General features: G+C 38.6%; 8 protein-coding genes across 8 annotated transcripts; 1 reads left to right on the plus strand and 7 right to left on the minus strand.

Moving 5' to 3' along the window:
- Positions 1 to 2,064: 2,064 nt before the first annotated feature.
- LOC105386537 (cilia- and flagella-associated protein 61) lies at positions 2,065 to 29,835 on the minus strand. The gene is made up of 28 exons (XM_048627337.1): positions 29,661 to 29,835; positions 29,218 to 29,352; positions 28,761 to 28,918; positions 28,345 to 28,501; positions 28,005 to 28,140; positions 27,216 to 27,376; positions 26,992 to 27,061; positions 26,662 to 26,805; positions 26,332 to 26,483; positions 25,958 to 26,055; positions 25,191 to 25,302; positions 24,863 to 24,974; positions 24,631 to 24,701; positions 24,336 to 24,512; positions 23,815 to 24,040; positions 23,553 to 23,671; positions 23,348 to 23,476; positions 22,184 to 22,378; positions 21,756 to 21,884; positions 21,119 to 21,285; positions 20,809 to 20,963; positions 9,787 to 9,988; positions 9,195 to 9,364; positions 8,834 to 9,025; positions 8,276 to 8,446; positions 8,003 to 8,113; positions 2,508 to 2,573; positions 2,065 to 2,417 (listed from the first exon to the last, which is right to left on the minus strand). The coding sequence occupies exons 1-28, from the start codon at positions 29,804 to 29,806 to the stop codon at positions 2,214 to 2,216; spliced, it is 4,065 nt and encodes a 1,354-aa protein (XP_048483294.1). The 5' UTR covers positions 29,807 to 29,835; the 3' UTR covers positions 2,065 to 2,213.
- Positions 29,836 to 30,016: 181 nt separating this feature from the next.
- LOC105386510 (protein regulator of cytokinesis 1) lies at positions 30,017 to 44,874 on the minus strand. The gene is made up of 14 exons (XM_048627301.1): positions 44,650 to 44,874; positions 44,151 to 44,350; positions 43,701 to 43,821; positions 43,189 to 43,418; positions 42,690 to 42,838; positions 41,872 to 42,039; positions 39,958 to 40,130; positions 35,595 to 35,742; positions 35,091 to 35,219; positions 34,333 to 34,472; positions 33,784 to 33,891; positions 32,579 to 32,720; positions 31,971 to 32,105; positions 30,017 to 31,389 (listed from the first exon to the last, which is right to left on the minus strand). The coding sequence occupies exons 1-14, from the start codon at positions 44,682 to 44,684 to the stop codon at positions 30,967 to 30,969; spliced, it is 2,301 nt and encodes a 766-aa protein (XP_048483258.1). The 5' UTR covers positions 44,685 to 44,874; the 3' UTR covers positions 30,017 to 30,966.
- A 10,391-nt stretch (positions 44,875 to 55,265) lies between these two features.
- LOC105386511 lies at positions 55,266 to 56,934 on the plus strand. The gene is made up of 2 exons (XM_011557097.3): positions 55,266 to 55,405; positions 56,017 to 56,934. Exons 1-2 carry the CDS (start codon positions 55,394 to 55,396, stop codon positions 56,530 to 56,532), a joined length of 528 nt encoding a protein of 175 aa, XP_011555399.2. The 5' UTR covers positions 55,266 to 55,393; the 3' UTR covers positions 56,533 to 56,934.
- A 3,782-nt stretch (positions 56,935 to 60,716) lies between these two features.
- LOC105386513 (trichohyalin) lies at positions 60,717 to 63,645 on the minus strand. The gene is made up of 2 exons (XM_011557098.3): positions 63,591 to 63,645; positions 60,717 to 63,343 (listed from the first exon to the last, which is right to left on the minus strand). Exons 1-2 carry the CDS (start codon positions 63,600 to 63,602, stop codon positions 60,863 to 60,865), a joined length of 2,493 nt encoding a protein of 830 aa, XP_011555400.3. The 5' UTR covers positions 63,603 to 63,645; the 3' UTR covers positions 60,717 to 60,862.
- A 4,349-nt stretch (positions 63,646 to 67,994) lies between these two features.
- Positions 67,995 to 69,319, minus strand: LOC105386514 (PE-PGRS family protein PE_PGRS30). The gene is made up of 2 exons (XM_048627508.1): positions 69,308 to 69,319; positions 67,995 to 69,259 (listed from the first exon to the last, which is right to left on the minus strand). The coding sequence occupies exons 1-2, from the start codon at positions 69,317 to 69,319 to the stop codon at positions 68,084 to 68,086; spliced, it is 1,188 nt and encodes a 395-aa protein (XP_048483465.1). The 3' UTR covers positions 67,995 to 68,083.
- A 4,742-nt stretch (positions 69,320 to 74,061) lies between these two features.
- On the minus strand, positions 74,062 to 75,431 carry LOC105386515 (tetra-peptide repeat homeobox protein 1). The gene is made up of 2 exons (XM_011557100.3): positions 75,318 to 75,431; positions 74,062 to 75,223 (listed from the first exon to the last, which is right to left on the minus strand). Exons 1-2 carry the CDS (start codon positions 75,327 to 75,329, stop codon positions 74,234 to 74,236), a joined length of 1,002 nt encoding a protein of 333 aa, XP_011555402.3. The 5' UTR covers positions 75,330 to 75,431; the 3' UTR covers positions 74,062 to 74,233.
- A 2,974-nt stretch (positions 75,432 to 78,405) lies between these two features.
- Positions 78,406 to 103,606, minus strand: LOC105386516 (ras guanine nucleotide exchange factor P). The gene is made up of 2 exons (XM_011557102.3): positions 103,487 to 103,606; positions 78,406 to 82,333 (listed from the first exon to the last, which is right to left on the minus strand). Exons 1-2 carry the CDS (start codon positions 103,505 to 103,507, stop codon positions 78,866 to 78,868), a joined length of 3,489 nt encoding a protein of 1,162 aa, XP_011555404.3. The 5' UTR covers positions 103,508 to 103,606; the 3' UTR covers positions 78,406 to 78,865.
- A 4,169-nt stretch (positions 103,607 to 107,775) lies between these two features.
- Positions 107,776 to 120,972, minus strand: LOC105386517. Its single transcript, XM_011557103.3, has 3 exons — positions 120,941 to 120,972; positions 120,725 to 120,768; positions 107,776 to 110,593 (listed from the first exon to the last, which is right to left on the minus strand). Exons 2-3 carry the CDS (start codon positions 120,740 to 120,742, stop codon positions 108,260 to 108,262), a joined length of 2,352 nt encoding a protein of 783 aa, XP_011555405.3. The 5' UTR covers positions 120,743 to 120,768; positions 120,941 to 120,972; the 3' UTR covers positions 107,776 to 108,259.
- Positions 120,973 to 121,247: the final 275 nt, after the last annotated feature.

The raw sequence follows: 121,247 nt of genomic DNA on the forward strand, positions 1-121,247 counted from the left end.
CTTGGGCTCTAAACCTAGGTTTATCGATAAATGAAGCGTTGGTACTAATAAAAAATGAGTTATTACAATTTGTACAATGCTACATACCCGTCATAGACGCTGTACGAGCGTAAACATCCTCCAAATTCGACAAAATGTATCCAGCTTGATGTTCCGCTAAACATTGTATTAAAACTCGATAAATAACTTCACTAGCTTGACTACGAATATTTTTCTTCATCTTCCTAATTGCAACCAAGCGTAAATTGTTGCTTTTATCTAGATTATCCTTATAATTAATAATAAAATTCAAAAAAACAGCCAACCACCTATTGACATAAACAATTGTTATGACTTTTCTAATGGTGCCAGGCTCCTGAAAATTTTAGTTCCTCAAACATTAATTTCAGGACTTTATAGTTTCACTGTATGTTTCGTTTAAAACTCTTCTGGCACAAACTTGAAACACCTAAGTCTCGTTTGGTCGTATTGATATAATCTCATTGACATATATATTACTAGCGTAAGGACAGGGCCTCCCACTCAAAAAAATGGCACCCGCGCGTTGGCCCTAAAATCGTAATTTTAGGGCCAACGCTCCTCAGTCGACAGTTGTCTGTGGCCGAGAGATGGTCTAGTGAATCTTGTGATAAATATGTAGTTGTGTTGTGAAAGGCTGCAAAAACCATTATACGAAGGTCAAAAAGAAACATCGAATATCGTATCATCGGTAATTACCATTAAATTAAGTAATAAACACATTATAAAGTGATAATTATTTTACTACCAAAGTCTACAATGGCCGCGCGCTGTAACCTTCTGCAGACGTCATATTTTGTTGACTATCCTCCGACACGGCCGAATGGCGTAGTGGTTAGTGACCTCAACGGGTTAGATTCCCGGCTGGGGCAGATATTTGTTTAAACACAGATATTTGTTCTCGGGTCTTGGATGTGCCCGTTAAATGGCAATAGGCCCGCCTATTACATTGGGACTAACATAACACTCTGGCGAAAAGTGGGTGCAGCAATGCACCTCTGCCTACCCCGCAAGGGAGTACATTAGTACAAGGCGTGAGTGCGTGTTTTTTTTTTTATCCTCCGAGAACATTTTCTTGTTGTACACACTTACGTTTTGGAGCGTGATTTTTAGTCAATTTGTACGGGACGCTCTACAGGTCTACAGCCCAAAACAGTTTTAATTTTAGTAGTTGGATTTGTCTTAAATTATTGATATGGCGCCCGCAAATAATAAAACAATGTCCGGGATGGTAAATTATTAACGCACGTACAAGGTTACGTCGTCAAGATAGTTGCTAGGCACTGACATAGTTCAAACAAATTATGACAGATGACAGTTATTTTGCTTGTATGAAGAAGGTTTGAGTAAAATGTTCTGAAGGGCCTATCCTTCCTTTTGAAATCATTGTATAATCTTGTTTATCCTAGTATTATCTTAATAAATGTAAATGTAAATGTACAAATTGTGGTATTTTTCTCCTACATCCCGAAAATCACGAAATGGAATGATCAAAATATCGAAAGTGAATGACCATTATAATGATTACAAACGCCATTAAACCCCATGGGATCGAAACCAAAAGATAGGTGCGACGACGAGCAAAGCGAGGAGGAGCGTGTTAGGTGCACATTATCGTCAAAAGCAAAGCGGAGCGCAGCGAAGCGGAGCGGAGCGTTTCCCACATAGCGGCCACAATACAAGGCACCAGTTTGCGCTATGTAGGGAGACGGTCCATCAAAGTTAAAGCCAAACGAATATTATTACTTTGTATAACCTATGCCATAGCATTATTAGGCTTTTCAAGATTTGGCCATACCATTATTAGGCTAAACAATATTATGCGAAATAACTTTTTACTAAAAGAGATTTATGCCATACGATTTTCGGCGAAACGAGACTTTGACCAAACGTTACTATGCAATATGAGATTAGGCAAATAAATCTTAGGCCAAAAAAGGTAGAACCATAGGTAATCAAAATCAACAAAACCTAGGTACTTCGTCGGTCTAAAAAGTCGGTCCTCCACTCCGACGCCCGCTACACGCTACATTTACCCCGTTGACATATTTATAGGTGCTTTGGTAGATATAAGCGATTAGCTGCCTCTCTAGTTTACTTGTTGATGACTTGTTATAACGAAAACAACACTTTCTATGTGACTTATATTTTATTTCGTAGCCATAAATATAGGAACATTAGACATAAGTGCAGTTTCAGTAAAGGTAGTTTAACACCCTAACAAGCTCGTACTTTCGCTTTTTGAAACATGGATTATTCCCAATATCATATTCGAAGTAGGTTCTATGCGATGGCTGCAGGTACATAGGCATTAATAGTTCGTTATCTGATATCCATTCAAATACTGCCTTTGTTACATTGTTAAAATAGGGAGTGTAATAGTCAAAGGACTGTAATTCCTGAAAACAATTTAACGGAAATTACAGAAGTCTGATTGATAGTTACAGTCATAATGTTTGCTCTTATTTCGGAGACTACCTAGATCTTACCGGATATCGGCTGCATTGGCTGTCCAATTGTAGGGAAGTATTCTGTCTCAAACCACTAGTCAAGGTCTGAAAAATATACTTATACATTACTAACAGTCGTCGAAATACCTATAATATGCCCGTTTGGACAGCTACACAAATTTGCTATTTACTCTTGATTTACTTGATGAAATACATAAAAAGATACGTAATCTGGCTTATTATTTAACGGTCGAAAGGAAAAAGAACTTTTGATGCACTAAAAGCTACTTATTGTTTAGATTTTTAATTATTTTCATTTGACACAAGCTGTCATCCCATACATTTTGTAGCTGTCCAAACGGGCCTATTATATTTTGACGACTGTAATATTTCATCATCATCATCATCAGCCAATAATCATCCACTGCTGGACATAGGCCTCTCCCAAGGAGCGCCACAACACTCGGTCCTCGGCCTTCCTCATCCAACCACTACCCGCCACTCGCCTAAGGTCGTCAGTCCAGCGGGCAGGAGGGCGTCCCACGCTGCGTTTGCCTGTTCGTGGTCTCCACTCGAGAACTCGTCTACCCCAACGGTTATCGGTTCTTCGGCAGATATGACCAGCCCACTGCCACTTCCGCTTGCATATTTTGACAGCTATGTCGGTAACCTTAGTCCTCTGACGGATAACCTCATTTCTGATACGATCCATCAGAGAAACCCCAAGCATAGCTCTCTCCATATATATATGTCGCAGCCGGATCGTATAATCCGCCGTATTACATTACGGCTGGCCGCATTACAACACAGGGCCGCTTTGTAATGCGCCGGATCAACGTTTAGCCGCATTGTCATTTCAATACGTTCTTCAATACGGCGGCCCACGTTTAGGCGCATCGTACTACTACTGAATTGTAGGGTAACCATGTCGATACTAAGCATGACATTACAGGTGAAGGATTTTTGTAATCATAATAGAGTAAATCTATCATATGGACTTCCATTAAAGTATCAAAATACTGTTAATGGGCACTACTCGGATTGTAGGATCTCCGGAATTATTATTCTTCATCATCAACATCTGGACGTAGGCCTCTCCCAAAGCACACCACTGGATGCGATCTACAGCATTCCACATCCAATCATAACCAGCCACCTTTCGCAAGTCGTCACCCCATCTAGCCTGAGGGCGTCCCACACTACGTTTGCCTCGTCGCAGTCTCTTCAAGATCAAAATAACCTTTGCCGGCCACATTTATATTTTTTGACCCAGTAGTATTATCTGGAAATCCGCTGACCAGCAGAATCCATGGTCACTTTCGCTGATTGATGTGCGTTATATCTTTTGTATGTTTTTCACTGTACCGCATTGATCGGAATGGAAATTATTTAATTTCACGTGAAAATTGTTCTTGAAGTACTGTTTACTAGCATATTTAACACGATTTCTTCGTTGTAATGATCATCAAATATCTGTATCCAACGCCATTATTGTTGTTATGTCAAGCAGCGCCACGAGTGTTAAAAATCAAAACTAAAATCTTTCAAAGCGGCGGCTAATCTCTCGCCGTATTACATAACGGCCAGCCGTATTGAATGACGTATGATGTCGAATACAATCCGGCGCATTTTCATTCAGCCGTATTCAATACGGCTAAACGTTGATCCGCCGCATTACAAAGCGGCCCTGTCTTGTAATGCGGCTAGCCGTCATGTAATACGGCGGGTTATACGATCCGGCTGCGACATCTATATGGTATTATTAATATATATGTATTATTAATATTTATTGTATTATTAAATGACTATACAATAATGCAATTAATAAAACTTAGAAAGAAAGAAAGAAAGAAAAGAAAGAAAATTAATTTATTTGCCAAAAAAAAAACATGCAATAAAATTTAAAAAATGTACTTATTGAATGAAAAAATGGCAAAATGGAACAATCTCAGCATCTGCTGTAAGTTGTGGCCAACGTTACAGCGCTGGTTTTCAGATTGTCCCATCTCACATCAGATAACTAAACATACGTTACATGCGGGTAGTGGACACAATAGAAAAATAAAAAATACATTGGAAAATTATTATGAACATTAACATAATTACAATTTAGATTGACATTGGTACAACAATAATTAAAGTATATGTGTATGACATTATTTACTGACATCTTCATTAATAATAACAGGTATTATAATAAATAATAAAATATTGCATTCGATAATAATTAGGTACTTGATTTGATTAATATTGTGATTTGAAAGGCAATTTAAATATTTTTTATTTGCAAGGCAAAAAGATGAGATCGCAAGTGTTTCTTAAACGTATGGATCGACATACACTTATGCAGAGGAGGGGGCAGATCGTTCCATATTTTGGTTGCTGCATATTTGAAACAGCCTTTAAAACCCATAGTTTTATGCCGTGGAACCATCATCATGTCCGCAACTACACTTCGCAAGTTGTGGCGGTGATAGTCTTTAGCCCATGTAAACTTATTAAAAAGGTATTCAGGCTTATGGTGGTGTACTATTTTATGGACTAAACTTGCAAGATGTAGCTGCCTACGTGCTTTCATTTTCAAAATACCTTTTTCGTTTAGGTACGGCGTAATATGGGCTCGCTTCGGTACAGGAAAGCAAAAACGGGCGCAAGCATTCTGAACTCTCTGTATAGCGCGTTCTGTTTTGACGAAGAGCCTGGGTCCGTACACCACATCACAGAAGTTAAAAAGGGAGAGCACTAGACTCTCGGTCAGCAGTATACGGACTTTTTCTGTGAGGTGGTTACGGATGCCATAAAGGACTTTTAATCTATAGAAGGCATTTCTTATCTTTGCGCCCACATGGGCTTCAAATCTAAGTTCGCTGTCCATTGTCAATCCCAAGTTACGTGCAATTTTTTCACATTCTATATTAGTATTATTTATTTGAACGCATGGATTTAAATTAGATATAGATTCACATTGATGCTTTGAACCCAGAATTAAAAATTTGGATTTTTGCGGATTTAAAACTAAAGAGTTCTTCAGGGACCATTTTTGTATCGATCCAAGATCGGTGTTAATTTTTCGAACAGCTTCATTAGTGTCTTCGGGTTTGAAAGAGCAGTATAACTGCGTGTCATCAGCATACAGGTGGACTTTGACTTATTTTTTACTAAGTCAGCTGTAAACATAATAAACAGTAAAGGACTGAGGATAGAACCCTGTGGACATCCATGCTTTAGCGTCCTAACTTCAGATTCTGACAGATTTCCCTTATCGTCTTCCACCACTACGTACTGTCTCCTGTCTGTTAGATAGGAGCGAAACCATGAACATGAAGCTTTTGATAGTCCATAATAAGCCATTTTCGCTAGTAAAAGTTCATGGTTCAGGCAGTCGAAAGCGCGTGAAAAATCTAGGAGCACAAGGATACTTCCCTCGCCTACATCCGAAGCAGATAGAATATCGTCAGTTACTTTAGCAAGGGCAGTCTCCGTTCCGTGTCCACTGCGGAATCCTGACTGTAAAACAGGAATTATATTTTCTGACTCTAAGTGTTTTGTAAGCTGCGTACAGACTACCCTTTCTATAATCTTTGAGAGAGCCGGTAAAACACTGATTGGTCGCAGGTCTTTATATTTATCAACTGCAGTACTCTTGGGTAGTGGTTTTACTCTGGCTAATTTCCACGCTTCCGGAAAAACTTGTTGGTTAATTGACTTATTTACAATAGTAGTAATTATAAAAAGTGTTACAGAGAGCGTCATGCGTATCATATCCATGGTAATACAGTCATGGCCTGAAGCATTTGTATCCACCTTATTTATTATTTTAAGCACTTGTTCTTCGGTACAGTTCTCGATATTGAACTCTTGTGCAGTGTATTTGTTAGCTCTGTAGGTTTCTAGTAGGCTGTCATCTAAGTTTGTGCTGATTGGAATGTCCAAAAAGAAATCATTAATTTCATTTGGAATTCTGAGATGATCTGGTATTGGTGTAAGGGTTGTATTGTTGGCAATTGACATTTTTTTTTAGATGGTTCCACATTTGCTTGGGGTTACGCTGGTTATTCGTGACATAATGGGTAAAATATGCTTCCTTTTCTTTTTTTATTGAAATGTTAACCAAATTACGAAGGTTTTTATAATATCTTAAATGTGGCTCTTGCTTTGTGGAGATTGCTCTGGCTAGGGCCTCATCTCTAAGCGACATCATACACCTAACAGTGTCCGTCAACCAAGGTCTAGGGTTTTGATTCACCCGTATTTTTTTTAAGGGAGCATGCTTTTCAAATAACATTATGATTAGTTCATTTAAACGAGTTACCATTTCATTGATGTCGTCTGTTTCTAGCACACTATACCATGGCAGATTGACAAGATCTGAATGAAATTCGTCCTCATCAATTTTTTTTAAAGACCGTGTCCATAAAAATTGGTCATTTGATTTTGGCTTTTTTATAGAAAGTTCGACCAGTACCATGGCATGGTCACTAAGTAGAGGATTGTGATGAACAGTAACATTTTTAAATAATTGAGGTGAGTCTGTAATTATAATATCTAATAATGTAATAATAATAATAATAATAATATGTGGGGACATCTCACACACGGCCATCCGACCCCAAGCTAGGCAGATCCTGTGTTATGGGTGTCGGACAGCTGATATATCTACACAAATACATAGATAGATAGATACTAAATATAAATATCAACACCCAAGACCTGAGTACAAATATCTGTCTTTAAACAAATATCTGCCCCAGCCGGGAATCGAACCCGGGACCTTCGGCATAGCAGTCAGGGCCACTAACCACTACGCCATTCGACCGCCATGTTGCCGAGGAGTTTTGAATTCGTGTAGGCTCATGTACTAATTGAGTTAGATTTTGGTTTATAAGAAAAGACATAACCTGTGGGGCAGGAGACAGATTAGGTTTCAGCAGATCTATATTGAAATCGGTCAACACACATATATGATTGCAATACCCAAATGAGCTGATTGATTCACTCAGGGCATCCAATGCGTCTCCCGCGCAGACGCGGGTACCGTTAGATGAGTCAGGCCTGTAGGCGGTGCCGACGGCCATAGTCCCGGCGCGGGGCAGGCGCACCTCCACCACCACCTCCAGCCACAGCTGCTCCAGCGCGGAGGCCGGGTGCGCCGCCACGCGAGCGCGCAGTCCGCGCCGGATATAGAAGCCTACGCCCCCGCCCCGCTGGTCATTTGGCCTCGGGGACAGTTTCAGAATATAACCTGGTATCTTTGGCGCACAGACAATATCTTGACCTTCTTTCATCCATGTCTCGTTTAAGGCTAGAATATCTGGTTTAAACTTCTCAACGGATACTAAAAGTTCGTCTTGTCCTGTATTCATTGATCTTATGTTTAACAAACCTAATTTGAACTGTCTATTTTTACGCATATGTTTCTCTTTTAAAGAATAAAAGTAACGACTCGCATAATATGTTCTCACACTTTTTGAGACAATTTATCGGAATGCAACACTTTATAATGCAAAACAATGATTCATGAAAATAATACTTACGTCTGTAGTTAGCTCTCTGACAGTATCAAATAATTCATCCCGCTGCTCGTGGTAAAGGAACATCGCCCACGGGGAACTGAAGAATTCGTAAAAGTTTATGACACTTTTGGCCTGAAATAAGAATTTAGCTTGAGTCATATAGGTATAGACAAACGAAAATCTCAGCAAAAAAAATGATTTATAAATGGATATAATTTTTGTACTTAAACCCATTGACTTGAATTTTTTTAAACACATTGACTTAAATATAAACCATAATGGGAATCAACTTACCTTATATCTAATGTAGACATTATTCAATACCACCGAAGACAACCCAAATAAACTTTTGAAGTTTTCTAAATTATACTTTTCGCTTGTCAAGCAAGTTATACCGTCAACTTGGAGACTACCCGATAGGTGCAGCTTGAAATAACCGGTCTTAAAAGTTTCAAGAACTACCCCCTGAAAACAATAACGCTTACAAAAGTGGAAGAGACAGCAACGCTATATTGGTGTTGTGAGAGCGTTGCGTTAGCTCTATATCGGCGGGCTCAGTTGAAGTGACGGACGGCAACGCAACACATCATGTGGCATACCGTTCACATTTATTTATCAAGAACGATAGGGAGCGTCATCACTTTGTCGACGCAGTGCTAACGCAACGCACTCGCAACGCTCGTGTGGCATAGATCATAGAAGGGGTAACAACGGGAGATGCTATAGGCGTTGCCTTCAGAGAAAATCTGTCTGTCTAATAGCTTATTTTTGTTGGCGACTCTAAAATAATATTATCATTTACAGTGTATGTATAGTCATGATCACCATGGAAAATTGAAAGTAAAATTTCACCTTATACTCCAAAGATTGGATATAATAATGCGGAACTTTCTTCGCAGGTGGTCGAACATCCAAATACTGCAAGTTTCCAGGCAAAGTGCATACTACGACTTTCGGCTTCACAAAACAAATTATACCATTGTCTGTCCCATGGTCTTTCTCCATGAAAAGTGGATCCAAAAGGTTTCTTACTTGGACACCCAACTATAATTTTAAAGTAAATTTGCATGATGTGGCAATGAGGCATTTAAAGCTAATCCATAGTACCCAATAAATTCGACTCAAAAACATATAGCTACCTAAGTAGTATAATTTGATTTTCTAGTATTACAATGTAATGTACCTACTAATCTATGTTATTGAATACACCAACCGTTTTACCAATCTCGTAAGAATTATAATATTTCTGTCTCTTATCATCGGCATCGTATCGTCTGTTATATCTAGTTGCGTTGCCAGCTGAGTAGATAGACGGATCACTGGTCTTGAAGTTGTGGTCTATTAGAATACCGCCATCGTATGCTATGCCAGCTTTGTTTATTGCTGGAATAAATACCTATACGGAATATGGGAATATAGGTAGGTAACAGTAACGAAGGGTCTTTGATGGGAAGCTAAAGGAAAAAAAATATACTGAAATAACGTAGGACGTGACTTTATTATGTAATTAAATATCAAATCAGTCAATCCAAAAGGGGAGCCGATTGGAATACTCTTGTATGGACCCTTCGCTTCTGACAGTTACTTTATCATAAATTGTTGTTGTTACAGTCCTCTGGCACCCCAGAGGTGAAGAGGGTCTCCACTAACGTCCGCCTCTTCCAACTATATCCGGCTTATCCAAAGTTAGATGCACTTTTAAATTAGTTATTTGATAAGTACAGTGCAGGCATTACACGTCATCTCCAGGAAAAAAATCTACGCACTACAGTCAGCTTGAAAATAATAATTCTTATAAATCTTACCTACAAGAGCATGCGGATCAATCCCCCGTTTCCCATAGTAGAAGAAGGCCGTACATGGCAAACGGACTAGTCGGAAAGTAGACAAGAAGTCCACGTGAGTGACTAAGTGACTACTCTCATCCAAGGTCCAGGATTCGAAGTAGTGTGCGCTGTATACTGTGATCTGAAGGTTGGCTAGGACCTCGCGTACTGTTTGGTCTACCTGTTGATTGACAAAAGATATTTTTTAATCACCGGGTAGGTAAAGTACAGTAAAGAACAGTAAAAATGCTTTCTCAATCTCATCATCTCTCAATATACAGGTGGCCCTGTCAGTCATGGTCCAAACGAAATTAGTCCAGTCAATAAATGACTCAAAATGAGGTATAGAGTGCGTGAGCAGGTAACTAAACGATTCCTTCAGAAACTTGTTCAGGGGGCTTAGGTTGTTAACATACCAAAAGTCAGGGGGGGTTAAAGGTATGAATTTTTGGTTTTTCGCTTATATCTCGAAAACGGTGCATCGGAGAGAAATATTTTAAACTAATGAAATGGAGCTCTTAAAATTATCTAAAACTTTTGTATCATAAGTTTTTTTCTAATTCCTAACCGTTTTCGATCTATTGCCCTCGGAAAAAGTTGAAATTTACAAGAAAAATGTATTGAAGTCAAAACATTCATAAACATTGCATCATATTGTCTAAACCGACTCATAAACGAAAAAAATTTTTAATACTATTAATTTTTTTCGTTTATGAGTCGGTTTAGACAATATGATGCAATGTTTATGAATGTTTTGACTTGAATACATTTTTCTTGTAAATTTCAACTTTTTCCGAGGGTAATAGATCGAAAACGGTTTGGAATTAGAAAAAAACATATGATACAAAAGTTTTAGATAATTTTAAGAGCTTCATTTTATTAGTTCAAAATATTTCTCTCCGATGCACCGTTTTTGAGATATAAGCAAAAAACCAAAAATTCGTACCTTTGCCCCCCCTTCCTCCCCCCCGCTCATGACCTAGGAGTCAGGACTTTTGATATGTTAACAACCTAAGCCCCCTGAACAAGTTTCTGAAGGAATCTCTTAGTTACCTGCTCACGCACTCTACACCTCATTCCTTGACTGGACTAAATAGACATTATTATCATAAATTATTTCTTTCACATCAGACCCTTGTATCGACACCAAAATAGAAGCAAAAAAGTTATGGTACTTTTCATGGGTTTGAAAAATATCGTTCATGCTTTTATAATGAGTGACCCCGAAAATGATCTAACATGTAAGTATCTACATAGTAAAATAATTTATTTTTCAAATAAGTTATATGTCAAACAATAAAGTACTTTATTTTTATTTTATTTTATTTATTGGATAAACGACAGTAATAGACACCATGAAACTTAACAGCTAAACATAATCTTATAACTAGTCTATTACCTTATATGTTTACCACTAAGAACATAATATTTTTGTAAATAGACTAACGATACTCGATCAAAGATAAGGATTTACACACTCAACATAAATCAAATGGAATAAAGATTTTTGTATACAGTAAAAAGTTTGCAGTCTTAAGTAGGTACATAACAATATATAATACTTATTTATAAAAAGAATTAAGTTTCAAAATGAGAATTTAAAGATATTTTTTTTTTTCAAAATAACGAGTTACCCGCATAATTGTTCGTTTAATATATTTTTTAAACGATTTTTTGATACGCTAAACAAGTCTACTGACAGAAAGTTGTCATTGTGAGATTGGCATATCCGGTTAATAGGAGCTCGATGTCCAGCATTGGTACGAGAGACTTCTGTATGTATACAACAGTTTGTTGGGACGGCGGGTCGTTGCTGAGCGAGGTAATAAATGCTATTGGTAAGGTCCGGGCAGTCATAAATATTATTAACTATATTATAAAGTATTGCTTCATCATTAATAAGACGTCTTGATTTTAAAGTTAGTATTTTATAGTGTTTTAGTAGGTTTTCATAACTCATTTTAGTTTTTGTAAGTTTGTAGTGAATAGATTTTAGTGATTTTTTCTGAATTTTTTCTAGCATATCAGAATAAATATTATAGAATGGATTCCAGATTATTGATGCATATTCTAGTTGGGAACAAACTAAGGTTTTATATAGAGTCATTAAAGTGCCTGGGTTTTTAAAGTTTTTACTTACACGTAACACAAAGCCCAACATCTGGTAAGCTTTGGTGCACACATTATTGATGTGATCGCTCAATACGAGCTTTTCGTCCAGATTTACTCCTAAGTCGCGTATTGAGGATACTTTTTGGAGCAGGTGACCACCGATGTTATAAGATTGTGTTATTACCTTTTTGTTGCGAGTAAAGGATATTTGTTGACATTTGTGGTGTGCTAATGAGCCGTTTTCCTTGACAGCTGTCAGTTGAGCTTTTGGGTAAGCCGATAGATGGCGTGAAAACGCAGTGTACCAACTGTCAAAAATTACATAGAGAGCAAAGAGTACTAAACTCAGAATAAGAACTCACTAGTTGTGATTAAATGTCGGGTGGTAGCGCGAGCCATCCTTCCGAGGCTCAGACTGCATGCTGTACTCACAATCGCACTGAACGCTGAAGCAACAGTGACATCGACATCATAGAGAAAATAATACTACAATTCTACCTACATACGTCACTTTCACATTTCGTTAGCCTCACAGAATAACATATTGTGATCTGAGTGTGTTCTGAGGGTTTGAAAGTTGGTACAACCCCAGACAATGCCATCTATTTCTCCAAAAAGGAACTTTTTTTTTTTTTAACAAACGCCTCATTGAAGTTTATTGGCTGAACAAAATTCATCAAATCTATCTAGATCTTCTTGAATTTCCAAACAGTCATCCTCAGATTCAATAATTTTAAAAATTTTGAGGTCGTCAGCAAATAATAGAATTTGACAGTTTTGGAAGCAGTGATCTATTTCATTAATAAACAATGCATACTGAAGGGGACCTAATATCGATCCTTGAACTACTCCTGACGACACCAGTTTTTTGTCAGATTGATACCCATTTATTGTGACAGTTTGATATCGGTTGTGCAAGTATGATTTAAACCATTCCAACAGGTTTCCTCTTATACCATTCCGAGCTAGTTTCTGTAGTAATAGAAAGTGATCTACTTTGTCAAACGCTTTTTGGAAATCGGTATAAATTGCGTCGACTTGGACACCTCTATCAAGAGCTTTAAATAAAAAAATACTGTAGGTATAGAGTAAGATTAGTAATAACAGATTTATTTTTCATAAAACCATGTTGAAATTTACATATGTTGTTTCTTACTTGGGCATAGACACTTTCGTGAACTAATGACTCTAGAATTTTTGGTATTGTGGATAGCTTGGATATGGGTCTATAATGTGGTATGTTGGCTCTTGAACCTGATTTGTGGAGTGGGGTAACAAATGCTAGCTTCCAACAGTCTGGAAAGTGTCCCTCCTGTAGGCTTTTATTAAATAAAATATGGAGAGGCGTTGTCATGTTTACTGCCGTATTTTTTAAGAACATTGCACCAATTTTATCTGGCCCAGGGCCCTTTGAAATATCTAATGTTTTTAATGATTTTAGAATTTGATTTTTATTAATAAATACGTTGGTGATATTAACTGCTTGGGGGCTAGGCATAAGTTGTGATAGATTGATGTCATAGAGGTTAGTGTCGGACTTTTCAAAGACTGAGCTAAAGAAATCATTGAACATGTTGGCTATTTCTAGAGGATCTTCGGATATGGAATTACCTAATGTCATTTTGGAAGGATACCCTGATTCGTTTTTTTTGAGCGAGGAGACGTATTTCCAAAAGTTTTTCGTATTTTATTTATTTATTTATTTATTTATTTATTTATTTAACACACACACTTAATACTATTATGACAGTTATTCACCAATGCAATAGTTTAGTGTCACAAAATTATAACATTCTTACTTATTATATGAACTACTTATATAATAGGTAGTTAAATACATAACAACATAAAAACAACATTTCAAACATGCTTATAACAAATAATATAAAGAGCCGCCTTGGTAAATTCACTCAGGGAGCAGTAAAATATGTCGATATTTGAATCTATGGCATTGAGCAACCGTATGGCCCGGGTCAGGGGAGCCTGCCGGAGGAGGTTCGTCCTGCCATTCGGAACGTCAAAAGTTCGGTTCAGACGTCGCCTCAAATAATCTCTCGGAACCGTTAGGTTCAGTTGCTGCAAAATGACCGAGTTAGACTCCTTACCTCGCAGCAACTTGAAAAGGTATGAGACTATTGTCAAATCTCGCCTAACCTCCAACCTATTATAATCCACCATGCCCAGGACAAACAGCGTTGGGTACAGCGCTGGATACCCGGGATAAACACCATATAGTTTCATATAATAGAATCTTAGAAACTTATTCTGGATCTTCTCAAGCATCAGTGTATACTTCGCTTCGTAGGGTGACCAGACTACAGCATTGAACTCCAATTTACTGCGCACCAGCGAGTTGAAAATGGTTTTTATTGCCGCAAAACTCTTGAACCCACTAGCCGTTCGTAGTGCAAATCCTAATATTTTGTACGCCTTTTTACATATCGCGGAAGGAAAGATCAGACGTCATTTTCACCCCGAGGTCACGCACCGATTTTACTCGCGACAGAGGACTGCCTCCCAGAGTATACCGATGGTGAGCTGGGTTGGTACTGCGACTAAAGCTAATAATATTACATTTTGCAACATTGAAATCGAGCTTATTCACTTTACTCCATTCCAGAACTCCATCAATATCCATCTGAAAACGTTTTCGGTCCTCATCGCAAGTAACCGGCGCAAACAGTTTCAGGTCATCAGCAAAAAGTAAACAACCAGACGACTTCACCACCTTCGGCAGATCGTTGATTGTTATAATGAACTGTAATGGCCCCAAATTACTGCCCTGACTTACCCCAGAATATGTGCAATAGGGTTCCGAGACGTTTCTTCCACATTGAACATATTGTTTTCGGTCTCCTAAGTAGCTGGCGAAGAATTCAAGGGTTTTGGGCGTACACCCTATATTCGCCAATTTACGCAGCAAAACGTCGTTATCCACTAAGTCAAATGCCTTACGAAAGTCGAAGTAGGCTGCATCTACTTGTATACTTTGATCAACCCACGGCGTTATAGTAGTTATAAAGTTCAACAGATTGGATGCAGTGCTACGACCCGAACGGAATCCGTGCTGTTCATCAGATACATGACATTGAATTTCGCAGTATATGGATTTGAACAACACCGACTCAAAAACCTTCGCAAAGGTAGACAGCACCGCAACCGGGCGGTAGTAGCTAACATCCGTGCCACCACCTCCCTTTGGTACCGGTGTAACACGAGTGATCTTCCACCTAACAGGAAATGTAGATTTTTCTAGGCAAAGGTTGTATATGTGACAGAGAGGGGCTGCCAAGGCACTGCGACAATCTCGCGCTAGGAATGGCGGGATGCCGTCCGGACCCACCGAGGTCTTGGGTGGCAGTGCGCGCAGCGCCGCCTCCACGCTCGCCTCGCGCAGATTGGCCTCGAGGTGCACTCGCGCCGCACTCTCCATGCCCCCCGCGCCCCCCGCGCCGCCGTCCGCACCCGACAAGCACTCCTGCACACTGAGCTTCGGGGGACTGACACTGTAAACAGAGTGGAAATACTTTGCGAACTCGCTTACGCACTCTTTGTCACTCAGAACCACCCCGTCCTTTTCAATCTTTAATTTATTTGAGGATTTACGTTTAGCCTTCACGAATTTCCAGAATGATTTGGGATCTGTAGTTATATTATTTTGTGCTTTTTCTAGAAAATGTTCATAGTCCTTATGTATCGTTTGCTTTACTAACAATCTAACATTAGAAAAACGCACATAATCATCCCGCAACTTACTCCTTTTATACTGCTTATGAAGGTTTGCTTTTAATTTAATATTACTTATTAGTAGACTCGAATACCATTCCGGATAACTAAACCTATTCTTTGAATCAACATTTCGTTTCTTCGGAACGCAATCATCCATAACATAATTTAACTTAGAATAAAAAATATTTAATGCTCTATCTGGATCTTGTTCGTTGTGAAGGTCAGTCCAATCAATTTCAATTAGAGAAGAATACAATTTGGGGAAATTAGCCTTATAAAAATTCCAAGCAGTACAAAAAGGAGTATCGGTGGAGTTAAAGTCGGAAGTGGGGGGCGGCGCAGGCGCGGGCGCGGCGGCGCGGGCCGAGTGCAGCCGCACGGACACGGCGAGCGGCGGGTGGTGGCCGTCCACGGGCACCAGCGGCGCGTCCGACAGACTCACCTCCACCGAACCGACGCCCTGTGTACACAGTACCAGATCCAAACATCGACCATTCATATTAGCGATTGTATTGTGCTGAGTGAATCCACAAAACGACTTAAAATATTCAAAATAATTTATGACTTCCTGCGGACTAGAATGTAAATTAAAATCACCAATTACTAACAGTGAATCGTACTTAGCCGACAATAGTTCTATACAATTAAATAACTTTAAATAATGATTTTCTAATGAATTAGGTGGTATATAGCAAACACATAAAACAAAAATTTGTCTTCCATTCTTAAGAATTACACTACAAACTAACTCAAATGGTTCATTATCGATAGTAATGTTTTTAAGTTCAAGTTTTCTAAGCTCATAGGTGGGTTTAGCTACTAGCAACACGCCGCCCTGTTTACGCCCGTCATTCCGGTCGCATCTCACTATGTCGTGGGCGGGCGGCACGATCTCGGCATCAAAGATAGAATCATTGCAGCCGCTCTCTGTGATCGCATACAGCTCCGACGTGGCAATGGAGAGGTTGTTCCGAAAATTATCCAGCTTAGTCCTCAGCCCACGGACATTCTGATAAAAAATCTTGATTATCTTGCAACTATTAATATGCACTTTCTTAAGTGGGGGTCGTTTCCTTGCTTCTGTTTCTGGGAAACCAAATCCATTCGCTAAATTCTGCATGTATTGGCCAGATATTTGGATCACAGAAAAGATCATATTTACTTTCCGGTATTGATATAATAAAAGAACCATAGTCTTTTTCAACTTTCATCTTTATTTTCTCCACTTTAATTTCCTCGGTGCATATTTTTAAGCTGTTTATATGGTTTAATAAATCAGTTTCCGTAGTACTCTTTCGCAGTCTCCATACATGAAGATGTTTTTTCCTTTCCAAGCCTTTTAGTTGAGAAATATTTATGTTTCCACCTTTTTTAATTTCTGTAAAAGTCTTCTTTTTCTTGTTAATAACTGTTTTCCATTCATTTTCTTGGACAATCGGTTGTTTTCCATTGGGCTCGCTCTTCCTTGCTACTATTGTGGACAAATTATCTGCCTTTTGTCCGCTATGTTTTTGCGACAACAAAGTCAAACCAGTGTGTGACTCATCGCATACCGTCACCGATGACGATGATGTTGCGATATGTGGATGTGTGTGTGGTACACTTAAGTTCGGTTTCTGTAAACTGTTACTCAGTTTGGCTGCATATGATTTGTTCGTTACAGGCGAAATATCAGAGCGAGAGTTCCCTTCCTTGTGATCTACCTTGTTCATGTCCCTAGAAAACAATTCCTGTCTTAGTGATGATATTTCCTTGGACATATTGCCTATTATTTCCGTTAGATGTTTAACCTCCTGTTTTAATGGAAGTATTTCCGCATTTTGAACCTTTAATATAGATAATTCACTACGAATTCCTTCCAAGATCCCAGTTATACTATTATCTATAAGCAGTTGGGAATCCTTATCCCCGCCTCTTGGTGCCATATTTATATTTACGGTGGAGTCTTCTAAGGTGGAATCGTGATCTGTCACAAATGTGGAGTTCCAGCCTACTAAAGACTTTCTAACGGGCGTATGTATGTTCCCAGTCTTGGGTCTTGCACTGAGGCATTCCGGACATGTCCAATTATCTTTAAATTCCCTGGTGGAATTTTCAAATATCTTCTGCGTAATATTTATACAATTCAGATCGTATAGATTTTTACAAATCATACATTCCAAAAAATCCAACGAAACAATCCTCTTTTTGCAGCCGTTACATGTAGTTGCTGCTGTAGCCATTACGATATTAGTTTAAATAGCTAGCTAAAACTCACGCGCAGCATACTGGTTCGATATCAGTGCCACCGGTCGTTGATTCCACAAGGCCCCGATAAGGTAGCCCGGTGAGTCAGACGGCTAGACGAAGAGCGGAAGACGCGCCGGCGCCGCACGCAAGACAGGGACAGACGATGCACAGGTGACACCGGGGCAATGACCGACCGTGGACTTGACACAGTTTTCGATTCACAGCGGCTAGCACTTTTGAGTTAAATAAGGATTACTCCGTCCACGATTCAAAGTTAAATACACTTTTTCCACACTTTTCAAGCACTTTGCGAGAGCTTCATAGTGATATAACTTTAAACCAACTTGTTGTAAGATTTACTAAGTTTCCGATTTATTTAGCACGGAGCGTACTAAAATAACAGTTAACGCACGCGCAGCGTACACTAAGTTGCGTTTACTCTTGCCACAATGTTGTGCTCGGTTGTTGAAATATATTGTCGGAAGTCATTTTTTAATAATAATTTGGCTCTCTCTCGTAGAAGAGAGAATTCTCTATAATCCCTAAGGTTTTGATAAGTTTTCCATTTACTAAAAACTTTTTTCTTCCGAATCAATGTACTTGAAAGAGCTCTGGAAAACCAAACAGGAAAAGTACGAGATTTGTTTTTACACAGTGGGACATTTTTGTCTATAATATCATACATTATTTTGTAAAATACCTCGGTGCCTTCTGATGTATTTTTGTCCTTTAGCATGGTTTCCCAGTTGATAGAGGACAGTTGCGTATTGATAATACTGTAGTCACATATTTTAAAATTGAATTTTGGAATTGCTTTTGTTTGGATGCATTTTATAGGTTTAATTTTACTAAAGGTGAACATAAGTGGAGGATGGTGCCTGTAGTCTGGACGCGATAGTTCTATATATGGTTTTGAACATTGGCAATTATTGCAGTTTGATAGCATAAGGTCCAGTAATCTATTGTTTTCGTTATATATGTTATTGTATTGTTTAAGATCCATGAGATAAGTAGTGCATTCTAGAGATTTGTGTAAATCAGTTTTAATTGTTGGTATTAGATGGTTTCCATTGGGAACAGACGACCATTGTATATCTGGAATATTATAATCACCAACGGCACTAAACATATATGTTGGAAAGATTGTAAATAACGATTGTAATTTTGAAAAGTGTAAATCATAAATACTTTTATGTGTTTTAGGGGATATGTAACATACACATAACATTAATTTGCTAGATTTTGAAATAGGAATACTGATAAATAATTCTTCCAATATGTTATCTTCTAGTTCAAAGTGCCTTGAGGCACAGATTTTTTTGCTAACAGCAACGATAATTCCTCCACCGTCCTTTTTAGTTGTGTTGTCTAAATTACGATCGCGGCGAAATATTGAGTATCTATCGTCAGCAATTTCAGCGTCGTATATGCTACTCACAAGCCAAGTCTCCGTCAGTACTATTTTTATTTTTTATTTATTAATTTAAGGACCACATAAAAGATAGTTACATTAACACATTTGATAACATTTGAGTGAAATACAGGACATATGCACTTCTAAATAAAAATGTAGCCACAGCATGTGTAACATTAAAGAGCGTTACCTAACTAAAAATAATAACTTAAATATAAAATAGGTATACAGATCACAAAATATTTTGAATATATTAAAAGTAATGTGTGTGAGCAATTGTCACATGGGCACATACTATCACATCGAAGTTAGAACACAGAATGTTATTTCTTAGTTCCGTAAGCTTAGAACGCAACCCACCACAGTTTTGATAATATATAGTGATATTTGAGTCAACCATTGATATTGATAACATAAATTAGTGATATGTATTTAAAGAAGTATTGCTTATATTTATGTTGGAGATAGTATGTAGTGTAATCTATCAGGTGTAAAATTTACGAATGTAACATTGTGAAAAATTTGTGTATGGGTTGCACTATTAACAATGAATAAAGTACAATATAGTGGTTGCGATTCATTCCGTGATTTACAGAGTTGAAAATAATATGAGTATACTCGTATAACAGGATAATACAATGACGTGCTTTTGAACCTAAAATTTTCATGAATTGCGATGACATTAATTGTGAAAAGGCATATTGTAACAACATACAGAAAATTTATATATAAATAAAATAGTCATACTAATTTATGTAAATCCTCATCCCTGCGAATAGTTATGACCCGGCTATTGTCCTCTTTGCGTACTAGAATTGTTGCGTTCTTAATCCAGATGAATTTATATTTTTTATCGTTAGCAACCGCGCGCGCATTGGAGTATAATATTTTATTCTTGAGTGTAAGGTGTTCGTTGATGTAGACCCGGGACGATGGTGGCGGCGGCGCAGCGCCCGCCACGATGGAGTAGGCGGTGGCGCCGCCCGCGGCCGCATCCAGCACTTGCGATGCAGTGAGTCCTCGGCGGGTCCGGCCGGCCGCGATCACGTCGTCACGGAGTCGTCTAGTTGACAGGTGCACGATTATGTTCTTAGCCTTCTGTGTTTGTTGGTTATGAGCCACCCTATGGACGTCGGTGATGCAGGATGCAGGAATAGGGACGCCAATTGCCTTGCCAATAGTTTCAACCACATGGATCAAGTTCTCGCCCTTCTTTTCCGGGATATTTTGAATCTCTATATTACAGATTCTCGATCTTTGATCCATGTCATCATAATTATCTCTCAGGTTGCAATTCTCAAGTTGAAGCTCATCATTTTTTAGTTGGAGGGCGCTTATAGTTTGCTTCTGATCAGCGAGGTTACTCTCCAGAGTTGTTAGTCTACTGGTTAAACACTCAATTTTGTTTGTTACTTAAAACATTACAAATCGATCCGCCTCTGAGGGGTATTTTGTTACAGACATACACACGTCAAACGTTGAAAACCCTATTTTGCGGTAAGAGGTTAAAAACTTACATAGACATTACAGAAGGCTGAGACTCGGGCACGGTGGGGGTTTTCTGGTGGAAATGGCTCCACAAATATGATATTACTTGGCGGTATGTTTATATGTAGTAATGCCGTAATGCAACAGTAGGCTTCGATTACAGCACCGTACACGATGATTTGGGCTGAAAATAATATTTTCTAAGTGGAATTCTCTCTCTTACATTGCTCGTGAGTATAATAGCCAGATTTTACTGTTGTGTCTACTAACTGTTATGATAATGCTTCAATGATAGAAACGCTTGGTATATATGTAGTTACATAGGTACATGATACTTACAACTTGGGCCCCCACCACACGACCTAACATACTGTAATGCAGCGTTAGCCGTGTGAACTTCATTGACTATAAACACGTTTCCTGGACATTGCAATTTCAGTAGATCCTGCTCTACTGAATGTTTGGTTACGTCCATTCTTCCAGGGTATTCTGGAAGGTTGCCCAGCCTGGAAATTCAGCAATACTTTTTTGAATTGAACATTTGAACAACCAAAACTGTATGACAGTGTATGAGATTGCTGTCTACTACATAATATTTCATCAGTTATTTTAAATTAAAGGTATTTTATATGAAGATAGCATGTATAATGTTTACCACATTGTTTCGCTATTTAGTACAATGATCGTGCTCGTGAGAAATAGTGTAGGTACCTAACTAATATTAAAAATGCGAAAGTAACTGTGTCTGTCTGTCTGTCTGTATGTCTGTCTTTCTGTTACTCTTTCACGCCAAAACTACTGAACGGATTTGAATGAAATTTCGTATACAGATGGCCTAGAACCTGGGAAAGAACATAGGCTACTTTTTATCACGGAATTCCCACGGGAAAACTTTTTAAGGCGAAGCGAAGCTCGCGGGAACAGCTAGTTAGATAATAAAGTTACATAATAATGAATCAAAACATTAAAAACTCACCTTATATCTCTTTCTCTTTCAAAAATAGATTCCAAGTAGTCTGGATGCTGAATCTGCTTCCCAATAAATAAGAATAACATATCGTAGTCACACTGGCTTCCGTTTGTAAGTTTTATACACTTGTTTTTCCTGGATCAAAAGACGTTATTACAAAAAATATTTCCTTATTTAGGATACGTCTTATACGCTAAATGTAACATAAGAAAGAAAGCCAAGAAAAATTAGGCGGATTGTCCGGATAAAAAAGGGTGTAGGTAAGTATCTGAAATTTGTTTGTTGTTGACCAACATAATTATTAACATTGTATGCCACTTTTAAGTCCTCCTTCTTTCGTTTTCTAATAGAGAATTGCTGTGCTCTCCGAGGGAAACAACAACCATCAGATTTAAGAAAAAAACTTAGAACAGATATATATTAAATAGACTCACCTATCAATGCCGCTCATTTTCCCTTTTACCACGTTAACGTAATAAGTATAAGGTACACTTTTCATCACCCCATCACTGTTGTGTCTGTAGTGTGGGACCATTAGTTCAGCAGCTTTAACACTCTGTCGCAGATACGGTAGGCCGTGAGGTGATACTATAGTTACACTCGTGAATGTTAGATAGGATGATGCATCGCTGTAAAATTGAGATGTAGAGGTAAATAAAAAGCTTATACTCTGTCCATCTTAGTATTGGTTTTTTGACATTCTAAGGGCGGATTCGACAAACGTCGAGTAACTTTTTACTCACGAGTAAAGTACCAGTTACTCGCGAGTAAGCAGATTTTGCATTCTACCAAACCTGAAACCAAGATAACTAGCTTATCCCAAGAATAAAATGTTATACCGCCAAAATTGACCGTGTAACGAGCTTATCCGAGAGTAATTTTGTAATGGCGGCAGCACATCAGCTGATTAGAAAACCGTCATAATGACATATAAACACATCTGTCAAAACATAAACAAAAGTACGTTAAAAGGCAAAGTCTCAGAATAACAACAGCGAATAAAATATTAAAACATAAACAATTTCATACTTTTATAATCCATTCAAACTAAGTTGGCATGTCATTTCTATTGCATGCTTTGAAACGCAGCTATTTTTATTTTAGTTGCATTACAGTTTCGTGCCTCGTTCATTCAATTTAATCATGGTATAACTTGGTAGAATGCAAATGTACTTATCCTAGATATTTACTCGCGTATAATTTTAATTCCGGTATAGTTATTCTCGTGTAACGTGATGTTTGGACGAATTCACCCTAAATCCCATACATATTTTTGATGACTGCAAAGGAAACCCAACTTTACTTAACAGACATAAGGGAACGTCAAAAATGCAATAATATTTAGTTAGTAAACACTGATAGTGGCAAAGTTTTACGCTGTTGATGTTCTGCGATTATTAACCTCGCCATATCATTTCATCATCAGCCAATAATCATCCACTGCTGGACATACTGCCTCTCCCAAGGAGCGCCACAACACTCGGCCCTCGGCCTTCCTTATCCAACCACTACCCGCCACCCGCCTAAGGTCGTCAGTCCAGCCATATCATTTAGGTACTTATATTTGAGTTATTTACAAAGTAGAATTTTTGACAGACCTGAATAAAAGAGCATTTATAAATCCCAGCGCTGCCGTGGAGGCGCCCACTATCACGATCCTAGTGTCCACATTCATCTTCGTTATAGATGTTAACTTTTTATTAAACATCCAACAGCTAAAGGCAAGACTGAAAGAAAATAATGGCCGGTATAATACGTGGTATATTGAACAATTCTACATGTATCTTATTCCTGAATACTAACCTATTTTTATCCATCTTAGAAAAACGTCGTAGCGCAGGCAGTTGCACATGATCAAAATTAGACTTGAGAGGCATTATAGGGACCATCGAAGACACTAGACAATTTGCTTTGTGGGCTACCTGCAAAATACAATTTGTATGGTATGTTTGTATCAATACATTTTTAAAGGTGATTGAACCTAAACATCATAGATTTTTCAGTTACCAACACATCACCATTATCAGAACAGAATTATTGTAATAGACACGCTTAACAAACTCACCCATTTATTCCTATACGCAGTAAGCCAAAGCAGTGTGCTACATCCAGAGTACCTCAGCAATTCCCTTGCAAAGAACCTGAAGTGTGGCTCAAAGCAAGGGTAGATCAGCGCAGACTTCAACGCAGCGAATCCTGCGGTCTGGTCTCTACCACGGTAGTGGTACTTGTGGTTGTGAAACGATCCCAAGTTGAACTTGTATAGGAGGAAATCTATCTGCTCGGCCGGTCTAGAGAGATGTTAAAGGTTTGAGTGGATTAATGCGTGGATGGAATGTGTTTAAAAGAAGGCTCATAATGTGGACAGTAAAATAAAATAATACCTACTTAAAAAATATTTTTAAAAAACTTCCTTAGAGTATACAGGTGGTTGCAAAAATGCTAGGTATATGCTGAGACTCAAGAATTCATTAATCGCGTAAGTAGCAACTTTTAGTCTCTACTTGATAAGTATATAATCTCCGAAGGGACACGTTTCCCCGTTAATTTTATTATATTTTCAGCAACTTGACAAAAAAGTCTTACTCCAAAATCCCAACTCCAACAATAAACAATCCTGACTGCATCACGTACGCCTGATGCCTCCGATTGCCCATTATGCTGTGTTCTATCGTATAAATAGTCTCTTTGCCGTCTACATGGCTGAGTAAATGTGCTATTTGAGGTATGTCTGCGAATTCTGCGGGTCGCACTCGGAGTTTCCTGGAATTATGTATATTAGTAATAGACGCTGGATTAGGAAGCCAATGAACAGATTTTTGTAGTGTTTGGTATGGGCTTGTGGATGATTACATGGTGATGATGATGAATCATCACTTACCCCAGGACTGACCCTCTGTGTGCGATATAAAGCGCGTATTCAGAAACAATGTCGTTTTTAGCCGGAACGAACTGTAAACCCAATCAATATAAATATCAAAGGAGAACAAAATGGCAGTCATATAGTTAAAAAAATATTATTTATTTTTTATTTTTGAATCGCCATGCTAAGTAGTACTTACTCAAAAATATGATAAGTCATAAACAATACCATATCTAATCTAAGTACTTACACAAAAATGCTGCAGTAATGGAAAGTTCATCTCAGTGCAGGGAGTGCGTATCACACAGTAGTCTCTATCTTTCATTATTTCAAATGCCGCCTCCAACAAATCTAATGCCGATCTGTGTAAATAAAATTAACTAGATGTTAAAAACTATTATACTTATTTTTTTATTTTATTTTTTAATTTAAACTTAACTAGGTTTTTTTCAAGTATTTAGGTGCAGACTGTACCTAGATGCTAATGGATAGCATTTTTTATGGCTGCGTTAAAATCACTGAAATGTTATAAATGCTATGTGATAAAGTAACTAGTGGTATCTAGTAGAGTATCGTACCTTTGATCAATGTCATCCCTTAGATCAAACAGCTCAATACAAAATGAATTGTTTTTACCACTGTATTCACTCTGCAGGAGGTTTTGCATGCTTGGGGATTCTATATTTTTTTCTGGAGACAACCAAGTAGTATTTTATAGCAGAAATCGAGGGTTCAATGTTAAATAAATAATTTCTCAATCAAGCAATATATTAATCTATTTTTTTTATTCAATTATTAATCAATTATAATTTTATTTTTATAATTAGTGTATAAGTAGTTAAATTTATTTTAAGTAGCCACTAAATTGTCGTTTTTTTTTTAATTTTGTGCATGCAGTGATGTCGATTCTGAAGGCAGAAATTCTAATTTTAACGCTGTGAAACAAAAAAAATTGCTAGCATAAAATGACATTTACGGAAATAATCATAGAGTCGAATTTTAAATAAAGAAATTAAGGTTTTGACAGCTCTAAATTAAGAATTTCTGCCTTCAGAATCGATATCAGTGTTTACCTATAATTGTTTGTGCATCTAGTTTGTATTTAATTATAGAATTGTAAAAGATTTGATGTAACAAATGTTGGTGAACCATAATAAATAAATAAATAATTTTCTTCAAACTTTATTCTGTATTATTAGGTAACTTAAATATATGTATACCACAATCGGATCAGACCTATGGTGCCACCACATGTACTGTTTTTTCAAATTATGACACCCTACCGGTCTTCTGGTGAAACCTACTAGAGGTAACTAATGGCACATGAAATTTAAATAAAACTTACTGTCTTTACTGCGTTTTTTGAAACGTAAATTCCGAGCTACCTCTTCGGGAAGCTTACTTTCTGAGGAAGACCCTCGTCTGGACGCATTTGTTGTTGCCCTATAAGTGTATCAGAACTCAAAACACGAAGCTAAACCACAAGAGATAAATGTAGGTATAGCGATTTTAGATAATTGAGATCTTTGTTAGGAAATAGAAAACAGCATCGGTTAGGTCAATCACTGATATAATCCCATAGAATAAATGAACGTTATCTACCTGTACTTTATTAGTATTAAATGACTTTGGTACCACTGTTCCTATTTAGCATCCACACCATACACCGTAAGAGTAATGATATATGCGCATTTCAAAAATATATGTTTAACTACTTACTCATTGTAAATACTGCAGGATTTTGGTACAGATAGTAGAGTTTCTTCAATATTCAGAATTTCATACTCAAAAGGCTCTTCCTCCAAGAATAAGCTACCCAAATCCATACTTACAGTTTGTTGATCTATAGAAACTCTATGTTGAAACAGAACCTGAAACAAACTTTATTCTTGGAGCGGAGGCTCATTCCTGTAGTGGATTATACGGGAATTTATAGTTTTATAGAACCCTATGGATTTGGATTGCGTCCGTTGCGTACGATGCCGGTAGGTGCATGGACGCTTACCTTAAGTCTTAAAAACTTTATATTTAAATACAGCCTATCATAACCTTATCTTCACTGTTGTTGTCGTCCATAGAAGAGTCTCGTCGGATACACAGACCGTCTAGATCCGGCGTCGCATCACCGTCGTCAAAGTTCACCGTAGTTATGCTGTCGACTCGAATAACTTTCTCATTGCTCTTAGAATCAGCCTGAAATTTTGGCTTACGATAAGGTTGTGATATAAAAAAATGCTCGTAGCATCGAATCCATTCACAGTAATTATGAATAGTAATACTTATAGGTTTCTGTTTAGTTTGATTTCTAGGGATTCAATGTTAATAAAAACCGTAGTAATGAAAGGAATTTAAAGGTTTTAAAATTTATTTAGATCTAACCTTTGAACGATTAACTTTTATTTTATGCATCGTTTGGAAGGGACTCCAACAGCCATTCAATATTGGTTCACTAAAATTTAACAAAAGAAAGTTTAAAAACATGTGCGTCATACAAGTCAGGTTACTTATTGCAAAAATACACTTTTTGAAATAACATGATACTTATTATAAATCAATAGGTATAATTTATTACTGAAAATATTGTCCATAAAATACATAGTTACCCAAAAGTCTCCATCAAGCTGTTATGTTGACGAAGGTTTTCCTTCTCTTTAGCCGTGGCTGTCACGAGACCGAAATACGGTCGCAGCTCGTACATGTCTTGTAGCAGCTCATAGTTCACTGTGCTGTTTAAACACATCACCCCGACTGCTTGCTCATCACTCTGGCGATTTATTAAAATGACATACTTAAATAAAAGTAGGTATTTCAGCGAGGATAAATCAACCGACAGTTCAGTATTTAAATTGTCTTTACCCACCATAGCTGTGGTAATAAGTGCAAAGGTGGGTATAACGAAATACTATTGGTTGTTTGATAACTTTGAAAAACATTCCGCTTGTCTTGTCACAGCACTTATTTTGTGAAGAGGATAAAGTGCAGCGTTGTGATTAGTGGAATCAAATTTTAGTGTAGCAACACTGTAGGTAGTCGTAAAATAATTGTAGTGGGTAAAGTCCAAAGTCTTATTAAAAAAACAAATTAATTATTGTAGTACAAAAGACATCAACGCGCGCACAAAAAAAAAGTTCTCCACCACATACTTTTTCTGTCAATCAAATCAAGTGGCATATCGTAAATTATTGAAATTAACCAAAACCTATGAAAACCTAAAAACCTTCATAGACATGAAGGTTTTTAGGCTCACTCAACAACCTAAAACAAATCAACCTATATTGGATCACCTACTGGAAAACTGTGGCCCAGTTTCTCAGTTGAGTAGTCCTACTAAACAACAATTGAGCCAATCACAGCGCTGAATTCCAGTCTCAAGTTCAGGGTAGCATATTTACCTCAGCAACAATAATGTGTCTGCCACTATCCTTATGGCGCCCAATGATTTCGCTAATATAATATAACCCGTATATCTCAATCAACTTCGGTGATTTGTTAGCAAGTAGTTTTAGGATGTCATCGTTGTCTTCTTCACTAAAGGAGAACATAGAAATCAGGAAGAAGGAAGGTTACCAACATTAAAACTGTATCGAAATTCATTACGATTATACATATAAGTACTTGAAGTAGTAGTTGGCTACTTCTCTCCCCACATGAAAATCCTAAGAATATTTCTGAATTTATATAATTTTTATTATAGAGTCAACTGTATAAATGAATAAATAGAACTTAACTTACACACATCTTCGTACTTTTAGTTTAGGGCAGAAATCTGTTCTAAAGGCCACATACAGGTACAGTCCTCTGTCCGGTATGTGACCGTACTTGTGTTGGTCAACCGAATGAAACTTGCGAAGAAAACCGCTTTTGATTTTTTTGTACCTATTTACCGTATCTGAAAACATATTAGGTGTAAGTTCATTATGTAGACGTTAACGCGAGTTTATCTCTTTCTTATAAGTAGTTCCTATATACACTCAGCCATAACCATAACTCGAAATTAATTTAGAGGCTCTTTCCACGGTTACTATGGAAACCTGGACAATGGTTCAACCTTATGAAGGGAGTTTAGACCTTAAAATGATAAACATAAAAGTACAATTTCAGTCAGAACCTACGGACTAACATTACCTCAGATAGAATAGAATATTTACCTGATGGACAGTGTGGCGGCACCACAAGAACGACTTGTCTCAAATAGCCATCGTTCATGAAGACAGTCGACAAAGCCTCTTCCAGAAAGAAGTCCGCTACCGCCTCCGTGCTACATACGAAGTGGATGAAGAGAGTGTTGCGAGCTAGGAAGAAGCGCCTGGAAAATTTAAGTTTATTTCTATGACTTGTGTTTGCATAGTAGTAAATTTTTCAGGAACGCTATGATAACGGTATGCGGTACCTATTGCCTTTATTCTTGTCAACTCAGCTACATTGTAGCTAGATACCTTCAAATTTTAGGCTTGAGTGTCAATGCCTTTAGGTACTGGTTGTACGAACAGGGCAGGTAAATTGTGGAGATAAAGCTGTATTTTCCATTTCCAATAAACGTAAGGTCTCTTACCTACTCCTAAAAGTAAATAAACTAAATTAATGGATCTGCTAATAGGTACTTACCGAAACATATTCCGAACCCAGGTCTCCCAATCTGACGGCTCTACACTAGGCACGTTAGGATGGTCGCAGAGAGCTAGGAACCCCGTCACGGTTAACGCATTGTCTACTAGCACTATGGCTAGGACTGACAGTTCACTGGGGAAAGGTAAAGCATTATGTAATGCACTTGTGAAACATAAGCTACCCTGACATTGTTATCTACAAAATAAATTAGTTAAGTTTTCCTAATATAGTAAAATAAAATAAAATAAAATAAATAATAATGTAGTATACATTCAGTCTATTGTCTAACTACAAAATTGTGTTACTTCAGAATAAACTTACAATATAATCAAAATTACAGAGACTTGAAAACTTGAATTAAAAAGGGCTACATAAGACTAGCCAGTGATTTGATTGACGAAAATTAGGCGCACTCAACAAATAAGTAAGTATGTACTTACATAAGGCTCCCGATGTCCACATCTCCAAACAGTGCCGCGGTGTGCACCTTATTCCAAATCTTCTCAATATCTGCCTTGTCAGCATCCACAGCGCGCCTGAATCGTCTACCATTGGCGCCTACCTCAAAGTCGAAAAATATCGACATTTTGTTGAATCACACCAAAAAAATATAGTGTTTACAGGAAAATCTAGTGTGCCACGAATTTATTTTTCAAACAGTAAGTATAGAACCTAGACTAAATTGTTGTACCTAGTTAGTTGGTTGTACAAAAAACATTGAAAATACTATACTGTACTTGTACTTGTTTGATTTTCATAACATGAGAATTATAGGATAGACAATAAAATACGGAAATTTAAAGTATTGAAATATATTACAACCATAATTTACAGAATATTCAAAATCGAGCAATTATATTAAATGAAGTATCAAGTAGCATTTATAAATTCTATAACATCTGCATTAATTATTATAAAATTAGAAAACATTAGTAAGTATTCTCTTTCATTAAAATACTGATACAATATTAAGTACTAAATGCAATTTGAAAAACCATTGAAATAAAGCTGCCATTGTAAACTGCAAAATTACTCATAAAATGAATAATATCAATAGCATGTGCAAAATATATAAACAAATCAAAACCAGTTCCACTGGAGTAACTTGCATCTAATATTTCAAACCTCAGCCCCCTTATAAACTTGGGCTCTATCATAGATCAATATTAAAAATAAAACTACCGTCAAAAACTTAAACACGACATAATAACTAATGATAAACCAAACGCAAGACTATACACAAAAAATACTTTTCATTGTTCAAATACCTTATACAATAAATCTTATCACGAGAAACTATAAAGCTCAATCAAAGCGTATCACTTTATATTTGAGAATAACAGTTCAAAATTATTTTAAAGTAAATTATAAAAATTGCAAATTCGATAATATGTCATATTTTTATGTTGTACCTAATTCGTATGCAATATTTGAAATTATGAGATTCTATTTAAAAATGAAATATTTATACAACCACAAAATGAACATATTTATATCACGGAGTAATTAGTATTTGATGTTTCATTGTTATTGCCTAACAGACAATGAGCCAAAACCTGGCTAAGAATTAAACTGATTCTAATTCAATTAACATTATTGTCACAACATAACATTACAATATATTAAAATACCCACATAACCCATACATTTCATCAATTTGCTACCTCGAAGCTCTTAAAAAGCCAAAAGATTATACAAAGCAAAACGATAAAATCTATAGATTAGCTCAGTCTTAATTATCACTTTTTATATAAGAGGCGGAAGGTTCTTTACCCGTACTAAATGCGTGTGTGTTTTCGACCTACTCAGGTTGTTCGGTGTGTTGGTTTTGACTTGTATATTGGACATAGTATTTTGCCTTTGCATGTTGACTTTGGTCGCGCTGAGCGGCGCGCGGGGGGTAGCAAACCCATCATTATTCAGCTTTAGGGCTGATCTGGTGAGCCTTGTCGGTGTGTACATAAGGTTGTTTTTCGGTGTCATGGGTAGGTGGTTGTGTTGGATGTTTTCCTTGCCGATCTTAGGCGTGAGTGGGACTGGCGTTTTTGGCGTTTTTTTTAACGGCGTGTTCCGCTCGTCGATGGTCTGGCACACGTTGATGGTGGGGATCTCGAAGGGCTTGGCGGTCGCCATGGAGCTGCGGCTGATCTGCTTCTCGTTTATACCGTCCTGTGGAGGAAAATTTGGATATTTCAAGTTTTAGTTCAATTGCAACTTCCGAGAAGAGTGAGTATTGATTAACCCCCAATAAAAAAGAGGGGGGAATATGTTTTTATACTGCACTTTTTATGCCCCTGATAAGATACAGATGAAGAACCATTAGACTCCAAAATCAGTTTTGTTCAATGTCAGAAATACAACTACAGAACTTCAGTTAGGGTTTATGTAACTGTATGAATAGAAAGTTTTCGATTGAAAATCACCAGAAAAACATCTCGAGAGACGCCGCTTACTTCGCTGGGATGATGGCCTATATCATATTGCCAGTAGTTATTGTGAAGGATGGACACTTCTTAGGGCAGGCATATTTCCGGCAGGACCATTAGGTACAGGCTGATGATGATGATGTAAAATACACATTCACTATTTTTTCTATGATTAGTTATATACAAAGAAAGCTGGCTAAAGCTGGTTATCTGCGTCGATCTGCTAGTTTCATAATATACCCAAACCAGCGCTGATAAGCCTTCTGTATAGGGTTGTACATACAGTGTAGTACATAAGAATATTTCTTTTTTTTCGGTGATTACCTTAAAGTCAGTGTAAGTGGTGAGCATGGTGGTCTCCATGAGGGGGTCCTTGCGGCGCGTGTCGTCCTGCGAGCCGGAGTTGTTGGACCGCGCCGACAGCGACTTGCGCCCGCCGCTTCGCCGCTTGCCGTGAGACTGTGGGGGGAGGGAATGGTTAACTTAAGTTATTCATATTTTACTACATAAATATAACAGCTATTGCTTTCATAATAGTGACAAACCCTAGTATAGCTTTTGTCACAGATATTAAAAGTAAAATTAACTGGCCATTAATGGAACCTTGTGCATATCCCCAAGGTCTAAGCTGCTTTTCTAAGCTTGGACCATTTCCCACCACGCTGGTCCACTGCTGGTTGGTGGGTTCACATATCTAGATGTGCCAAATGTAGATGCACGTTTCCTCAAGATGTTTTTCTTCAACGTAAGAGCGATGGTATACATTGATTGAACTTAAATTCAAAGAACTCATAGGTATATTTCGGCGCCAGGATTCAAACCCGCATCTTTGCCTTGAGAAGCGGGCGCTTATTTGACTGAGCTACCACCGCTCTGAGAGTTCATAACATCAAATATTATATCATGTACTTTACACTTAAGACACCACTTACCGTGCGCTTATGCTTGAGGATGCTGCCATTGACGGTGGCTTTAGGTGTCCTCTTGTTGTTGTTGTCTCCGCCGTAGTCCAGCTTCCGCTTCACGACCGCACTGTTCTCCATAGCACGAGCCGCCAGACGCCCGGACACACGCCTGTGGGAAAATGAATTTTAAGTTATAACATATACGTTACATTTTACAAAATATTAGCTGTGTAGCTAATATTTTGGCCAGCTTCGCTTCGACATAAAAAGGGAATTCATTCCCTGTGGGAAATCCGGGATAAAAAGTTAATTGTTAATCCAAAATCGCTTCTCCATATCTACGAAATTTCATTTAAAATTCGTTCATGTCCTTTTACGTGAAAGAGTAACAAAACAAACATACTTACTTTCACGTTAAGGATCTCATTGAATTCTACTTATAAGCTCTATAAGGAAATCAGTTGAGATACATTACCAAATACTATTACAACGGAAAATTATGAAATACAGTAGCAATAAAATGATAAACTCATAGATTATTCGCCAATTAGTTTAGTTCACAGTAACGTTTCGCATATTACTTCGGAATGCAACCTAGTCGCATTTCAGACCCAGTTCTAGGCAACCTACTTTTTAAACACTGGATTAAGGAACTATCCAATCGTGGACACAACACATTATCACGTCTAGATCTGGTTAAGACACAGTAGGCTGGCCACCGACACACTAAATTGACGTTTAAATGATGATGAGCACTAATAACGAGTTACATAAAATAACTAATGAACGTGAAAGAATAAAGTAGGTAATTTATCAATATTTTTCATTCCCTCTAATTAAACAATCAATACAAGTTTTACTATCTAAAACGTGACGTAACGCTTACTAGCCCGCCTTTCTCCGCGACTTCGTAAGTTCAGAAACGCGCACTGAAAATTAGAGAAGGAATGAAAAATTGTGGTTGTTAGTTACTTATAGTAGTACTAAATGTAGGGAATAAGTCGATGGCATTGAGAGGCTGCGTTAAGGTAGGCAAACGTCACATATAATTATGAACTATAAATGATTCATTATTGCTAATAAGATACTTACAGGGTGTGACAAAAGTGGTATAGCGGGTTACTCTAGGGACAATTCTAAACCACTTTCGTTCTACCACTTTTGTAAATCCGTACAAACCTTTTACGCAACACCCTGTATAATTGTATATGTAACAAAAACATAATATTTACCTCTTGACGGTGGAAATGGCGGATCTCTTCAGCGCAGACAGGTTGTTGGTGAAGGTGGTGACCGCCTTGGTGGCGCTGCCCGTTATGAGCTGTCTCTTCGACGGAGGTCTGGAAACAACAATACCCACGTTTCTAACTTGAAAAATATATACCTAAACTAGACTACTGACGTAAGCTTCTGCTGGAGCATCAGTTTTGAACATTGTTTCGTGAACGTATTTAGCCATGGTTTGGTGATAAAAGCAACATAGAAGCTACTTCTAACTATTCAGAGCAAGTCCCGATTAGAGTCACAGTCAGCGGCTGACTTGGTGGTCTACAATACCGAATTAATAAGTGTGATAATAATGCATAAACTATGAGCGCTGCTAGAACACCGCGTGTAAAAATAATGATAGGTATCTATTATGAAAGAAAGCGACGAGCTGCAAACAAAACCGCTGACTGACCCTACACCTTATTTCATGCAAAGAAAGCCTATTGACTACTAAGCATATGACTCGAAGCATGTTTTTGTCGCATCTATCTAATCGGGACATGCCATCTCACCTGTTCTTCTCCTGTGTGGCGGCCAGGCCGGCGGCGGTGCGGTTCCGCTTACCTAGCGGCGACGTGGCGAGGCTGCGGAATAGCGCCGCGTCCTTGGGAGTGAGCGCTTGCTTGCGCGCGGAGAGCTTGTTCGCGCGCTCCTGGTTAGTAGAAATGGCGGTGTTTACATTATACGGGTATGGGGAAGGTACTAGGGTATAGTGTGTGTTCTAGAAAAAGGGTTGAGGGCTAGGTACACGGTACAGCCTCAACGGTCCTGTCATGTATGTCGATATATAAAGCAGGATTGAAATAACGTCGCAAGTTTTAAACTTTAGGTAACATATTGTTTCTTATCTAAAAGAGCAATAAGTAACTAATGGGGTGCACAAAAGGAGCCTCATCGAGTGTCGTATCATATGTCCCTTACATAAATAAGTCTGGCGCACCCTGGGTAGTCAATGACACGCCCAGCCTCGCTATTAAGTGTCCCACTATCGTGTGTATTGTGTTATCACACAGTAACAATAGCGACTATTTTCAATTCACTACCACTCGACTCAAAAGGCGAGTGGTTGAGATTCGTTCACCTAGGCTGGTTCTGGTGATATAGTTTGTCCATTACCACTATGCACTCCCTGAGGCATACGGGGCGACGTGCGACGATCGTGACAGAGCGCAGTAGCCAATTTCTCCCCCCCCATCTCGCCACGCGCATACCTCAGTCTCACACTATAGTGACTGACATGACAACAAAACGCAGTAAACTCGGTACTCACGGTCTTCCTGGTGTCCCACTCCTCTTGTATGAGCTGCAGCAGCGGGCGGCCCTCCACCGTGAACGTGTGTCCGGTGCGCGCCTCGAAGTGGCTCACTAGCTCGCGGAGTTGCGCCTCGATTTTGGGGAGCTGGGGATAAATTGCAATAAATAAATAAATGTTTATTAGATAACCAACAAAGACACATTAATTTGTTAAAACCTTGGTCCTCAAACTAGGATTCCCTGTTTACATTACGCCAAATACATAAGATGGTAGATAGATATCACAAACACCAAATACATCAACAACGACTATCGGAAAAAAAGCCCCAAGGTATGCTGGGAAATGTCTCTTCTACCCACGATGTCTATGATTATCGGAAAAACGGACCCCAAGATGCAGTGGCTTTAGATCTTTTCCGTGGTCTCCTGAACTCAGCTGACGCCCTAAATCTTCCATTATACAATGACTATGTATTACACCGACGATGCATAATATCAACTACCAAGTATGTATACTCACATTGCTAGCAATAGCCTTCCTCTCCTTCTCCTCCTTGAGCAGTTGCCCGCCGCGGTTGTGGTAGCGCCCCGGCTCCGTGGCTCGCCCTTCTAGCTCACACATCTTGGACCAGAGGTTCTTGCGCATGGCTACCAGCTCGAAGATTTCTCTGTGGAGAAATAAGGAGTGAAGGATTGTGTGTTGGAGATGGTTTTGCCATGGTTGTATAAAACGTCTATGTTAAGAACAGTGTATATAGCCATCTACACCGCTGTACAGCGGTGTAGCGTCGCAATGTGACAAGCGTAGGGCGCATGTCTGGATCTTTTTAAAGACTTGTGGCCTGTCACTGCATCCTGTCATCCTTTCCAGCCGTATCGGTTTACCGCTCCGTTGGGACAAGGGAGGGCCGGACGAGAGAGGGGATATGCAACTGCGCAACTGTTTATCCACTAAAAATTTTCACGCGCTGATGACACCAAGCTAGAACCTGGACTATGAGCACAAGCCCTACGGCGATGGATTTGTTGGCGGGAGGAACGTGAATAGGTGATTTCAGTTTCTAGTCGGCAATCTGCACGTAGGCGGTCAGATGAGAGTGGTCGCTCCTTGAATCGACAGAGGCAGGATTAGAGGTTCGGCAGCACATCTGACGACAAAGCAGGCCTATTTAGGATCACTCTGCTTTCCCCAATCCGGGGAGGGGCCTAGAAAAGGTGGCCTAAAAATTGTCTGTCTCACCGTAACCCAGTTGGCAGGCCGTGGTCTTCTGGGCACCAACCAAATATCGCGGTCGAAAAACACATAAAAACACGATTTACATTGCTACCTGGAATGTCAGGACTTTACTGGATAATCCGAACAACCTTTGTCCTGAAAGAAAAACGGCTTGGATAGCCCGTGAACTATTTCGCTATAATGTTGATATTGCGGCAATAAGCGAGACGCACCTTGCAGATAGCGGAAAGTTGTGTGAGGAGCTTGGTGGCTATACCTACTACTGGAGCGGAAAGCCTGCTAGTGAGCGCTCAGCTAGTGGCGTTGGGTTTGCCATAAAGAACTCGATTGCAAGATCCTTGATGGAGCCACCTAAAAGTATCAATGACCGGCTTATGACACTTCGTCTCCATACGGCCAAAGATAAATTCCTCCACCTGATCAGTGTTTATGCGCCTACTCTTCCCTCATCAGAGGACGTCAAACAAAAATTCTACGACGAGCTTAGAAACGTACTGGCAAAGATTCCAACCACCGATAAAATCATCCTGCTTGGCGACTTCAATGCGAGAGTTGGCACTGAACATGAAGCATGGACAGATGTTCTTGGTCGGCATGGAGTGGGCAACTGCAATACAAATGGCTTTGCACTACTTCAAGTCTGTGCTGAATTTAATCTTAGTATCACGAACACTTTCTTCCGCTTGCCAAATAAGTTAAAAACGTCATGGATGCACCCCCGCTCTAAACATTGGCACCTTCTAGATTACGTGATCGTTCGAAGAAGTGATATTAAAGATGTCCTCATAACAAGAGCTATGCGAGGTGCTGAGGGATGGACTGACCACAGACTTATTCGCTCACAAATGAGATTGCACTACAAACCTCCACGCAGAGCACAACATAAAATCTCACCAAAGTTGGCATTCGCTACATTAAGTCAGGACCATGAGTTGCGGCATAAACTGGATACTCATTTTGGCACTGCGTTTCCATCAGTTGACAGGAGCGTGTCAGCGGGCGAAAGTTGGCGTACGTACGCGGATTTTTTACGAGAAGTCTCCCAACGAGTAGTTGGCAAACCACAAAAGAGAAACCAAGATTGGTTCGACGAATGTGATGCGGAACTTCAGAAACTCGTTGAGGACTCCAGACGCGCACTAAAAACCACCACAAATGCCTTACAACGCCGAAATATACAGCAAGAGCTAAAAGCTAAAGTGCGTGAACAAAAAAACCGCTGGTGGCGCTCCAAGTCCGAGGAACTACAGAATTTCGCCGACTCTAACCAAACGGCAAAGTTTTTCGAAGGTTTGAAAGCTATCTTTGGACCAAAACAACATCTGACGGCCCCGATCTACTCACGCGACAAGTCAAAGCGCCTAACAGATCCTGATGAGGTCCTCGCACGATGGGCGGAGCATTTTTGTGAAGTTCTGAATCCCAGCAGTCAGGGAGCTGACCTTTCATACATCAACCAACTTGAGAATCTGCCTATAGCTCCGGATCTGGATAATCCGCCCTCGTTCCAAGAATTTCATCAGGCAATAAAGCGACTTAAAAATGGAAAAGCGTCTGGTTCGGATAATTTACCGGCTGAAGTATTTAAGTATGGCGGCCCAAATATAAAGAACAGACTGTTCGAGCTAGTGCTGCAAATATGGGAGACTGAAAATATACCACAGGAGTGGAAGGATGCAAACCTGTGCAAGTTGTACAAAGGCAAAGGCAGAATGTCAGATTGCGGATCGTACAGAGGCATAGCTCTTCTTTCTGCTGCTGGAAAAGTCCTGTCGCACATCATCAACGGGCGACTAAACCAGCTCGCAGAGAATTACCTTCCAGAAAGCCAGTGTGGATTTCGTCCCTTTAGAGGCACAGTCGACGCTATATTTGTCGTCAAGCAGCTACAGGAGAAACATCTGGAACAATACCGTGACCTCTACCTGTGCTTTGTGGACCTAGAAAAGGCCTTTGATAGAGTACCGAGAACTGCACTCTGGGCTGTTCTTGAGAAGATTGGTTGCCCTGTGAAATTTACCAACTTAATACGCCAATTCCACGATGGCATGTTGGCCAGAGTCCAGCATGAGAACAATTTCACAGACCAATTTCCTGTTACCAGTGGTGTCAAGCAAGGCTGCGTAATGGCCCCAACGCTCTTTGCCATTTACTTCGCTGCAACGATGAACGATGCGCTAGCAAAATGCAACAACCCAATAACGCTTAACGTCCGATCAGACAAAAGCGTATTTAATATTTCACGCTTTAAAGCAAGAAGCAAAGTCCAGAAACTCCCTGTACTCGAGATATTATATGCTGATGACGTCTGTTTGGTAGCAGATAGCGCAGAAAACTTGCAGCTGTACTTAGACAACTTAGACGAATCGTGTCGCAAATTCGGACTGGTAATAAGCGTGTCGAAAACACAGATCCTGAAACAACCTGCAAGGGGAACATCTGCAAATGAGACCGCAATTTATCTGGACAGAAAACAATTAGAGGAGGTCCAATGCTTTCGTTACCTTGGAAACCTAATTCGCAGTGACAATCGCCTCGAGTCTGAGCTCTCTGCTCGTATTGCCAGTGCTGCTGCTGCCTTCGGAAGGCTCAATCGAAGAGTATGGGACTCACATGACCTACAGCTCCAAACAAAACTAAGCGTCTACAAAGCAATAATATTACCACTGCTTCTCTATTCCTCGGAGACCTGGTGCCTTTATAGAGGTGATATTAGACGACTGGATGTGTTCCACATGAGGTGCCTACGATCAGTTCTGCGAGTCACCTGGGAGGATCGTGTGCCTAACTCGGAGATTCTTCGTCGCGCCAACATGACCGGCATGGAGTGCCTACTTATGAAAGGACAGCTAAGATGGTGTGGCCACCTGGTGCGGATGGACGACTCCAGATTGCCAAAGTCTGTCTTTTACTCTGAGCTGTCGAATGGGAAACGGAGAGTCGGAGGCCAGCACTTACGGTACAAGGACGTACTGAAGCGTCACCTGGTATCGTGCGACATATCTTGTGAGACGTGGGAGGAACTGGCCCAGAACAGACGCGAATGGCGAAATGCAGTCATGAAAGGCACGGCCAATTTTGAACACGCCCGGCTCCAAGACCTTGATACCAAACGCCAGCATCGGAAAGCTCGCCCAAAGCCCACCTACGACTACACATACAACTCAAGTGGCCAGCTCTTCTGCTACACCTGCCGAAGAGTATTCAAGACAAAGTTCGGGTTCGCCAGCCACTGCCGAGCACACGCCCGGAACTAGCTCGGTGTCGCCGTCGACGGATACGTCGTGGAGGACATCATATAGCCATCTAGGTATAAATGAGGGATGAACTAGGTTTTGTCACCATAGCGGGACAATGATAAGTCACTAACGGCCTCGGCAACGTATTAAAGTTCAGTTGATTTTATGTACATCACTCAGGGAAGCTCCATGTGCCCTACTATTATGCTCGTAATCGAAGGAGCGGTGGTAGTTCAGTCGGGTAAGCACCCGCATATCTAGCTTTAGCACATCTAGATATTTTGTGAACCAACCCGCATTGAACCAACGTGGTGGGAAATGGTGCAAGCTTTAGAAGGCAGTTTGGATCTTGGAGATATTCACGAAGGTGCACAGACAATAGAATAGAATAGAATGCTTATACTCACTTGTGGTCCTCATAAAACTTGGTGATCTTGTCCAAGTACAGCTCGTGCAGTGTCAGCGTGTCCTCCGAGAACACGTCCTGGTAGTAGTGCACGAACTGCTCCCGCTCGGCCGCGCCGTACATGCAGCTGTCCCACATCAGCTTGATCTTCGTGCGGACGTTCGCTATGAACACCTGGAGGGGAAAGGAGGGGGTTTTTAAGATGCACTTTACGTAGGTTAAAAATGGCAAATTTATATGCAGTGATGCTATGGAAAGAAAGTACAGTTTCATGCGCAGTTAACGGCAGATACATGGCTGAAGATGCTGCCGTATGCATCAAAGTACTTGAAATCCAAATCCGTAGATACTATACCAATCTTGGGGATTTAAAAAATCATTTGATAGTGTCGGATGGACTTACGCCTTTTCTCTACAGGAACCTTCAACGACAGCAAACAAACCTGTATCTTTATCCGGACGGCTTAAGGTTTAAGGAACCTAACGCTTGTTACATTACATGGCTTGTAGAAAGCGAGAGCGCAATACTATTAAAACATCCGACGGGTCGCTGTCTTCTCGACGTCATGACGTCCCGTCTACTATTTAGCGGAACCGTAATAGGTACTATAGCAAAATGCATCATACCTGTATCTTCTGCCTCTTGATCTGGTCGCACCTCTTGAACTCGTCCCGGATGGCGGCCTCGGCGGCGGCGTGGCAGCCCGGGTGCGACTGCAGGAAGCTCTCCCGGTAGATCTGGTCTTCTTCAATGCAGTCCCACAGCTTGGTACTTACATGGTCCTTGGTAGCTGGACTTGTGACGCTACTTGGCAGATGGATTATGGCGGCTGAGTGTGTCGCTACTTGGCAGATGGATTATGGCGATGGCGGCTGATGATATATTACTGCTATCGTTAATCTGTGTATAGACCTAACTATTTATTAGCCGCATATATTCTTTATCAAAATGGCTAAAATTATTAGAAACCTAAAGCCTGTTGCATAATAAACTAGAGAGGGAAAACAACGCTATAAGAACGCCAACACCGCTTTCGCTACATTCTTACAGTTCTCATTGCAAAAACTTAATACTATAGCAACAACACACCTGTATCTTCTGCCGCTTGATCTGGTCGCACCTCTTGAGCTCGTCCCGGATGGCGGCCTCGGCGGCGGCGTGGCAGCCCGGGTGCGACTGCAGGAAGCTCTCCCAGTAGATCTGGTCTTCCTCAAGACAGTCCCACAGCTTCGTACTTACATGGTCCTTGGTAGCTGAACTTGTGTCTCTACTTGGCAGATGGATTTTGGCGGCAAGGGTGTGGTATCTTACGCTATCATAACTCTGTGTGTAAACCTACCTATGGCTGCAATTTTCATTTATTTATCCGGATGGCTAAAGCTATTAGAAACCTAAAGCTTGTTACATTTATGAGCTAGCGGGAACAAAACCCCTATAAGAACGCCATCACGCCGCTTTTGCTACGTTCTTATAGTTCTCATTGCGAAACAGTACCTAATACTATACCAAAAGAAATCATACCTGTATCTTCTGCCGCTTGATCTGGTCACATCTCTTGAGCTCGTCCCGGATGGCGGCCTCGGCGGCGGCGTGGCAGCCCGGGTGAGACTGCAGGAAGCTCTCCCGGTAGATCTAGTCTTCTTCCAGACAGTCCCAGAGTTTGGTACTTACATGGTTCTTGGTAGCTGAACTTATGCTACTTGGCAGATGGCTTATGGCGACAAGAGTATGGTATTTTAATGCTATCGTAACTCTGTGTATAGACCTACCTGTATTTCTTTATTGGGATTCCTAAAGCTATTAGAAAACTAAAACCTGTTACATTATAAGCAAGCGGGAACGCAGCCCTATAAGAACACCATCACGTCACTTTCACTATTTAGCGGAACTGTAACACAGCAAAAGCCATCATACCTGTATCTTCTGCCGCTTGATCTGGTCGCACCTCTTGAGCTCGTCCCGGATGGCGGCCTCGGCGGCGGCGTGGCAGCCCGGGTGCGACTGCAGGAAGCTCTCCCGGTAGATCTGGTCTTCTTCAAGGCAGTCCCACAGCTTGGTCAGACGCTCACGAAGCTCTAGCACCTGGGATTAAAACGGAGTTTAAAGGTAGGGTTTTTGTTGGGGTTAATGGAAAAGCATGGTGATTTGCTGATGTAATATGAGAGAAATTAATGTCTAGTTGGAAATTCCTCTGTAAATATAGACATAAAAAATATATATAATAATTAGAAAGAAAGATTTACCGATAATATTTAATTGTGTTTTCTATGGCTTCAGTAAATAAAGTAGTTGTAATAATTGAGTCATAATTGTATGTTGTTAGATTAATTTGCTACAGTGAGTGCTTCCAATAATTTTGTAGATTATCCAGTCATAATAGAACACACAAAGCTGTTTAATATTCATAAAAACAGCTAATGGTGTTCTGCATGAATGATTTTAAGAGCTATAATAGCTATATTACTAAGGATAGTAAAAAGAAATAAGAAAGAAAGCGATAGTTTCGAAAATTTTATTTACTATAGCAAACTGCTTCCTGGAGCAAACACGTCTATCAACTCACCATTGGAGTCCACGAAAGGAGGCATCCTCAAGTTATTAACCGTACCTAAAATAATTACCTACGTCCACTGCAACCCAGTGCAGCCAGTGACCGTCTCTGATCGGACTGTCTTTCACCACTGTGACATACCTTTTTCTACAGTACCTACAGACACTCTGCAACAACTCACCCTGTTATTGGTCTGCTCGTACTTCTCCTGCAGGTCCTGTCGCAGTTTGCCGAGCCGGTCCATGTTGAGGTCGGTGACCTTGAAGTCCACCGACAGCGATGACAGCACCACCTGCTCGAACTTGTTGGAAGGCTTCATTTGTAGTTTGTCTGGGGAGTGGGGATTAAATAAACATTTGCAACTTGAAGTGGCAGTAGGCAGGCCATGTGTGCTGAAGAACCAACGACTGGTGGAGTAAACCATTTCGAATAGAGACCACAAATAGGAAAGTGTTGCTTAGAATACCCGATACCCTCAGCCAGGTGGACCGATGAGGAAGGTCAAGGACACAGTTTTGTGATACATCTACCACCTGTTCATGTGATGCATATTATTTGATTCAGCGGGCTTTAATAATTATAAACTTTAACTATTTCTGATAGGCATTGTGTCCAGTGGACACTGTCCACTATGGGTTACTAAATGACTTGTAAATAAATTACAAAAGTGTAAAACTGACCCATAATTTCCTTAATCTCCATCTGGGTGTTGAGGAAGATCTCTGCTCGCTTGTCCCTCTCGGCCTGGAGGATCACGAGGTGTTCCTTCAGCCGGTCCAGCTCCTCCTCCGAGGGCAGAGGCACCTCCTTCAGCTCCTGGATGGTGACCCCGAGCTTCTCTGTCAGGTCACGCTGCCACTCAAACAGACGGTCCATCTTCATCTTGCGTTGCTCCACTTGTTCTCGGTACCTGTGTGTGTATAATTTAGAGATGATATTATCATGGAAATAGTCTGTAGCTGGTGATATTGTTGTGCTTGTGGAAGACCCTGGATGTAATTTGATGCTCTTTAAATCACCATGCAAAAAAATACATAACTATTACTCCTTCTAGTAAGATCTAAGTATACTATAGTCAAACATAAACAGACTGACGCACACCTATAAAATAATCATCATAGTCTTATAACAGTTAAATTTTACAGGAAAGGGAAAATATAACATAATGTTTGTTTGAAATTTGGTGAATTACCCAGCAATTTGCTCCTCAATTCCCCTCTTATACTCAATCAGCATCATGTCTTCCTTGAAGTCGAGGATGGTGATGTCCACCGAGAGGCATTTGCTTAACTCTTCTGTTTCTTCCTTCAGTTCTGGTTGAACAAACATTGGTGTGTTACATACAACTTTAATTCGATAGGGATTCATAAAACAAAACTAATAAGCAGATTAGTTAGGTTTCTGTAAACAGGTTGTGTTTATTTTTGGGATGCCAACCTTACACAACCCCGTTGGCCACTGCTACTGTGTTGCCTACTGTTTAGTGAACTAAGGGTATTGACAAACTGGCTGTTCAAGTTGAACACTTTATGAATGCCCCTACCTAACATTTCTGGTTCAATTAAATAGCAAGAAACAATATCAATTGTACACTCTGTGCTTTTTCAACACTGGGAGTTTACAAAATCTCAGTCAAACTTACTATCAACTTGAGCTTGCATAATCTTGACTTTCTGCCGGGTCTCAAAGATGACGTCTCGGTGAAGCTCCTTCTCGATCTGCACGAGCTTGGTGATGTTCACGACCTTGGTGCTGTCGTCCACGCCAAGGTGGGACCAGTTCAGCCATAGCTCCTCCATCATGTTCCGGATATTCTGGGATATCTCTTGGAGGACTTCATTGCTGGGAAAGGTTATGGTGTTGTTTAGTGACTAGCAATTGTGGGTTTTTCTGGGTGTGCTGGGTAATTGTTCGTTTATTAGTGTAGGAATTGTGTGGATTCCTTGTTGCAAAGCATGTAGATCTGTGTGGTATTTTATTGAGAAGTCAAGAGTGGACTGGTAGCAAAGTTATAGGAAGTGGAGAAAGGTTAAAACGATGCATATCTTCACAATAAACATGATGTATCATACAGTTCTGATTATCGCATTAGATACTGTGTTTTCTAGCAAAATAAACGGTGAAAGCAGTGAAATACTTACAACAATTTATTGACATCCTGAGTCGTCGTTATCATTTTAAATATCTATTGCTGCTCCACCAACACAATTATAACAATATCATAAGTACGCCACCACACTAAACAATATTAAATTAAATAAAACTTAGATTCAAATAAACAGGAACACAAAAACGACACAAGTTGAACGTTTGATTTGAAACAGTTTTCAAAATTCGGGACGTTACAAACAAGTTTTGACAAACGACGCCGTGATTGGTGGAGACGCCTTCTTGTCTAGTCTATGAACATTAACGATGCGTTCACATTTTATATTTTATAACGATTACTTATAATATATCGTTACTGTTCCATTATTTGCTATTTCAGAGTGATTTTATTTGCGTATAAATACTGCCCCCGTATTTTGTAACTCCGAGTGGGGTTGGTTGGTATAAAATGGCTGACAACGTAGAACATTATTAATTAATAACTTTTTACTGACTTATCTGATTTCACAAACGTTTATGTTGAATGTAAGGATATATTGGTAGGCTTCTTGCATATTTCTTTCACTAAGATTTTTGGTGTTTCTCTTTCTTCTTTCTCTCAAAAAGTTACAAAATACGGGGGCAGAACTCATGTGAATAAATCACCCAGATGCTATAATATACGCGGCGATGCATTGGCCCGGTAGGGTAACAATAACCCTCATATTCATAGACCGTATTATAAACTTACAATAAGGTTAAATTTACTTTGAAACACACGAGTTTCGACTCTTTACCTTAGTGAAAATGTTGAAATATTCAAAAAGAGCTTTGTTCTGAGCTTCAAATTTTATTTTATTTACAGTGAAACTATTTTTTCGAACGCACAGGTAGAGAAAAGAGTTCCACATAAGATATCGTAATCATTATTCTGAGTTACTCCATTATTAGTCTATGGCATGTCTATGGTCATAGTGAATTTTATTATTTTATAACTTAGCGACATGTTTGGTCCGGTTTTGTTTTATTTATTTATTTAATATTTAATGTGTATGCTTGTATGGTATGTTAGTCATGAATGGTAGTCAAAATTGCGTATCAGGAATTTTTGCACTCTCATAACTATTACTTAAGTAGGTACTTATTCCCTTGGCCTACTCAAACCGCAAAGTTATCCACTACGTCCACTTCCGCCGCCATTTACCTATAATATTCGATTCAGCGTTCCCAGAATGTTACAAAAGTAACATTTTACGTTACTTTTGACCCTCTTATGTTACCTCCATGTTACACGACTCAATATGTTATATTTGTGTTACTTTTTAGATTTTCCAGGAAATATATATATTTTTTAATGAAACGCCTCCAAGAATGATACATTTTTTTGTTTGTTACGTTTTCTTGTATACTTGACTAACGGTGTGAAAATCTTTCAACTTCGTCGTGCCGCATATTCACTCACTCGCGTGAGTCGAGTGTATTTCGCAATCTTCCATCCCGGTTTCTTGGCGTGCGAACAAGTGAGTCGAGTGAGGTTCACTCTAAGTTCTGTCTGACTGACTAGCAGCGAATCGATAAGTCGGTACTTTTTTCAAAGTACCTACAATGTTGTATGTGTCGTTGTTTTTTTTTTGTAATTTGCGTTGTGATTTGTTAAGTAAATGTTGCATTCATTATTTTAATCGAATAAATGAGTACGTTTTTATGGAATCAGTAATTTAATAACAAGACGTGTTTGCAAGTGTTTTTTTCTTCAGTGTTTGCAACTGAAATAAATTTTGAATGACATTGACAGTATGTTTTTTGCTTTTTTAAATTTTACCGAATAGGACAGGAAAATTATTTTACTTTTTGTATAATAAACTGCCATAATAAGTATTTTGTTGGTTTCCATATTTAAAAAGGTCATGTTACTTTTCTCGGGAAAATGTTACTTTTTGATCTGATTCGTGTTATATTTGACTATCTGCCACTGGCAACACTGATTCGATTCTAGTCTATGCCGCGAACGCCGTGGGTACAGTGCCACAAACTTATCTGTTCCGGTGAGAGTTCATATAAATGTCTTATATTTCTTAATTCTATAAGATTTTATGTTTGCTCATATTGTTAATTCGCTCTTGCAGTGTCAATAAACCCATCTAATCTTTAACAATATACTTACAATTCATTAGTAAGTCATGAGATATGGATCAATTTAGTTCGCTCTCACCGGAACAGATAAGTTTGTCGCACTATAGTGGTTTGAAAATAGTGGAACCGAAGTAGATACCACCATTGAGTATGATACCACTACTCACACGGAGCGGCGGCGGCGCGGAGTTTGCGTAACTAGGATCATTTTTTTTTATTAAGTACCTAACTATTTTAAAATTAAAAGTTGAGTTCACCTACCTAAACTCTGAGTAATCGATACTATTAGGTACAATTTATGTACCACTCTTACGTATCTACCTACTACTTAGCATTTGTTCTTGAAAGCAAAATTTTGAAACCTACGTCACGCACATAACACAGGGTACATCCCATCCCATTCCAAAGGTCTCGAGCTCAAGACGATTTCGAAACTTAGGAAAGACATTCCATCACTCCATCCTGCAGCATTTCGTGATCACACTCACACGTTGGATGTTGCTCAACACTCATTTCCTTCCAAGATGATAGATCGTATCTTCAATAGCAATCTTCCTTTCCGAAGAAACTATGTTCTTGTTATTCTATGGAACAGGCAAATAGATCACAGTATAACCGCTAGATGGCGCTAAAACGTAAATTAATTTTTAAAAGCTTCAAAATAACCGTTTGGTTTTGAAACACAACAAACAAGGTTGCAGTCATGGATGTAATAAGTGTTTGGTCGCAACACATTTTTGAAATAAGCATGTAATAAGGTAGGATGTGTATGTGCATTTTGAAATGTTAAGAGTCAATTTCATTTCCCCCTTTTCTACTGGTATGCCTACTTTGTTGAGTATTACTTTATTTAAATTTTGTTATTTATTTTTCCATATTATGTCCTACTTTACTTGGCACATTGTAACATAGGTAGGTATACCTGGCTACCGATCTAGTTAATTTTATGAACTGTAGGTACCTACCTACAATATCGCATCGAGATTCTAATTAACTTTAATAGTACCTAGGTATACAAGGCCCAACTAAGTAATCAGATGAAAGTTAGGATTGCGTAAAAAGTCTTACGGACTGCATCTAGATACCAGACCATTGTACGCTTAATTGAATCAGCATTTTATCACCATATCACATGTAATCAATAATTATGTAACTTTTACTCAATAACAATAGGTAGTAAAACTTATCGCAGGTATCTACTAAATGACAAAAACTCGATCATCTTTATGATTAATCGATAAAACTCACAATCAAATACTTACCTAACATTGGTTCGTAGAGCAAAAGTTGTCTAGACATTCTAGATTCATTGGTACTCAACCTTTTTTATATAAGGGCCACAAACATGTTCAAGTCATGCTGTCGCGGGCCGCAAGCAATTTTTTTTAACTATTATAAAGCGATGTATACTAATATAAAAAAACCGGCCAAGTGCGAGTCGGGCTCGCGCACAAAGGGTTCCGTAGCAGCAAAATTACAGTTAAATCAACCTATCTCAAAAACTATAAGAGATACTTTGATCAAACCAAAAATCGTTGAAAGAGTTAATTAGCATGCATCACCTCTATTTTTTTTAGAATTTTATACCCCGTAGTTATAAAAATAGAGGGGGGGGGACATACTTTTTACGACTTTGAGAGCTGATATCTCAAAAACCGTTCACTTTAAGAAAAATGTTTTTTAGAAAACTTTATATCATTTTAAAAGACCTTTCCATTGATACCCCACACGGGTATGCACATCGAAAAAAAAAATTTCATCCCTCAGTTACATGTATGAGGGGCCCCACCCCCAATTCTTTTTTTTACTATTTAGTGTCATATTTTTGTAGCGGTTCATACAACACATATTCCCATCAAATTTCATCACTGTAGTACTTATAGTTTCCGAGTAAATCGGCTGTGACAGACGGACAGACGGACAGACGGACAGACGGACATGACGAAACTATAAGGGTTCCGTTTTTGCCATTTTGGCTACGGAACCCTAAAAACACATGCATATACTATTAGACCAATAAAACAAAAAAATATTGTTATTCATCCAAATTTATATATCTATCACCTTCAATGTATGCTCCTTCAGGAACGATACACATACGCCAATGAATTATCCAATCATCCCAACATTTTTAAACGCTTTTTGCAGAGTTGCGTTTAGTACTCGCGGCGAATTTTCCTTTTTGTTTTCTATCGATTGTTATTTAAAGTCATGTTGACTGTTTTCTTGACTATTGTGGTGTTGTGCACTCGGAATTCTTGCCAGAAAGTCAAACGGTAGGAAAATAGTACTATTTGCGGGTTATGTAAAATTTGATACAGCAAATTCGACGAAGAAGGCCAGATTTGTGGAAAAAAACCAAGAAAGATTTTGCACCATGATATCGCACCTTTCGCACAATTGTGAATGAATTTTTCAACAAATACCATCGAGCATCCACCATATTAACCAGATATGGCTGCAGCTCACGGATATAGCTTCTTTTTTTCCTAAACACAAAATACCACTTCGAGGCACTGTTTTCAATCGATAGAAGACAATAAGGAAAAATCGCCGCGAGTACTAAACACAACTCTAAAAACAGCGTTTAAAAAAATGTTGTGATGATTGGATAATTCGTTGGCGTATGGGTATCGTTTCTTAAGGAGCAAACATTGAAGGTGATTAAATAAATTTGGATGAATAACAATTTTTTTGTTTTTTATTATATGGATATAATCCCGATACTTTTTACATAGAATGTTATTATCTATTATCTCTCATGGCACGCGGGCCACTGATAAAGGCCCGGCGGGCCACATGCGGCCCGCGGGCCGCAGTTTGAGTATAGCTGTATCTAGAATGACTTTTTGGAACAATCGGTATATTTAAAAACATAAGTAACACAGGGTGGATTCGGTGGATACTTGGCTCTTTTGCTAATCATACCAAAGGGAACATAGACCAGCGAAGACTGGTCCACGAGTACACGAGTACCCATTTTTACTCAATACAATTTATGAGAATAAAATAAAACCTCAGGTAGTTAGCTACATACTTAATGGGATTGGATTATTAAGTATTGATTTTTGTAAGTATTGAATTTAAAATAAACAGGATACATTATAGGTACCTATTTCACAATTTTAATAAGAAAACACACACCGCTATATAATATAATTATGACTGACCCCGCAAGGACCCACAGCGTGGTGGGAAATGGTCCAAGCTTAGGGCTTTGAAGAGTGTCATGCCATGTGTTTTCATATACATATTTTATCTTGATTGGACTTGTAAATAATTAAAATACCTATTCTTAACAAAATGTGGTGATTTTCAAAGACAAGAAATTATAAACTCATAATTTTTTAAAGTAATTATGATGATATCGATACAGAAGAGTTCAACGCGCGCACACAAAAAGAAGTGTTCTCCATCACGCAACAAATGGGACGAATAATTTGTTTGAATATGCAACTCAAATTATAATTATACCATAATATTCACAAAAGTCAATTGTTAGAACTCTCTCTCTCTCAGCCTTCTGTAGTCCACTGTTGGACATAGGCCTCTCCTAACGATCGCCACCCCAAACGGTCACCCGCCATCTGCATCCAGCGGCTTCCCGCTACCTTCCGCAGATCATCAGACCAACGGGTTGGGGGGCGACCGACACGCCGTTTGCCGACACGGGGTCTCCACTCCAGAACCTTTCTACTCCAGCGGTCGTCGGCTCTGCGGGCTACGTGGCCAGCCCATTGCCACTTCAGCGTGCTAATCCTTTTGGCTATGTCGGTAACTTTAGTTCTCCTGCGGATTTCTTCATTACGAATCCTATCTCGCAGGGACACGCCTAACATAGCCCTTTCCATAGCACGTTGAGCAACTCTGAGCTTGTGGATAAGCCCTTTGGTGAAGCACCACGTCTCGGCTCCGTAAGTCATCACTGGCAACACGCACTGATTGAAAACGTTTGTTTTCAGACACTGAGGTATGTTTTCAGTGAAGATGTGTCGTAATTTCCCGAACGCTGCCCATCCGAGTTGGATTCTACGAGCTACCTCTTTATCGAAGTTGGATTTACCTAATCGGATCACTTGTCCTAGGTAGGGATACTGATCGACAACTTCGATGGTGACACCTCCTACAGTTACGGGCGATGATGAAACATGTTCGTTCGACATGACCTTTGTCTTGTCCATGTTCATTTTCAGCCCAACTTGTTTAGAGGCATCATTGAGGTCTGTGAGCATTTCGCCTAACTCCTCCAGCGTTTCCGCCATAATAACTATGTCATCAGCAAATCGTAGATGAGAGATATATTCGCCATTGACGTTAATGCCCAGTCTTTTCCACTCTACAAGCTTAAAAACATCTTCCAGTGCACAGGTGAACAGTTTCGGAGAAATAACATCTCCCTGTCTCACGCCCCTTTGCAACTGGATCGGTTTTGTGCTATGTTCGTGTAATCGAACTGACATTGTGGCAGCATTGTACATACATCTCAACACCTCGATATAGCGATAGTCTATATGGCACCGCTGAAGGGATTGAAGCATCGCCCAGAGCTCAATAGAATCAAAGGCTTTCTCATAGTCCACAAACGCTAGACATAAAGGTAGATTATACTCCTCGGTCTTCTGTATAACCTGCCGAAGCGTGTGTATATGATCTATGGTACTATAGCCTTTTCGGAACCCGGCTTGTTCGGGTGGCTGGAAGTCGTCGAGTCTTTGCTCGAGACGATTCGTAATAACTCTCGAAAACAGCTTGTACACATGGCTCAGAAGTGCAATGGGTCTATAATTCTTCAATAGGGCTTTGTTGCCTTTCTTGAAGAACAAAGTCACTACACTTCTGCTCCATGCCTCCGGGCTTGTGCCTTCGAGTATGACGGAATTAAACAGCCTCCGAAGTGCTATTAAAATCGGTCTACCGCCGGCTTTCAGAAGTTCTGTCGTTATTCCATCATCTCCCGGAGCTTTGTTGTTTTTTAGCTGTTTGAGAGCTATACTAATCTCGTCTAGACTGACGTCCGGAATATCTTCGGTATAGTGTCGGGTGAGTGGCGCTCGGCTGTCGTGAGCACCGCTGGTAATAGGGTTTTGTGTTGTGGTGTATAACTGTCCGTAGAATCTCTCAATTTCTCCCAGAATTTCGGGCACTGATGAAACGGTGTTGCCAGTGTCGGTCTTCAGTTGGGTCAACAGAGTCTGCCGAACAGGTCGATCTCTAGCAAAGACTTTGGAGCCCTTGTTTTGCTCTATTGCGTCTTGAATGCGCTTGCAATTGTAGCGTCTCATATCGCAACGTCTTGCTTTGGCGATCTGTCTGTTTAGACGTCTGTATTCGACCATATCAACTGAAGACTGCAACCTCATTTCTCTCCGTTCTCTTATGAGACTCAGAGTCCCATCTGAGAGTTTTTGAGGTCCTCGGTTAGTTCGGGACGAAAAATATTTCGATCCTACCTCTCGGACAGTTTCCACAAACCTATTATTTAAATCGTCAACTGTAACGCAATTCTCTAAACATATCAGGCGGTCGCAAAGCTCAGACTGAAAGCTTTCGGGATCCTGGATTTGAGCAGGAGTAGGGCGGAGCGTGGACTTCATTAGACGGGAGCGTTCTATTTTGCAGTTTATATTCAAAGTGCCTCTTACGAGTCGGTGATCGCTGCCGGTCTTAACCCTACTGATCACTGAGACATCATTGAATATGTGCTTCTTATCCGTCAATATGAAGTCGATCTCGTTTTTAGTCTTCCCATCGGGGCTAATCCACGTCCACTTCCTTTGTGGCTTCTTCTTGTAGAAGGAGTTCATCATATAGAGGCCCTCCTTCTCCAAGAAGTCAGCCAGCATTTGCCCACGATGGTTCCGGACTCCAAATCCATGTGACCCCACTTTCGTCTCGCCGCCTTCTTGTTTTCCGAGTTTCGCGTTAAAGTCTCCCATCACCACCGTGAAATGAGTAGTGAGCTTACGCAGGGCAGACGATACGTCTTCATACGCAAGTTCGACCTCATCATCGGTGTGCTTAGATGTGGGTGCGTAAACCTGTATGACCTTCATTGAGTATCGTTTAGATATTCTCAGGATGAGGTACGCAACCCGTGCCGACACACTTCCGATTTCAACGATGTTGTTGACGAGGGACTTGTTGACGATGAACCCGACACCCCCTTGGGACAGTTGGTCGCCCTCCCGGTGGTACAGCAAGTTTCCGGACTGGAGAATTTCCGTATCCTCTCCCTCTCGTCGGACTTCGGATAACCCTATAATGTCCCATTTTAGCTTGCTGATTTCCTCTTCCAGCTCCTCTATCTTCACGTCTTCCCTCAGTGTCCGTGCGTTATATGTTGCCAGGTGCAAGGGTCGGTTGGGCTGGTAGCCGACTCTCTGCCGGAGATTCTTCGCACCCCCTGCCCCGCCGTTACCGTGACCGCTACCGGAGTCCGGGATAGCGGGGCTGCCGGGGACTGGGGGCCGGGGCTTTGTTTTTTCCATCAGGAGGTTTATTTGCCATAATCACCGCGCTTGGCAGGCGTGTTGGTGATTCTCCTTTTTTACGGCGGGAGATCGCCGCCTCTGCTAGGAGAGGAGGTCGGGTCGATTTACCGCCGCCATTGTTAGAACAGTGAGATGTATTTCAAGGTTAGCGGCTTATATTATATATTATTTTTCAATGTACAAGTACATATTAGTAAATTTTGTACGATAAATACCAAAGTTAAAAATAGTTTTTAACATAATATATACAAATGTGTATATATATTTTTTTGCCCTAAGAGCAATACACCATGAGAACCGCAAAGGGCCATCTTTGTAGATAACTTGACCTATGAGCCCTATAGCTATGGCAAGAGACCGCAATACTATCACCTATCTTCTATATATAATTATGAGAGTCGTGTCAGTACAACCGTTTATAATACCCAGTCATTATTATTAGGGTTATTGCATGAAATGTTGATGTCTTGTTTTCTTTATTTAAAAGATAGGTAAGTACTTACAAGTTTTTATCAGGTATTTCTATCTAACATTTCGTCAAATATTTGCCGGATTGGGAGGTAGCCGCATTGGATCGGGAGAAGTGGAAAATTAAAGGGGAGGTCTTTGCCCAGCAGTGGGAAAACACATAGACTAATTAAAAAAAAAATCTATCTGAACTTTCCTTTCATAATTAATTCTGATATAAAATTTATCTCATCTTGTACAATAGCTCGACCTATAGCCTAAGCTCGATAGATACATATCAAACGAATAGGTATTAGAACGGTCCCCGATTCAATCTATTCTAATACAGTCTTTTGAAATCGAGCGCTTTTATTTTTGTTTCGTTATCGTTGTCGATACGTACGGATAATGTATCATACTTACCAAATCGAAGTAATTAATCCCTTTTGTTCAAATCTTTCATAACAGTAGCGAAGGTCAAGATTATCATATAAAGAATTTGAAAGTGAGAAAATTATGTTTTGATTGACGTTTTGTTAAGTATTCCGAAATATACGCCTACCTAGTACTCAGATACAAATTAGTACCTACCTATAGCTTTTACTGATATTGAGTTGTGTGTGTTTGTGTACTAAACACCAGAAATTGTAATATAATCTGCAAGCATCTTTGTAACAAAGAAACATTAAACAACTAACGAGACTGAAAATATCTGCGATTACTATCTATCACGGTAGAATGAAGAATATTTCAGGCATTCAGAGGTTTTTAAGCAATATAATTTACACTTATGTACTAATAGACATACTTACATATAATATATGTAGTACAGACATACGTATAATATATGTATATACTTACTATAATCTACATAGAGTAACTATTATAGTAATTATACCCTCTGGATGTTGGATATTTTGTATGTACTAAAAGTCAAATTCGAAGTTTTGTTTCTTTTGCATATAGCTTATAAAACAGCAATACTTTTTTTCTACAAAAGTACTGTTTGTTGCTGCTGCAACTGACATAATAATATGTAGTTCTCTTAGAAGAAGCTATCTGGACAATAAAGATGGTAGGTAGTTTATTACCTTCAGCGATTTAGCTCGTGGGAGAGGTGACAGGTTACTTGGATGTATGGTGTAGGAATGTGTGAAAGAGGCTAGATTTATTATGGTTGTGTAGGCTCAAATTAAGGCCTACTTACCTGCTAGCAGCATTTCTTAATCCAGATGTACCTACAGCTGGCACTTTCATCAGTATCTCGCTACCGATGCCCTCAATCATCGCATGAGCTTAATATATAATTCGAACTCTGCTCTACAACAGTATCTTAGACCACAAGTTTCACAAGTATCTGCATATTCATCGCTCAAACAAACTTATTACGTCTGGCGTGGGTCATGCAATTGATTTCCAAACGGCATGTCAAACAGCTGAGAGCGTCTACGCGTCTACAAACAGAAAACAAAACACAACACGTGTAAAAAGATTTATAACGTCGATATGTGAGCACTTTTTCCGCGAGTTTTATCCGATCGAAATTTCTATCTATTGTTGTTGCTATTAAGACGTTAGATGACTGACAATGCAAGTCTCGACACACGTAATAGCGGCAAACACTCACGCCGCTGAGTGAAACCGCCTATAAAAGCGATGCAAATTACAAGTGCCAGCATTACCAACTACCCTCTCGACTCGCAAGGTGTCCAAGTGAACTGCTACCATGAAATACCACGTGCGTAATTTATTTTACTCGTGTATCTTGTGCTTGAGTGTGTGTCGTAGTTCAACAAGAGATGTGTCTTAATATGTTGCGGCTAGATCGTGTGATCCAATTGAGTTTTTTTTTTGTTTTGTGATTTGGACTTTTAGTTTTTTCCTTTTAGTCTAAATCAATTATTTATACTGTAAATTGTTTATTCACATTATATTGCACCCGGAAAAAACAGTAAAAGAAATATACATATGTATATTAACTTAGGCACATGTGTATGCGTCGACCCACTGACTCGTCACAGGGAAGGCTTCCCTCACTCCGCCGACACACTTTTGTGTTAGTTACCCAATTCAGCGAAGTTAACAATATAGGAAGCTAATAAAGTTACGTAACGGTCCGCCGATCGCCCCCCGCGGCTGATTATTGGCCTCCGGTCAAACGGGTTGTGAGATAATGCCGCCTCGTAACCGTCTGTAATCCCTGCACTAATTGGCAGCCGTGTCCCTTACACACATCCTAGTCTATTCTATTCTGAGATAGCGCGGAGTTCCTATACATAGCTCACCCAAATGGAACCTTTGTATATTATATTATGGTTAAGCAGATTTAAACTTCACTTTTTCTAACAGATTCTAATGGGCTTCCTGTCGGTGGTAGCAGCGTACCCCGGCATCATCCACGACGAAGGACCACAGGTCGAGGAGAAGTTCGACCACGCAGACATCATCGGGGAGTCGGGCCACCAGCACCACATCCAACACGAGCACGCCAAGTCGCACCAGTCAATCAAGTTCGAGCACTTCCACCCCGTGCCCGTGTACGTGAAGAAGGAACACAGCCATCTGCTGCACCACCCGCTCGAGAAGGGCAAATCTGAGCAGGAGCTGAAGCAGGTCCACCCTGAGACTGAGCACAAATACGGTGGTGGACTTGTGTTGGAGGACCACAGGTTCAACACTGACCACTTCGCCGGCATCGAGCATGGCGCCAGCGAGCTCGGCGGCTATGGAGGGTTTGAAGGACTGAAGGCCTACAGCGGGGGAGAGTTTGAGCTCCACCAGCCGTCCCTCGAGTCCGAAGGCGGCCACTACCAGTTCCAAGCTGAAGGCGAAGGCGAGGGCTACAAATTCGAAGGCTACAATTAAATCGCATTTAGACGAACGCCGCTAAAGTATTCTTAGTATGATCGGACTCTGCTCTCCGACTTTTTCTAGCTTGTGGCAAATGTACCTGAAATAGGATTAGTAGGTTAAATTGATGAAGCAACCCGTGAATTCTCATCGTCGTAATGTTAATTTTGTTGCTAAATCTCGATCTGTATTAGGCGTTGAAATTGGGCTATGAAATGCATACAGTCTGTCCTAGAAAGTTAGTAAATTGTAACTGCTGCGACCCGACTGATGTGACTTGGTGTGATTGTTTGTTCTATTGATTGTATTAATATGGTTAATACTCTCTCTTGTATCTCATTATAGTGTAAGTGCGACTTGTCTGTTTGTTGTAAGTTCCAGTGAAATTGTGATATTAATAAAGAATGTTGGTTTTTAGCAGGATGTTTTTATTCTTCTTGGTAACTTTAAATACCTATACACTTAAGAAATAAAAACTTGTCAATTCCAAACATTTAACACTAGTACGCTGAAGTTTTTTCATTCAAATAGATAAGTTCAGTTTTTATATCTCTATACACTATTTATTCAACTGAGCATAAAAAATCTAGATTACGATTTCAAATTACCTTATGCTAAATTATTAATGATTAAAAGTTTTGTAATAAGAAAGTCACTACCACTCTTGCACTTGTTATGAGGTATATAAACTCTACCTCAGGCGTTTTGCAGTTTAGCAACTATTTCTTACTGTTAACAGTCCTTACTTTGCTGAGCTAAAACCAAACTGCCTTAGATAGGTATGCTTACAAAAAACGTGTCGTTATATTTTTGGGAGTAACAAGTTTCAAATAAAAAAAAACATACATAAATAGGCATAATGTCTTCAATGATCGAGTTATTATCACTGTCACCAACTTTTTACAGCTCTGAAATCGCGCGCCACCCACCGCTAAAGAACCTAATTTGATAATTAACTAGTTGCGTGCTCCATCATTACTGATCGTATCAAGCAATCTAATAGAACAAATACTCACAGAAGTCCATTACGTAAATCTAATAAGAGACTTGTGTAAGTAATGTAATGATCGTAAAGTGTTATGTTGTTTTATTGGGGCATGTTTCTGCAGCCTGCGTCAATCATTGCAAATTTACTCGGGTAAATCAAAAGTTGCTTATAAATTGGTAGTGTGGGGCTAGGTACCTAATGACTGACCACTTCTTTAGACATTTTCTAGACGTTTTCTAGACAAAAATAGGACTAAAATATGGTCAGGGTTTTAAAAAAAAACATCAACAAAATACTTAGAAATTATTTGTATGCACTATGATCTGCCATCTTGCTACTTTTGATTTAAAAAAAGACGGAAAATCACGACTATGAGATACGTGAAGTAGCTTTGTTATTTGTAACTATTCACTTTTTACTTTTTTAAACTCATTTAAAACCGTATACAATACATACAAGCACTTCTCCACCTAGTACTCGTATAGCCAAAGACGTATCATTTGACTGAAAACAATGAGATTCGTTTTCACATTACCATTCATTATGGCACCGAACAATGTGCAATTAAATGTACAAAGAGCCTTTCCCGCTCCATTTACTCTTCATACTCTGCTATGTTGTAATTCGATCTCCACTTCACTGAGCTAGCTAACTCAACAGCATAAGGAGTGCGTGATTTTGCACCGTTCGAGAAGTGAAAACTCCCACTAGGCCATCCGAACATCTCCTACTTTCCGAACTGGCATCTCCTACTTTGATGGCTGAATTGTGTTGTGGTTAGTGACCCTGACTGCTATGCCGAAGGTCCCGGGTTTGATTCCCGGCTGTGGCAGATATTTGTTTAAAGACAGATATTTGTACTCGGGTCTTGGGTGTTGATATTTATATTTAGTATGTATCTATCTATGTATTTGTGTAGATATATCAGCCGTCCGACACCCATAACACAGGTTCTGCCTAGCTTGGGGTCGCATGGCCGTGTGTGAGATGTCCCCAAATAAAAAATAAATAAAAAAAGAACTTCTTGAACGGTATATGAGTATTAAATAGTTTTAGAAGGTATTTTTATCCGAATGTAACTCAGGTGGCTCTTTGGATATTTTTTTGTTATATGAGTATCAGGAATTCGTTTGTTCCCTTCTACATACTTAATAATTATTATGGTCTACATAGTTATATTATAAAAACTAAGATATAATTAGGGTCTGAGGTTAAAATAATCATTAAAAGATACATAATAAAAATTAGTCAAGTCACAACTAAAGTACAACTTTTAAAAGCTCAAGTAGTAGTAGTATAACTTTATTGTACCTACATAAAACATTTAAAATAACATTTAAGACTTAAAATCTATAATACAATAAGGGCGGCCTCATCGCTAAAAGCGATCTCTTCCAGGCATCATGAATAGTCCTACCTGAAACATAATCCAGCCGTTCGTAGTAAACAAATACTCGTATTTATACGATCATCGTGTGCGTGACATTCATTATAAAGATGTTTCTTACGTGATGGATAGATAGTTCATGATCATTGATTTATGATATAAGTGGCTAGTCTGAGTATGTGCATTTAATGTCTTTAAAGCAGCCTAAGAAAGTAATAAGTGCTTTTTCATAGATCACATTTCTAAATACCTACCTAAACTTGATGAATAAAAGTCATCATTCTCACAATGATAGAGCAGTTTTGATAATTAGGATACTAAATACGTCATCATCAGACCTACCTCAAAATTCCATGGATTATAATATAACTATGGAATCAATCCAACACATATTACCTAATTCTTAACTGATCAATTACTTAATTCTAAAGCAAATAAGGCAATCATCTCATTAAAAACACCCACTAAAAGACAGATTTATAAGTTTCGAACTCGGTATGTGAAACACAAATTCGATAAACCTAAATACTGGTCAACGTTTCTCAAATATGAAGAAATACTTACATTAATAAGTAACATTTTATATAACAAACAAGATCAAAACAACTATTTTAAGATGGATTTAAGTGTAGTCAAGCTTTCCTGGATTTTTTGTATTCGTGTGACGATTTTCACATTCTGCACAAATACATACCTACTATGTATCTCTTTATGCATTTTACGGGTTTTCGTAATCTATAGTAAGTACATGCGTAACATACTGAAATAAAAATTAAATTAAATACTATGTAAATCTTTTTCATTCATAATTCAAATCACGCAATTTGTGTGTAAAATGGCGGTTTTCGACTTTTTTTGTCTCTATTATTTGTCCACCTATCTTAGTAGAGGTACAGAGACATATGTATACGGTATACATATGTCTCTGTACCGTATACCGTACCGTACCGTATATGTACGGTATACAGTATACCTATCTTAGTTAGTAGATACACTCACGAGCAATGAAAAAGTTTCACTTACAAAATGTCGACTACACATCAACACATGACCCCAAATATTGAGGGTTTTAGTAGGTATTATTCTAATGCACTGTTAAAATTATGTACTTCAATATAGCATCATGCAGACAGCGTCATTAACCTAGCTTTTTCAATTTATCAATAATTATGTGCTTTGGTGACTTGAACTTTTTCATTTCTCGTGAGTGTAGTAAACTGTTTAAAGTGCTCTGAAAAGAAAATAATATATTTTTCATAAGTATACTTGCTTATACATTTGCATCAATCAATATAGAAATTCGGACTGCCATATAAATACATGAGTAGGTAAAAAGTAGATTACTTATTCCAAATTATATTCATATAAACAACGTGTATTCTTGCTACTGACGGACAGATTGACGTTACAAAACAAACACACTTGCATGGTTATTATGCTAATAAGGATTATGCGTATGCGCTGAAATGCACGACGATTACCAATTCAAAACATCGGAAGAGCCACTTTGTGATTTAACAACCAGGTAAGTGGGAATTTTAACGAGTAGGTACTGCTCATGTAACACTACTTTAGATTGAAAGGAAGGTGAAAAAAACGTATTTATTTTACCCCTGTTTCTTTTGATTTATCAAAATTTCTTAATACTTACTCAATGTGTTTATGATTCCGCCTATAAGACTAGTAGTAGCAATTGTGCCTTGTAATGTATGAAACATTTACAAAATTGGAGGCGCTACAGAGAAAGCAATGCATACCTACCTACCTATCGAGTGAGAGAGAGAAATACTTAGGTACTTCAATAAATAAAACAAGGAATCAAAAAGCACACAATCATAATTTATTCAAGAACACGAAATGTATGTACAAAATCATCAACAAAACAATCACATCTAATAATAACATCTACACAAAAACACAGATTTATTCAAACAATTAATTATGTACCTATTTAAATACTAATATTGCACTCAATTCTTCCAAACATGCCTCAGAATTGTGAATTTCTGTGGCCTATAAAGAGGTACTTCAACAGGAATCTCTTTCTTTACTTCATAAGGTACAAATCTATCTACCGTATAAGGTTTATTAATGTGAACGTAAACCTTTTTTTCGACTTCCACTGGTACACGCTTTTCCACCTCAACGGGTACCGGTTTTTCAACTTCTACTTTTTCCGTCTTCACTATCGGTACGATGTAGGGATTAATAATCTGTAGTGGAACTGCGTATGGTTGCGGAACTTTGACTGCGTACGGCTGAGGAACCGGATATAAATACGGAGTCGGCACTGGTACTTTTACGGTTTTAATTAACTCAATTGGACGCCGCTTTAGAGTTACCTCCTTGTTAACTACAACCGGTGGTGACCTGTTTATAGCTTCTATGGTTTTCTGTGCCTTCAGTTTTTCCTTTTCTATGTTTTTGATGACGTTTTCGATGTCGGCGAGTGAGAACTGTGGCTCGTTGAAGCGGGGCGCATATTGACTTAGTTCGTTTTGATGACGAAGTATATCTAAATGTGTCAACGGCTTCAGTTTTTGTGATTCCTTCTGGAACTGATCATTACTGATCTTTTGTAATAAGTCCAGTTGGGAAAGCTCTTGTATCTTTGGTACGTCTTCTAGCAGGGCCTGGTTTTCATGTACGGGCTTTATATTCTCTTCTTCGTTCAATTTCAAAACTGCCTTGAGTACTTGTTCATTATTTTGTTTTTCTATTTCCTTTTTCAAAACTTCGGATTCCCGATTGGCTTCTTGTTGTAAAAGTTTTATCTGGTTGTTCAAGATCTCCTTTCCTAAAAGCTCTTGTTGATCCTGTTGTTTCTTCAATTTCACCAGTTTTTCATTGGAATCATGCAACGACTCTGCATTCAGTTTTGATTGCTCTCCTAGAAAATGAAACTGTTGTTTGAATAATTCATGTCCAATCTGTTTATGTTCGTCTTGCTGTTCTGGAATGTATTGATAAGGAACCAGTTCAAATTTATTAGGAGGGTCAGCTAGAATCCTCACTTCTGATTTCATTTCACCATGTTCGACCTTCAACTGTGGCTGAAGTTGAAGTTCAGGTTCCGTGAATTTGTGGAGTTGAATTTGGGGCTGAGGACGAAGTTGGATTTCCACTTGAGGCTCAGAAAGTTTATGAAGCTGCAGTTGCAGTTCTGGCTGTGGTCGAATTTGTAGTTCTGGCTGAGGTCGAAGTTGAAGCTCTGGCTGAGGCCGAAGTTGAATTTGAAGTTGAGGCTCAGGTCGCTTCAGTAACTGTAGCTGAATTGCTGGCTGAGGTTGAACAATTTCTACTTGCGGACGCAGTTGGCGATGCAGCTGGACTTGAACCGGTTCCAAGTTTTGAGCATTGTCCTGCACGAGTAACTCCGGCTGTGGTTCTACTTTCACTGGGTGCTGAATTACTTGCAGTTGGGGCTGTTGCTGGACTTCAATAGCAGGTTGTGGTTCAATGGCAACCGTAGGTTCATAGTATTTAGGCTGATTTTCAACTTCTACAGAAGGTCGAGGTCGGTGATGTTGCAAAAATCTTATCAAGTTTTGTTCTGGATAGAAGACCTGACGCAGTTCCTGTAAAGGTTGTTGCTGAGCTTGCTCTGGTCTGACATCTAAGTAAATGAATTGAGGTGTCCTCAATAGATGCTGCGGTACGTATTGGTTTTGTTGTTGTTCAGGAACAAGCTGTAATTGGGGAGCGAGTTGTTTGTATTTGGCCTTTTGACCTTCAGCTACTACATATTTCTGCTGTAGCTTTTGATTGGCCTTTGATTTAGCTTCCTTCTCTTTGGTTTCAGTCTTATTTTGACCCTGTTGACTTTCATACACTTGTTTAAGAAGTTTCTGTTCCTGTTTCTTATTTTCACCAGCCTCTTTTATTAATTGTTGCTCGAAGTGTTGTCTAACTTCTTCTTCGTTTAAAAACTGTTGATGCAACTGTTGTGTTATGCTTTGACTAGATTCTTGCTTAATTAATTGCTGCTCAAGACTCTGTTCTTGTTTAAGTTTTTGTTGTAATTGTTTATCTGCCTCCTGTTTCAGCACTAGTTGTTTTTCCAATTCTTGCAAGCTTGGACGAGGTTCTTGTTCTTCCAATTGTTCTTGTAGCTGTTGCTCCAAACTCGGACTACCCTGGCCTTGATTTTGTTTCAGTAGCTGCTCTTGTAACTGCTGGTCCAGAGCTTTGTTCTCTTCACTTTGCAGAGAAGCGTCTGATAGAGCATTAGGCAGGATATATCCATGTTCGTTTTGAGTCTCTTCAAGATGTCTTATTTGACTTGGAGTCAAGTACATGATGACTTCTTTGTACTCCTGCTGCCTGGTGGGCCGCTTGGCGCCTGGCTCCTCCCGGGGCGTCCGGGCGGGCTTCGCGTCAAACGTCTGAGGCCCCATGTCCGTGGGAAGGGCCAACGCCGACCCCACCAACATCAACAACGTCAAACAAATCTGAAAAGATAAAAATAACACTGATTAGATAATAAACAAAGCAATTTCACTTTCGTTTCTGTTTAACTATTTATGTTAATTTTGAACTGGTTTTTAGAAAATCCACTGAGGTCACACATGTCACACATTTCACAGGTTAGCTTAAACTTCTGATTCTGGATGTGTGCACTAAATTAGGATCACTATAGGCTGAACTATTAGATTCGTCCTCCATGAAACTGAAATCCCGAATCACTGCAGTCCTCACCGGGTAGTCCATGCTGCGAGTGTGAGTGGCAGCCAAGAACCGACTCGGATGGGCTCGGTCAAGTATCTGCTAACTAACAAAACCACCAAATAGTTTTTATACACTTCCTGTCCACGATGAATCTCCAACAGTTTTAGTGATGTAAACAAACAAACCATCAAACTGGTTATCGATAATTATGCATAATTCGCATAGTCGGTAAGAAAGAACTTTACCGATGAATGTGATTAAAAGCTCAAAACTTAACTGTCTGAATGAATCACGAAGGTGTAATTTAAATTTGTGAGTAATAATTCTGCTATTAATCTTTTCTATTAAAGCAACGGGAAGAACTTTCTCAGAGGCTGTTACGTAAACACGTCTACGCAATCGATTTATAACTTAGTAATTATTTCAAGGTTAAAGGTAACGACAGTTAAGGTAGAGAGTATACATAGGATTGAGTGAACTAGTATAACCAAGTAAGAGTTAATTCATCTCGATATCGATATTGTAGCCCGACTCTAGAGATGTTGAATCATAATTAAGTATTGGTTAAAAATTCGTAGATTCGACATAATTTCGTGGGTGACACGGAATGGTAATGTTCCACGTGTAAATACTAATCTGGTTTATCTGTTTCGTGCATAAAAATTGCATCATTGCAGACTTACAATTGCAGAATAGTTACAACGGAACCGATAGATTTTCCATTGGAAAATTGAGACATTTTGGAACCTGTTAAAATTACACTCGTATTTTTTGATTAGGTAATACGTTACTGATCTGTTTAAATAAACTAGTTAGATAAGGTTGGTTGGCTGCAAAAGGGCCCGAGTTTGGATCCCGATAGATTCATAACTGATCATTTATAATAGGTAAGCAATTCTATTTGTATTCATTTAGTCTTTTGTCATGTTGTCTATTATGAAAAATATACAGGGTATTTACATCGAAATAACAATCAAATACCAATTTGATATGACAGAGATTTTTATTTTACTGCTTCATTGATAGATTTTTATGTTTATTGTAAACTAGCTGTTCCCGCGCGCTTCGCTTCGCCTTAAAAAGTTTTCCCGTGGGAATTCCGGGATAAAAAGTAGCCTATGTTCTTTCCCATGGTCTAGACCATATGTATACCAAATTTCATTCAAATCCGTACAGTAGTTTTGGCGTGAAAGAGTAACAGACAGACAGACAGACAGACAGTCAGACACAGTTACTTTCGCATTTATAGTATTAGTTAGGATAAAATAATTATTAACAAAGTTCTTAACTACTACATATTAAAACTAAAGACGACCGAATGGCGTAGTGGTTAGTGACCCTGACTACTGAGCCGATGGTCCCGGGTTCGATTTCCGGCTGGGGCAGATATTTGTTTAAACACAGATATTTGTTCTCGGGTCTTGGATGTGCCCGTAAAATGGCAATAGGCCCGCCCCCTATTACATTGGGACTAACATAACACTCTGGCGAAAAGTGGGTGCAGCAATGCACCTCTGCCTACCCCGCAAGGGAGTACATTAGTACAAGGCGTGAGTGCGGGTTTTATTAAAACTAATAAATAAATTAGGTAAATAATCCACTAAAAGTCATACCTGGCTCAAACGTACCCATAATGCCTGCATTACGAGTACCTCTTTGAATAGCAAGAGAGTTAAGTAAATAAACATACCTACATGTATATAACCAAATATAAGTACTAGAAGCTACTTAGAGCATCATAAACAGCCAGCACTCGAGTCCACTAGTAAGGTGGACAGAGGACATAGGATCAAGAAGATAAACCTCTCTTTGGCCTCGCATTCCTCATTGAAACACTATCAAATATCTAACAAATACCGGGGAGCGGATTTTCAGTCTAGATTTACGCCTAGAGGCGTCTGGTTTGGTTTTTCATACGAATCATACGTCGTGATGCAATAATAATCATTCATCAAGAATTTAGCAATGGCTCCTTAAATACTTTTCGCAAAGCATGCGGTTGAAAACCGAAGCCAGGTGCTGAAAAAGAGTGATCCGTGATCCAATGCACATTATCATATATAATTTTTACGAAATAGTGTTGATCCAGGTAGCTGGTCCCATTTTACATCCATAAGTGGCATCCCTTGTACAAATAAGTAAGTACAAATTTATGTATGGTAGAACGGGTGCGTTATAAGTTTGACAACATACCTATTTTGTGTGTGTGTTTCACAAAAATCAATTAAAATATAGACTTATGCTATTAGGCATTTATTTTTCAAATTTACATAAACTGAAGGTTTTAATGTGTTTTAATGGGATTTACTAAAACGCGTTAATTACCTATTATACAATATAAATTAGCAATGCAATATTAATTAACACGAGTCAAGGATATACTTTCTATTATATCATTTATAAATAAAATAGATCAAACCACAAAAATATCCTTTCATAATATTTAAAACAGTTTTTTTTTGTTTATGTATACCATAATGATTGTTTTTTTTATTTATGTACACAAAAGTAAGTATAAAAAGTATGAGTATGTAAAGTTATGTGTAAGTATTTAATTATTTTACCAATTCTAGTAGTGATATACGATATACCTACATACATAATCATTACCTTAACCAATAGATGGTGACTTAACTTGGCATTCTGAAAACCTTTTGTTATATGAGTCTGTAAATTCTTAAAACTTACTACAATTACTTCTTTTACAATTTAACCATAATACTGCTAATCCTACTTATATTTTGCTATCTTGCAGTATAAAATCACGTAAGTACTTAAAACGGCCTGCGATTATGCACAGTCACAAAGCGCCTGAGAAAGCTTACATAGTAATTTGTAGTCCGTGGCTATCTGGTTAGTCCGTATTAAAAGTTCAGCGTTGTTTGTGTTCGTTGGAGAACCAAAAGCTTTGAAGTTAGTTTCAGGCACTTTGACAACGGTGGTCGTTCGTAGATAATGTTTGCATGGGATAGGAGAAAATTTGCGATATACCTATGGGTGTTGAAAAAAGGATAGGTACGTATAAGTAGAAATCGGGTCAGTCAGGAGTTCATATTATGGAACGATTACGATTTTTGAAAATAAGCAAAAAATGCTTTTTCATTGAAACTTTGTTAATCACGTGACTTTTTTACAGTGGAGTAATTTTTTTTCAGATTTTTTAAAAGTCGTAGAAAAAAACAATGAGAACCTTAAAATCAAGAATGCAAAGAGAGAATAAAAATATATAATATGACGGTAAAAAACTGTAAAATTAAACCAACACCTACTTAAACTGTAGGTAAAGTTCAAAATTCAGTAAATTTTAACTAACATACAATTAATTGACGTTTTAGCATCATGTGTAAAATGTCCTAATATTGTGCAAATGTGGTATTCTAAACCTAAAGGGGTAGACTCAAGAGGTCCTTCTGAACCACTTTTGTTCTACGTCTTTTGTAAATGCACGAAAAATAAACTTGCTTCTAGAAACTTTGTTGGTCACGTGACTTTTTCTTATGGGAAAATATATTTTTGTCTAGAATTTCTAGATGCGCAGATTTCGTCATGAAGTTGTGCTTCACAGCCGTAGTTAAGAATTTTTTATGGAAATGGTTAATACTACGTCCACAACGACGCTGATTAGATGATTTAATACTATTGCCTCATAACTGTTTTATGTAAGTGCATGACTAATAATATAATATATTAAAAATGTCTCAGATAAGTTTTGAAATTTGCTTAATAGAGTATACAAATACATAGAAAGCTGATTTGGAATTGGAATTATATAATGTTTTTGTAATATAATATGAAGCATGTAAGTAATCCGAAAGATCATACAACTAGTAACATTGTACATCTATTCTTTCACAACTCTTTGAAAGATAATGAAAAATATAATCCATTTTCCCTTCACTCTATAGATAATATAGAGTTACATATAGGTTGGGGATTCGATAACCTGTGTAACTATTTCATAGTACAGTAAGGGGCAGATAAACCTGACCCCCCTCAGAAGCATTGTTACTATGAGAGGGGGGTCAGGTTTCTCTGCACCTGACCGTACATACTCAGCTTAGGTAATTTTAAAAATTTAAGGTGGCTACACTACATCTATAGTAAATTATACTTGTGTATGAGTATCTATATCCTACACCATTCAGAATAAGTTCCCAATTTTTTTGTTGTAATAGGTTATTCTATTGGAATTTTCATTCATAATATACATAGTTAATAATAATAGATTTAAATGCAGGAGATCCTAAGTTTTAATTGTGATGTGAGATATTTTATGTCTCACACCAAAAGAATCCATAAATTTATGTTATTTAAACATGAACAAGTATATTTTACTCGGTTCATGTCCCATAGGATTATATATATTAGCAGTAAACTCGTATCTAGGAGTTATGAGGACGGAAAGATAAATAAACAAATCGTTCAATTTATAAAAATCACGCTTTAATTTGTACATAATTCTAATGACTATTTATTTACAGTGTCTACCTAACATTTGGTACTATCACGGGCGCAACCACCGCTCACCAGCCGCAGTGCCAGCACTTCTTCTTCTCGTAGTGGGTGACGTGCTTGATGATGTGGATGGGGTAGGGCTTCCAGACGGCCACGGGGACTTCAACGTGCTTCTCAACCGGGAAGTGCACTTTACGGATGACCTCGTACGGGCGGTCCACGGGCACGGGCACCTTTCGGATCACCTCGAAGGGAACGTGCTTGACCACCTCGTAGGGCACTGGCCTCTCGACCTCGACGTGCTGGGTCTTGTACACGGGGTAGGGCACCTGGCGAGGCACGTCGACCTGCACGGGGTAGGGCTGGGGCACGTTGACGCGGACCTCCTGGCGCACGGGCACGGGGTACGGCTGGGGCACGCCCACCTGCACGTGGCGGGTCACCTCCACTGGCACTCGTCTCACCACGTTCTGCACGACCGACGCCAGCTCGAACCTGGTCTCCGACACGCGCGGGCGGCCCACCGTCACCGTCTGTCCGAGCACGCGTGGCTGGCCGACGGTCGTCGTCACTCCTCCGGGGAGCACAGCGGGGCCGGGGAAGCCAGGAGCGCCGGGGCCGGCGGCAAGGGCGCCAGGGCCGGAGAATCCTCCGTCAGCAGGTCCAGCTCCGAATCCACCAGCTGGGCCAGAGAAGCCGCCGGCTGGGCCAGCGAAGCCAGCGCCAGACGGGCCAGCTAATCCAGAGCCATCGATGATTCCACCGGGACCGCTGGCGATAGCTCCACCGAGTTGGGCACCAGCGGGAAGAGCTGCACCAGATAGTGATCCATCGAGAGGAGCGCCTTGGAGAGAGCCGCCGAAGGAAGCGCCAGAGTAGGAGCCTCCGCCGATGACGGGGCTGGGGCCGGACGCGCCGGGCCCGCTGAGGCTGCTGTAGCTAGCTCCGGCGCCGTCAGCGATGTATGAGCCGCCGGCGGAACCCAGCTCGGCGTGGGTGTGGTGGTCCGAGTGATGGTGGTCGATGTGGTGGTGGTCGTGGTGGGACTCGATGGCTGGAGCTCCGTACTGCGCGGCTGGTGGTCCATACTGCGCGGCGGGAGCCCCATACGCCGCCGAGGGTGCGTAGGTCTCGTGGTGGGAGTGCGCCCCTGACAGCACTCCTGCTCTGGTAGCACACACCAGCGCCGATACAAACAACGCTCTAACCTGAAACGGGAATAAACAAGGATCGTCAGTACATTGCTACGGTTTTTCACATTCGATTATATTTTTTTGGTTGAAAGGACTTACAACAAACGCCATGGCTTTTAGCTAATCGCCTTGAAGCCAGCCTAAAATTAAGTTGTAGTTGTCTCAACCAAGTGTCGGTTGTTTGTGATATGATAACGTAACCGTCGCAGATATTTATACTAAGTCAAAGATGCTGCTGTTTCGAGACCGCCCCTGTGAATAAATTAAACGGAATTCGGCGGCTTTACATCAGGTCGTCAGACGAGCTTTGAGTTTCTATGGTAATCTGTGATCTCAATAAAATCAGTGTTTCCTAAGGTTATGCAAGCGGAGTGATTTAGAGTAAAGACGACTACCAGTCTAGCCTACAGCAAATTTTCCTTACAAGGCATAACGGCTGTTGTTACTGAGTCGTTACGCATTAAACGAGATTTTTGTAGGCCGACAAAAGTAGAGCTTTCGGATGTTGTTGTCATGTTTTGAACTTCTTCCCATCTTTCGCCATTGACAAGATTAATAATGTAATAAAAGTGGAAGGTTTTTGGGTTTGTTACCGAACTCGTCCTTGACAGCGGAAATTAGAATAGAAACTGTGAGAAAATTGATGTTGCAATTCCGTCGTCATATTCATAACTCATATCATAATGTTGTCAAAAAGGCTTTCTTAAGTGTTCTTAGAGTTAAGGTAAATTAGTATTTTTTCTTTAAGATGTATCATAACGTATTAGTCATGATAAACAATGATTAGGTATTTATTCTGTACATAAGAGTATAATTTAGATTTACAAACTCCAAAAATACAAGGAACAATCCTTTGTTATGTTGTAAAAGTAAACAGAAAGAGGGTGACTCAGATCATAATTTTCAAGAACTTTTATTGCACATACAACTTTAGGAAATTCAGGAATTTAAAGTGTAATCATAAGTATATAGGTCAGTAGTCAACACTAACTATGTATGTTTCATCTGGTTTCATCCAATTAATAAAAATCGAGTAATGATAGGTCAATACTAACTACTGTTTCGATCTACTCTCATCGCAGTTTACATACGTTCATTGATAAAAGCTTACTAGCTAGTAAACGGAACCTTTCGTTCAGCAAAGTTCAGTTCGCTCATTCATGTATTAGTAAATAAATAAAATGAATGGACGCCCCAATACTCCTACACTTAGTTTGCGCAAAGAAAATACTTGTGTATTCTAATAATTTAACAAAATAGAGATTCGTTACCAATGACTTTTGACTTTTTTGTAAAGCTTTTACCATTGTTATAATATATTGTTAAATGTAAGGCAAAAAAGTCTGCATAAAACCCGCAGGGTTGAAGTAGGGTATTGGTGAAATTAATTAGTAGGTACTATCGTTCCTAAAATCCTCAATTTTATTATAAAACACAAATGACCTCATAATAATATATGCCAACAGATGCCAATTGAATATTTAATATTTTCAATTCAATTATTATCAATGCATGGACTATTAAAGGACCTTGAAATCGTAACCCTATACAAACGTTTCAACACAAACAAATTTCTATTAACCTTTATTAAATTTGAATAAATTTCACCATAAAATGGATTCTATCAATCTAATAGTCAAATTTCCATATTGACCCATATTCTATGTCATTTTTATTGGAATCTTTATGATATCCGATTCTGTGTCAATTTACGCAACTAGCTCCCTTCCAAGTAGGTATATTACGCAAGAATTGTTTGTCCCCGTCACATTTAGTATAATCACAAATTTATTAAAATATAATCAGTGTTGGAAGACTCTCCTTTTAATTTCACTGACAACGAATAGATTTAAAAACCGTTAAAGGAAGTGATTTTAGAAATTTAATGTTTCAAATTTGATTAATATATATTTTTATTTTATTTTGCGTTAGATATAACTAATCCACTCCATCATTGTCAAGATGGTGACATTTTGAGGTTCTTTTGTTATGGCGCTGCATTGTTTTACTAACTTTATCGGCCTAATCAATTTTTAAGAAGTTTATATAGACATGTTGTTGTATTTAGGGCAAAAATATTATATAAGCCGATCGCTACTGTTTACCGTAACTTTATATTTATGTTAGGTAGATAGATTTATTTTTGTAAATAATAAAAATCTAACTTAAATACTGGAATTTGCCTTGTGAAACCTAAATAAATCTGTTCTTGGTTGAAAATCTTTGAAACACACAAATTTCTACTGATTTTGTTTTAAAGTTTTACTGCTTACATTCTGCTGTAGCTAACGACATAGTAATTTAACTATCTAAATTTACTGTCACATATGTACCAATTTCTCCATTTTGTTAAACACCCTTCGTATAGGTATACATAAGTGATATAAGCATTCGTCTAGGGTGGACGAATTGGTCCTCCTCGAGTGATGTATCTATCACCTGTTCTGTATAAGTATTAAGTATATACCCTGGACAATCCTTTCTCCATGGTGACAAACAATTTGTTTACCTCTTGTATTTGTCACCGAAAAATAAACAAATAAGAATTCGATAAAATTACGACGCTCTCGCAATATAACTCTCACAATTCTGTTAAATAATTATGGTTTTTACTGAAAAATCTAAGATTTTACGGGATATAGATTGAGGAGGCGATGACCCTAATGACGATGAATGGACTGTCCGTTAGATAAAAGACATCACCGGAACAGTACCTTCTACAGTCATCAAAAGAGATAAATGTCCACCCTCAGTGAAAATTTGAACTGAAAGAGTCTATTGTGAAATATATATGAGTTCTTCTTCTCAGCGTATCCAACTATCCATCGCTGACAAAATCAAGCATGCATGAACTAACTTAATTGCTAACTTTGCGATTAGTACCATTGAGTGTAGTACAAATTTCCCAACTATAGTACGTAGTACAGCCTCAATAATTATTAGGTACATACTTTTTATTAGGCTTACATTTGATTATAATACAAACTTTATTTATTTAACTATTCATAACATTATTTAGTACTTGTGTACTATTTTATTAAGTATTGTTACTTACATATCCTGTGGCATTAGGGTCGATTAGGGTAGTACTTACCGATTCCTAAAAGGGTTCTACCTTTTTTGGCATAAGATTTATTTGCCTAATCTCGTATTGCATAGTAACGTTTGGTCAAAGTCTCGTTACGCCGAAAATCGTATGGCATAAATCTCGTTTAGTAAAAAGTTGTTTCGCATAACATTGTTTAGCCTAATAATGGTATGGCCAAATCTTGAATAGCCTAATAATGCTATGGCATAGGTTTATACAAAGTAATAATATTCGTTTGGCTTTAACTTTGACGGAGCGTCTCCCTACATAGCGCAAACTGGTGCCTTGTATTGTTTCCGCTGTTTGGAAAACGCTCCGCTCCGCTTCGCTGCGCTCCGCTTTGGTTTTGATGAACATGTGCACCTAACACTCTCCTCCTCGCTTTGCTCGTCGTCGCACCTATTTTTAGGTTTCGATCTCATGGGGTTTGTATAATAATTATATTGGTCTTTAACTTTCGATTTTTTGATCATACAATATCGTGATTTTCGAGATGTAGGAGAAAAATACCACAATTTGTACATTTAGTTACTACATACTTAATATATTATTTATTAAGATAACATTAGGAGAAACAAGATTATACATAGGTATAGACGAACATAAATTTGAGCAAACGAAACTTAGGTGTTTAAAGATTGTGCCTAAAGAGTTTCAGTCGAAACGAGCCTTATGCCACATAAGTCTTGGCAAAGTGATGGTTCGGCCAAAAAAGTTTAGACCATACGAGTTATGCGAAATGAGTTTTGGTCAATAAAGATTATGCGAGATGAGCGGAACCCTCCTAAAAGAATACCATTATACTTACGTAATATGTAGCCAGTTACGCCCGCAGTTTCATGTAGTGGTTTTTTCTCATAGTTTCAGTCAGTTTCATTGATATTAACCTCAGAGAATTTACAATTATGTTGGATGTTCATATTTGCCCCTCAGCAGACGAGGACGACTTCTTTTGTCATCATTATCATCATCAGTTAATGCTTCTTGAGTAGTGAACATGAACACTATGAACAGCAAGTGTAGCGTGGAGCACCCATTGGTCTGCTGGACCGCCGATTACCGATGAAGTTATGAAGCTTACAGTGGTTGTTGAAATCCAAGATGATATTCTCCGTACGCCAACAGTTGATAGAGCTCATTCTGAGGTAGGCTTATAATAAGTGTAATAAATAACTTGATAACTTATAGGTCTTATAAAACACAAGTTTCAGTTGTTTTGTTGCACCAACTTTTCATTTATTATAATAATCAGATCAGAGCAGGAACCTTTGCCATGCCAACTAGAGACGCCTAAGGACTTTTCCGTCATAGGTAAACTAAGAACCTACCTAACGAACACATCTATTTTCAGCCCTATTACTTAAATAAAATCACATTAAATACATCCTAAAATTCATTACACTGATCTTTTTTATTTAGAAAAGGAAATCTCTATGCTGATCTGATCACAGAATCAAAAGATAGTGTGACAATTTTAACTGCTCTATAATTGTAGTAATACAATGTGATCGGCACATTCTTTGCTATCTTACTGTAATTAATCGTTCTCTCTCATGCATGCCACACATTGTTACATTGTTTACTGCTCTAGGTACCTGTAGATTTACATTTTGTTGTATTATAAGAACACATGTTTTGTATCTGTCGGTAACCGACAACTGAGCAATTGATGGGGTTTGCCAGCTCTGCATATTAAAATAATTGGATGAAAAATATAGTTTGTAGAAAGGGTTTTACCTAAGTAAAGGATAAATAACACAAGTAAATCTTTGGATAATTCGATTTATTTAAAAGTAATATTAATATTACTATTTACAAGATCTAACGACGACGTTGAGTACACAACATATTCACCTAACTTAATGACTTAGTTATCACCCTAGATGCAGCCTCGTGATGAGCTCGTTGACGGAGTGCTTACTGCGAGTGCGACCAGTCTACCAGCCGTGGTGGCCGTGGTGGTGGTCGTGGTGGGCGTGCCAGCCGTGGCTCACCGCCTTGTGGTGCACAGTCTTCACCACCGGCACCGGGTAGTTCTTGACCACGTGCACGGGCACCTTGACTACGTGCACCACGGGCACCTTGACGACGCGCTCCACGGGCACGGGGCGGTCCACGGGCACCGACACCACGCGCTCCACTGGCACCTTCACGATCTTCTCCACGGGGTACGGCACCGGCTTGTCCACGTTGACGCGCTGGATCTGCACCACGGGCACGGGGATGTTGCGCACCACCGGCACCTGCACGGGGTAGGGCTGCGGCACGGGCACCTGCACGGGCTGCGGCACCGGCACGGGGTAGGGCTGCGGCACCTGGTGCGTCACTTCCCTGTACACGTTGTAGGGCTCCTCGCGCACGTTGTAGCGGATGGGCGCTCCGTTGGTGTTGGCTAGCGAGTGGATGGTGTTGACGACGGGGGCGGCGGGGCCGGGGGGTGCTGGCTCACCAGACAGCGCGGCACCAGGCAGAGGACCGACTAAGCCGCTGGGGCCGAGGGGACCGGACAGACCGCCTCCGAAGCTAGCGGGACCAGCGAGACCGGCGCCGGATGCGTATGAAGCGCCGATGCCGGGAGCGTATGAGGAGCCGAGAGACGCGCCGCTGGCGGGGAATCCGGGGAGGGCCGAGCCGGAGGAGTAGCTGGCTCCAGAGAAGCTGGGGCCGGCGAGACCAGCGCCGGAGTAGCTCGCTGAAGGCAGAGAGCCGGCGGGGAAGCTGCTAGGAGAGAAGCTGGAGCTGTAGGCGGGCGCGTAGGCGGGCCCGGCCAGCCCAGCGCCGCCCAGGGACGAGGCGCCCAGAGACGACGACGATACGGTGTCGTGGTGGTGAATGTGGTCTCCATGCAGGTGGTCGTGGTGCTCGTGCGTGTGCAGGAGCCCCGCTTGGCTGCTGCCTACTAGGATGGCTAACAAAGCCAGTTTGGTCTGCAAAAGTACAAAGGGCTGCGTTAGTTTTGACCCCAAAAGTTGTAGTTGTAAAACTGTAGTATTTGTGTGTTGGTGTTATTCGGCTACTTACGAAGGTAGCCATGTTGATTAGCTAATCGCCGGCCACCGTGTGAAGGAGTTGTTGTTCGTCCAACAAGCACCGCTTGCTGTTTGTTGTTGATCTCGTCACGTCGAACTTATTTATATGAAGGTGGGTTATAAACGCGCAGGTCAAGATGATACCGAAAGCGAGAGTGAGAAACTGGTTCTCAGATATAAATCTCTCCTTTTCTAACGGAAACACTGAGGAGACCCGATTAATTCACTGTGTTACTTAATAGGCCGTTTGTATATTAAAATCTTGTGACATGAGCACGTTAGAGCTATGCGTGCCATTTCTTAATGAAATGGTTTTTTATTCATTATTCAAATGTATTTCTAGTTGGCAGCATTTTAATTTTGAATCACATTAAAATGTTTTATGTGGATGTATCGAAGAATTATTACGAATCATACTCACATACTTAGTTGTTTCTTTTTTGTGATAACTTCCTGCAAACTTTATGCGGATATGCAAGTTGCATTTTTTATGAGGATAGTAACGTTACAAGATCCAATACGTACCTATTGATACATCGGATACAGTAAAAAATAATTTAGAAGTAGGCTGGTGTCTATCACCATAAACTGAAAACTAGCAAACGTATCATGAGTATTCCGGACTGATGCCCTTAGACCTTAAACAGGTGGTAGTGGATGGATAAGAAATACCGATGGCGGCTGTGTATTGTGGCGATAGCATCGTGTGAAAAGCTCTGCTAGTGCATGACTGTTGGCTTAAATATAGGGCAGCAGATTCCAACACTATATCAATAGCATAATTTATATCATCGTTAGGATCAGATAATAAAATATCTATCTACTCAATATTTTATACCTCTTTACGTTCATTTGATGGTTAGTACTTAACAGACTTATGCCCGTTTTCACCAAGACATCCTAAACAGTTCTCTTAGTAAAAGTTTCTTAAGCTAAGAGACTTCTTAAATCCACTCCCTACGTAAATTCATTTTCACCAAGCTAAGACCTCCCTAGCAATCCGTCACCTAAATACTAGTGATGTTTTTTTACCGATTCAATTTCATTCATTCATTTTGCTGTCAACATTGGCTGTTAGTCAATTGTCTATGCTTTTAAAAGTATAATATTTGTTGACATCGCCTTATTTATTATGTTTTGTTTGTAAATAAGAAACAAGTTGTATTTCATCCTTCCAAAAGAGAAGAAGTATAATTTAATAAAGTGCAGGAAGCAATGGCAAAAAATAGAAAACGCGGACAATAATTTTCTTGACACTTGACTATTTTGAAGAAATCCGCCTTCACTTTGCTCTCTTCCGCTAGGAGACGGAACTTGAAGAAAGAAGAAGAAGTGGCAGAGCGCAATATCATAAGTGTTGATGAGTGTAATAAAATAATATGTTTTAATTTAGATGAAATAAATAATTTCACCCATATCACAATGGTATTATTAATCCTGGAACTCAATATTTAAGTACCTAGTAAGCAGAAAAAAGACACTTTCTTTAGTTAATCTGAACCTTCGAAAAAAGTTCAAGTGTCCAAGTTGTTACTCCATATTTGTAATTACGTGGTCGAATACACAATCTGTGATTAATTCTATAGCATCAATAGCATCAATATATCTAATTTTGAGTAGCTAGAAATATATTTGCAAACAAAATACTGTCACTTAACTTTAAGAGGCCGAAATTCCACCTCCTAAATTTAGGAAGTCCCTAACGGATTTAAGTGACAGTTTGTCATTGGTGAAAACCATTTCACGCTTAGGAGATCTTTAGAATGAGTTAAAAGTTTCCTAAAATTTAGGATGTCTTGGTGAAAACGGGCATTAAACTCTTTTAGACAGATTCATTGTGAACTTCAAACTCAAGTAAGTATCATAGGGATAATGATATTAATGATATCTACTGAAGTATCAGTTTCTATTTTCAGACCACCGAGCCCAAGTGAAAAAAAAATTCGAGGATAAATGACTTTCAAGTCCTTGAATAGACAAGGCAATAACAAAACATACTTTATTTATAGTAATATGACATGAACCTAATACATGTCACGTTTTAGCAGGACCTTATGACTTATGCATACCTCTACATCGAGACCTATTGCCTATAATTTTGAATATACCTAATTTGTTAAAGTTTCCGAATGCAGGAGACTATAAACATCACATATACATTTTCTTTGTGTCAGTGTGATCGTTAACATTTATAAAATAAACGTTTCCACAACTCCAACACCGTATCAATACCGAAGGCCGAATTGTCGCATAAATTCGACCAAATTAAGTGACAGATGTCCAAACTCCATAAATAAAACCAACGTGCGTTTCATAATTCGTTCACCTATCTCATAAATAGTTGAAGGAGATGATTGCGGGTGGGTGCGTTCAGAAAGCGAGACTGGCACGCGACGAGTCTGCTGCGGACATTCCCGCTCATTAAACATTATAGCCGGCTATTGACGCCGCTTCTAAACGCACGTCCCAATGTCATTTCAGACTGTTGTTGATTTACTAGTAGCGGTTGTTGGGTATGGCTTATGTGTATGATACCTATACTGTGCGTATACTTATACTGTTAGGTCATAATATAATACTATTGCTGCAGCTTCGGAATACAAAGTAACCACTAGCTCTCTAGCATCAATAAAATCAGCAACTTAAAACCATCATATCGTCAATGTAAAGTTAGGGTTAATGATTATAATTACTTGAAAAAAACAACGTAAAACAATGCAAGTAGTGCACGGTCTTACTTTCAATACTAAGATCATTAGCATTGCTTGAGAGAAAATCGAATTAATCTCAATTTAGAGATTGAATGTTTAACGTGATATGATGTCATATTTTTTCGTGTTACAGATAATTGATGAATCTAATTACTGTCTAATTGCTCTGAGATAATGCAAATAAAATTCTACACTTCATCTGCACAGTCATTATAGATAATGTTAGCACAAAACACTATGAGTAGGTAATCACTAAAAAGGAATTTACTTATCGCATACATACCTACATACATATACTCACGCATATACTTATCGCATGATGTAAGTAAAAAGATAAACGATTAAAATTTTAGAGTTTATTTCTAACAATTATATAATCTAAGAGCTCTAGATTATTGAGAATAACAACGACATAGTCATTATCTTTAACTTATCACAAAATAACTAATATAAAAGGTACAAGTTAATAAACATTTGTATAAAAACTACTTCTAACGAAAATATTTACACTCTTACAGTTTACGTTTGTCAATTTAAATTAACATTAAATTAAATTATTTACAATAATATAACGATCAGTCCCTATTTGAATTAATAAATGCCAAACTTTTCAAACAACAATAAAATTTTAGAGCAAAGAACACGACAATAGGACCGTACAATATTATCTTAGCAAACTTGTCTAAAATTACAAAAGTAGATCATATAAACAGGTTATACATAAGTGTAAGACTTGCTAATGGTAATAAAATAATTCAAGTTTTACGAGTAACATGACATAAATTTGTGGTAAGCATTAAAACGGTAGGTTTATACTGGCAGGTAGAGTTTACGAGGAGTGGTCGTCTTCCACGACGTCTGATTTAGCCTCGGGGATCTGTGGCGGCGGCCGCAGTACCGTGGGGACATGGTGCTCCTCTCGCTTCTCTTCCACCGGACTGCTCTCCGCCTCAAACAGAGCCTCAGTCTTCAGAACTCTCGCATACTTAGGTCTATTCACTCTACGCCTCCTGGGGCCACGCTTCTCAATCTTACTGTGCCCTGACCGACTGCGGTGCGAGTGCTGGGGAGGTGGCTTCAATAGAGGGTACGGTTCCGCTACGTCACTTTTAGGGTACTTCCTCGGGTATGAATGTCTGCTGGGCGACAAGAGGTTCGGATGTCTCTCGCTGACTTTGTGGTCATTGTTGTAAACATTCTTAGGTCGGTTGTCCTCGTAAACATTAACCACACCATCGGAAGCGGTTAAATCAGTTCCTTCACTCACTTCTCGTGCGTCTGGTGCATCTTCTTGCTCTATAACAGCTCCTATAGGGTGAGTGTTGGAAGCGTCAGCAATAGGTATGTTCTCTTCCTCTTCTTGACTTCGAGAATACTTCACCCCCTGGTATGGCCGCCCACTGTATATGTCGTAATAGGGATTGCCAATAGATGTCAAGCCACCTGAGTAAGATCCCAAGCTGCCATAATTATCGGCTTTAAGTAATAACTGTTGCAATGCTGACATATCTAGCTTCATCGGATTCGGTTTGTTAAATTGATCTCTCAATCCTAACATGTGAGAATCGTCAAGTGTTGGTTTTCCTTTTAACACATCTGCTACAAGTTTCAAATCTACGTTAAATGGATTTGCCACCCTAAAGCCATTAATATTAGATAAACCGGCGGCCTGCAATTCAAGGTCTTGATTATTACCACTCATAAGCGGCTGTTTGCTTTGCATGAGTTTTTGGAGAATGTGGTTCGCTACATCAATCTGATGGCTATCGACGTTTTGGTTAATTCTAGGGGGAATAGGAGTCGGGATATTACTTTGATCAAAGTTATTATTATTCAGGCGTAAGGATTCACTGGATAAACCTTGTGTTAGTCTGTAAGGGATATCATTGAATTTTAGAACATCTGTTTGTTGAATTGTATTCAATGGTCGGTGTGGACTATTTTGAACAGGGGGTTGTTGTGATGATTGAACTGATGGGAAGTTGTTGGATGTTTGTGATAAGTAGTTTAATTGTTGGGGTCCGGTTTCACCGTATCTTTTATTATCTCCTACTGTACCTGACCCATATAGAGATTCGGTTGGAGATTGTTTTCCATAATACTGCATACTTTGTTCAAACTGTCTGATACTATCTGGTCCAGTTACATCATCTGGCTTGACCTTAATATTGAAACCGTAACCACTGTTTTTGTCTTTGTAATAAGATTCAGTAACTGGTTTGTAGAATTGCTTTAGGTTGTGTTCAAGTTGTTCCTTTGAAAAGTTTGGTATACCATTGTATCTGTTACTGGTATCAAGAACTGTAGGTTTGGAACCTTCACTGCCAATAACATTGGAAACATCTATGGGAACAATGTTTTTCAAAGCCTTAGCATGGTCAAATGGCTGTTTTGGTTTGTTATCAAAAGAACTTTCTTTTGTATTTCCATAAAAGTACGGTGAGGCTGTTATTAAATCTTGTGTTTGAGAATTTCCATATACTACGGTGTTTGTGTTTGAACTGTCAGCATAAAGTTTTCCTTTGGGGCCTTCAGTGTTTGTGTAATACGATGAAACCGACTGTGGTTGATTATTTCTCATTGATCCATAATTTGGTGAGTAATGATTATGTCCAAAGTAAGACTCAGCTAGTCTGGCTAGTTGTTGCTGCTTCATATTTTCTTGTGCTTTAGCAGCGGCCTTAGCAAACTCACGGGCATCGTGGCTTTCAGCTGAAGATTTAGATATTTGATCATAGTTCTGCGACCTACTGGAGTCAAGATAGAAGTTCATTTGACTCACAGCGTTGCCGTCAGCGCTGTAGCCGAACGTTTGATACCGCGTTGGAGAACTACCACTTGCGTAACCGTCATTTACAGGTTTCTTCTCATTTACTTTCCATCCATAGTCACCGCTTGAATAGACACCAGGTTGACTAGCTTGATGCTCCAGATCTCTTGCTCTTTGTCTGTTATAAGGCTGGTATTCTTGCTGAACGTAATCTGAGTAAGGATTACTTCCCACAGGGACATTGCTAATTCTATGGGTTTCAGAGTTTTGATTTTCCGGACTTACGTCAGATCTCCCTTCTTGCTGGTTAGTATTGTACGGTGAATTTTGATATTGAGATAAAGAATATTCTTGTAAGGTTTTAGTCAGAGAATTCACACCAGCATTGATTGCATTTTGCCAAGAATCGTGTACAGCGTCAGAATACGGCGACGAGCTAGGGGCAGGAGTTGAAGAGGGGAACGGCGTCGAATACTGTTGCAGATTACTGGGATACCTCATACCGTTTGCAGAATTATCGTAATGGTCTATTTGAATTCTTTTGTTTTGGTTTGGATCATACCCGGCCGTATTACCAGCAACGGTACTGACTGAGTTAGAGTAATCTGGAGACCCAGTTTGTACGACTGAGACTGGAGAAGACACATACTGCTGCACACTCGGTTGACTAGAGAGGAACACCGGGGCAGCGCTTGATACATATGCATTAGTAGGTGTCCCTATGAACGGGTTAGAGGCAGTCGACAAGAATGGTGGAAGAGGGGATGGAGTACTCTGCACTCCATCAAATGCAAATGCTCCCGCGTACTGCTGGTAAGCAGCTGGGTTGGCCTGGTACTGTGATTGTGCTTGAGCAATTTTCTGTTCCAGCTGACTGATTTGATTCGCTTGTTGGTTCAGACTCTGTTGCTGCTGAATCTGCTGCTGCTGCTGTTGTTGCTGTTGCTGCTGCTGCTGCTGCTGGATGTTGTCGTAATTGTTGGGGCTGATGGTCGAGTACTGGTAAGCTGACTGTGGTGTAGCGGTATAACTCAGCAACGGATTCGGAGTTGAAACTTGTTGCAAGTAAGATGCTTGCTGCTGATTTTCAGCCCTCAACTTTTGCAGAAACTCTTCAGGCGGCAAAGAGTACTGCATAGAAGCATACTGATTACTCGCTCCCAGGTTGCTGTCTTGAGGCGCAGTAATATCGTCCACAGGTTCTGGTCTATCATTCGGCTCCAATTGGCGTTGGAATGGATTCTTGATGCGGAACACTTTCCTCCTGTCGCTTCTTCCAGGGTGGTAGTTATTGGGTTTCTCCGCGTCGTCTGTCAAATGATACTGCACACTTACGGAACTGATCGAGTGCTCATTCCTGATTGGGTCGCGCTGGACGACGTTGGTGCTGTAGCTGGTGATGGTCTCCACTTGGCCCTCGTTGTTGGGGTTCGACAACTGTTGCTGGTACCGAAGTAGATCCTGCTCACTGTACCCATCCTGACAGCTGGCGTAGTTGATGACAGCAACTACTAATAGTAGCCGTATCTGAAACAAACGCAAACCATTTTAAAACACTTTTTAATTTTAATTACCTAGCTGGGTGCTGCCTTAACAAGATCTACTGTGTAAGTAATGCGCGTTTTTTTTCATGAACCAGTCTTGTAGTTTCTTGACTAAACGCATGTATAATGTAAGTTAATGATTACGGGGCACGTCGCCGTGGGAGCATTGTAAAACATGTTTGTTTATGTTTTCATCCGATAAATACCTAGTAATTAAACTATGGTACGAGTATATGATAGTGAACGTCATACATTGTAACAACATCGATACAATTATAAAGAGCCTCACCTTCTAGGAATTAAACCTACCGTGTTTGTATCACGACGAAACATTTTGAATTTACCTATTATACCTACCAACATAATATCGTATCTATATTATCCTCCAACCGTTTATTTACTTTCTAAGCCCATTGATTTCTCGCCCGTCCCTAACCTTAGTTACTAATTTGCAACATTCCCAACAAGTTTCCTTGCCAAGTTTTTTGCGTCTCCACGCAGGTTCACAAGATTTCTCCTTGAGGGTCAAGCCGGCGACTTGGCAACCGATGCACCTTGCATCCAGTTCTCAAAGTCTGCCCGTAAAGGGCTCTACCGTAACTATTAATATTAGCTAAACTAGGTATTGCTTAAACTGGTACTACACAGTCTTAAGCCTTATTAGGCCCTCCTAAGAGTTTATTTTCTTTGGGTAAGTGGGTTTTATAGGTGTAAGGTTTTACTTTCGATTGCGCGTAACTGATGGCAGGTGATTATGCCTTTATAATTTAGCTGTAAACGGTGTGTTGAGATGAGCATTCAGTAGATTCTATTTATGATTTGTTGGTATATTATTATGTCACTTAATCATATTTTATTACAATGATTGAAATGAGTGTAGGTCCAGCTATGTAATATCTCTCTCGTAGGTATAATTAATATATAAACATATAATCTGAATGCATGGTACTGATTACTCGTATAGATAACGTCCACTTCCAAAAGCCGAGCACAAAGTAATTAAAAAAAATACACAAAATTATTTAAAAATGAGAAGGGTATGTGAGTATGTAGTTACAAAATTAATTTGTCATCCATTCTTACAAACTCGTAATTTATTGACTAACCATTACTATTAACTAGCGTGCGATAAATACTAACATAAGTATCTATAAAAAAATAGAAGATCATTTTTATTACCATCGTAAAGAAGACATGCAACCATTAGAAACAGTCATTTCTAATACCTAGGATTCTCTCTCATTACTTCAGCACGCTTTTAATGTTTATTGTTTTTACGCCCACTATTAAAATTGTGCATGAAAGTCTAACCAACTTTATCACTTTTACCACTTTTCATAAAAATGTGGCAGTTTTTTATGGTAAAGAATTCAATGGTTTAAAAATTGTTCGGGACAACTATTTGACAACTATACGTACCTACCTATAGGTAATTTAATATTAGTTTACTACCTATAACTAACCGAAATAAGTAACTAAAGTAACTATATTTCCTACCGGATTATATGTATTTCGATGAAATATATCGAAATGAGATTGACCCTTCAACACCAACGAAAGTGAATTTTATACCATTCCATTCGATTTCATTCGACCGATTTCAATCACGAATCTCGATGCAACATGGCTCTTCAGTTTAGATTTCTTGTCAATTATACTCGATTATCGTCAATCGTGAATGCATTGAAACAATGGAAAGTCAAGTAAGAGCTTAGAACATCGACTGTTCAACATTACTAGTCGCTTAGACGTAACCGTTATCATTGAAACCTGAACCGTATTGAAGTTTCTTAAGAGTCAGAGTGTGTAGTGCCGGGGGACTTGCAACTAGAAGGGTAAGGATTATGCAGTCAAGACTTCACGATGCAAGGGCGAAGGTCATGATTATGAATGCTCCATGCCGCATGCGCCTGCGCAAGATTACGCTTGTAAATTGAAGGCTATAGTGAAAATTACCGTCAGAACTTTACATAATGTTACGTTGAGTGGTGGAGATGACGCTGTTAGAAGATAAATGGTGGGTTTACAGTAAGTTATGGTATGGGTGTGTTTGCCAATATATCAGAAGAGGCTATTTTCTTACAGAGCCTCTACACTACGGTCAGTTTCGGTTATTAGAGGACATTAAATATTTCGTCTCAATCTGATGTTACAAAGATAAAATACAAATATACTTACCTAGGTATTATACACTTAGGGCTGATTTTTCAATAGTCAGATAAGTGTTATCTGAGGAATAAAACTGTTTGTATTAGGGCTGATTTTTCAATAGACAGCTAAACGCTATCTGACGAATAAAATTGTTGCTGTCATCGTCTATTACAAATCTATTACAAAGGAAAGTTACATTAACTGGTATTAAACTTCATCGTACACGTTCAGCAGAAATTATTCCCCATAAAGGTAATTTATGTCCATCATAACTTTACACGGTCTTAAGGTTCAGAGGTTTAAAGTTTATTAGATGTTTAAAATGGATAAATAAGTGTTTCCATAGTAAGGGTTACCACCACCGAACATTAGCAATTTAACAATTCTTAAGCAGCGTCGCTCGCTTATCTAATCTAATGTAACTTGTATGGATGTGATTGGTTTTTTTAAAAATAAATTTATGTTCTGGATGCTAATTTTGCACAACAATAAATTTCTTTAAGTCTCTTATTACCTCTACTCTTACTTCAAGTAAACTAAACGTAGAGATCTATCATAATACCTTCACGGTGACTAACTTTGTAAACACACTGATATTATATCCGATAAATGTAATAATATCGTTTCACTTTCATACTTATTACATACATCATCTTTATTTTTATACATTGTTTTAAAGGTGCAAATTGGAGGTAAACTTAAAGATGTTTCACTTTTGAGTTCATTCTTACATCCCTCCTATTAAATTTTATGACATTATCATATGTACACCTATCTAAAAATTGAGTTGAGAAAATGGTAGGTACATTATTGAGTTACGGTCATTTGCAAAAAATATATAGGCACTACTGTTTGTATTTATGTATATTATTTTGAAAGTATAGTTTAGACATTTAATAATGTCCAAAACCATTAAAAACTCTCAGGTTTTTGGAGCACTTTTTGATGACATTCATATGCGCAAAGAAAAGACATCAACGCAGCTCCGAACTTACAAAATGCAGGGCTTTCATAGAATGTATATTTTAATAAAAAGCGAAAAGTCTCTTAATGTATGTATTATGTACTAGGTACAATCATTATATTTAAACTTTAAAAAATATAGGTATTAGGTTATTATTAGTGCTTTTTCGACCAACTCCAACTAATGAATTGAACCTAGAACTTGCCTCGCAGGCAGTAACAACAAATACCTAAATCCAAGTGAAGCGTGACTGTAAATGATCGCTATGAGAGTACGTAGCGGTTTTCCCTTGATTATTCGCACGAGGTGGCAAGGTGGGCTGAGTGGGCGGGCGGCGGTGGTAATTGCGCCGCCTACGCCCACCAGCCTCTTCCGCCTTTCAGGTCAAACACGGGAAATGAAGTCGCAAAAATAGGAGAATTATGCGATTATGGTTTTTGAAATTTTACATTTGTATGTACATGTGCTACTAATGTGTTGTTGCTTAGTAAAATGTTATAGTCCACTAAAGAAATCAGTGTAACAAAATTATAAGCTCAAATGTAACAGACTTTTTATTTATTTACTAATTAAAAGACCTTATGATGAAGACTAGTAACGAATATTATTATTACTTCTAGAATCACCAATACGAACAAACCGTAGCCAACTAACAATCGTAGCCAATAAACCTTAACTACCTCCATAAGAGCTGCACGTACAAAACACAGCGGATCCGCAAAGGCAATGATACGATCAAGTTCTGCCGACACGGAGTCACAGGTCAATGCGACAAGGTACCAGCTGCACGGCCCGCCCCCAGTACATGGAACCCTGGGATGCGCAGTTTCTCTGCCCTTTGCTCACGTTTCACCGCATGCACGAATGCCAGCGAAAGTACCCGAACGCTTCCGACCAACTGTCGCTTTTAAATACCCGTTTGACAGCCGGGCTCTTCCTAGGCCGCGACTTAGACCGTGGGAGGACGACCTTTGAAAGGGAACGTTGTCATTGAGAGGGCTAATAAATTTGTATTTGGAATATACTAGGTATACCATCCGCAGAAATAGCTATGTTACGAAGCGCAATCCGTTAATATACTGAGTATTACGTAATTTGCAGGATGGTGTACCACATGATATGTCGTGAAAAGCTGTGTGAGGGTGTGAGACAGGCATACCAACATAAAACAAGAAAAACGACGACCAAGAAAAAATGCAGTTTTAAACAAGTTCACTATCATCCGTTTCCGGTGCGGGTGACAGAACAGGAAATGCTTAGTAGTATTATAACATGGCATATGACGCAATTACAGTAATTTTACGTGTTACTGTATAGTTATGAGGTAAATAGCTTAATATTTATTTAATGCTTTGCTGCTGGGTTTACTTAAAGTATTAGCATGGAGTTTTGTCCTATTTTAATTAGGAACAGATTTTTTGTTGTTCTAATAACAATTACCCATTTTTTATACACACCTACCTACATAATTTTACCATATTTCAGATTGATCGTCCCGAAGCATGCCTCATATTGCACAATATTTTCTAATGCACATTTCGGTTCCAAAAAACCGATTCCCGTATCTTTTCTATAAATTTTCCCATACAACTAACCGTTTCTTAATGATTCACCGGTAAATTACTACACGTAATGAATGACGCATAAGTACTACTTGTAGTATAGACTTGTCTCATTGCGTAATTGCGTACGATTGATTGATCAAACAAGCGTTGTGTTGTCATTCATCATACGCGTCTGCCGTGCCGCCGACTCTACACTTTCTTGAGACTTTATAGACTTAATAAGGTAAATTTTACATACTGTTTTTCGGAAAAAAGCTTTTATTTAAACAAATATAATATTCAGGTTCTCAAAAGAGGGTAACTAGGGCGGCCATTGGTCATACTCCCCATAAAGTGTAAAAGTCGACAAATAGCTATATATATGTTTCTTTTCTTTCAATTATTTTCCTAAAGTATGAAAACAAAATTTGATATGTTGACCAACTAGGTAATTATGTGCATAAACGATAGTTAGGTTCCGCTTCTGCCTATACAAAGACTGCACAAGTGCACACAAATCTTAATTCATAATTTACCTATTGGTATACTCACTTACATTATAATACTTAATTTTAATGACAGTAATTAAATTGAAATACACGCGTTTAATTAAAGCTTCCTCATTAAGCGTTAACCAGCAATTATCCATCGCGGCCTTTGAACCCTTTTACGATATGGCAACTATATTTTGAACTATATGCTATTAACTTGTAATCCAAAACATCTACTGTACTACCACAAAAAGATTTAAACACTGATTAACAAGTGTTTAAAACAAATTTTGACAGAATTCGTAGGCTTTTGACAGCGCTATACATCTGTTAAATACTTTCTAAGTTTTTGTGGTAAGGCCCTTAGCTTTTCTACCAGTTAAAGGGATAATCATAAACATCAACACTGTAATGTGGACCGGCCTTAATCGACAGTGACACACAAAAGTGGAGAAAAACTTGGATGACATGATGCAACTTACTTTATATTCCGCTTTGACCAGGGCAAGATGACACTGTCGTAACATCTATGATAAATTGGCCTGAGAAAGTTGGATGCGATATCCATATGTGTGCCTTAGGAAATAGACGTTTTACTAGTAGTCGACAGAAGCTGTGTATCAAATATTAATTAAGTGTTTGTAAGATTGAGTTATGATGACTGAATTGGTTTTCATTGATAAATAAATAAAGTAAACTGTAAACCCATTTATGTTATATGCATCCATCTTCATCTGCACATGTTATTGTTAAATTCCATAACACCTATTACTACTAAGATCGATAAGTAGTAAGTAAGAAAAATAGTATCGATATCTACTGCTTACTAAATTAATTTTATAATTTGTATATCTGGAACAAGGGAGAGCTTTTTACTATTCTGAAAATTAGACTGAACAAATATGATTCAACTAGGCTTTGGTCAGTCTCCATTAATGTTACTTTAAATAATATTGAAAGTTTACCTCTACTCTATACGTTAAAATACTTAAATATCCGTTATAAAGTGCAATGCAGGATCCATATAAATACTTACTTTAAAAAAGTATTTTCATCTTTTAAGGTAGAGAGTCCATATTTCGCGGTATTCAAAATGGCGTCCTTATTTCGAGTTATATTTATTTTCATGATTATTACTTATTTTAATAGGTTTGGATACTCTAAAATTACATTTAATCGTTCATTATCTTTAACTGAAACTACTTGATGTAGTAAATATGTTTAAAATTGCCTAAAATTACTAAAAACTCATGTAATGTGCCGTGAGGGCGACGCCGCCATGTTTTTCATACAAACGCGACCCGGCTTACGTAAGGCCAGCCATATTTAATAATTGTGTTTTTTAATATTTATACGACGTTCAACTTTGTAAATAGTTTATATTTAGTTTATTATATTCTTATACTTACATTAAATTTAAATTTTAACTCTTTTTATACTAATTTAACCCCTTTAAACTCAAAAACAAAATACCTCGGTATAAGGGCCTGATTTTTATACGTTGTTCCTAACTCCGAGGTACCCTCGGTATAAGGAAAAATACTATGTCATGATTTTTAGCTTATAACTTTACAAATAATAACATTTGAAGTATATGCTTGATTACATAATAATAATGATGAACGTGACAAGCTTATAACCTAATTCGGCGGTACAAAATATCCTCTAGGAATCTTAATATGACACGATAATTGTTGACGCAAAAAACATGGTTACCTAGAAAACCTTAACTTAGTATGTATATTTGAAATGATAAAAAACAGTGTTATTTTATCGCTATTAACGTAAGTGATACATATTTTTACCAATATTTTATATATGATTAAACGAACTTACCTAAGTGAAGTTCGATCAATATTATATGAGTGGTTTCATTTGAAGATATAAATAACTGTGTAGTACTTTGACCTGTTGGGCAACAATCGCACGTTTTAAAATCACTCGATTCTAATTCGATAACTACTTTTTTCCCATCACTTCTACTCCCTACCCCCTGACCGCCCAGCTTGCTGTCCTCATTCTTTTAAAGTAAGTATATAACCTGAAATCGCGTGTCTGATTCAAAACTTTGAATGGGTTTTGGGTGGGAGGGTATTTATATCTTCAAATGAAACCACTCATATAATATTGATCGAACTTCACTTAGGTAAGTTCGTTTAATCATATATTATATTTCGTGGTTTCATTATCGATATAAATAACTGTGTAGATGTTCAGAGCCAAAGTTTTGATTCAGGTCATTTGTTAATAACTGCTAGTTTATTGCTAATGAAACACGAGATTCTAATTCATAATCACAATGTATTTATTTTTATAAATCACATAATTATCATCGGAGGTAGGCACATAGGTAGATAAATCAAATATTTACAATACACCCTGAGGTAGGTAATAGTAAGTTCTTAATTACTAAAATTTTAGTTTTAGTTACTGGGTACATAATATATTTATATTATATAATATTATATTAGTGCAAATTGAAACAGATATCAATCGTGATTAACTGTAACTATTATTGGGAATACAAACAGCTTTGGCAAAGTTGCTTTGTTCAAGCAGTGGTCGTTTATAATATTTTGCAAAGGTGGAGGAGGACGCAGTCCAGCCAGCTGTTTTCCTGATGAGATCGAGAGAGAGGCCAGCGGAGTGCGCGGCGGACGTGGCGGCGTGGCGCGCGCTGTGCGCGCTGAACACCGCCGCGTCCACCCCGCTCTCCTGCAACACTTGCTTGATCCACCTGCTTATTGACTGTGCTGTGGCGTTCCTATGAGGGCGCTTCACAGTTATTAAGAGGTGGTCTGAACTTGTTGATCTCAGTTCCTTTGTGAAGGATATGTAATCAACAAGAGTCGTCGCTGGACAGATATCGAGATTATCATTAAAATATGGAAGGTACAGCACTGGTTGGTCGCGTCCTGGTCCTGATGTTTTAATTAAATCAACAATATTAATTTTAATACCGCTATCACTGATTATAATGTTACTCAACTTAATCAACGAAAATGTTTGTACCCTGTGAGCCGTACAAAGAGCTAATAAGCTTACTAATTTCTTAGTTAACTTCTCTAACGAAAGTTCTGTATGTGGAGTCCACTTGGATATGTGACTCAAGACTATTTGCGGATCCCAAGTGTTCGCATATTTTGGTAAGGAAGGTCTAGACCTAAATACACCTTTAATCAGTCTTTTTATAGATTTATCTTGGGAAAAATCATTTCCTAGTAACAGAGACAATGCTGACCGAAAAGAGTTGATAGTGCCATAGGATGCACCGTTGTTATATTGATCAGTGAGAAATTTAATTATAATTGATGTCGAAGAATCAAATTTTTCATAATTATTTGTGTAACAGTATTGCCACCATTGATTAAAACAAACGCTATATTGTTTTAATGTGCTTTTTGACAAAGAAGCTATCATTAGGTCGATGGCCTCCGGTGGGCATCCGCGGCAAGAGAACGCGAGCCGGAGAGCAGCGCCGCCCCCAGGGTAAGCGTCTGGTGCAGTGGGTGGCGCCGTCTGAAACGGGATGATAGCAGACTTGGGTTTGGATGCAAAATTACTATTTCAGACACTAAAATGTCCATTAATTTGGGATACCACGGTTGTCCTGGCCACATAGGAAATACGAGAATTCCCGTAGCTTCGTCATGAATAATTTTCTGGATACAGTTCAAAATTAAGCAGAAAGGGGGGAACGCATAAAATAGCTTAGGCTGCCGTGAGATTGTAAATGCATCTACGGCTACCGCATCGGGATCTTGATACCACGACACATAATCGCGACATTTGGCGTTAGTGCGAGAAGCGAACAAGTCTAACTCGGGTCTGCCGAGCTGTTGTACGATATACTCGAATGCGGAATTTGATAACTCCCATTCTACATCGGAATTTATCTTTCTCGATTCTTTGTCGGCTTCGACATTTTCCTTTGTGTTAATGTAGGAGGCGTGTAACCAAATATTTCGCTTTTCGCACCACTGCCATATGTCACGTGCAAGTGCATTCAAATGTGGGAATTGAATGCCACCCATTCGATTAATGTAGCTAATTGCCGTAGTGTTATCTACTCGAAGCAAGATAGAACAGCCGAATCTGTTTTTAGCAAAGCATTTTAAAGCAAAGAAAACTGATAGTAATTCAAGGTAATTTATGTGGTAGCCTAATTCTTCATTTTTCCAGCCCCCATTCACTCGTGTGTCATTAGAATATGCCCCCCAGCCTGTGCGTGAGGCATCGGTGTATATAGTTAAATCAAAGCTAGGTTGTTTGATAGGGTTATTTACTATGAGCACATTATTGTTCCACCAATAAAGATCCTGCAAAATTGTAGGCGGGAGATCTACTTTCTGATCATACGACTTATACTTTTGCAGCAATAAATATTTTTCTCTTTCTAATATTTTGGTATACAACCAGCCGTATCGCATAGCTGGGCACGCTGACACAAGAGTACCAATTAGTTTGGAAAATTCGCGTATTGTAACAGTGGGTAGGCTTAGAAATTTTTGCACGAGTTGCAGAATTTTTTGTCGTTTATCTATAGGTAAGGACAATGTCATGTCTGTGGTGTTATATATGAAGCCCAGAAACTTACAGCTTTGTTGAGGTTGCAGTGAGCTTTTGTCATAATTTATTATCTGCACATGTTATTGTTAAATTCCATAACACCTATTACTACTAAGATCGATAAGTAGTAAGTAAGAAAAATAGTATCGATATCTACTGCTTACTAAATTAATTTTATAATTTGTATATCTGGAACAAGGGAGAGCTTTTTACTATTCTGAAAATTAGACTGAACAAATATGATTCAACTAGGCTTTGGTCAGTCTCCATTAATGTTACTTTAAATAATATTGAAAGTTTACCTCTACTCTATACGTTAAAATACTTAAATATCCGTTATAAAGTGCAATGCAGGATCCATATAAATACTTACTTTAAAAAAGTATTTTCATCTTTTAAGGTAGAGAGTCCATATTTCGCGGTATTCAAAATGGCGTCCTTATTTCGAGTTATATTTATTTTCATGATTATTACTTATTTTAATAGGTTTGGATACTCTAAAATTACATTTAATCGTTCATTATCTTTAACTGAAACTACTTGATGTAGTAAATATGTTTAAAATTGCCTAAAATTACTAAAAACTCATGTAATGTGCCGTGAGGGCGACGCCGCCATGTTTTTCATACAAACGCGACCCGGCTTACGTAAGGCCAGCCATATTTAATAATTGTGTTTTTTAATATTTATACGACGTTCAACTTTGTAAATAGTTTATATTTAGTTTATTATATTCTTATACTTACATTAAATTTAAATTTTAACTCTTTTTATACTAATTTAACCCCTTTAAACTCAAAAACAAAATACCTCGGTATAAGGGCCTGATTTTTATACGTTGTTCCTAACTCCGAGGTACCCTCGGTATAAGGAAAAATACTATGTCATGATTTTTAGCTTATAACTTTACAAATAATAACATTTGAAGTATATGCTTGATTACATAATAATAATGATGAACGTGACAAGCTTATAACCTAATTCGGCGGTACAAAATATCCTCTAGGAATCTTAATATGACACGATAATTGTTGACGCAAAAAACATGGTTACCTAGAAAACCTTAACTTAGTATGTATATTTGAAATGATAAAAAACAGTGTTATTTTATCGCTATTAACGTAAGTGATACATATTTTTACCAATATTTTATATATGATTAAACGAACTTACCTAAGTGAAGTTCGATCAATATTATATGAGTGGTTTCATTTGAAGATATAAATAACTGTGTAGTACTTTGACCTGTTGGGCAACAATCGCACGTTTTAAAATCACTCGATTCTAATTCGATAACTACTTTTTTCCCATCACTTCTACTCCCTACCCCCTGACCGCCCAGCTTGCTGTCCTCATTCTTTTAAAGTAAGTATATAACCTGAAATCGCGTGTCTGATTCAAAACTTTGAATGGGTTTTGGGTGGGAGGGTATTTATATCTTCAAATGAAACCACTCATATAATATTGATCGAACTTCACTTAGGTAAGTTCGTTTAATCATATATTATATTTCGTGGTTTCATTATCGATATAAATAACTGTGTAGATGTTCAGAGCCAAAGTTTTGATTCAGGTCATTTGTTAATAACTGCTAGTTTATTGCTAATGAAACACGAGATTCTAATTCATAATCACAATGTATTTATTTTTATAAATCACATAATTATCATCGGAGGTAGGCACATAGGTAGATAAATCAAATATTTACAATACACCCTGAGGTAGGTAATAGTAAGTTCTTAATTACTAAAATTTTAGTTTTAGTTACTGGGTACATAATATATTTATATTATATAATATTATATTAGTGCAAATTGAAACAGATATCAATCGTGATTAACTGTAACTATTATTGGGAATACAAACAGCTTTGGCAAAGTTGCTTTGTTCAAGCAGTGGTCGTTTATAATATTTTGCAAAGGTGGAGGAGGACGCAGTCCAGCCAGCTGTTTTCCTGATGAGATCGAGAGAGAGGCCAGCGGAGTGCGCGGCGGACGTGGCGGCGTGGCGCGCGCTGTGCGCGCTGAACACCGCCGCGTCCACCCCGCTCTCCTGCAACACTTGCTTGATCCACCTGCTTATTGACTGTGCTGTGGCGTTCCTATGAGGGCGCTTCACAGTTATTAAGAGGTGGTCTGAACTTGTTGATCTCAGTTCCTTTGTGAAGGATATGTAATCAACAAGAGTCGTCGCTGGACAGATATCGAGATTATCATTAAAATATGGAAGGTACAGCACTGGTTGGTCGCGTCCTGGTCCTGATGTTTTAATTAAATCAACAATATTAATTTTAATACCGCTATCACTGATTATAATGTTACTCAACTTAATCAACGAAAATGTTTGTACCCTGTGAGCCGTACAAAGAGCTAATAAGCTTACTAATTTCTTAGTTAACTTCTCTAACGAAAGTTCTGTATGTGGAGTCCACTTGGATATGTGACTCAAGACTATTTGCGGATCCCAAGTGTTCGCATATTTTGGTAAGGAAGGTCTAGACCTAAATACACCTTTAATCAGTCTTTTTATAGATTTATCTTGGGAAAAATCATTTCCTAGTAACAGAGACAATGCTGACCGAAAAGAGTTGATAGTGCCATAGGATGCACCGTTGTTATATTGATCAGTGAGAAATTTAATTATAATTGATGTCGAAGAATCAAATTTTTCATAATTATTTGTGTAACAGTATTGCCACCATTGATTAAAACAAACGCTATATTGTTTTAATGTGCTTTTTGACAAAGAAGCTATCATTAGGTCGATGGCCTCCGGTGGGCATCCGCGGCAAGAGAACGCGAGCCGGAGAGCAGCGCCGCCCCCAGGGTAAGCGTCTGGTGCAGTGGGTGGCGCCGTCTGAAACGGGATGATAGCAGACTTGGGTTTGGATGCAAAATTACTATTTCAGACACTAAAATGTCCATTAATTTGGGATACCACGGTTGTCCTGGCCACATAGGAAATACGAGAATTCCCGTAGCTTCGTCATGAATAATTTTCTGGATACAGTTCAAAATTAAGCAGAAAGGGGGGAACGCATAAAATAGCTTAGGCTGCCGTGAGATTGTAAATGCATCTACGGCTACCGCATCGGGATCTTGATACCACGACACATAATCGCGACATTTGGCGTTAGTGCGAGAAGCGAACAAGTCTAACTCGGGTCTGCCGAGCTGTTGTACGATATACTCGAATGCGGAATTTGATAACTCCCATTCTACATCGGAATTTATCTTTCTCGATTCTTTGTCGGCTTCGACATTTTCCTTTGTGTTAATGTAGGAGGCGTGTAACCAAATATTTCGCTTTTCGCACCACTGCCATATGTCACGTGCAAGTGCATTCAAATGTGGGAATTGAATGCCACCCATTCGATTAATGTAGCTAATTGCCGTAGTGTTATCTACTCGAAGCAAGATAGAACAGCCGAATCTGTTTTTAGCAAAGCATTTTAAAGCAAAGAAAACTGATAGTAATTCAAGGTAATTTATGTGGTAGCCTAATTCTTCATTTTTCCAGCCCCCATTCACTCGTGTGTCATTAGAATATGCCCCCCAGCCTGTGCGTGAGGCATCGGTGTATATAGTTAAATCAAAGCTAGGTTGTTTGATAGGGTTATTTACTATGAGCACATTATTGTTCCACCAATAAAGATCCTGCAAAATTGTAGGCGGGAGATCTACTTTCTGATCATACGACTTATACTTTTGCAGCAATAAATATTTTTCTCTTTCTAATATTTTGGTATACAACCAGCCGTATCGCATAGCTGGGCACGCTGACACAAGAGTACCAATTAGTTTGGAAAATTCGCGTATTGTAACAGTGGGTAGGCTTAGAAATTTTTGCACGAGTTGCAGAATTTTTTGTCGTTTATCTATAGGTAAGGACAATGTCATGTCTGTGGTGTTATATATGAAGCCCAGAAACTTACAGCTTTGTTGAGGTTGCAGTGAGCTTTTGTCATAATTTATTACAAAGCCAAGGCATTCTAATAATAATATGGTTTCTCGAACATTAGCAATGCACTCATTATAATTGCGACCTAGACACAGAAAATCATCTAAATAATGGACAGATTTATATCCTTTTGATCGTAAATGGGTTATTACTTCCTTTGTTATCTTAGTGAAGCACCTAGGTGCTATGGCCAGCCCGTAGGGCATGGCGTTGAACTCATAGGTATACGGTTCGGCGGAGCCGGGTGGTATGTACTCAAAACTCAAGTATTTTCGATCTTCGACAGATATAGGAACAAGTAGGTATGATTCCTTGAGATCGATATTCGCCATGTACCAGTTTGGTTGAAGCAATTTGCAAGCAGTTCTAAAATCTTCCATTTTAAAATGATTTTTAGGTATAAACTTGTTTAAAGATTTTAAATTAAGAATAAATCTTTTGCTGCCGCTAGCCTTAAGTGCTAAGAAAGTTTTAGAAATATACTGATCAGGTATTGGTTCAACGTGAGATATAGCACCTAATTCTAAAAGATTATCAATAGCCAATGACATTTCCATTTGTTCTGTAAGAGACTGATGGTTATTAGGCTTCATTGTTTGATAAGGTTGTGTGACGAATGGAATAGTAACACCTGTTTTAACCCAATTTAACACAGTATTGTTGTTGGTGATATTAAGCCAGCAATTATGATAAAAGGCAATACGACCAGAATGTACCTGCATCAGGGACGAGTTAGGGCACGCGACCTGCCCTGCGGCGGCGGCGGCCTGCTGGTCGCGGGCGCCGGCGCCGGGCGGCGCGCACTGGGTGGCGGCCTCCGCTGTCCCCCGCGCCCCCCCCGGCTCGGTGGGTATGGGTACCGAGGAGGGCCCGTCCAATTTCCCTGGAACTGGGAAGGTCTGGGTCCTGAGTGGCTGGACGTGGTGGCTTTCGGAGGTTGTGGTGTCTTCCTTATTTGCATTCCTTGTTTATCTATAGTATTTGATGCTTTAATCTTCTCAGACAAATTATTACCAAACAAAGTTTCGTCCCGTACACTGTCTTGAATGACGTTCAGGAATGGCTTAGTAAGCCCAGATGCGAGCATTTTGATTCGGCCTTGTGTCTCCATAAAATGCAAATCGCATAGCAACCGACAGCCATCACTTAATACTCTAACGGCCTCCACTTTATTATTTGTCGTCATCAGCGTCGTCAGTGCTCTGCTGATGGCCGTGATGCCCGCGCCAAGTTGTTGCTGGGCAGACTCCACTTTTTTATCACGTGACTTGACCATCTCGTTGGCTGTCGCGGAGACTTCAATGTTAAGTTTCGGCGCCTGCAGCAGTGTGCAGTTGCTTGGAACCAAGTACTGTTTTAAAAATTTGTCCTTCGCTTCTTTGGACATACCTTTTTTAAGTAAGGGCTGCCATAATTGGCATAAAGTTTGGTGTATTTCCTCACCAAACGTAGGTCCCACGTCCGTAGCTTCCCCGAGAGCTTGTAAAATATCGGGGTCTACGTCCGTCGTTGAAGTGGTGGGTTCGGCGCCCGTGGGCTGGTCGGCGACCGCTGGGTCTGTGGCCGGTGGAGGCTCCGTGGCCGACGCTGTTGGCTCGATGATCAAGTCCACTGCGTCTTCTGAGGGCGGCTCCGCGGAGCCAGCCCTTAAATCATCTCGGAGACCTGGAGGAGGGTCCATGGTCTCGATGATAGCCTCCTGGTCTCGGTCGAGCACCAGGGTCTCGCTCCCTGAAGGAGAAGAAAGGGTAAATCAGATTTGATTTGAAAACGCCGTGTTCATAAAATGAATCTATGGCGGGTAGTTTTGAAATTTTATTTGCCGTGTTCAATTTTGAATCTATGGCAATATAAAACCGGCATGAGCGTTTGTAACTAAGCAGATCATTGTCGGCTAGGTTTCAGTAATTGGTATCACAAGCACTTCGGAACACTTAATAATATTGTATATGGGTACTTACTGTAGTCATTTTCTGGGAAATCATCTGAAGATGAACTCAACCGCAAACGTCGTCGTTTCTGTCGATCTTTATCCATGTACTTTTTAATTTTATTTTTGTAATAGTCAATCCTTTCTTCGTAGGTTCTTTTAGACATTTCTAACTTGTTGACTGTTGCCCGCACGGAAAAAGAATGAGGACAGCAAGCTGGGCGGTCAGGGGGTAGGGAGTAGTAGTGATGGGAAAAAAGTAGTTATCGAATTAGAATCGAGTGATTTTAAAACGTGCGATTGTTGCCCAACAGGTCAAAGTACTACACAGTTATTTATATCGATAATGAAACCACGAAATATAATGTATGATTTGAGTAACATATCTATGTTGTTTCTAAATCGATAATTTGATAACTCGAAATATGGATTATTAAAATACTTGCTGAACCCCTAATATGGAGTATGACATTTTACATAGGTAGGTACCTCGGAAATCGGAATATGACTACATCACACCTTCGCAGTGTCATCCGATGCCGTCATCAAACCATAAAATCAAGATGAATTAGCGACTTTCTTCCTAAATATAAAAGGGGTGTGGATAGATATGCCTGACTTTACGAAACTACTACTAGATACTACCTACTTATTACTCTTTATAAAAGAAGAAAGAAAGAAATTTGTAGACGTAAAACTTTATTTGGGTGAATAAAATAACACACACGACGGTTGAGTTTTTATAACACTTATATACACAATTGCCTAATTTCATTTCTGTATTTTATTTCCATTATCCTTCTACTTCGCGGTCTGATGGCCGTTGTAATATTGTTATCCCAGAATTCCCAGATAAATGAATGTCCTGTATACTGCATTTCATGTTTGGTTTAGGGGTCTGGTTGATTTTTTCATTTTCTTGTTGTTGTCACTGAAAAATAAAGTAAGTAGGTAAATTGTATGGATAGTTGACAGAATTAAGCTTATCCTTATAAGTTGGTACCCATTTTCACAAAACTTAGTGAGTTTAGAAACGAAAACGCTAGAACAAAAACCTAGGTTAGTAACTAAACTGATGCCAAATTACTGATAAAAACATAAAAATATTTCCATTTTACGTAATTTCCTAAAATAATTCGCACACAAGCTTACCTTATCGATTTTCCAATTGCATATTGCAAATACAAACATAATAATTTAATAAAAGATGTTTGTTTTCTAATGTAAAGACTTAACAAAAATACTTTCAAAGAATAGCGGCAAACTTTTCGGCGGAAAATTGAACATGGCGCCGGCGCGCCTCCAGTCCAGCGCGCATGCGCCATAGAGATGTACCTAGTGCAATGTTCCTTGCTTCCGACCTATGCTTGAATGAAAAAATAATCGATGCTGGATCGATTCCTGGGTAGATACTTTTATTATAATCATATTCGTTTATGGTAAATACATTAGGTACTCATCGGAAATTAGTACTGATAAGGTATTTGGCTTTTGTAAGTATTCGATACTTTTCCTCATCCCTTACACATCTACTTTTATTACGTATCATCAACTTTTAAACATTTAAGTAAGAACATAAAATATCGTGGAAAAATTTTAGACCTTACTTAGATAAAAACTATAGTAAAAAATGTTTAAATCATTCGAGTTCAATAATCGATTATATTCGATTACTGTCACTATTTCATCAATTTACCCCATCTCTACTCTATTTTTTTTTTAATCGCTTGGAAAAGTCCATAGAACATCATAGAAGCATTATGAATATTTTTTCTAGCCAATGTTACCAGTTGCAATAATGAATTATGAAAATGTTACATAAATAATAGCAATTATCACGAAAACCAATATAAATGGAGAGTATTTAATTCTTTTCATTATTTTCAACTACTATTTAGAATAATTAAATTTATTTGGAGTACTTTAAGGTTAAAAAAGTATATCGATATTTTCGATTGTAATTTCCTTACGTTCATGGCCACACTCATGGAGCCACTGACAGGACTAACTCGGAATATGGAACAGGCTACCTCGGTATATGGAAGAAACCATAATCCTACCTCGGTATTAGGGCAAATCGACATGTGTAATAAATTATATTTTTTTAAGTATAATTAATGTGTTATCAATGAATCTGTGTTAAGAAATATAAAATTTAACGTATATTCTTACAGAAGACAATATTTCACATCAATATTGATGGTTACAAATGCTTATTTTTCTTACTTACTTTCAAATGTTGTGATTTACCTCGGAATAAGGACGCGATACCTTATATTTTAATTCTATTCTGCAGCCCGTTATAGTTTGCATAAATCTTAATAACACAACCAATAAATGGCGAAAATGTTAGAATACCGATTATGCTAATCACAAAGACGAGTATATTAAGTGACACCTGTAGGCCTTTTCTAAACATCTTAAAATTCAAGGACCGTTTACACAACCAGCATTATTATAAAGATGTTCAGAAAAACATTAAGAAATCTATAAAATTCCACAGAATCAACAAGCCTTCAATCACCAGCCGCAATATCCTTCATAACCGACGGATCAAACCGCAAATTACAGATTTACGAGCCATAGCCATTGCGATACGCACTCAGTATCATTATAAATGTATCATATTATTACCACTGGAGTCACTGCACTCTGTGTTGCATTTCTTGCAGTAATTGATCGATTGATTGATTGTGTTTCATCTAGGTAATACGAGTAGAGTTTTATTTGTCGGTATCGCGTCTTGTTACATGGATTAATGACTTGACGACTGTTTAGAGAGTTTCTTTAGATTCTTTCAGCTGTAACGGTTAATCTGATGCTATTGAAAAAAACGTATTAGATTATTGTATTACTGTGGTGGTGTAAATCGTGTTTAGTTTACCCTTTCTTCTGCATTTAAATAAAGTTAAAGAATACTACAAAGTTTGAGTACCAATATTTATAACTTACTAATAAAACTCAAATATGGTTACTGTATAACACTCAAATATTGTTGCTGAAACATGTTTTTGTAAAGAAATGTATACACACGTAATAAGTTTTAGTTAGACTTTTACATGAATGAGCCTTCACCAATAGGGATTTACTAATCTTTAATAGTTTTAATTTACTAAACGTCTCTACCCAATTAAATTAGTGTTTTAATTAGGTAATTTATATAATTTCAACTTGCCTATTTCTACTACCATGTCCTGACCAATCTCACCGGATATAGGTGTGTGTCCCGTCATGTCCCGTAAATACGAAAAGACCTCAAGACAGCGTAAAACACCGATGCCTTATGTGTTGTAGCAGGGTAAGCAGATATAACCTCCGTTTAATCATAGGGTTAGCCATCTGCTTACCTATTGGGTATATCCAAGATCTAAGAACTAAGCAATAAGTATTTAACCCCAGACGTAAAAAGAGGGCTGTTATAAGTTTAACTTGTCTGTGTGTGTGTATCTGTCTGTGTTAGCGTAGCTTCCAAATATCGGCCTCCCGAAGCGAGCGCTACAACACTCTTTCCTCAGCCCTCCTCATCCTGGCACTACCGGCCACCTGCCTGGACGATGAGCTACGCCTCCTAGAGTATTTAATTCATAATTATCTATGCCTGTATGAAATTCTAATTCTTCAGCTGCCGCTTCAAGGGTTTGTTATCGACGTAGATAAACGCCGCGATAAGCCATGAATACGGCGCTTTGATTGGTGGAACGCGCGTCAAATGAGTATATCGACGCCTCGGCGACTTGTTTGGCCGAGGAAATAGTGTTGTGGCGATTCTTGTTAGAGGCTTGTGCAGAAAATAAGCCCTGTAGCTACTTTACATACGTCCGGCGCACGCCTGATGCTATTCTGACTGGCTATTCTTTAGACGCGCTCTAGTTTTTGTCACCGAAACTCTGCAGTTGACGATTACTAGCCAATGATGATGATGATGGTGGTGTGAATGGTTCAGTCGTAGAGGTCGGTCTGCGGGCTTCTAGTCAAATTTGATGTTTATATGGTCGCACCTCCCTCCTGCTACTTTCGAGTTTTTTCGTCATTCATTCATCAAAAATGTCGTTTACGTTGCTTAGGTATGTTTTTTTATTCATACTTTATTAGCACATTAGTGCCGTCTTAATCTGTGTTGTAAAAGTGTATTTGTTTATATTACGATTACTCATTATGTGGTAGTATGCATGTTTATTTTTTATTTATTTATTTATGTTAGGTCAGAGTTCACATAGTAAACAGTATTCTTAAACCTGCCATGTATTTTATTTTTGAGAATACCTACGTAGCATCGTAAATATTTTTTACGTACCTATGCTGAGTTTTTCTTTTTAGTTCCACAATTTTTTCAGTGTAAGAATTAGTAAATTTCTATAAAGAAGAAGAAAATCTAATTTAAGTTACTTAAACCCCCATACATATATATGACGTCATATGGGGGTTTTTTCTTGATGAAATTACTCGTAGAATCCACACTTAAAGTTAGCCGGGTCCGAAAAACAACACACTGTAGAGTATGGAACCATTTAACGTATCGTTAATATTCTACGTAACGGTTAAAGAGATATGTGTAACTACAAGTATCATAACCTTAATATAGAGGATATAAAAGTTTACTTTAACTAAAATTACCGTATTTTCTACTATAAAATTAAAATAATGGTACTTAAAAAAATGCATGTAATTAAAATGAGTACCTTCCTACATATACTTTAATTTTATTTAAGGTATTAATTAGTTTTATTAAAGGTAGCTATTTTCACTATAAGGTTACAACAATACACATCAAGAACTTACACTTGCACTACTTCACAATACTACTTACAAAAGAATAATGAATGATCCAATTTAATTGTAGTCAGTTCCTAAATAGATGTTGTTTTACAGACAGTTGAGCAGTTTAAAAGTATGTGATACGATCTCGCACGCGCGGAGGTATTGTTCTAACATAACAAAATGACCACTTTAGAATCAAAAAGTTTCCGATAGAGGTGCATACGTTGATTTAAGTTGCGACAATAAGATACACTTTTTTTCCGGAAGGTATGTTGTATAGTATATAATGTATAATCATTGGGTATGGTTAAAGGGCTTTGATTGGACATAATATCACGATATGATTTGCTCACGAGGGTATAAAAGTGATTATTATTAGTATCAAAAGAAAATATTCAACATAGACACTTGAAGAGAACTAGGTATGTATGCACATTAAAATTAGGAGTTTGTTTTTCACTAACAATCATAGAAAATAAATATTAGCCATAGTTCATTACTATTATTTAATTTCAAACCATAATCATAATTACAGTTGTGATCGTAGTTTTAAATGTATAAGGTGGTATTGTATGTACTTTTTATAAAGATTATGATCAGACTCATCAGAATAAATTATAAGAGCAGTAAAAATAAAGAAAAACCTATATTTTAGAACTTTTTAAAATGACATGATCTCAATAAATTTTTATGTTTCAACCACACCCACCCACACACGAAATCCCAAACACCACACCGCACTGAAAAACCCTTCAACCCAAAAACTCACCAATCTCGTTACGGCATTCATTTTCACCCTCTCGCGAACAGCACGGGAATACAAGCGTCCTTTCAAAACTGTAGCACCATAGTTTGCACGATCACGCACCGTCGGCAGCACTAGCACAGGGCCGAGGTCTAGCTCCGAGTGAAGTTCAAGGCTAGTCGGGAGCACGCTTATATACGGGGGTAGTGGAGCGAGGAAGTGTGCCTGTGTGCGTGAGATGCAGCTGTGTGCAGTTGCATCTGTGGTGAGTGAGGAGTGAGATGCAAGCGCGGAGCCGTTGTGGGTGGTGCTCAAACTGTGGCCACCTTGTGGCCGGGTTGTACTGGATGTTGGTGGTTATCATAGCACAGCACAAACTGCATAGCATTTAAGTTATGGTGGACGCCTGAAAAACGAATCGAAGCGTTAAATTTTCCTCCATTCAGACTTTTATTGGTAAATCTGTCGTAAAATTGACTGCACTATTGAATGAATTGTTTTTTTTTTGTGTCTTTGTCGAGGTTCAGTAAGATTACATCTATAAATATACTTATCGTCTATAAATACTAAACAAACACTCACCAACTCTGAAACATACATGCATACATGCCATCCAATCCATCTCGCCCTACCTCCTCCCACTACCGCCCCATCCACACATTGAGAACCACAGAGTAGCTAGAGTAGCAATAAACAGTGTACATAGTACGGACAGCAACATCAACAGTACGCGCCTCGCCCGGCGGGGCTCAGCAAACCTGCCTCTGGCCGCGCTCGCAGGGTGTCCATAAGAAGCCTTATCCAAGATTAGGCAGCAATCCCAAAAGGATATTGAATGCGTGCTCACCATGTTATTATAATATGAATTGTTGCAAAAATTAAATAAGATATCAATAAAGGGCCGGATTGACATGCGGAATATGGCTCGACGATGGTATGGTTAAATTAAATTCATACCTACCATAAATTTGCATAGGTACTTCACAAACAAAAAAGTTCGTCGAGCTTCAAGTACGCTTACTTACTTGTACATCTGTCTGGGGTTTAAGGTTACCAAGACAGCTCTTCAAATCTGCAAGTGTCATTAGGCCGGTAATTGGGGTAGATAAGTATCGTGGGACGCCCTCCATCTGGCTGGACGGACGACCTTAGAAGAGGTTGGATGAGGCTAAAGACAGAGCAGACTGTAGCGGCGTTCCAAGCGAGAAAACCAGTTCCAACACTGGACGATTTGTGACTGGTAGTAATAACTAATAATAATTTTTTTAATGCATTACTTTTCTAGATTTTTTCTTCTTTATAATAATATACTTAGTACATACAAGCTCGTATGGATTCAATATTGGTTATGAAACGCTTAGTTTTCCTGAATTGGTATTCTTAAAGGTTTCAGCTCTGTGTTTACACTGTCCTTTACAGACTACGACGCGATGGCTCTAATGTACCGTGAAACCCAAAGTAAATAGTAAAAATATTTCATTCGTTTTGACATCATATATTATTCACGTTACAGTTACTTAGAATAACCCGTTCTATAATTATAAAATAGTCCATAATAAAATATATAAACTAAATTTAAAAAAATAAAGCAGTTGAAAAAGTATGGTTCTTGTAAGCAGGATTCCAATGTTTTCAAATAGCCAGTCTCGTATTTAATGAAAAAACTTTTATTCCAGCATACAGGCACAGTGGGAACCATATATGACCCTGCGTTAGATTCCTACACACAACACAAGTCGCGCGTTATAAAGACCCTCAATATTACACACCAATATTATTACAGAGCCAACAGTCCCCGCAATGATTCACTGCGCTTTCATTTGTTTCCGGGCACTTCCCACCTCTTAGGTCGCTACGCAGGCTATAGTGGCCATATCCATAGCTCACATCGTGCGAACAATCCTAGGAAATACTTGCATTTGTACAGGCAGTTGTATTATACAATATGCTTAGTATCAAAATAGAACCCGTGAGCTTCAATTATACTGTTGTTTTTACAAAAGGAATGGATGTTAACTGTCTTTATTTCCTTTATATTATAGATAGATAGATACCTTTAAGTTAGCTGAGGGCTGTTTTGAATCGAGCCTTATCTTTATGGCGATCGCAACGATTAGTATAAAGATAATGCTCAGTATAGCTTTTGTAGAGCCCTACTAGGAAACCCTTTGAACCCAAGAAGGCTTATACTACCTAAAGATGAAGAAATAAGGCTGATATGGCATGTACCTACTTATTATAGCTCATCAGCAGTTTTTCCTAATAATGAGTTTATTAAATAATTATATTTAAAGTAACGTGTATTAATAAACTGACTGTACCTACCGATTAATAGTATTATGCGTTATTGTGTTCGACTGTCCACAAGGAAATATTATAGCGGTGTTAGGGAGGAAGACTTCTATTGTTTTCTAGCTGGATTTGTTAATACATCTGGATATAAATTTGTCAAATCCAATCCAAAAGAGGTAGGTAGTTACATTACTTAGTTACTTGGAAATTGAACCGAAGCTTCTAGCTATACAAATTTCGTTAATTATGCAGAAAGTAACACCATGGAGTTGAAATACCTACCTGGGTAGTCCTTATTAAAATCAATACATTTTTATTAATCTCCAACCACAACAAACCATATCAAACCATTTACAATTCCCCGCCTCATTCAATCTCCGCCCCGCGACCGCCTCCAGCAATTAAGATCAGTCGGCTGCTATCAGCATCCTGTCTTGATTACGTCGCGGCCCTACTGTATAATTTTCCTCGCATTTCCTCGGCTAATAACCGGACCGGTCCGGCTTCCGGGTGCCGGATCGGAACGTCGCCGCATGCGGAAGGAAGTGAGCGCCGGGCAGAGGGCGCGCCGATCGCCGTCGAACCAGCGCGGCGGCGAATGAGCTACGGATCGTAATAAGCCCTCTAAGCTCCACACCTTTTATAGGTATAATGGAATATTATACTCGTGCTTCGTACCTCCAAATGAGTAAACTAGGCATAAGATATTGCATTATTGTCTATCACAATGATTGGATTTCTATTACATCTAACTTGATCTTTTTCTAGTGTTACAAAAGCTCAATGGTGAAGCTTTTTGAAAAATGTAGTGTTATGTCGATACTACCTCTACAAATTTCACTGCTAAACTATTTAACATGTCTCCTCAAATGCTGCAGATATTTACTAGAATTTTCAGGCGGGTATCATGTTGCATAATTATCTGTATAAGTAAGTACCTACTTAATATGCAGGGCCCGACAAAAAAAATGCTTTTAACATATACTCAATTTACTTTTTAAACTCAAAATTAACGCTATCACCAAAATTTTCGTTTATTATACGTATACCAGCTTCACTTACCCAAGTGCGAAAACCTCACGTAAAATTTTAATAAAGTTATGATTTTCAACGAGTCATGCGATTTTTATGGGACATTGCTAAGAAAAAAAATAAAGTTGATACAATAATAATAGCAGGGCAGCTTGTGGCAACCTGTTGGGCATTAGCGACCCCACCCACCCAATGCCGGGGAGAACCCCCGTTCCTCATCTCTGGCTTGCCTTTATTGGTTGTCCAGAGTGAACACTGACGAGGAACAGGATTTCCCATCTCTTGCTTGTCTTCATTGGCAGGCTTGAGTTGTGTACTGCTAGAGCAGAAATGCTCGAGGAAGGATGTATTACCCAGTAAGGTGCTTTTAAGGATCTTGACCGATAACCTGATGCCGAGTCATGCCATGTTGCCTCCTTGTCGCTACGTCACTGTAATGAGCTAGCGACTGGTTTGGGGGGCCCATACTTACAGTGTGTGCGAGTCACCCACTGCCTTTTTATCCGTGTGTGAACTGCATATAGGTCAGGCAGGGGCCATAGTCCTTCCATAGTCCCAGTTCCCTGTCTATTTAGCTCCCCCTTCCATAACCCTTTGTTCATTTTCTCCATATCCCACAATGGTCTTGCACTAACCGGGGGTTTTCCTTGGGTTTACTTCTAAAGTCTAAACAGGGAAAATCGTCGCGTTCCGCACTACGTGTGCTGGTAAATGGGTTATTGCAATCGTTTAGAAGTTAGGTATTGTATGTTATTTTATTAAAAATACAATTATTTTTTGTCCTATGTACTGTATTTTTTTTCTCGACAGCTGTAGTTTTAAAAGTATTCTTAGCTTTGTTTGTTTGCCTGTTAAATTATGAGCTGTAATGGGTAATATCGTTAGTTTACTTATCTCTATATTTTTATCTAGATTCAAACCAGGAATGTCCTTATTTATTCATAATTTTAGGGTTATTTACTTATTAGGGAGGTAAAAGAACTGCACAATAAGTTTGTAATAGTTTATTACATTTTGTACTATTATTTATATAAAAAAGCTTAGCTTAGAATATGAGTATATTGCACACTACGACAGCCAACATAAAAATAAGTGAGATGTGAAACTAGTCAAGTATTGTCAGTAGCTGACATTGGTGAGTCCCACCAAGATACACATTTAGTAACAACAATTAAAATTCGAAAATACAACGATTGATTAAATTATTTAATACCTTTGCCTAGCTAAATAAACCTAATATTTACAATTTAAATATAATTTATAATGGTTTCCATCCTACCAACAAACATCGACGGCGAAGCATAGAAGTAGCCCATTCAACAAACAAATGATTGCTCTAATGGCACTGATCTAATTTAAAGCGATATAATCATCTGTCATGTTACTCAATCATTCGTAAACCGTTAATCTTTCAACCGTCATCATGCGTCTGAAATCATCAACAATCTAAATGTAACTTATCGAGTACGTAAATTACGCGGATTCTTTCTGCTCTGTTTTTTCCTTCTGTTCTTTTTTCGCTCTCGCCGACTCCAGTTTGCTGTCATGTTTGCTGGCCATCCGCTTGTGACTGTGGTAGTTGGAGGGGTAGCCGATGGGCCGCTGACTGCCGACTGGAGGCACGTGCTGCTTGCTGGTGATGTACTCCTCCTCGGAGTTCGCATCAGCATTCGTTGAACTAAGGTAGTGCATGGGTGAAGAGTGGGAGTTCACGTAGGACACTGGCTCGCTCTGGCTCTTGAAGACTGTCTGGGGAACCATGATACGGAATTTCGATTGGTATTTGTTTCCTGCATGCGGCACGGGCGTGACGTAGCTCACTGATTGCTGCGCTTCCGCACTAGACTTGTGGTTCTTGTATCCTACTGGGAACACGTTGGTATGAGCCTGTGTGTGGTCCTTACTGGGATAGTTTTCTGATATAACTAGAGAATGACTGGACGATGACTCGTCTCCCGCGTGTTTCTGGTAAACATAGCTCTGCACTGTTCCTGATTCTGGCCGCACTATGTATTTCGTGGCGTGTCCCGATGATGAAGGGTAGATGGTGATGGTTTTAGTTTCCTTCTGCACGACGGGCTGCGCAGACTGGTGTTGAGTGTAATATTCGTGAGTAATTTCTTGTGAGTACTGAGTGGTGTCGGGCTTGGCCGCCTCGTAGCCCTCGGGAATTGCAACTTTCGTGTGTTCGTTACCGTGAGGTAGTGTTTCTCCCGTATTCAGTTCAACATTTTCTTTAGGCGTACCATATTCGTAACCCTGCTCTTGAGAATCTCCCTGTGATTCATACTGTTGAGATTGGTGTTGTTCTGGAGCTTCATAAGCGGCATCGGATTCTTGACTAGTGTACTGCTCCTGGGACGCCTCATAATCAGCGTTTGGAGCTGACTGGTAACTCTGACCGTGGGCTTGTGCTTGTGCCTCGTGAGCTGCCGCCTGGGAAGCCACTTGGGACTGGTAATGCTGCACGTAGTAGTTGTGCTGCGGACGCGCCGCCGGCTGCGCGGGCTGGGCTGGCTGGCTGTACTGGTAGCGATACTCGTAGTGCTGATGTTCCTGGGGTTGGCTGTACTGCGGCTGCGACTGTGACGTGTAGTACTGCTGTTTGTAGTAGTTCTGCAGTGCCGGGTACTTCGCCATGACGGGCTGCACCGCCGAGTACTGCACTCCGGAGTAGTCCGAGTGCGTGTACGATGGCTGGACGTAAGGGTGAGCATATTGCTGTGGCTGATACTCAGGGGATGATGCTTCAGCCTGAGTTTCAGCTACGGGTGACGTGTGCTGGTATGACATTATCTGAGGAGCGAATGGGTATCCAATTTTCTTGAAGTATTGGTTCACCAAATCTTGTAAGTTTACGTTATTCAAGTAACCTGAAAGTGGGTAGTTTTGGGGCAAGTTCGCGTATAATTCTGCTGATGGGTTTTTCAGGTAGGAACTTGGGATTCTTAGCACGAGGACGGGGACCACTCGCTGTTGCAGCTGCTGCCCATGGGAGTGCAGCACGTCTTGTGTCAGACCTGAGCTTTGGTACTGAGGGTTTTGTAACAGCTGCGATGGATCCACCAGATAATTGGACATGACTTTGGGGAAGTTCTCTTGAAGTCCAGAGAACTGATGTCCGTTGTACGTTGTGTACAGAACTGATGATGGAGTCTCGGAGTTATGTGCGTGCTCAGGATACGCTGGTGGGGGTGAATGTAGGCCTTGAATGTTTTCTTTAAATTCAACGCTCGGTTTCTTGTATTCATACGAAGTGTCTTGCTCTTTGACCGGAACAAGTTCGTAGGCCTGTGAAGGTTGTATTTCTACTTCACTTGCTCTCAGAGACTCGTGATATTTTACAGGATTTGCTGCAGGGATGTCTTCCTGGGAGTAAGGGTAGATCATGAATTTGCCCTTTTCCTGCGTGGGGTTGCCAAAGTACGAGTATGTGTATCCGTTGTTGGTGCGATACCCGTAGCCAAGATTAGCATCGATTGTCCTCTTTTTCCCTTTACCTGTATTTTTGTCAGAGTCAGTGTCGTTCACAATTTCAATGGCAATTACAGCTGGGAATGGAGGTTTGAAAGTAGGGGTTTTCTTATCGTCTTTTTTATCATTTTTATCGTCCTTTTTATCCGCATCTGTGTCTTTTGTTTCAGCAGAAACGTCCGGCTTCACTCCAAACTTGGCTTCTACTTCTCTAAGAAATTTTCTTTCAGCATCAGTCAGGCTTGTGGACGCAGGCTTTTCTTTTGTTCCCGGCTTGTACTTCTTGGGGTCTGGACCGGCGAATGTCGTCGTTACCACCGTAAACAGCAAAATCTGAAATTGAGAAAATAACAATTTGAATAAATCATTGTATTTTAAAAGAAATAAGTAGTACCGAATATGTATCTTATAAATGCAATATATGATAATTTCAGAAACATAATAACTATTAACCCTGACATCTTATTATCGTATCGTTCTTACAAATGATCGTAGGTATTCATTAAAAAATATTAAAATCTGCTTATTTGCCAAAAGCATGTGTCACGAGACTACTACTGCGGAATTCCTGAGATTTTTCGGGGTTCATGAACGTACAAGCTAAAGAATCTGAAAAAAACGTCTCATTAGTTGCGTGTGACTCGCTCACGTGTCACGCGGCCGCTCTCTCAAGCACGGACCGCAATTAGATAACGTAACATATTATCTGACATCTGTATTTTCCATCACTGCTGTGTAGTTGTGAAATTTTCTGTAACCGTGCATAATGATGGACGCTGGACCTATTGTTTTTGTAACATCTCTATTAGCTATGCAATGGTGTACTTAAGTGTTTAGTTATTTGTAACACTTTTGTTTATTACTGATACTGTTGCAATCGTTTTAATGAATTCTTCGATCAGTAGTAAAGGTGCAGACAAAGTTATCACCGGTAATAGTAGACTATCAGAGTAATATTTGCCACAACAAACGTGCGATCTTGCGGCATTTTACGGCTGAGAAGATTATAGATATTTCGCGTTTGTTTATGTGAGTTCGGCGGCGGGCGCGCGGTGGCAGCACAATCGCGCTCGCATCATCGGTTGCGCAACAATTTTCTCGCGACCCGTTCTAGCTGCCCGCAGTCAGCTTTCCACGACCCCCACAGCTATGATCTCCTGATCCCTCGCCGCATATACATTGATAAAGTGGTACATTACTAAACCGGAACTCAGCGGTTGAACGATGTTTATTATAAATTTATTAGGTCGGGCTAATAGTTTCGGTAGGTACTTTAGAATTTACGTAGAATCACGAAGAATGTAACCTTGCCTGTTTTAGGCATGGGAATAAATCTGCACTCCTAGCTATCTAATCAAATATTACTTGTAATTTCATAAACAGACACGACTGCAGTAGACCATTATATATTTGGTACAACACAAGTCTAATATAAATATGATAAGTACTAACGTACGTTACTAAATAGTACCTAAATAGGCGTTTTAGTCAATCTAACATTATTAACATAATATGTATCAGGACCCATAAATCCATTACGTTACATAACAACACCAGATGTATCTACACACCAGGCAAACATGGCACAAGACTAAGGCAATGCCATCGGAGTATGGACGGACATAATTTAAGTAGAAAGCGGCAGTTTCCAGTCGATCGTGTTGGAGACGCTTCCTCGTGCCAGCACCCTACTCGTTGTATAACACATCCTACACTCGCTGGACGTGTATATATTGTTATTAAATATAATACTTAGGCTATATTTAGGAATACCGAAGAACTGCAATCGATTGTTCGTCCCCAAAAATGTGCACGAAGTGGATAGAAAATCGTCAGTATCAATAAGGGACAGATTGAGTAAGGATCGTGAAAGTTTATAGTTGTGTCGGCATTTTGTACGTGGCATTTTTAATTAAACTATCGAGAATTAGGATCTCGTTGTTGCCAAAAAATGCCATTCAAACCCATATATTACCTCCCTATTACATTAGTATAACACTGGCGATCAATGGCGTAACGTGGGTGCAGGAATATACTTCTGCCGACCCTGCAGGAATGATAATGATGTAATATTTAAATAATTAATTGTTGTGATTAATAACATCACTACAACTACTAGTACTAGTGATTGGTTAGTATGTAAAATACCTAGTGGATGCGGCGTGCGGTTGTTTGTGGCAGTAAAAGTAGGCAACATCTGGAGATTATGCAAACATCCCGGTCAAGTGCATGGCATATTTGCGTAACTAATCATTAAACAAAGAAGATTTTTTCTCCTGATTCTATACCCGTCTATACTACACGTTTGATAGTTTTTGTACATCACTAAGTTTCCGAATATTATTTTGACATTTATAAACCCGACTCCTAATTAATACATGATACACACGTACGAATAGTTAACTAACAAATCTAGCCAAACTGTATAATATTATAAAATAATTAAATTTTATTAAAATATATAAAATATACAGTCTTCAACTTCAACTTCCTTTCATTTCTCTGATCTCCTGACGACTTCCGAATGCCTGCATATATTACTTGTGTTAATGATATTGCAATGTTACGTAAATTATCTCATTCAGTAACGGAACTAGGTGGCAGAATGTGGGACAATTTCTTGTATTAACTGAATCGAGACCAAAATATTGGGTAATCGAAGGAAAAAACTAACATCGTTTGATATATTTTGATACTTAAGTAAATGTTTATTTATATAAGTGGCAACATATACATATCAGTTTATGTAGGAATGGCTTAAGAATCACTGGCCCTTTTTCTCAGTTCTATCTTTTTTTTTCTATAAGTTACCTATAGACTTATCTTTTGTTTATATGAAGTGGTTTGTATAAATAGTGAAACTTATGTGTACCGTAACAACTTACGCATCAAATTATGTAAATTAGGTTCAGTGTGACTTTCGTCTTCGATCTTCATTACAATGGGAAAAGTTACTGTCATTTGTTTACTCTTCTTTAATATCAATTATAGGTCGTAATTACTCATTGACAACACATTTAGAGACACCATAATAATGTGACACTCACGAACAGTGGCGGATTTACCAATAGGCCAAAAAGGCCAGTGCCTAGGGCGGCAGATTGAGAGGGGCGGCAAATTTGGCAAATAGTTTTTTTACAGTTTTTTATAAGTAATTAGTTAATTATACGTATAAACAATCCATGTATAAATTACGATTATAAAATACGAAAACGATTAATAAACGCTATGTAATTTTTCGATAAAACCAGATTCTGGATGATTACATATCTATCTTTGCTTCTGAAAAAACAGAATTTGGAGCATATTATTATTTATCCAAACTTGGATATAGCACTTCGCATAGCACACCGCTGCACCGGTGACAATTGTTCAGGTGAGAGAAGCTTTTCTTGCTTGAAACGGGTTAAAAACAACCTACGATCTACTTTAACTTAAGAAAAACTTAATAATGCTTTATTTATTTTGTGCATAGAGTCAGAACTTATGAAAAATATTTCATACAAAATATAGTTAACACATTGATGGACACTAGATTAACGGTGAAACTCATAAAAACGCACAACATTTTTGTATGGGAATTGAGTGGTGGTTTGCTGGTGCACATGCCGGCACACTGCCTAGGCGCAGTAAAGAAAACACGACGTCGGTGACCGCTTTTTTATGAGTTTTACAGTTAATCTAGTGTCCATCAATGTGATAATTGATGATTTCGCAAATTTAAAATCTCGAAAGAAAATAATGTAAAAATTATTTGATCTCTTTGTCTGTTTACCTGACTGCCGAAGCAGGAGGGTAATGTTTTTCGATTGTATGTTTGTCCGTTTCTTTGTGGCTTCCTGTAGCCTAAACGGCTAGATAGATTTTGATGTATGAGGTATCGTTGGAAGAGTATTGATTGCGCGATGGTTATAAGCTATGTGACGTCACATTAAAATGTATATAGCGCCCTCTAGAGAACATAAAGTGATGATCGAAAAAATAATATTTTTCCAACTATGCCGTGTGGGGTATCAAAATATGTAAGGGCCTGATTAGCACATTACCAATGGAAAGTATCGCAGGCGGGGACCAACTTGACTGCCAAACAAGGTATCTACTTATCTAAGTAACATTCAGCTAAATGGTGAACCCTCCGTTGGTCCCCGCCTGCGATACTTTCCATTAACATTGGGGCTTATTTTCATCTTTTTAGCGTGCAGTCAGGTTTTTTGTTTGTTTATAATTTGTATTGTTTTTAACTGTGAAGTGCAATATTTACTGACCTCTCATTATTTTTAAGTATGCCTTTCACCATCGGCATCGTATTATTAGTACATGCTGCTGTTTTTAACCCCCGACGCAAAAAGAGGGGTGTTATAAGTGTCTGTCTCTGGCATCATAGCATCCGATAAACCGTTTTCAAGAGAGTGTTCTACAATATGTTTGGTGAAAATCGATTGAGCCGTTTAAAAAATAACAGATGTTTTACGCTTGAAAGTCGGGGAGTTTTTTATTTGCCTGTCAAATTATACTTGTTAGGTCAACATTAAACTCTTCAGTACTTACATAGCGGGTTTCAAAAATAATCTAGTAATTAAATGACAGAAATATCATTAAGTTCACAATCGTACTAATAATGGAATTAAACTAACGTATAGAATTTAAAAGTCAGTAGGGGCGGCAAAATTTTAATGGCCTACGGGCGGCAAATTTGTAAATCCGCCACTGCTCACGAATCTCACGATCAATCGCACTTGCCAATAATTTTCCGATAAAACGAAAACCAATCTTACTGGTTATATGATTGAATGTTATTAGCATTAAGTTCGCCAATTTATTTATGTGTATTATAGAGTTTATAATCATAATTAGGTATAATCTAATAATTGAGTACTTAATAAGTTATGTTTTTGATGGCATCAAGTTGTATTATTACCTATCTACAAATATATTATCTAATCTAGGCAACGAAACACACACGGATATGCCTGCATTTTAAATATAGTATTGTATGGCGTATCCTAAACGTAATCTTTAAGTAATCTCCGATTATAATGAGCAGTTCACACAAAAGAGCTTGCTAATAATGATTTTAGCAAACCCATGTAACACAATAAGTCATGCCACCTTGACACCTGTGATCTTTAAAAACGTTCTAGTATCATTAAAAACGAAAGGTTACAAGTATTTTTTACGAGTACAATTATACTATGACTTTTAACTTTACATAAAAGAAAACTATGAGGTCAGAATACTTAAAGCTTAATAATAAGCAAGTATTTCATAGCGCCCGTTTTTAAATGTGGTAATGATTTGAAAGAATTGAATGCAATCGCAGGTTCGTAAGGTTCAATCTGTACTAACTATGCATTTTATGTTATCTTGCTAATTTAGGTAATTTGGTGTTGGTTTAGACTATGCATCATCCTCATCATCTCAGCCATGGGACGTCCACTGCTGAACATAGGCTTAGACTATTACTATATACTATTATTAGAACAATTTAGTATAAGTGTGCCATAACAGAAGTTATTGTGTTGCAATGTGCAGAGTATTCAAAGTAGTGAAATGAAAGAAAGTATAGTGACTCGTCATTGCATGTATGACGCCTATACCCATAATCGCCTAAAACCTAAGCGACCGTGAATTTATACATTCATTTAAATGCGTTATTTTCATAGTTTTACGAGTATATCGCGTAGAAAACCACCACTAAGTAGATTTTAGTGATTTCGGATTTAAAAAAATATTCCCATGATATTATGCCTCATAACCTTTTAAATTACTTAACCCTTTATTACCAGATAAAAATGTTATTTTACATATAGTTTTTATCGCATGAATTGAATTAACCGAACCATCTCTAACAAATCTCTAAAAACAATACAAGAAATTTCCCAGTATAATTAAATGTACAATCATCCTTCCGTCTGTCACAAGACCAGTTGAAACTGCATAAGTAGAATAATAGCCGTTACATAATGTACGTGGTAGTAAATGAGAGATTGCCAATTTAAATCAAGCATTAGATTGAATATCTGCATGACCTGGTTATATACATTTACGAGTAATGTAGTGATGAGAATGTGAGCTCACACTTATTCTCAAGATTTTACCAACATTCGTTGGGGGGAAACCCCTGAAACTATTGACTCTCACAGTACAAATAGGTACCAAAGGATACCATCACACATCATGTGATCTTATAGACTTAGGATACCACGTGTTATGTACTCGTACACGTGGTATCCTAAGTGCATTTCAGATTTCACGTAATATACATTTTGGCTGTTTTGTAACTGAACAGGACTCAAATTCATGCTCAGGCATATTAAGTACGAAGAGCATCACATTTAATTCATCTAAATCTCTTACACAAATAATTTTGAACTCTACACTGCATAGTCTATGGGAATATAAAATATATACATCTATTAACCTTGTGATTTCAATATTAAACAGTAAGTCAAGTAGAATTTAGAAGGAGAAAATAAAAATATTATCTTCATCAAAAATCATTGCAATATTCCACCCCAAATTGTACCAGGTCCAAAATAGTACCCATTATACTCACAATATGGCCTTGTATAGTAGGTATAATTGTCTATAACTATAGTCGAAAAATGAATTCATAAAGTAAACATATTACATAAAGTAACTGTTCCGGTTCGGTTGACCACTAAGTAAATTGAGGCAATCGTTTATAACTTTGTTTTTTATACAAAAATTCCAGGTTAATTGCTCTATTATGTTTAAATATAACTTATTAACCTATCAGTCTAGTCATTCTGACCGCTGAATGCTCCTATTTACAGTTCCGTGATGCCTATGTTATTTTATTTTATTTGGGTATTTCTATGTATGCAAGTATGGCGAGACTTGAGCTTTCAATAAAAAAAGACTGCGTATTTTGAGACATCAAAGTCACGTACACCGTTTCATTCGCGTAAATAACATGACCGACATATTCACTATTCAATTATTGTTAGTTTTGTGGCAAGTAGTATCTGTGACAGATTCGATATCGTCTCGACCTACTAAAAGGCAACTCGGTATTGTTACAGCAAAGTTAAGCGCCCATGACGACTGCTCTACTATATGTATCATCTCACATTTCAAGTATATTTATTTTGGCGAAAGATGTATTGAGATGTTATAATGTCCAGTTGATTAAGACACGTGGTACCATTGAACTAATATTACTATTAGATTATCCTTCAATGCGTGGGGCACAACATTTTACAGTTCCATTAAATCTACTTATCTGCTTCATATGCTTAAAACCACACGTCTACTTACATTTTTACACACTGTGTCCCACTGCTGGGCAAAGCTCTCACCCTGGGTCTTCCACCTTTTAGTTCTCAGACATAAGAACCTGTCCAAATTATCTAAAACTCATATAACTATCGTCATTGTGTCAGTAGATGCAGGTTGCGAGGGCGGAGTGACCCACAGTCATCGTCTTCACTGCAATACTTGTTATATCATTAAAATATGTAAATTATAGTAAGACGCGGCATACAGGTTATAGGTTAGAATATTACGCGTTTTTGGTAAGTTTCACTTATTTATGTAGTCGCGATGTTTACTCAATGTGTGAAAACTACCTGCATATTAATGATGTAGGATTTATAAAAGCTACTTTAATTATGATATGTTATAGTGATGTTGATCCACGGTACTGTTTCTAAATTGACTGGTTTTATTATCACCGTTCCGAGTTTAATTTAAAATAAAAATAAATGACAGAACTATTGCACTAACAAATATTTTATGTAATTTTATTTTACAATGTCTAATGTATAATGGATTCCTTTGGAGTCAGCAAAAACCTAATTATTAACATGAATAGTATGTATTATGCCATCCTAAAACTACAGAATCAAGGTCTTATTTTCCTTCCCCTTCAGGCGTTTAGTCCATGAGAATATCAGCATATCCTAATGTGGGTGCTACTCACTATCATTTCAGCTGTAATTACTTCCCTAGGTATTAAATGTGAAAGTAAAACATCTTATCCAGATTACCCTACAACGCCGAAGTCAAAAGTCAATTGCTCCTAGTTTGCACAGACAGAAGAATGCACTATCGGTTTAATCTAACTTGCATAATACTACTTCCCTATACACTGCCTCGTCTAATGGGAAACGTTTTATTGAGAGAAGTAATAATTATAAATTATCTTGTTAGATTAAGGAGTAATTACGGACATAATAACATGTCTGTGGGAGATATCAACCACCTGAAAACGTTATTTGGAATACCTTAGATACGTAGGACTGTTAAGTTTCAGAAAAGTGAAGCCTTGAAAGCGTTATGACTTGAAATTCCAAAATGGTATTAAAACGTCATATCTTCCAGGATTTGCATAAAGCTTATTTCATATTTAATTCACATTTTGTAACAACCAAAACCTAGCACGCACCACTCTCCAAGCCACTGGACCGCCGATCTTAGACAAGTAGCATGTACTGGCTGGATGGAGAAGGCCGAGTACAGAGTGTTGGAGGCAGTCCTAGGTCTAGCAGTGGGTGATAGCGGCTTGATGACTATGATAATCTGATAACCATAGAGCAGGGTATACCCCAGGTCTGCGTTGTTCTATGTTTTAACGAACCGAAATATACAGTGCTTTATTTTTGTCATTTTCATCTTTTTGCTATATCTTAGAAATATTTGGTGACGGAAATCCATATCTTTTGTACGGTTTAAATTAAGTGTGATTTTCATGGGTAACTCGTCAAGTTTGATCATTAAAAGAATGATTCCCATCCCATAACTGTCCACGGTAGCATCTAACATTACGGTAACATCCCGATTACAATACGAGTAATACTACATTAGGTTACATAACGATTACGTGTTGCCGCTAATGTCAATTGACGTCGTGACTCATGTTGCAGTCAAACTAACAACCCGTTTAATAGTCGAAGTGTGCGGTTTATCTCAGCAATGTAGGCTAGTCTGTTTACATGTTACTTTAAAGTGTAATATTTTACCGGCACATTGCTTAATCTTAGTTTAATTATTCTGTGTAGATCGGACGTTGATTTTGCGTGGGAACAGAGTTGATAGGGCATGGAAATGGGGTCGTATCAATTTATTCTGCCCGCCTTAAACATGATTTTGGAAATGTAGTCCTTGTATGTTACTACTTATTACAACTTATTAGCCGTTGCAGGCGAGCTTTAGCTTTGTTTCTATGACTGGCATAATGTTTTGCCATGACTGGCATTGTGCCTCTCTATTTTTTCCGTTTAAGCAATAAGTTAAGTTAATACGTTCATTAGGGTACAACATGTAATTATTTATTTTCTATGGGGAGGTTATATCTGTGTTGCAGAGTGTACTGCTTCACCTACTTAAGTTCGACTGTAGTCGGTCAGTGACCTACATCTAATGCAGGTAGCTCAACATTGGCACTAGCTTGGTTGAATAAGAGCCAAAAGTACATCTTATTGCATACCAATGTAGTCATTTATAAACATGTGTAGTTAACTATGCAACTGCAAGGAGGATCAATAAATAACAAGTGGCCTAGATAAACATTTTGTAGTTGCTAGAATTCATGATATCCTTGGAAGTAGGTACCTAGGATTAGAAGCTTGTGATTACTTTTTGTAGGAGCTACCATTTGCATTTTTTATTCTGATTTTAGATGGTATTTGTAAATCCAGCCGTAGAAAAATATTATTTGCAAAAATTCGTTACATCATTAACTTTAAAATTGCCATAACTTAGCTATAAAATAACGCCATTTAATGTCATCTTAAACAACTTTCTCGCAAAGTAAGTATCCTTTTAAGGTGTTAAATAAATTATAATAACACAACTTTTATTTAACTGACCCTGTATGAATTGAATGTGCTATACGGAGCAGTAGGTATATTTAGAAAATCGATGTATCATAATGGGCCGAAAATTGGGTCAAATATTCATTGGACCATTAGAGGTGTCTCAGCGAAATTGGTGGGATATCCATCCCACTTATCCACCCCGAATGAGGCATCCGCCTTATATTCTTCTTGAAATAATTACATTTATTATCTAAGCATGTAGATATTAGATGAGGAGTTTTTTGTACACTATACCTTCAGTTATACAGAATATTGTCTATATCGACTGGTAATAATTAGAAATCCCGATGTATCCTTACGGGGCAGGCCCAAGGCATATTCCACTGGCTAAAAATTGCACCCATTTTTCGTCAACAGTGTTTTTTTTTGGCAGAATGGGTCAATTCGCGATGTTATATTTTTGCACACAATCAAATTCCATATCTATTTACTTCCGGTGTTATGAGATTTTGTTATCATGTCGTATGATTCGATGCTACTTTCAATTCTGTTAAATAGAATCTAAGTCTTATTAGACAATCCAACCCTTACATTCATCTATCATCCATACTTAACGCTTTTCTTCCATAACAACCTTATCAGTTATCAGTAATTATAAATAGATCGAACATCAAATAATTACCAGCGCACACCACCGCATCTCGACACTCCGATCCGGCGCACTTTCTGTCAAAAAACAAACAGAATATAAACAAAACACTTCACACTTCACATGCACATCAGGGGGCCTAACGCGAAGTCAAAACGAGATAACATTTACGGAGTAATTAGTGTCAAATTCAATACATTTTGAATCCGAAAGTGGTTGTCAAAACTGAAACTGTTTGCCGGTAGGTACCTGTGTAGTTCGGGCAGGGTGCCGGCAGTGACGGCGGAGGAATGGTTCGGCGGAACATCACGTAAGCTTCTTTTATACCTCGGAAATGTGTTCAGATGCGCTGGGAGGCTGTCAGAGCGGCCGGCAGCGAGCGCGAGATTTAGGTGCGGGATGGTCTTGTGAGACGCGAGGTTAGGGCATCATGTTTGAATTTTTTTAATGTGTAATTTATTTGCAGGGCTGTGCGTTTTTGTACTGATAAGGAAGGTCATTCCTATATTCCTCTATGTTTTTTTTAAATAAACCCCATCGATTAATTTTATGAGTG

Source organism: Plutella xylostella, chromosome 18, assembly GCF_932276165.1.
Source record: "Plutella xylostella chromosome 18, ilPluXylo3.1, whole genome shotgun sequence".
Lineage (NCBI taxonomy): Eukaryota > Metazoa > Arthropoda > Insecta > Lepidoptera > Plutellidae > Plutella > Plutella xylostella.

What these genes read in the sequence shown, in the direction of transcription:
- LOC105386537 (XM_048627337.1), bottom strand. Translation starts at nt 29,806, where the DNA reads ATGTCGATATTTTTCGACTTTGAGGTAGGCGCCAATGGTAGACGATTC. An exon ending in GTTGGAGTTGGGATTTTGGA is followed by an intron (nt 24,041 to 24,335) that starts GTAAGACTTTTT and finishes ACATCTCTCTAG; the next exon opens with ACCGGCCGAGCAGATAGATT. An exon ending in TCTAAGATGGATAAAAATAG is followed by an intron (nt 23,477 to 23,552) that starts GTTAGTATTCAG and finishes ATTTTCTTTCAG; the next exon opens with TCTTGCCTTTAGCTGTTGGA.
- LOC105386510 (XM_048627301.1), bottom strand. Translation starts at nt 44,684, where the DNA reads ATGATAACGACGACTCAGGATGTCAATAAATTGTT. An exon ending in ATTGAGGAGCAAATTGCTGG is followed by an intron (nt 43,419 to 43,700) that starts GTAATTCACCAA and finishes ATACACACACAG; the next exon opens with GTACCGAGAACAAGTGGAGC. An exon ending in ACGAGCAGACCAATAACAGG is followed by an intron (nt 42,040 to 42,689) that starts GTGAGTTGTTGC and finishes TTTTAATCCCAG; the next exon opens with GTGCTAGAGCTTCGTGAGCG.
- LOC105386516 (XM_011557102.3), bottom strand. Translation starts at nt 103,507, where the DNA reads ATGAATGCCGTAACGAGATTG. An exon ending in TGAATGCCGTAACGAGATTG is followed by an intron (nt 82,334 to 103,486) that starts GTGAGTTTTTGG and finishes CGTTTGTTTCAG; the next exon opens with ATACGGCTACTATTAGTAGT.